This window comes from Bolinopsis microptera, chromosome 1 (genome assembly GCF_026151205.1).
Source record: "Bolinopsis microptera isolate Bmic1 chromosome 1, MBARI_Bmic_1.0, whole genome shotgun sequence".
Lineage (NCBI taxonomy): Eukaryota > Metazoa > Ctenophora > Tentaculata > Lobata > Bolinopsidae > Bolinopsis > Bolinopsis microptera.
In genome coordinates, this window is record NC_087072.1 from 4,048,129 (window position 1) to 4,182,854 (window position 134,726).

The 134,726-nt window shown below is 38.7% G+C and overlaps 6 protein-coding genes across 14 annotated transcripts; 3 read left to right on the plus strand and 3 right to left on the minus strand.

Annotated features, from left to right (window-relative positions):
- Positions 1–2,473: 2,473 nt before the first annotated feature.
- On the minus strand, positions 2,474–64,705 carry LOC134817891 (testican-2-like). Its single transcript, XM_063827259.1, has 8 exons — positions 64,679–64,705; positions 7,135–7,246; positions 6,366–6,512; positions 5,901–5,994; positions 5,647–5,716; positions 5,039–5,180; positions 4,542–4,595; positions 2,474–4,200 (listed from the first exon to the last, which is right to left on the minus strand). Exons 2-8 carry the CDS (start codon positions 7,229–7,231, stop codon positions 4,046–4,048), a joined length of 759 nt encoding a protein of 252 aa, XP_063683329.1. The 5' UTR covers positions 7,232–7,246; positions 64,679–64,705; the 3' UTR covers positions 2,474–4,045.
- On the minus strand, positions 9,308–27,972 carry LOC134816439 (potassium channel subfamily K member 16-like). Of its 9 annotated transcripts, none has more exons than XM_063825287.1 (12): positions 27,880–27,972; positions 27,249–27,392; positions 26,557–26,670; positions 19,820–19,840; positions 14,725–14,841; positions 14,382–14,468; positions 14,073–14,114; positions 13,699–13,810; positions 13,224–13,383; positions 12,869–12,974; positions 12,584–12,631; positions 10,564–11,031 (listed from the first exon to the last, which is right to left on the minus strand). In XM_063825287.1, exons 2-12 carry the CDS (start codon positions 27,351–27,353, stop codon positions 10,642–10,644), a joined length of 1,302 nt encoding a protein of 433 aa, XP_063681357.1. In that variant the 5' UTR covers positions 27,354–27,392; positions 27,880–27,972; the 3' UTR covers positions 10,564–10,641. The 9 variants fall into 9 exon arrangements, with proteins under 9 accessions (XP_063681375.1, XP_063681383.1, XP_063681400.1 ...); XM_063825279.1 differs by having other exon boundaries at positions 10,564–11,034; XM_063825305.1 differs by lacking the exon at positions 12,584–12,631 and having other exon boundaries at positions 9,308–11,034.
- Positions 33,921–48,457, plus strand: LOC134826058 (uncharacterized). Its single transcript, XM_063838322.1, has 11 exons — positions 33,921–34,310; positions 34,463–34,628; positions 35,376–35,516; positions 39,044–39,224; positions 39,518–39,776; positions 39,897–40,008; positions 40,208–40,255; positions 46,388–46,582; positions 47,882–47,946; positions 48,079–48,328; positions 48,429–48,457. Exons 1-11 carry the CDS (start codon positions 34,275–34,277, stop codon positions 48,455–48,457), a joined length of 1,482 nt encoding a protein of 493 aa, XP_063694392.1. The 5' UTR covers positions 33,921–34,274.
- LOC134817966 (uncharacterized) lies at positions 48,447–49,399 on the plus strand. Its single transcript, XM_063827362.1, has 4 exons — positions 48,447–48,605; positions 48,726–48,829; positions 48,982–49,074; positions 49,262–49,399. Exons 1-4 carry the CDS (start codon positions 48,529–48,531, stop codon positions 49,342–49,344), a joined length of 357 nt encoding a protein of 118 aa, XP_063683432.1. The 5' UTR covers positions 48,447–48,528; the 3' UTR covers positions 49,345–49,399.
- Positions 49,564–108,709, minus strand: LOC134817761 (protein white-like). Its single transcript, XM_063827059.1, has 18 exons — positions 108,545–108,709; positions 103,852–103,962; positions 103,009–103,057; positions 102,538–102,724; positions 81,022–81,090; positions 79,731–79,832; positions 77,536–77,702; positions 76,053–76,224; positions 75,681–75,749; positions 71,141–71,250; positions 57,997–58,144; positions 57,666–57,746; positions 53,967–54,059; positions 51,358–51,493; positions 51,034–51,125; positions 50,725–50,842; positions 50,499–50,584; positions 49,564–50,282 (listed from the first exon to the last, which is right to left on the minus strand). Exons 1-18 carry the CDS (start codon positions 108,690–108,692, stop codon positions 50,181–50,183), a joined length of 2,040 nt encoding a protein of 679 aa, XP_063683129.1. The 5' UTR covers positions 108,693–108,709; the 3' UTR covers positions 49,564–50,180.
- A 4,512-nt stretch (positions 108,710–113,221) lies between these two features.
- Positions 113,222–114,438, plus strand: LOC134826059 (G-protein coupled receptor 83-like). Its single transcript, XM_063838323.1, has 2 exons — positions 113,222–113,958; positions 114,111–114,438. The coding sequence occupies exons 1-2, from the start codon at positions 113,222–113,224 to the stop codon at positions 114,436–114,438; spliced, it is 1,065 nt and encodes a 354-aa protein (XP_063694393.1).
- The last annotated feature ends 20,288 nt before the right edge of the window (positions 114,439–134,726 follow it).

Sequence of the window (134,726 nt, forward strand, 5' to 3'; positions counted from 1 at the left end):
ACCTCTTCTGGTCGGTCATAGTCATACGGCCCTTATTCTGGTATTGCAGCTTCTTCCTAACAAGAAGCTGGGGAAAATAAAACTAAATATAATATGGTAAGATAAATTTGCGATTAATTCTATCTATCTACAAAAATCAAATAACCCACTAAAGATAATGACTGGAAGTTCGGAAACATCCTGTGGCAATTTGATTAAAATGTTATGTAAAATTTTCCAATTGCTGACTCATTAACTATGTGCTCAAAGGGGGGACGTCAAGGTCACGAAGTGTAAGGATCCGCTTTTTTCCCCGCTATAATCTCCGAGAAAGCACAAAAAATAAAATCAGAAATTCAATGAGATTTTCATAGGGGAGTTAGCCCCACTTTATGTTGGGACGAATATTAATATTATATGCTTTATTTGTCATTTGTGAGCTAAATATTCCAAAAACTAAAACCCTATTTCCATCTTTGACACGTAGTGGCCCCCACCGACTTGTGAGGCCACAATGTCTGGATAAATATTTATAAATATCCCAGAGAATCATGAGATAAGCGAGCCATAGACTAGTAACATTTTTCTAAAGGAGTCCCCGGCAGTTAAAACCAACTTAAATAGATGAACCTTTGAACGCTGATTTCGAATCACCCCGCATGTTTACACAATTACAGTCACTGGGCGGTGCTCAGCTTGTCATTCCGCTGCATCTCCTATCTGTTTATCAACAGAAAAGCCTGAGATCCTCAGATAACCCGCATGACATAGGGTTAAATGTTTCCCTCGAGAGTTATCGGCGAAGAACTATTTTGCGATCGCGTGATCCACATAAGGAAGTGGGCAAAATTTCTCTTTAGGGTTCCGGTTATGGTAAATTGATTGAACATATTTTTGAGTTAGAGATTGGATTATGGTTAAACTTAATAGTTAGGCATTTGAACTGTCCGTCAAAACCTGGCGGCTGAACATCTTGATCTAAAGTGTAGAGAACGTGTCCTGTGACATTGTGATTACCTTATCGGACCTTATTTAAACGGACATTACATGAACGGACATAATTGTGAACGGACATTAATATGAACGCTCGAAGGCATTCAAAACCATCAAAAATCTGAATTTTTTTCAATTTTTGACGTTTTTTAATTTCAGCAAATGATTTTTTAATCCATTTTTATACAGTAAGTAAGAAAGCAGTCATTAAGCAGTAAAAATGTTAAAATATGTGTACACTATCAGTGTCTAATATCACATATCATATTCATTAAATGGATTTTCGTGCATGAAATAGTCCATGCTTAAACAAGCATCAGTGATTTCTAGCTTTGTGGAAACCTTTTTTATCAAACTACCCCGGTCCTGCATTTCAGTGTTAACTTTTACAAGCCATTCGGCGTGAAGTGGTTTGATCTTAGACAACGTTAGGTTAACCTTAACATCACGTGGAGCTTTCCTAGCACTGTTTCATTACCTCCCCTCAGTAATATGAACTATAACAACGTCGGACAATGTCCTTGGCAACACAATTTACCGTAATATCTAGAGGCTGGAACAAGTTTGTCATGTTGGCGGGGACTAGCGCATGAACTATGTTGTCATATACTAGTAAAGTTTTCTGTGCCTCGGGCAGACCAAGGAGAACCTTTCCGTCGTTAACTTACGGCACAATAAAGTTCTCATAGTTGTCATATTCTGGGTAAAGAGTTCGAAATGGAAAAATTTTTGAAAAAATTTCAACGGACTTTAACTTGGACGGACATTAATTGAACGGACTTTATTTGAACTGACATTAAGATGAACGCTAGGGCCTCCAGCGTTCAAGTAATGTCCGTCCAAATAAGGTCCAATAAGGTAGTCGTAATTTATTACAACATACTAACAGTAACATAGCACGTAGGCAGTAGCATAGTAGCTTGGGTTATTGTCTAGAATTGGAACTTGGAAGGGTTATCATCTCCACTTTCACCACTGAAAGTGAAGTGTTTAAAAAAACTAAGACATTTGAATTTATCTCGCTTTGGCTTAGTAAGCTGAAATATCATTCACATGACCGACACAGGAAATCAACGTGGTTAAGCGGTCTGCGGTTATTTTGTATTTTTAATAAACAGCTATTATTGCTAGTAATTCCAACAGTCATAACCAGTTCATTTTCGTCATTTGTAGCTCTGCTATCGATGACAGCTGCAGTAGATCATAAATATTTTGTAGTAAAACGTATGACTCTGTTTTTAGATTAAAATGAGGTAATTTGTACCGTACAGAGCACACATTATTCTTAATGATACAGTGTACTAGTTCAGAAGTCTCCAGCACTCAAGTAGTTATAATCTATCTTAAATCTTTAATACCCATTCAATTAGATCAAACTTTTCGGTCTAATATCATAATTTCTTTTTATAGCAATTTGATCATATCTATGATCATATCTTTGCTAAATTTGTTGACAGAATATTTGTTCATCAGTCCTTACTCAAGCATTCGTAAAACAGCGTTGAAATGTTTAATTTTTGTATTTTGTATTTCTAAAATCGAAACATTATTTACATATTAAATCAGCAAAACTTCTTGCTCATAAGTCATAAGTCAATAAAGAGAAGACTTTTTTCGTCTAGTTACTGTATGCTCCAAACTTGTAGACTATTTTATAGTAGAGTTATAGTTTGCTTGCAGTTTGCTTACATTTAAGCTTTGAAATTATTTAAAACTCGGTTGAAATCTTACTTAGAATGAAATTAGGCTGGTTTAAATATTTAAACTAAACCAAAATTTATAACCATATTTTACTTGAACCCAAAATATTTTAAAATCTATTAATAAACCTATAAATGATATAGCAAACAGAACAATATAATAATATCATTTGTAGGATACATTTTTGGGTATGATCAGCAACAAAGCACCGATGACCGCTCCCTGGGGAACACACAAATTTATGGAACCACGTACCTACGCACCCAAGTTTCATCAACCGCAGAAACTAAGGCACATCGATCAAAACAGTACCCTGGATTTGGGCTGGGAAAATGTGAAGCCAAGAGACAAACCAAAGACAGTGGTAGATGAGATGAAGGAAACTCTGGAGAAAATCAATGGTCTTTTAACTGATCTAGGGAGCAGGGCCAAAACCAACTCTCACATTGCTCGAAATGCGGAAATGAAGAAGATAGACACAGAATTAAGGCCTATGAGGGACAGTACAATAAACTCCTGTCTGGAATCTTTGTGTGACGATATCTCAGTAGTCACAGATCAGCTGAAACAACTGTCACCAACGCTTCATCACCGTCAGCTAACATCACAAGACAGACTATCAAGCAACAAGATGGTGAGTGAAGCAGTGGACACGTTGGACACGGTGGACACACCCACAACCGACCTAACACACTCCAGAAAAAGCTCTGTCTCAACGCTAAACTCACATATATCATTAATGGCTATCTCCCTTGAGGAACAGACCAATGAAAGTCCTCCAACCTCAACAGAAACAGACTCATCAGACACCGTGATGGCCACGGCAACCACAAGAAAAAGGTCTAGGTCATGTTCAGGAACGAGAAACCAAAGTGTGACATATCACAGAGGCAGCGAGATCTCCAATGAAGTTAGCATGCACCGGTCAAATTTCAGCTGTATTGCCGACTTATGTGGATACGGAGGTTGCATATCCAGGATAGAGAATCGGACCACCAGTCAAGTCTCTAAATCAACAAGCTCCTTCTCTATCAGGCCTAACAAGGAGGAGTGTAAACCTAGAGGTGTTTACTTTTCAGAGTACCCACCGCAGCGAGGCAGTGTCAAGTTTGATGGCATTTTTCACGACGATATTACTGCGTTACTAGACGATACGGCTAGGGGTTTGCTTGTGCTTTGAGTGGACCAAACATCAAAATAGACAACGGAATAAGTAAAACAAATGTAATTCAAAGACTAAGAGTCATTCAAAGACTAAGAGTGTTATCAAGTCGCACGAATAAGTCAGTACGACTGATTATAAAAGGACAGCTCCAGATAACGCTCTCTCCCAGCGGAGCATATCACCAACCTAACAATTCCTCTGCCACACCTAGTAGTTATCACACGTGAAGTCGTCAGATTTACGCCCGAGGGAGCGTTTCTCTGTTTTACAGGCGGGAGATGTGCACCAGCAGAACTGCTCGCGGCACTGAACAGGAAGACAGTAGCCTTCCTTTGAGCAGGATGGGTGGTAGTTGCTTGCTCCTGAGAGGTTTATATTAGGTTCATATCATGTTCATATTATGTATAAAGACTAGAATACCGGCGAACTTACGTGCCCGTTAGATATTCAGGAGTATTGAATTAGATATTTTTGAGTTGGGACAATTGAATCTTTGGAGTTCGGTAGATACATTTTCAAGGACGGAGTTGATTGAATAATTGATGATTTAACGACGCAGTGTACGCTTAATTATCAGGACAAAACTGTGACTTTTATATTCTGCAGCATACCTCTCCTGATAAATCAACAAACATTGCTGTTTGTAAACAAAATAGTACTCAAATTATGTTTGTCTAGTCTAAACTGGAGTTAAACGACATACCTTTTCCTCTAGCCTTGGCGGCTTTTGCACGAAGTCTGTCACAAGGCATCAACCCTGAAATGTTTGATTTGATTTCATCTCGTTTATAACGGTTCGGATCAAAAACCCGTCGGAAATTCAATTATATTTACATCATTTCAATTTGACACAATGGAAAATTCTGCAGGAGCCATAGCAATGTATAATATCACCCTGTCTAGAACTGCGATAACTTAATCAGTATGGTGTCACTTGTAACTATTTGATCAGTTTTCACGACAATTGTGAGGTCATGATTTCCAAATGTAAACTAGATTACGCGAAGTAGACTCATCTAGTTTTCCAAATGTAAACTAGATTACACGAATTAAGTAGACTCATCTAGTTTTCCAAATGTAAACTAGATTACACGAATTAAGTAGACTCATCTATTTTTCCAAATGTAAACTAGATTACACGAATTAAGTAGACTCATCTAGTTTTCCAAATGTAAACTAGATTACGCGAAGTAGACTCACTGATGTGGATCTCGAAGCATTCTCCCCACTCGCCGATGGAGAGGAGCTGGTTCTTGTCGGTGTCACAAAGTCTGTAGAACTCAGAAACACAGTGCTCGTACGGGTTCTCAGCTACCTTCTTCAGCTCTCCCCATTCCAGTACCTGATATGTGAGAATTGTTAACATTCTGATACATCCCCATAGTAGGGATCGTTCAGAAATTGCGTTAGACAGCCTAAGGTGGAAAGGGTTTGGAAAAGCATTGTAAAATGTAAATTTTACACAATAGCTATATATTATAACCCTTACAGAGGGGGACAAGGTCTGAAATGACTAAAATGGCTGATTTGATTATATGAACCGTATCTGCAACCAGGTCAGGTGTTGGAAGGAATTTGGGTAAAGATAAGATCTAACATTTTATCTCGCATTCCAAAGCGCAATATTTATGGTAAGTTCTAATAGAATGACAATGAATATTATATTATCCACAAACAATAATTAGCACCCTGTTAGTCACCATTCACCAATGACCTACTCCTGATAAAATATTAACCAAATTCTACTGTACAGCACCTCTGTTCCCGTATATTCGCCAAATTTTCATAACAAATAACAATCCACGTACCATATCGTCAGTTGTGTCCAAAGACCGGAACATGACCATGAGCACACCTTGGTGGTCCAAATCTGCAACTCTGCAGAAGTGAAACAATGACACTTAAATTTAAATCAAACTGAGACAAAAAAGGTTTTGATCAAAGATTCTAGATACAAAAAAAGTTAATTGTGTTTTGCAGACCATAGTGGTCCAAACTGTTTAATTTTCTGTTCATCATCTTAAAATTCAAGAATGTATTGGTATTTTTAAGAATCACTAACCTTTTATAATCGGAGGGTGAGTCCTCTTTCTCAATCATGTCAAACCATTCAACAAATCTGTACTTGAATCCGTCAAAATCTTCCGCAGTGCAATCTGATCGAGTATGTGTTTTTAGAAAAACTTCGCCTTCCAAGAAACAACGCACGAAATTGCATATCCGTATCAGTGAGATGCTGATTCAATTACAGAATTACCGGATAATGATATCAGAAAAATGTACGATTCAAGTCAAAATTGCGAAGGTTTTGAAAGCTCAAATTAAACGATCGCTAAAAATGTGGAGATAAGATCAACATTCTTTTTGTCCTCCGAATCTAAGTTTATGAGTCTTGTTAAGTGCCAGAGAAACAATTAACACTATGGCTATAAGTATAATGTTAAAAGCAGATTTTGGGGGAAGTTTGGATTTAAATACAAGATTATGCATGGTTGGTAAAATGGCAAAACACTGAAAACCTCCGTACCTTCCATGCAAGGACCGTTGTGATCCTTGAAGATCTTCCTCTTGTAACGCTGAGCATTACATCTCATCTCACACGTGTTCCTGTAGGACATTCCGTCAGTACCACACAGACACTTGTCTCCACGGTTACTGCATACAAACCTGCACCCTGGGGAGTTAGATCCGTGAATATCATTAGGCTGTAAAGTTTTAATAGAGTTGACAAAAGTCAAGAACTAACAAGGTCTAACTTTTACGTGGAATGGTCTGTCGCAAGTTTCTAAAGGATTGATGGAGATGAGAGGACCATTAAGAGAATATAATCAAAAATTATTTACCATTATAAATTACTTTTTGCTGTATTAAGACCAGACAAAATTTCTATTTAAAATATTACTTTTATAAATATAACTTAATAGTACGTTTAAAAAATTTGGTGAACTGTTTTCATTTGATTGTAGTTGTACGTGAGGCTAAATTCAAAACCGAACTGAGAAGGGTAAACTTTTAAATTATTGGTTAAAATCAAAGTCGGCGTTTTTGGCATCATTCACTGTCCTGAATTCACACCTTTTATTTACAACCTCTTGGAGCCCCATGCTAGTTTAAGTTAATTATGCCAGAGTCCCAGTTTCGTTTATTTTCTAATTCTGCCGCCAAACTTTTTCAGTGGCCTTTACAATTACATAAAGTTAAAATGTACTTGTAGAGAAGCAGTCACTAAAAATGAACAATTAGTAAACTCAAAATTAGTTAACAATTAGTTAACAATTACAAATTAGTAAACTCACTGATATCAGCTCCGCTCTCACAGGCTGGTTCCTCATCCTGAGCCTGGACAATAGCTCCTAGTACCACAATCAGCAGCAACGATAAAACACGATACATGACTACACAAACCCTCTGATAAAAGTAAAGGTGGTGAATGTTTGGGGTAAGGGCTGCTGGTCGCAATCGTCAAGCAATCGGGGCAAGATCGCCCAGACCGCAGTGTTAAGTTGGCATGCAGGCGTTTAAAAGATAGTTTGAAATGAACTTCTGGAGGCGTTCAGCAGCTTGCTGATGTAAAACAGAGCGGAAGTTGTTTACACACGGTTACGAGTACTATGAAGTATGAAGTGTTGGCTGTGAGTCAAGAAGTCGATCATTGATTTAGGGGCCGAAGGTATTTCATTCCATTGTTTGATTAAATCAATTCGACCTAAGTACGAGACAAAGACCGATTAAATGGGGTATACGGCTACATCAATAGGTATGTTGATAAAAAATACCAACACGACGGATCCAAATTAACGGTCAATAAAGAAAATCAGATTCAGTTATCAAATCTCGTGAAATTGATTACTCTTAAAACAAAATTCGCACCACGAAGGAGCGGCCCGACAAATTGGAAATGATACACCCAACAAACTAGAACGTAACACAGTGACCTTTCTTGTCTACTGTCCAGTGTCCAGGGCAGGGCCGTATATATAATCGTATTATTTCCAATCCCTTTTGGGATGAGTGTAAGACCCGGTATACACTTACCACACAGCCGGAATGCTATAAAACCTATGAGGGTACCTATCTCTAGGGGACACAAAGTTGAAAGTATTACCACCAATTACGAAACAGGTAGGTCAAACTCAAATCAGTTAATTGTCATCGGTACGTAAGTAGACCGTGGTGGCAATTAATCTTAATGAATGAGGGTGAGGAAAAATTAAATTGAGGTTCGATACTTATATTTATAACAGTGGGCAGTAAACAAATATTTGCGGCTTAACTAAATGCACATTTTGATGATTTAAATGGTGATGACCTTTTGAAAAAACTTTAGGACAAACTCATGAACATTGGCTTCGTCGCATGTGTTTCGGCTAAAACTCCCAACTTCACATTTCCGCCCGTCGGCATTAAATTTCAAGATCACGGTAAAAAGAGACTAATGCTTGCAGTGTTGCAAAAAATAGTAGAAAAAAATTTGAAATAATTTCATTAAACAGCTCGCAGAAATAAAATAAATGATACATCTAATTGTTTTTCAGGTGTTCCTAATAATGCGGTCCTTGTTTCACCGCTTGAGCGAGCAATATTTCACATCCAAATTGTAACAGAAATTTGATCATTGCAACCATTTCTCGTAACTTTCTGGTTTCATAAATAGGCATAGAATCGAAAAAACACACGGAAAAGATATAAGAACGAACGATAAGATTTTTAACATTTCAATCAAAGACCAGATGGAAAGGTGCCTCAGTCACCAGATGGGATACAATATTCCGCTTTTATAACGTGGCCAACGTGTACAACGTGGTCTACCTTTACCTATTTTGAGGGGAGTTTTGTAATGGGTGACAACAACTTCTCCCAATGGGACCCAGTTCTCACACAGTTAACAGGGCACCCAATCAGCTTAATTGGGTAGTGGGTACCCAATCAGCCTAAATATTAAAACAGCATATTCACCCAGGCCATATTACGACTGCAACCTAATACGATACCATCAGATAATCAGGTTAGGTCGACTGGTTGAGAGTCTCGTGTCTGCTTGAGGAGCATTTAAAGATTTAATGCTTAGCACTATCAGTTGGAACGAAATAACATCCTAACATTTCGTTCATATGATGCTATCGTGATAACCTGATTCGTGTGCAATTATTTTTATTTAATTTAATTTTTTTAATTTAATTTAATTTTTATTTCACTTGCACTATATAAACAAGCCTGTGGTTTTATCTGGAGGCAGAGTCCCAGGATTTTTGCACCCAGTCCTTAATAATATTTTTTGTAATGCTGTGGAAAATGTATCGAAAGTGAATTGTGTTATGCTTGAGGCAGAGGAGGTGCTTCTAACGCAAATCTACAACTTTAGTGACAGCATTATCCCTAGGATACATGGTATCCAGAATGGGTCCGTGGGTAACACATGACTGACATGAGTCGGACCAGAGTCGCCCAATCGGGTCAGCGTAGTTATTAATTATGAAGGAAAAATGTGAACATCTCTAAGTTAAAGAAATTAAAGTCAGTCGCAGGAAGAAAGACTGCTGGTCCACGTCTTGTGCATGAGTGTAGGTACAAACTTAGTTCAACCATATCTAAGGCCCATAATATGTTACCCCAGATGTGATCCTTACCTTAAGCCCAACATGCCTAGCTGAGACGACATCTCTTTTAAGTAGATGTATCACAACATTTGCAAATACCTCAAATTGACACTTGATAATCGTTAAGTTGAATAGAAAGTAAAAAAGTAGAACATCAGGCTACCCGGTACTGTTGCAATTCGTTTAGGGTGGCCTAATGGCTGCACATTTGGGTCTCAAGGTGGCTCTCGGGTGCAAATTTCACTTTTATTTCCTTCCACATCTTATTAACATTAGTCTTATAATTTAGGCTTTAGCAAACATTTTAGGAACCGACAATGAAAAATTTAAAAGATCTTTTGCCGGGCATGTTGTTTATAAATGAATTAAAGTATATACCGTTTATTACATGAAAAATGTAAAGAATCACCAGGATTTAACAATGCTTCACATAACAATAAACCAACAAAATACGACAAAATGATAAGGTTTTAACGATTCCAAATTCTAGTGAAAAGAAACAAATTAGTAATGTGACGAAGGAACCATTTACATAACATATTAGAAATCTTTAAAAGTCACAATGATCATCGTTTAGTAATAATATAAACCTCGAAACTTTAAACAAAGTAAAGAGCAATATAATTTACAATAAATATCTATGTAGGAGGCTAGGGAGCTTGGAAATTATAGTAAATCCGGGAAACAAAATCATTATTCAAAACAAAATCATTGTTCATAACTCTTTCATAACTAGTTTCTTTGTTTATTACTATATTGTATGCAGAAACCTCCCTCTAAAAATGATGACTAAAAATAGAAATATTTCACACGATGGCATGACACGCCTATATAAAAGATAACCTTCAACCCGGCTATATCACCAACTAACCAAAGCAAGTATTTTCGACTATTGTCTGTCAATCCGTTGTCACTGTAATCGCAAGGCGATCACCGCACTTAACGTTTGTAACATTTCATTGTGATCACCGAGGACTGAACAACCCTTACCCGCACTAATCTCAGTGTCTGTATGAGAAGAGTTTGACAGTGGATTGATTTAATAACGTTAATTGACATGTTAATCAGTTCCCGAGCTCGTAGCTCTCATGCGCGGCGCGGTAACTTACGGTAACGCGCGGTTAGGCGGCTCCCTACTAATCACTCGTCTGAGCGAAAGGAATTAGATGAGCATCTCTGTAGATGTTTGACGGTGGTTTGTTAGCATTATGACACAGCATCTGCACTAGCTTCAGTTATAGAAATAAGATTAGTATCTCTGCAGACGTTTGACGAGCGTGTGTTTTGAGATTCCTTTACTTTTATCACTCCATTAATCGGCCTTAGTGTTTTTACTTTAGTCATAGTCTTTCTCTGAATTTTCCTACACTTGATATCAAACCATTTTCTCGGTTTACCAAACACTTTACGGTACATTTGGAAGAAGAAAGAAGTCACAGAAATACCGAAAGGGAGGAGGAAGAACCCGACACAAAGCACGTTAACAACACTGGGAATGTGGGAAGGCTGCTCGCTTACATCCCGGAATTCGTCCCCGAAACCAACTGATGTGAACCTTATCACCTGCCAGTAGATCTCGTCTACTATTGACTTCTGCTGCTGAAATGAGACAAGGGATTTGGTCAGGACCAGTAAAATAACAAGTGGAACAAGTAGGGATAAGACGATTAACACAGGTTTATAATTATATACTTATAGTGTTTACATAGTGTTAATCTTAGACAAGAGAATTCGCGTACAAGATAGACACTATAAATGAATAGGCTTATGAAGCTTATTTTCGCTCTGTATTCAGATAAAAGTTTAAATATTAACATACAATCAAAAAAATTACCATTCAAATTTCAATTGACATTCAATTTAACTTCAATGGACATTCAATTGACATTCAATTGACATGATACACTTTTACCCACAATTATATAATACGCAATATTTGGCGCGAACATGGATTTTAGCCGGCCACAGAACAACTAAGCTGCTGGAATTCGGATAAAGTTTGTGAGTTCTCTGAAAGAAATGCTTAGAGTGCAACTAAGAATACAACAGATGCAGAATTTATGCAGAATTTAGGCAGAATTTAGGCAGAATTTATGCAGAATTTATGCAGAATTTATGCGAGAATATATAATTATATGCAGGAATATACAGGGTGGGCCAAACGTCAGTGGGCATACGTTGGCCTTAATACTAATAGCTCCACCATGTTTTATATTTGAGAGCAGTTGCTTTGCAGATGGTACTTACTGGCTCGAGGATTCCGTCGTCAAAATTTGAAAATTCGAATATTTTAGACCACGCCCATTCAATATTAAAACACCTATACTGTTTTCTCTGAACATGCTGAACGCCTAATTGTTTCAAAAACAGATTAGAAATGACGAAGTTATCAAGCATTTTCTGTATCTCGTTAACAGAATTGACTGGATGATTATGTGACACCGTGACACGACACCTTAATTGGGCAATGGGCACCCTTAACAATTCCCATAATGTTTAACGGGGTCACCTAATCAAGTGATTAGGTGAACCAATCACCTGATCACACGTAATGAATAAACTCGTTATGACTCGTTATGCTTCATATCTCGGTCATCTGAGAAGCTACAGTTCTAATTTTTTAGGACAAACGTAATTCGAATGGCCAAACACAATTCAATAAAATTTAGTTCGATCTGACTATCCAAACTATCAAATAAATGCAAAAATGAACCTTCATTTGAAAAAAATGAAATCGAATATTTTTCGATTTGACAAATTCCTCGAACCAGTGGTGGTAGTAAGTCATACCAGAAAGAATTATTTCAATTGAGCAATCGCCAATCAGTGACTGAGCTATTAAGGCCAACGTATGCCCACTGACTTTTGGCCCACCCTGTATGTATTTATGCAGAATGCATAGAAAGCAAGAAATGTTGAATATGTAAGGGTGTGAACCATTTCATGCATAGCCGGAAGATCGGTTAACCTGGAGAATGGGATATTTTTTAATGATTAATGATAACTTGCAGTTGAGATGCTATTTTTAGGCAAACACTATTTAAACTTGCAACAATGCTTTTTTGGTGAAAACTTGCGCTTCGATAATGCTGTTTTTTTGGATAAAACGTGCGCTTAGACAATGCTATTTTTAGTAACAATTTTCTACCTCGCTATCATCTCCCCGATGAATTTTGGGATGCTTGTGGGGCTTCTTCTGGAAGGGCATAATTTGCAAGCATTTTGGATTTTTTGGCGGCTGTTATTAAAATAAAATAAAATATTTGCTGAAACTGAAATTTTCAGTTTTGAATGAAAACATGCGGTTTGTAGACTATATCGAATTTACGTAGTCTCAAATCAACATAAAAGCGTGGTAAACCGAAATTCCAAATTAAATAATGCAATGACTCAGTCGTGACTGTAGTCTGGCAATAGTCTATTTTATTTGTACCTGTATAGGTGTCCACAGAAATATAAGGATAAGGAGGTAAGACCAGAGAATTAGGTTAGCTAGGAACAGCTTGGTGAACAATCTAACCACATCTCCTGGGTTCTTTCTGAAACGCAGAGTATCAGCTACAACTTACTACACTGCATGTGACAAATCCAAAACTTTAAAAACAGCTTTCGACAGTTAGACTTAGAAATAAATTAAATTAAACGGGGCCTACTAATATCGCAATAGATTTTACGAATGAAATTTGTCAAATAATAATTTGTATAATAATATGTTTCAACGTAAGTTTGTCAATGTAATAACGATATTTTTTATTTTTTACCAGACCGAGAAAGAGATTAAAACTTACCTGAGACAAGTAAATACAAGGTTACAAAACGCATCCAAAACATTAGAAATAGCCAAGTAAGCGTAGCTGAGGTAGACTGCGTAAATAGGAATACCCAACATAGCATACACTACTGATACAGCTTTAGAGAGGTAGCCATGAGGCGAGGTTACTCCGTACCCTACAGACAGAGGAAACCATTTTCAGAGATATTGAATAATACGATATTGCAAAAATTAGTTAAAGTTTCCATCCCTATCAGGAACTAAAAAATAAGAATAAAGTATATTATGTTGATAATTAGATGGCGTGGAAAGAAACAAGTCCTCTAAGAAAGAGGAGCTCCAAAAATAAACCTCAAGCTTTAGACTTCCTAAAAGTATACTATTTTAAAGCATCTCTGGAATTCCTACAAAGATATATTTCTCTAGGTTTTAAATTTCTTTAGGCTTTCTACAATTACAAAGATATGTTAAAATAACTCCAGCCTTCCTACCGATAGTAGAGAGAATGGTAAGACAATAGTGAAGAGAACCAGTATACTCCCAGCTCTTTTCTCCCGCTCTAGAGTTTCCTTTCTCGCACATTTCCATTTGTAACGACAGTAACTGGAAAGGAGGCGAATTGAGGTTTCTGTCATGGATTGAAAAGAAATAATAAATACGGTTGTCATATGATAAACATATCCCTTCTCGTTGTATTTTATTGTTGACGTATATCTAAACTCTGAAGTATCAGTCCATAGTCTTATGAAAGTCAGAGGTGCGGGTTTTTGACATGAAAAATATAGCAGAAACTTTAGTAATTAGAATTAACCTTAAATGATAGCACTTTGCATTTCTAAGAGCTTGAACCTTGGCGCACACTTACTTTTTCATAGAATTCATGAACATATTCATGCTTGGTTTTATTCTGAAAGACAACAGATAAAGAATAGGAGAAAGAGATCCCCCTAAATGATATTTTCATTGAAAGAACTGCTGATAACAGGTGATATATGTAATAATACAATGACCCTTTATAATATGAACTATGACGATCTTGTTCAGAATATAGACAACAATGTCATGATGGCTACATATGCAGCATGATGAGTCGTGAAGAATACAGATAACAAACTTACAGCTGTGCGTGAAGAACACTGATAGCTACGGAGTAGCAAATATTTTATTAACTTACCGAAGGAAGAACTTTTTCTGAATTGCTAATGTGCTCAATGAGATGAAGCTTTTTCTCGTAGTCTTCCTCGTGCTCTATCCTTTCAGCCTAGGAAAGAAAATTATTTTAGAATTGGTTTTCCTCGTTATTCGTAATAATAAGTCTTTATATTCCGTTTTTAACAATGTTAATAACCGCAAAATTCAATTGAAGTAAGGTCAGCCGTCGCCAAACCCTTGATTAAACAATAACAAAGCTCCGAAGAAAGAACAGAAACTTTTGTCTAAAATCTGAAAACGTCAACATTTTAAAATATTATTTAAAAAACATAAAAACTACAAATAAGCAAAAAATTAAACCATACCGTCCCCTCAATGTGAACAAAAACAAATGTGCCAATAAGAATGAAGATGATGTTTGCGACCAGGATGATAATAGAATAGCCGAGTCCACTGTTTACTTTCTTGCTGTTGAACAACATCTGAAACATTTGCGTTAGCCCTGTTCACAGTCAGTCAACAGTTGGGACTTCAGTACATCACTAACCGCGGAGCACCATCAGTTTTACAACTTTAAGTTGGAAGTAACTAAGATAAGTTATCTTCAAACAAGCATTATACTCTCAGTCACTGCTACTAACTATCGTGTTTAACTAACAAATAAACAGTCACAAGAAAAACAAGACGCACGTTTAGGTCGGGGGCAGATAGGGGCTCTATGACACCGCCTCTTCGCGTTGAGACCTCAAAGTGTCGTCTCATACTGCCCGCCATTATCACAGAGTTCCGATTTACCACAGATATTCGTCTCATGCTCACAACTCCATGACGGCGACCTCCAGTTATGGTGGAAGTGTGGTGGGTTTCAGAGACGGAATTGCGGTGGGAAGAGTTTTGACCACGTACTAACATTCTGAGACTAGTTCAGCGAGAGCAACCCTACCAATTATTGAACGCCATAAGAAATAAAGACAATTAAATATCACTTAATAGATATTAGAGAGTCTGATTATATTCCACTTCTACTACTTTACTTCTACTAGTCAACCTGGTGTTATAAAATACTCCCACCCTAGTTCCAAGAGTCGGCTAGCTTTTACTCTTTAACTCGCTATTGGACCTGTAACTGCCTTTAAACTGGCATGTAATTGTTTAAGTAGGAAAAGCCGGGAAACTTCTACAACTTTCTACAACAGAATTACTGGGTTTACTACTGTACTCCAGTGAGGTCTGAAGTTAGAAATAGACGAATTGAAGTAGACAATCTTCCACCACTTAGACTTTAATCCAGATAGCTCTCTGTTAGACAGCTTAAACAGCACATTAAATCACGTGACAGCTAAGTAATTGTGTTGAATGCTAATTGTTTCTTACTTTCTTATTCTAGCAGTTTCAACTCGACTGTTAAGCAAATTAACAGGACGAATAGTTTGAAGGAATGATATTTAATTGGTACGACATTTGGTGCTTTTGCTAACTTCACCAAATTCCCTTTTGTATTAAAGTATTAAGAACACAATACACTAAAATAAGAATTCAAGGCGACACATAAGTATAACACATCAACCAATCGTGAACGCTTAAAGAATCCAAGTAGTAGAAGTAGAGCACAGCCACTGAACGTGACAAGCTACACCCGTATGTCAAGAGATAAGAGTTATTCATAAATTCTTAATAGTAATATTTAAATTTGCTAATAGCGTAGTCATATTTTATACATTATTCATATTTTATACATTGTGTGCATATATTTATATTTGATTGTAATTAAAGATTTTAAGGCGTTAGTGCAGAGTAATGCCTCTGGGTAGTGCTCCTCAATCAATCAATCATTACTACCACAATTATCCACACTCGGTAAGGATGAGCCCACTTACACAACAGATTATATCCTTTTGATCATAATCTTGATTCAAAATCTTGACAATACAACGGATCATAATAATTGATAGGGATACAAGAAAGGACCCCAGCAATACTAAGAAACCCTTTACTGTCTATTTCAATACCCTCGCGGTTCTTCGTAATACGCCTCTAAATCAAAACAACGCCATGAAATGGTCAATTTACTGCTCTGGTGCAGCTGGCTGGATCGGAATGACTTTAAGCGTTTTCAGATCTGATCTTGTTCTGGGTAGTGAACAGATAAGAAAGTACAAAAGTAGGTTTATATTTATTTAGCTTCTTTATATTATACAGTGCATACTCAAGTCGACTACTCGTTCTGACTAAAGGATGATACAGTTTTGTTAACAAATTGCAAAATTACTCAAAGACACAAGAAAATTGGTAGACGATTACTGTGCAGCATTAGGCCTGTTGCAATCGAATCTATCATCAGTCATCACGGTGGGGCAAATTAACATAAATTCGATCTGAAGGCCAGGACACACTTAATAAAATACAATGGTTAGATACAGGTCGGTATAGCTGGAATATGTTTCATGACAGGTGTGTTCAGCATTGGTATCAGCTGTGTGATCATGACTCATTAAAGTAATCACTATCACCACTAATGCCTGGAAATGCAATCATTGATATAGGAAATATACTGAATATTGGCTATTGCACTCAAGCTGTAAGTAATAAGTACTCATAGCAGAACATATTTGCTCTTAACAATCGTAACACCAATTATTATAATTAGATTATTCTAATTTCAGGGCAACTTTACGACAGAGATGATACGACACATACGGGAGTTCATTGGTGCAGGCTACTGGAATGATTGAGGAGACCTAATCAAGTACAAGTTTGTAAGTAAGTACAGGGAAGTTTTTGCTATGGTCTATTATAAATCGCTCATAGTTATTACATTCGGCACCTCTGTGATCTTGGTTAACAATGCTGACACGGACGCCATCTACCTGGACTTCGCGAAAGCTTTTGATAAATTGACCACCGGTTGCTTCTTCTGAAAATGAAACGGATGGGGTTCCACGAAAAGCTGGTAAAATGGATCGGATCCTTCTTGACTAACCGCAAGCAGTGTGTAGTACTGAATGGAGTGTCATCACTTGCTGCTGTAATCCTTAGCAGAGTGCCTCAATGAACTGTTTTGGGGTCGTTGCTTTTTATACTTTTTATCAACGACATACAGTTGTGTGTCACCAGATCAATCATCAGGTTCTTTGCAGATGATTCCCGAATTCTACGGCACATATATAGTCTAGCAGATGCTGAGATATTACAGCATGATCTCAACTGTGTCGTTTAGTGGGCAAAATGCAACAACATGGCACTTCACGAGGATAAATTTGAGCTACTTGTCCACAAACATTGTCCTCAAAACACCTTGCTACACAAGCCATTTGCCATCCTAACCCAAGTATACCAAGTCTCAGACAGTAACATGTTATACCCTTCCAGTTCCAAAGTGGTTCAAGATTTAGGGGTGACGGTTTCAGCTAACTTATCCTGGAGTCCCCACGTTACCCTTATAGCCGAACGTGCTCGTAAAGTTGCTGCTTGGGTTCTGAGTGCGGGTGGGTGACAATTGACCCCCGACAATTGACCCTCCGACAATTGACCCCCCCGACAATTGACCCTCCGACAATTGACCCCCCGAAAATTGACCCCCCGACAATATAATTTAATACAATTAACCCTGACCCTGACCCTGACCCTGACCCTGACCCAGGACCCAGGACCCAGGACCCAGGACCCAGGACCCAGGACCCAGGACCCAGGACCCAGGACCCAGGACCCAGGACCCAGGACCCAGGACCCAGGACCCAGGACCCAGGACCCAGGACCCAGGACCCAGGACCCAGGACCCAGGACCCAGGACCCAAGACCCTGACCCAAGACCCTGACCCAGAACCCTGACCCAGGACCCTGACCCAGGACCTTGACCCAGGACCCTGACCCTAACCCGATCAATTGACCCCAGTATAATTACATGGGGGTCAATTGTCGGGGGTCAATTGTCGGGGGGGGGGGGGGGTCAATTGTCGGGGGGTCAATTGTCGTACTAAGTCCTAGATTTCGCGACCATTGACCCCAGTGTAATTACATAGGGGGTCAATTGTCGGGGGGTCAACTGTCGGGGGGTCAATTGTCGGGGGTCAATTGTCGTACTAAACCCTAGATTTCGCGACAATTTACCTTATTGTAATTATATAGGGGCTCAATTGTCGGGGGTTCAATTGTCGGGGGTCAATTGTCGCGCGGTACCCTGAGTGCGTTTAAAACGAGGAACAAAGTCACCATGCTGACCCTTTACAAATCTCTCATCAGAAGCTAAAAGGCAGCTATTCTCACTTTGAATTAATCTAGCAGTCAGCGCAACCAAACGCTCTACGACAATTCGTTTGTAGTAATTGGATCTCGATTGTGGAACTTAATCCCACCAAACATGCATACTATCGAAGATCCCCTGCACTTTAAAAGTTTAAAGAAATGCTTGCAACGTTTGTGAAATCATTCCCGGATGAGCCTCTAGTGGCAGGATACAGCTGTCGAAATGGAAACTCTTTACTGGACTGGACTGGAATAAAGGCAGCGATCTCGCTGTACGGGGTGGCAGCAACTCTGATGACCCGATAGAGGATTCTATGAAGCACACCAAAGTAACCAAAGTAAGTATTATATTCTGCCTCATTGAACAACATGACGTGAGTCCTGGAGAGGTTCGCTGTTTATCAGTCTCAAGATAATGATTCCAGGGATAATATCCGGTAGTAGAGACTAGATAGGACAAGTGAAACTACTGTTTAGGAGGAAAAGCTCGCGTTTCCTCCTAAACAGTAGTTTCACTTGTCCTACCTAGTCTCTACTACCGGATATTATCCCTGGAATCATCAACATGACGTGATCTTGAAGACATTAGACAGCACTGATATTTAGTGAGGCTTATCTCATCTTGTGGACAAAAGAATCAGATCGATGACTACTTTTTACGAAGCGCAAGCATCGGATGAGACATCATCTGATCATCCATCTTCATTTTATCTAGTCTCAACCATTTCAAATATTTCTACCAGGCTTACAAGGTAGAATTTCAAACTATTCTTAAGTTTAACCTTGTATATATTTTTTGTTTGCCAAATGCAAATCTCCATAGTTGGCACGAAAGTTGAAACAATGAAACAATACGATGAACTCCGGCTATTGAATCAACCAGAGCATTGTTATATACACCTTGTTCACCAAACATTAGTATGGTTTCCAAATTAGTTCTGGCAGAAACATTGCCCTCAGGATGTTGAGAATTGTGTAACCTTTTTGATATCTGGACTGGTTGTGACATGATTGTAATCGAATTACAAAAAAATGAGCGTAAAATATAGCTGATTCGGATGGCTCTTTACGAATGTAATGTATCGTGAACAGTGAACACCCTGTATGTAATTCATCAGCAACTCCCCTATCTGCCTCAAGGCTCAACCAATCAATAGTCAGCAAATCACAAATTAGCAAATGTATGTATAAGAAAATCAATTTAGATGTTGTACTCACCCCTCGCAGTTCACCTTGCAACTGAAATGTAAAATCTGTCAATAATCTGTTATGATGAAAGAAAATATTTGCTAATCTGATGTGGAAGTGGACGATAAATTACCGAGTTGCTGTCTTGTTTATTATATAAATCACTTCTGTCCCTTACAGATTACTGATTTGCTGATAAGACCTATATAATATAAACCACTAAACGACGCTACCACTACCTACATACACCACTATATATTATATAAACCACTAAACGACGCTAGTCGTTATTGAGCTGTGAGCTTGTAATTTGTGGTTGGTAAAACCTTGAAACTATAAAATGTGGTTACATCCGTTATCCAGCAAATAGCTGAAGCACTTTAATTTCACATGGGAATTCCATTTTCACTACGAACTCCAGCATCATTCTCACATCATTCTCCCATTCCTCACAATACTTACTATTAGAGTATTAGAGCATCACAGGTCTAAACCGTCCGATTTCTCACGTGTAGAGGTCGGGAGCTGGTTAAAATGAAACTAGGGTTCAAAGCAGTCTACCAGCCACCAGGGCGCTGGTGCACAATTGAAACATCAGAAACTCTATTAGAATTAATATAAGTTTGATCATAGCAACTGATCATCCAACAAAGTGGAATAAAGGCAGGATCACTCCTGACAGTTACTGCTCAATTAACAGCAGTTCTTATTGCAAGCTTACATCACGTAATTAAACAGCTGCAGTGGGTGTCATGATGGAGTGTTAACGATGTTTGCACTGCAGTGCACGATTAGGCTCGACTGCGAGAAAATATTTAGCGGTTTAACTGTTAAATTGAAAGTGACATTATTTAACACCGATGAATTGTACAGAATCAAGCTGAGACAAATGGATACAAATTTATTCAGAAAAGCAAATCCTTGCAAGGCTTTTGAAACACCCTGTATAACTGGAAACTTACTGGTTACTGGTAAGCTTGTAACATCAATATGGCTGGTAACTGTTTATCAGTTTCCTCCTGGTGGATGTCTGCATAAGAACGTTACGACTAAATATACGAGCTGCTAACATTATGTCATTGGACTGTTCGCAGTTGTTAGATTCGTTAATTGAGACTGCAACTTCATGAAGAATTTGGTGGCTACACTTTACACCCGGATCTCACGTTTTATTTCCGGTAATCGGTATTACACTCACAGTAATAAAATCATTAACTGATAATAAAGGCGATATAAATGCTTCCTTTGCACACTGTACACAATTAATATGATAATCACTACTTCACTAGTGAAAATCGTCTGTGTAAAATAATCGCGAACTCTCGGAAAAGTGATAAAAACATCACGATCGTTTGTTTTCAATAGACACTGATCATGGTTACTGAAAGATCTTTGAACCAGCGAATATCGAAACCGATTAATCTTACACCCCAGTTCCATGGCCGGATATTATGCCAAATTATTAGACGGAGGTCCATTTCCCGTAGATCATCTCCAGAGATGATTCTCCGGCTCCGTCTACTGTATTATAGCTCTCCGGGAATTTCTCGGTGATTTATTCATACAGAATCATACAGAATCAACAAAATTACCGTAGATGGTCTCCGGTCGTGGAACTGCAAACCGGAGAAATATCCGGAGAAATATCAGTAGACGATCTCCGTCTTATAATTTGGCATAATATCCGGCCATGGAACTGGGGTGTAATTAGTGTATCCTTTTCCTAATCAAGAAGGTGAGTTTTCTTAGAAAGCAACTTTAGTACAGCGTAATTTTAACCAACACGACTAAACAGTAAACAGGAGGCGTGAAAACTTCGCATAGTACGTGTAAAAATAAACACTGCCGATTCAAAAACATAAATAAGTAGTGTGCGCTATCACAAACATGGCTTTGATTACGCAAATCATCGCTAATTCCTCTGCGAATAATAAACAATATTATATTCATGAATAGATGATTGTTACTAACATCATAATAGACCATTCAAAAAGCACACGCCCCGGTCCTCTTCAGGTCGCGACTTCGACTATAATGTATGTAATCAAGCGACTTGTGGGTCACCAAAACACAGATATCGAGTGCAGATGCAACTCCTGAATCCAGTTATAGTTATACTACTAGAGTACTAGGCTGTTGGTGGAGACTGGGGAGGTGACGTTCAGTTGAAAACACTCTCATAAACAGTTATACAGTTAGTATTTAATAGCACTGTTGCTTCATACACATAGTGTACAAATGTGATCATTGGGAACATTTTACATCCCCTGGCTAGATTGAGATTTTGTGAAAGAACATGTGTGTTGTGTCACGTGCTGTGTCACGTGACACGTGCTGTGTCACGTGACACCTGTTGTGTCACGTGACACGTGCTGTGTCCACTCTCATTCCGTGAACTGCCATGAATCAGTTGTACTGAAACTGGATAATCATTTTAACGAGTAAATTAATCCGTCTTAATATACAGGGTGGGCCAAAAGTCAGTACCCATACATTGGCCTTAATAGCGCAGTCACTGAGTGCCCAATTGAAATAATTCTTTGTGGTATGATTTAATACCACCACTGGTTCGAGGAATTTGTCAAATCGAAAAATATTCGTGTTCATTTAAAAAAAATTAAGGTTCATTTTCGCATTTATTTCATAGTTTGGATAGTCGGATCGAGCCAAATTTTATTGAATTGTGTTTGGCCATTCGAATTACGTTTGTCCTGAAAAAATGAGAGTTTTATAGCTTCTCAGATCACCGAGATACGAAGCATAACGAGTTTATTCATTACGTGTGATCAGGTGATTGGCTTACCTAATCACGTGATAAGGTGACCCTGTTAACCAACCCGTTAAACATTATGGGAATCGTTAAGGCTGCCCAATTAAGGTGTCGTGTCACGGTGTCACATAATCACCCAGTCAATTTTGTTAACGAGATACACAAAATGCTTTATAACTTCGTCATTTCAAATCCGTTTCACATTATTTTTTCAGATCAGATGCAACATTTAATAATCTACCGTCTCCGAAAAAATTAGGCGTCCAGCATGTTCAGAGAGAACAATATAGATGTTTTAATATTGAATGGGCGTGGTTTAAAATATTCGAATTTTCAAATTTTGGCGACGGAATCCTCGAACAAGTAGGTACAGTATGCCATCTGCAAAGCAACAACTCTCAAATATAAAACACAGCGGAGCTATAAGACCCAACGTATGGGTACTGACTTTTGGCCCACCCTGTATATAAACGGTCTTAATTTTTTTGATTTTCCTTGTCGACAGGTCTACGAAATATCAGGAAAATGCCATAAAAGCAAGGACATCAGTAAATTAAATGTTATTTCAATCACCGAATGAAACGAAGTGAAATTAACTGCAGCAGATCACACAGCCGAAATTAAAACAGGAACGTGGATCCGAAATTCTGAAGCTTACTAGAATTACTATGCTTGTCAAGTTGTTTTCTTATTATTAATTATAATAACATTAGTATAATAATCTTGTTTATAATTCTCTCTTATTTTATGTTGTTTCTCCCACTTAGGTGTGGCTACTGGCTACATGTTGGAACATGGTGGCCAGTTGTCACATCTCTTAAATCTTACTGTCATTATTAGTGGTGGCCACAAATCTAGAGGAAACAGATCCAGACTACTCCTTGAACTGTGGAGATTCTGGCGATTCGAGCGTGGAGCGATTGGACGAACACCGTGCCCGGCCCCTTGGCTAATTTATATGCTAGAAAAAATATGAATATGTTTTTTCGGAAAAACAGTGTGAATAGAATGATAGATTTGATTTGATCAAAAACATGACCGGCAGTCAACTATCAGGAACCTATTAGAAAGTTTGCTTCTTGATTCAAGACAAACATAAGTGTAACCAATCTCTGGTGCTGGGTGCATCAGCAATGGAATGATCGAACTAACCAGTTGCAGTTACTCCAGCTCATTATCTAATACTGTTTGATTAAAAAAGTAAAAATAAAAATAAGTGAGCTGTAAATAGTTGCAGTTTCTAAAGGTAAGCAACAAATCCAGACTACTCCTTAGTCATTAAACTATGGGATCTCTGGCGATTGGATGGTGGAGTGATTTAGACGAGCACCGCGTGACTTTTGGCAGGCTAGAAAAAATAAGCTTTAATAAAAATATGATTATATTTTACTAAACTATCAACAACCTTTGATAGCTTACTTCTTTGGAATGATCGTTGTCATGAGTTTTAGCTAAAATATCATTTAATCTCGGCTTACAGCCAATCTCCAAACTAACCATGAGTTGCAAGTTACCTGGTTCATTATCAAATACTGGTTGATCAAAACTTAATAGAAAAAGTAAAAATAAGTGAGCTGTAAATGTAAATAGTTGCAGTTTCTAATTAGATACAATTTACCCAGATCTTGTTGCCCCATCTGATAACACCATGATTTTGTTGACAAGAAAATAAAGAGATGATGCTGAACGAAGGAAGCTTTGACGAACTTTGCTGGATAACTAAAGTAATCCAGAATCAAGGATCACTGATCCTGGATATGAACTATCATGAAATCATGAAGTCACAAAGCAGTGAAAAGGAACTAACACATACACATCTTATTAGGTATCTTTTGTTACTATTATTGAAGTTAAAACAATTGCAGATCACAATGTCTTTGTGTCGGATGTTTCCCCTTACTGTTACCAAGAGCTCACTGAATATTGATTATCTTGGCTGGAAGCCACCTTGTTCATTACGATGAGTTAAATATTAGGACCTAACTCTAAGTAGGATTACTCATTCCTAGCAGAAGTTACACAGGTCATCAAAAGGTAAATTTCGATTAGTGGAACAGCCCGGTGTCTGCCACCTATAGAAATATAGATGATAGCCGAAACGGGTTGAAAATCAACAAGTTTTAGGTAAAGTAAGAGGTGAAAGTAAGAGGTGAGTTAAAATCGAGCATAATCCATGAGGGAGATGAATATCAATACTTCAATAACGATCGAGAACGAACGTAAACGGAATAGCATGCTTGTAGACGGAGCCAGAGGAGGGTAGCTACGCAGATTTTGCGTAAATCATTAAAGAGATGAACTTCCTGCTTAAACATGAAGATAATCTAAACCTGTACAGCTAATGCAATTTAAGTTGGTTACAGCAATGATTACTGGCGGAAATTATTATGTGTGGAGAACATGGAGAACACGTACATGAAATCCATGGATAACATAACATGAGTGATAAAGTCCACTTATCATAGTGTACTGAATGAAGTAACCCTGTCAAACCTACGAGAGGAAATTTGGTCTGGATTATTTCCTTCGGATAGACACAGCCCGATCTGAATGATTCACAATCCTGTTGTCCTGTTGGTTATGCAATATTCAATGTCTATTGCATAATTTTTCCGATGAATAAATGAATGAGTAACAACAATCACCGGGTTGAAGATAGAGACAGCATGGAATTGCTGGATATCGAATCAATTAGGCCGTAGTGGAAGAGAAGAGCTAATATTGAAGGGGAATTAAAACAATCAGCTTCGTCAAATCAATCTTATGCTATAAGTTTAATCTATTTTTCAGTCGAAATAAAGTCTGCCATAACACTAAGCTTCACTGCGTTTGCAAATCGAGCAATACAGCAGGGACAAAAGTAAAACCTGCACGGTTGCAAGTATTGAAAAGAGAGCCCATTATACCTGTATACTTATACCTGATACAATAGCGGTATTAGATCGGTTAGCAGTGTTATACGTACACGTGGCAAGTGGTTCCTCCACAGTGCAACTAGTTGAGATGAATAAAATAGGAAAATCAGAAACCAGTGTTTGGTATACTATTCAGCAAACAAACAAACGAACTGGCGAGGTAAGGAACTAAGGAACTATACTATTCAGCAAACAAACAAACGAACTGGCGAGGTAAGGAACTAAGGAACTATATTATTCAGCAAACAAACAAACGAACTGGCGAGGTAAGGAACTAAGGAACTATACTATTCAGCAAACAAACAAACGAACTGGCGAGGTAAGGAACTAAGGAACTATACTATTCAGCAAACAAACAAACGAACTGGCGAGGTAAGGAACTAAGGAACTATACTATTCAGCAAACAAACAAACGAACTGGCGAGGTAAGGAACTAAGGAACTATACTATTCAGCAAACAAACAAACGAACTGGCGAGGTAAGGAACTAAGGAACTATACTATTCAGCAAACAAACAAACGAACTGGCGAGGTAAGGAACTAAGGAACTATACTATTCAGCAAACAAACAAACGAACTGGCGAGGTAAGGAACTAAGGAACTATACTATTCAGCAAACAAACAAACGAACTGGCGAGGTAAGGAACTAAGGAACTATACTATTCAGCAAACAAACAAACGAACTGGCGAGGTAAGGAACTAAGGAACTATACTATTCAGCAAACAAACAAACGAACTGGCGAGGTAAGGAACTAAGGAACTATACTATTCAGCAAACAAACAAACGAACTGGCGAGGTAAGGAACTAAGGAACTATACTATTCAGCAAACAAACAAACGAACTGGCGAGGTAAGGAACTAAGGAACTATACTATTCAGCAAACAAACAAACGAACTGGCGAGGTAAGGAACTAAGGAACTATACTATTCAGCAAACAAACAAACGAACTGGCGAGGTAAGGAACTAAGGAACTATACTATTCAGCAAACAAACAAACGAACAGGCGAGGTAAGGAACTAAGGAACTATACTATTCAGCAAACAAACAAACGAACTGGCGAGGTAAGGAACTAAAACCCTTACCTTGTTTTTAACAACTGTGTTGGTGATGTCAGCGATCCGTGGGGTAATAATGGATGACTGTTTGTTGCTCAGCTTCCCTCCTCCATTCTGTTTCATGTGCATGTAGTAGGCCCCCTGAAATTTAACTGGGTAATGTATTCAGATATTTTATTGGCTTGGTGGTGACTGGTGGACGAAGAGAACATTAAACGTTTAACTTCCTCCTTTAATGGAGCTAGTATTGAGATTTGTAGCTAGGTTGGGGAGTAATAAAAACAAGTAGTAACACATGAGATAACACATGAGATAACACATGAGATAACACATGAGATAACACATGAGATAACACATGAGATAACACATGAGATAACACATGAGATATCACATGAGATAAAACATGAGATAACACATGAGATAACACATGAGATAACACATGAGATAACACATGAGATAACACATGAGATAACACATGAGATAACACATGAGATAACACATGAGATAACACATGAGATAACACATGAGATAACACATGAGATAACACATGAGATAACACATGAGATAACACATGAGATAACACATGAGATAACACATGAGATAACACATGAGATAACACATGAGATAACACATGAGATAACACATGAGATAACACATGAGATAACACATGAGATAACACATGAGATAACACATGAGATAACACATGAGATAACACAAACCTGCCACTTATTGCGGTTATCGATTTCCACTTTAATGATATCAGTTGACTTTGTGGAGCTGGAAGAGGGGTTCTGTAGGTTCTTACTCCTACCAAACTTGGACATATTCTCCTTCTCTTGAGGAGCATCAGAAGATGCGGACTTCTGCATGGTTGACAGGATGTTAGATGAGCTCAGCAAAATATACTACAATATTTTAGTGAGCTCTCAACAGGATGTGGTTGGCAGCTTGGCTGGATGTCTAACTGTTGCATTTATAAGCGAGCCCAGATTTAAAGTGCTAAGGTCGGTTGTTAGTAACATTAGCCTAATCTTGTAGCTAATTCAGGAGTTCCCTGCATAATTACACAGTCTGGTTTAGTTAGCAGACTGCCAAACGGAGATATGCTGGACCATCTTTTGCATCCATCTCAATGTTCTCATATATTCGAGGTATTGGTAAACTGAGAATTCATTAACAGGTCTGGAGTAATGAGAGAAAGAGACTTAAACATGAGAACAGACTCGTAAATAGAACATGACGATTATCTGACAGCTATTTAAGTCATATTTAAATCTTTGTCGACAGTAATTTTTGGGAAAGCTTCAAACTCCTAAACTAAGATAAATATATAAAAACTTGGACACTTACAATGAGGTTAGTTGGTAGTTGATATTATTCGTTCTGGTCCTCTCATAACTTTTCCATTATCCACAACCATTTGCCATGTCCAGTGTTCACCCTGAGTAGCTTAACAATTCAGCTCAAGTAAACAATAAACGTGTTTACCGGAGTAAAGTCCAACAGTATAACTATGTATAATAATATATAAAGGCTATAGTTTAAATGAGATAAGCTTCAGGAAAACAGAACAATGCTTTTTATAGTAACTAACGTATGTAAAGTAAATATCAACCACTGAGGACCGACGTTAATGGTCGTTTAACTGATAACTTGTGTTGTTAGAACTTTAAAAGTGTAAACTAGCAGATAGGCTATAGCAATACATATGTATACCACAACGAATGGAAAAGTAACTGTAAAAGATTTAATTTCTCTGTAGTCGTGATTCCGGAGTATACTGTACACTGATAAAAACCTATATATTATATATAATCATCGTATATTATATATAATATACTGACATGATAAAACCATAGCTTAGATGGAAATCCATGTAAGGTTATGTAAGATAAAGATTGGTTTAATTATTTTAGGTTACCATTTATTGTCATGATGTTTGACATAAATGATGTTTGACATAAATAATGTGCACGGTTTTTCCTTCTAAATATACGATGAATGAGGCGCATTATCTCGCCGGTCATGGTGACAAAATTATTAAAGCGCAGCATCAGGCAAGATTTATCTCTTCTCTCTACCCATGGGCGTATGACACCATTGACCATGAACGGAAACAATCCAATGTAAAATACGAGCAACAACACATTAACATGACAATAAAACCGTGCAGCTAGTGCCTGCAAAACTACAAGATGAAGCCTGAGAGAAGGTAAGCCATATAATCTGCTTTAACCATCGTCACATTTTGATGTAAACCTTAGATAAGTTGATGCAATTGATAATTTTTTTGCCGGTCATTAAACTTGGCAATGAGAAAAACTTGTCCGGAAGTTGTTTAGAACAATTGAGTGATTAAGCAACTTCATATTGAAATAGAGAGTTGAGACGGCAGCTAATAAACACTTTTAGCATAGTTGTTACGGACGTCCTGGACGAACTTTAAAAAGGTGCCGAACTGGACGAATATTTTAACGAAATAGACGAACTTTAACCGAACTTTAACGTAGAGGTCTCTTTAGTAGGCCAGAGGTTGCCAAGTTCCATAATCAGCCTGTTAAATATTGGCAATTGTACGGTTCTGAGACCCCAGTAATTCAGAAGTTGACTATTATCTTGTTCAGCCAGGTCACGAGCGCGGAGCGCCAGTGCCTGCGAAACAAATTGGAGCCAGTTTGAATATGTGTACTCGAAAAGGAGAAATAAACTAAGAACAGAAAAGGCCAGAAAGCTGGTTTACGTTCACTCCAACTTAAAGCTTCTGAACGACATAGCTAGCGAATCAGCAATCTGGACAGAGAGCACTAGTGCTGGCACTAAGATCACTAAGATCACATATGCTATAGATTATTTAGATAACAATGATAAGTTGTGAGCTGTTGCTATAATTGATGCTTAATTGTAATCTGTGAACCAGCTCTGTTTATATTGAAGTACTAATCATGATCTGTTGTTGATCTAGTTTTTTTTCAATACAAGTATGTATAACTATCTAACTGTATCATTTGTTTACAAGTGTAATAGTGATCGCACCTAAGCCATTCATTATAAAATCAAAACATATGCCAAGAAAATTTACGCAACGAATTTTCACGAATTTTCACGAATTTTTAAAAGGTGCCGAACTGGACGAACTTTTCGCATTTCTTCGACGAACTTAACAACTATGACTTTTAGTGATATATTTTTCCAGCGCTCAGGTTTGTATTCCAAATTTGACGACCTTAAACTTGACATCAGTATTTTATAGATCACGTAGGATCCCAGGCTTTGTTGTTATAAACCGTTGCACGATAAGAGATTCAGTGGATAGGGAAGATGCTACCACCACTAGTCTTGGAAATTAGGCGCACATTTGGTTAGGAGACGAATGTTTTTAAAGTTACTGTGTTAAGTAGCTGTTTAAATTAAACTGGAGGTATATAGGTATATATACCAATGTAATTATGGTCTTACCACCGTGTTTTGGTTCAGCCGAAATAAATTTTACTTTGATGTTTTTACATATTGTTTCTCACTCCAGCTGAGTCTGGTAGTGTTGAGTATCATGAATAGTTTTCTAGCTCTCTTTTGCCATGTTTTTGCTTCACAGGAGATATTGTGGTCTTTTTTATTGAATATAACTGTAATACATTGATGTAAAGTTTATTTGAATTTTGAAATAAAAAAAATATATAGTATGGAAGAGTAGAATAATTAATAACTTAGCCCAGTAGGCAGTGGTGGAACTAACATGTTCAATTGCAGAGTGCAGACAGATATCAGTAAATATACAATGTATACTGTATAACACGGTGATTTTAATTGTATACTTACAGGACACTTCAGGAAATCTGCACTATCGTACTATTGTATTAGCGGACAATAAAGGTGCAGTGTCATATCTTCAGTAATTTAAATACTCGAATATTTACCTCCTTATATCTTGGTATGCATGTATAGTAAAATATGCGGCGCTGCATATAATAATAAAATGCTACTGCACACTGCTCACAGCATTTCTGCAGAGAGTGTCGTAGGAAAGGAAGCACGCCCTTGTATTGACGGCGTTTATTATGGAGAATTTGATTAGAGATTATTTGATTAATATTATGAAATCTGCGAATGAGAAGTGTATTTTATGAGATTTACATCAAATCATAGAGGAGCGGCCAACAATAGCATACGGACGGACGAAAATCCAAAAGCGAAAGTAGTTATCATCTGGACCACGTGAATCATCTCTAGATATTCTTACACATATTATTATAGAGCTGTCTTGATTCGTTTTGTCCACATTTCTGTTCTCAAAAATCTTTTTTTGCTTTGAAATGTATTAATTAATTGATATGTTTCGTGTTGCGGTCTGTCTGAAGCTGGACACAATGGCTCATCCAGCACAATAATCATCACATAATACGAGAATAACACTTTGATGAGAATAATGATATCAATGACGAGATAGATTACATATTTACCGTGATGTGTTGTATTTGTTCTGTTGTTCATGGTAGTACATTGCTTGTATTTTTTGATTTTTTAGCTTCCTTTCTTTAAATGGAAGAATTGTCGAGCTTGTTTTTTTCGAGGGCCACATTAGTAAGCGATATGCATTGCCTATTAGGCAGAGATCAAAAAAGCGTGGAATTACAGATTTAATGCCTAAACTGAAAGACTGTTAACGATATATTTAAGACATTGGATTATATTAGAAACCCGCCCGTTCATTGATTCATCTGGAAACTGTATCATGTCGGTTTAAATTGGATAGTCCAGTCATAGCGGATGCTAATATATCATATCAAAGCATGGATTTATATTATAACATTTTAACCAAAACCCAAAATTGAGTAGAGTGGACCGTCACCAATGTCTCTTTTTTCCAAACAAAAGGAAAAGATGTCAATACTCAATTTAAATAACCGTTAGCAGGTGATGAGACTGAGAAGACATGCCCCGAAGAAAACGTCTCTCAAAACAGAGCAGATCTTTACCACGTGACCGGTCCCCTGAGACTAGCTCCGGTTCAAACTCCAGCTCCAGTGACAAGGTATCAGATATCTGCTACCCTGACGTGGAGGTTATTGAGAGAAGTGTCAGAGGAGAGAGGGATGGGGACAGGGGGTTGGAAGTGGCTGTTATTTGGGCTGGTCAGGTCATTGACCGACGAACTGTTGAGACTATCATGGGTAGGACACTGACAATAAACTTTGTTGAGGGACAGGATGTTCCACACTCAGTGGGAGAGGGTTCGGAACCAGGAGTTGGCTCCAGGTATAGCTTTGTTTTCAGGCTGCCTCCTAGAGCTAAGAATTATGCTCCCAAACATCCTGTTATCATAACGTGCGACTTTATGTTCAACTTGATTTTAACTGACACTCGGGATACCGATACGTATCTTGGCATTAAAACTGATTCCATGAAAAAACTGTTCTGTGGATATCATAAGCAGAACGAAGGAGATCTTACTCGGAAAAATGAAGAAATTATTTTCAATTATTTAGAGTTTCGTTATCTCTTAGAGACTTGGAAACGGTTCAAAGCGATCGGAATCCCCTACCCGGAAATTGATTTGATACCTGAGACACTTTATTTGGGATTTAACACAGAAAATAAGAACGATTTATTCATAAAAATCGTTCACTTGACGAGCAGAGAGCACCTGGAAAGTATCAATATGGCAACTATGGATTGAGATGAGAAAGTTATTCAATATCATTGATTAGAAGTAACATGATAATTATCACTAATTGATTGACTGTAGTATCCAAGCGCTGATGCAAGCGATGCAAGGCTACATTTGGGAAAAACTGATCTTGTCCACCAGGATCCAACCCTGGAGCAGGATATTCAGTCCAGAACAGGCGTGAATTATGAACAATTCAGTTACAGTAAAACCTCGATATACCGCGCCTTGATTTACTGCAAACCCCGATATACCGCCGCCATTTCCTTTTCCCCAAATATATATATAATAGGGCTAAACATACATTATGTAAACCAAACAAAACCCCGATTTACCGCGGACCCCGATTTACCGCGGATGTTTCCTTTCCCCCAAACTCTACGGTAAATCGGGGTTTTACTGTATATCGTAGCGTGATCTCATTAATCATCCACGATTTTAAGCAATTATTAGTTTTTGGCTTACACTATTTATCGACCATCAAGAAAAATACACTTCCCCTTAATCTCTAATTTTATTGTGATTTGCCATCCTTTAGATTTGAATTTATTATTAGCTTAATTGGATATCCTTTCTACCCAAAGTAGTACCTGCCTTAGCTTACGAATTAGAACTAATTGATAAATAATTGATTCTTGCAATAAGTACGGGTACAATATCGTCAGAGGATTCAATTCATATCTACATGATAATTATGAACCCCTAAATTGTTCTCCTCGCCCATCCATGGGCCGGGAATGAAGCTAGCTAATGGGAAACTGGTACCTTTGTTAAGTGCACATGCAGAGCCCTGCACATTAAAACACTAACATTCTCAGTCTGTTAACTTCTGCTATTCCTGCTGGAGACTTTTAGTTGTTGTCTACGTGTTCACAGTTGTATCTAATTTGGTTGAGAAGTACATTATGTAAAATATCCAGCGATTAAGATGAGGTGATGGGACGTAGAACCAAGGAACGAGGAAGGGTCCAAGATACCTTTAGAGACTATCCTGAACTTGACGAGGATAACATTGTCAGAGAGACTATAGATCCTAAGGAGGCAAGACGGAGGTTCGAACATGGAAATCTGCATCAGAATGATCTGAGCTCTGCAGGGAGGGCTAGTCAGGAGATTAGACCAACTTCACCGAACAGACTTGATGATACTAAACAGAGATATTTAGAGCAGACCACAGCTCCAGCACCTGCACCTGTCGCTGGTAAAGATAGAAAGTCGCTGAAGAAGAGAAAGAAATTCGGGAGAAAGAAGAAGGTTTCAAGCTCTTCTTCGTCCTCCGGCTCTAACAGTGATTTGGACAGTGATGATATCTCTTGGGACGATCTCATTGACTCACGATACACTCCGCTTATCATTGATTTGGCAGATTGGCTCGGTTATATCACAGGTAAAAAACAAAGTCAACGGCAAAAAGTATACAAGGTTATATCACATATGATGCATAAAACTACTTCAAGGGCACAAACTGATCTGTACTAATACTATTGTTTACAATTACTCTCGTTTACAATAATACTCAGGATTGGTACGGTATTAAGACTCATCCCGTCCATTGATAACCGCCGCTTATTTACCAGTCGAATGTACCAATGAGGTCGATCATTATTCTCAACTGTTTGATGAGTTCCGTACAGCGGGATACGTGGATTTTATTTAATCGTTGTGAAGAACAAATGTGGATTGTGGAAGAAAAGAGAGCTGGAGATGTATAATGTATATTGTATATAAACTATCACTAGTCTACCACGAGTACTTATTTTGTACATTTGAAAGCAATTTGACCCTTAAGTATTAACTGGTTCAAATTCCTTTAATCTTGAATCGGAAGTGAAAATTAGCACTCCTTACGGTCTGAACCATGAATCTAAATTAACCATCATTACTTTTACAACAGTGTCAGAGTATCACTATTACGACGATATCAGAGTTATGAACAATTATATTAGCCCTTAAAAGCCTGAAAAAATCAAATATTATCTTGTTATCTGTATGCACGATATTTGCAGGACGGAAAGTACCATGGGAGAAGTTCTTTGATAAGCTGTGGAGTGGAGTGTTGCTGTGTGACTTCTGTAACTCCATGAACAAACTCTGTAATGATCCTGCGCTAGAACCGGTAACTAACAACACATGTTACCTATAAGCAGGTTCCTAATGTCTTAATATCTTTAATATCTTGAAAAGTCGCTGATTAAATTATAATCATAATTAAATAATTAATTAATTCTCAAGTTAAGCAATGATTTATAGCAAACCCTCTGATCCCAGATAAACATGTCAAACCACACGGACCGAGGGAGGACCTTTGTCAGACACAACGTGGAGGTTTACATAATCTGGTGCAGGAAGTTCGGGATACCAGAGCTCAGTCTGATGGACGTGAGCGACTTGGTGGACAAGAAGAGCGTTAAAATGGTCCTCGGAACTATCCTAGGTGGGCCAAATAGATTTAGATTTTGGTGGGGAGATGAACCATATTTGACATGTGACTGCGATTTGACGTGTGACTGCGACATGTGACTGCGATTTTGGATTTGGATTTGGATTGGTTAATATAAGCTAGAAGCTGATTTGTTAATTACCCAAAGCAATCCAAATTGTAATAACATTCATTTTGGGCCTCGGCAAACAAATTAGGCGTCGGTAAACAAATTGGGCGTCGTTTATGCGAATCTGGTGTGAAAATTGTTATGACATGTGACAGCGATTTTAAATTATTTTGATTGGTCAATTAGATAAGGTTCACCTCCCAAACCAAGCGTTATGGGCGTCGGCAAACAAATTGGGCGCAAATGCTAAATGCTAATCAGGTTTGAAAACTGTTGTGTAGGAAAGACTGCAAGTAATCGCTCTTTACTTTAAATTCAACAAATCTGCGAGGCCGTAGCTTATGCGGCAGACATAATTCTGATTCGTTTTCTTGACTGGGAAATCGTCCGTTTCATATGTGGTTTAATTCACGTTAAGTTAAACGTTTCCCTATTAAATATCATGGTATACTTATAGTAACTAACGAATGATTGCAGCTGTAGGCAGAAACGCTAGAGCGAGAGCGCTGCCTTGTCCAGTAATCAGTATACTGACAAACCAATATTTGCACCCTTAGATGTGATTTAATTCACGTTAAGATAAACGGTTCCCTACTAAATATCATGGTATAGTAACTAACGAATATTTGCAGCTGTAGGCAGAGAAGCTAGAGCTAGAGCGCTACCTTGCCCAGTGGTGGCGGTGTTAGAACAGACGTATAAGATGAACTATGAGAGCATGATAGATGCCGTAGTTGGAGAGGATGCTATAGACGACTCCAAGGACATTCACGGTTCGTTTTGTTGTTTATCAGTTGGTATTCAGTGTGAAAATAAAATCATTGAATATGGTGTGGAGGCACACTTTCGAGTGTGTACATATGATTATGACTACCTTATCGGACCTTATTTGGACGGACATTACATGAACGGACATAATTATGGACGGACATTAATATGAACGCTCGAAGGCATTCAAAACCATCAAAAATCCGAATTTTTTTCAATTTTGTTGACGTTTTTTAAATTTCAGCAAATGATTTTTAAATCCATTTTTTCTACAGTAAGTAAGAAAAGCAGTCATTGAGCAGTAAAAATGTTAAAATATATGTACATGATCAGTGTCTAATATCACATATTATCTTCATCAAATGGGTTTTCGTGCATGAAATAGTCCATGCTTAAAGCATCAGTGATTTCTAGCTTTATGGAAACCTTTTTTATCAAACTACCCCGGTCCTGCATTTCAGTGTTAACTTTTACAAACCATTCGGCGTGAAGTGGTTTTATCTTAGACAACTTAAGGTTAACCTTAACATCACGTGGAGCTTTCCTAGCACTGTTCCATTACCTCCCCTGAGTAATATGAACTATAACAACGTCGGACAATGTCCTTGGAAACACGATTTACCGTAATATCTAGAGGCTGGAACAAGTTTGTCATGTTGGCGGGGACTAGTTCATGAACTATATTGTTGAGTGCCATAATTTCGTTGACTTTTTTCCGCCAAGTGACCCTTGAAAACATCATATTCTAGTAGAATTTTCTGTGCCTCGGCAGACCAAGGAGAACCTTTCCATCGTTAACTTACGGCACAATCAAGTTTTCAAAGTTGTCATATTCTGGACAAAAAGTTCGAAATGGAAAAATGTTTGAAAAAATTTCAACGGACTTTAACTTGGACGGACATTAAATTTAATTGAACGGACTTTATTTGAACGGACATTAAGATGAACGCTAGGGCCTCCAGCGTTCAAGTAATGTCCGTCCAAATAAGGTCCGATATAGGAACCGACCGGAAATCCAGCTGAATCCGGTTCCGGCCGGATATCCGGCTTCAAAATCCGGTTCCGGTTCCGGCTCCGGCTGGAAAAAAATTTGCCGAATTTTTGCCGGATTTCAGTTTTTTTTACCGAAAAAAAATCAAAAAAATATTTTTGGCTAATAGTAATAATGAACAGGGTAGCCTGAATCGTGGAAAAAAAGTGGTTTTAAGAAAAACTTTAAAAAAATTTTGACTTAGAAGTTTTTCGGTCCGAGTCGTTCTCGAGACGTTCACGTACCTCCTGTATCGAGAGCTCCCGCTTCCGAGCTCGTGTTGCAAAGGGGAGGCCTGCCTTCCAAGATCACATTACCGGGGGAACCTCTCGAGTCCAGAATTGTGTATCGATGGGTAGGTGCGGACTTCGAAAAACCAAAAAAATATTTTCGGCTAATAATGAACAGGGTAGCCTGAATCGTGGAAAAAAGTGGTTTTCAGAAAAACTTTGAAACATTTTGACTTAGAAGTTTTTCGGTCCGAGTCGTTCTCGAGACGTACCTCCTGTATCGAGAGCTCCCGCTTCCGAGCTCGTGTTGCAAAGGGGAGGCCTGCCTTTCGAGATCACATTACCAGGGGAAACCTCGAGTCCAAAATTGTGTATCGATGGGTAGGTGCGGACTTCGCAAAACCAAAAAAATATTTTCGGCTAATAATGAACAGGGTAGGGGTCCGGACTCTAGGGCGTAAGACTCTAGGGCGTAAGACTCTAGGGTCTTAGGGTTAGGGTTAGGGTTAGGGTGATGGTTAGGGTTAGGGCGCCGCCCTAAAGTCTCACGCCCTAGAGTCTTACGCCCTAGAGTCCCGGACCCAACAGGGTAGCCTGAATCGTGGAAAAAAGTGGTTTTCAGAAAAACTTTGAAACATTTTGACTTAGAAGTTTTTCGGTCCGAGTCGTTCTCGAGACGTACCTCCTGTATCGAGAGCTCCCGCTTCCGAGCTCGTGTTGCAAAGGGGAGGCCTGCCTTCCGAGATCGCATTACCGGGGGAAACCTTGAGTCCACCAGAATACAGAATAGTGTATCGAGGGGTAGGTGCGGAAAAAACCGGAAAATATTTTGGGCCACCTCCCTGGGCTAGCCCCCGGCTATAATCGCAAAATTGGCAGTATTTAATCTTCTGATTATGAAATACGAAATATGAAGGTCACGTGTTCAGGGTCTGGGTAGCTACTTAATTAGCTCATTACTGCAATCATGTGACTCAGCTCTAGACGCCAGACGGTGATTACCTTATCGGACCTTATTTGGACGGACATTACTTGAACGCTGGAGGGCCTAGCGTTTATCTTAATGTCCGTTCAAATAAAGTCCGTTCAATTAATGTCCGTCCAAGTTAAAGTCCGTTGAATTTTTTTCAAACATTTTTTCATCCAAACCGGGATATCTCCCTAGTTATGTGACCGACGGTATCTAATCTAGTCCTGTAGGTACCTTCGTACCTTATCTGCAAAACGCAGATAAGCTTACTGTATGAAAAATGGATTTAAAAATCATTTGCTAAAATTTAAAAAACGTTTAAAAAAAGATGGAAAAAAATCGGACTTTTGATGGTTTTGATTGCCTTCTAGCGTTCATATTAATGTCCGTTCATAATTAATAATTATGAACGGACATTAAAATTATGTCCGTTCAAGTAATGTCCGTCCAAATAAGGTCCGATAAGGTAGTACTGTACTAGACAGTGCCTGCTTACGAACAACCTTATTAAGCACCTCTGGTTGTAAGTCACGTGACCCAATGATACTCAGACTTGCATGAAAAAAAGGGAATTCGCACAAACGCGCTCAATCAGGGGTCTGGCAGCATATGCCAATTAGATATCATTTCTAATTATTACTCGTCTAGTGTCGTGACTCGTGTCTACTCGTGTTACATTGTGTCTGCTACGTACTGCTTGTTTAAGCAATGTCGACTAGTAGTAGATAGGAAGATTTGTAAAAAAACTATATCTGTTCGGACGTTGAAGCCGCCCTAAGTCGAGTCGAGTAGTAGTAAATCTAAAACTTCGTCCGTCTGGTTGTTCTACTCAGAAGAAAATGGGATCCCTTATGCAAGCTGCAAGAAGTGCTCGATGAAGATTAGGCGTGGAAAGGAAGGAAATTTTCCGGCAACATCCGGCTAAATCCGGCAAAATCCGGCTGCCTTTTATTTCACTCTGAAACCACCGGTTCCGGTCCGGCAAAATCCGGCTTGCCGGATTTGAGATCCAAATCCGGCTGAATCCGGTCCGGCAGCCAAAACCCCAATCCGGTCGATTCCTAGTTCGATAAGGTAAATCATATTTCAGCCCAGCAGAGGGTACCGTCTGTACCGAAATATTGGCTATTTTTGTTACTTTGTAATTGTTTTATTTGTCATTAGTTCCTTTAGTCGCAGTGTCATTGGTGTACAGAAAATTCGAGAGAATATATGAAATCAACAACGTCAAAATAAATTCAAGAATATCAGAATACAGTACTATAGATAAAATCCACAAATTTAAAAACCCTTGCTTCCCAGATTCGGTGAAGCTAAAACGAAAGCGTTTCCAGATGATCAAAGCTAAAGCCTTATCAGGAGCAAACATTCGTCAAGGCACGTTGGATGATGATAAAAGGAACATACAAGAAGATATTCTGTGTTTGATGTACTTGAAAGGGTTCAAGAGAGGGGACGAATCTGCGGAGAGTGTCATTAAAGGGTAGGAACTATAGCATGAAATTACTCTTTAAGTCTTTAGACCAGAAAGATACGCTAGTTTCAACTTATAGAGTCTAGTTACTGTTAGTCGTGCTCTGTTATAGTCGTGCTCTGTTATAATAGTCGTGCTCTATTTTAACATTATGAATATGCATCCGCCAGTCGCCACAGATTTCAATATTCATGACTTGTCTCCCATCTATATGGCACAAACTTACGCAAATATGGTATTTTCTTAACTTAGATTTGAGCAGATAAAAGCTGTTCCAAATAAAATGACCACGTTCACATCAGATGGCAAGGAGCCGTCAGAAACGGAGACTACAGATCCTCCACCCTACCCTCCAACTTGAAGGCAAAACTAGACCAGTTTGAGGGGGTAGACTTGAGGTACGGACAGACTCTGCCCCGGAACTACGGGGGAGCCAAGTCTCCGAGCAACCTGGATGGGAGTGAGGAGGATGAAGCTAGGAGAGGGGCTGAGATTGAGGAACTCAGGAACTTCAAGACCCCTGATCTGTCTAAGTTTGAGGACCAGGAGAAAGAGATTGAGGTAGGCTTGGAAGAGAAGAAATTTATAGTAAATTATATCTAAAAAGTTGCTGAAACTACGTATGAGAATTGAACAGTTTCAACTTTTAAGAAGCACACATTAATCAAGTTTTAATCCTAGACCAAAAGAGGAGACAAGGCAGAACGGAGGATTTCTTTTGGGTTTGGCTTGAGTGATATATTCGGATCAAAGGAAAAAGAGGAAAAGAGCGTCGTTAATGCGGAGAAGAAAGGTGGCATTTATACTGATGTTAATTGTTGAATCTTTCCTGCAGGCCACATTATATTGTGAGGTGCTACTAACAGAGCACCTCATTTCCTCAATATTCTGTAGTATTTCATGTTTGTAGTGAAGCGATCATTCTTTAGAATAAGTTATAATGGTGCCGTGTATATTTCTATATATTTTATGCCCGATTATGTCTGTTTCAGATGAGCTGGTAAAAGCTAATGGTGATGAAGTAGAAGAACCTCAAACTGGTAAGGGTCAAATATATAAAATCCATTTTCGTTTCTTCAATTTACGTAAAAACTGAAAAACCAGATCAATCACCAATTATAAAATGATTATTTTTATTAGTCAATCGTGTTCCTGCCGCCTAACAGTCTGTATAATAAGAAGTTTCGTCCATATTGATAAGGTGAAGTATGAATAGGGCTGGCAGTTGGCAAAATGACTTGCGGTCAAATGAGTCCAGCTAATTTCGGACTACAGTTATAAAATATAATATGTCGATAAATATTTTGATATGGATTGAGTCGAATGAGAGTAATTATAATGAAACATGACCGCAGTTATTTACTTATTTACTAAGCTTATGATCAGCTGGAGCATGAAACCATCCTTTATATCCTAGTAAACTACTATATAACCTTTAACTATACCCAACAACATAGTCCCACAATATCGAGATCTTTAGTCAATAAATCTAAACAAAGAAATATCGGACCTTTACTGATAGTTGAAATTCGACATATGACGTCATCTAGCGTCATCTAGCGTCATCTAGCGTGAAATATCGCCAGATGATGATAGATGACGCTAGATGACGCTAGATGACGCTAGATGACGCCAATTAGCGACATTGTCGCTAAGTGCACGGCACCTTTCGAATGTCGCTATCTAGCGCCATCTAGCGCTATCTAGCGCTATCTAGCGCTATCTAGCGCTATATGACGCTATATGACGCTAGATGACGCTAGATGACGCTAGATGACGCTAAGCACGCAGCACTGACGCCAGGCGACAGATAGCGCTATTTTCATCAAAATTCTAGGGACGACATCTAGCGTCATCTAGCGTCATATGTTGCCGCGACATCTGACGCTATCTGACGCCATCTAGCGACATCTGACGACATCTGACGACATCTGTCGCGACGACATCTGACGCAGGCGACATCAAGCGCTGGATAGCGGGATAAGTCAGTTTACGACAGTTCACGCTATCTAGCGCTATATAGCGCCAGATAGCGCTATATAGCGTCAGATGTCGTTGCGACATATAGCGCTAGATAGCGAAGAATTTTGGGTCGTGACAGTCCAGGCTATTTAGCGCTAGATGTTGCTATCTGGGTGGGTGTGTGTGTGTGTGTGTGTGTGTGTGTGTGTGTGTGTGTGTGTGTGTGTGTGTGTGTGTGTGTGTGTGTGTGTGTGTGTGTGTGTGTGTGTGTGTGTGTGTGTGTGTGTGTGTGTGTGTGTGTGTGTGTGTGTGTGTGTGTGTGTGTGTGTGTGTGTGTGTGTGTGTGTGTGTGTGTGTGTGTGTGTGTGTGTGTGTGTGTGTGTGTGTGTGTGTGTGTGTGTGTGTGTGTGTGTGTGTGTGTGTGTGTGTGTGTGTGTGTGTGTGTGTGTGTGTGTGTGTGTGTGTGTGTGTGTGTGTGTGTGTGTGTGTGTGTGTGTGTGTGTGTGTGTGTGTGTGTGTGTGTGTGTGTGTGTGTGTGTGTGTGTGTGTGTGTGTGTGTGTGTGTGTGTGTGTGTGTGTGTGTGTGTGTGTGTGTGTGTGTGTGTGTGTGTGTGTGTGTGTGTGTGTGTGTGTGTGTTTTACTGGGACCGTAAGCGCAGCCTGTCTTTTCCCACCCAATCTTTTTTGTTATTTTTATTTTATATGAAAATTAATTTTTACTGTGTATGAAAATTAATTATAATTTAAGTGAGAATGATATAACTATAACTATAAGCTTGCGCGGCTCGTCGAAGTCACCCAACTATTACACTCGATTTATCAAATATTCGGCTGAGTGGAACAAAATATTAAATATCACTTAATCAAGGGGTCGTTTACATATTATAATTATATAAGGGGCCTGATGCCGCCGGCCGGGGTTTTCCAAATTATTACGCTCGCTAGTGTGATTGTGACATGATATTAATAGCTTAATAGCTATGTATGGAACTGATTACTAACAATGAGGGGTCGTTCACATACCCCGTAATCAGTTTTACCATAGCTAATATATTTATGTCAATATATTACACTAGCGTAATCAATAATCATTTGAAAACCCCAACCTCCTCAGCTGATTACGTAATACTAATATGTAAACGACCGTCGACCCTTAACATTTCGGGATCGGAAGAAAGCGGCACGTACTATTTCGACAAAATTTATACAAGTTACTAACATCGTTGATTCATGATGCCAATCTTTCACAGCTCAGTGGTGCATTTCGCCGAAAAGCATTATTGGATACCGAGAAGCATTTTTGGATGCGCGGCGTGACACACTCACAGTAACGCATCGCGTTGATTCACGATGTCAATCCTTCACTGTTCACAGCTCGGCGAGGCCCAGTCATGGTGCATATCGCGTCGACAATTTAGTAACATAGTTGGTCAGTTCTTAATTGACGATGTCAATTCATGGCAGCTCGGCGCGGCACAGTATATAGCGCATTTCGCCGATCTAGCCAGGTCGCTGTGAGAAGCCTTATTAAGTGCGCGGCGCGGCACAGTAACGCATCGCGCTACAAGTCAGTTCGTACAAAAGTCGTAAAAAATTCGTACAGTTTGGCACGTTTTTTCAGTTCGGGATTATTTTGGGAAAAATTCGCCTCATAAATTTTCGAAAAGCTAATTGCAACAATTTGTGTTAAAATGGCGGGAAACGATGACGTGCGGATGCATGTTAATATTTTAAATCTGAAGTGTAACCTCCCGGACAAAAATAACAAATTTTTCGGACTGAAGTGATTAAAAAACAAAATTAAAAAAAAAATTCGGTAAAAATTCCTCGACAGCTTTTTTAAAATTTGTACAGTTCGACACCTTTTAAAAGTTCGTACAGTAACGTACTGACCAACCCCAGGAACCCTGAGGCCTGACCGGATGGGGCTTAACTTTGAAAGTAAAAGAGTTGGAGACTTCCGGTTTTTTGTAACATGTTCCTTTTGTAAAAGTAACGTTACCTCTCCAGGAGGAAAATTCAAGACAACGTAATTGTTGAGTTATCTCAAAATCTCCAGAAAAGTCCCCTTTCGGGCCGATCAAAAGTTTGCAACTTTAACTTTGCGGATTCCTGTACTCTGGTTGGCTGAATTGTGTCACGTGGTAGCTGCCTGAACATTGGAATGCGCCACGCGTGCAAATCATGCTTGTTGTCGCGCGCGAGGTCAAGCCGTCTGTTTAAATTAAACCAACTCTAGTACCACCACCAGCCGGTAACTTTTCCTGGGACTATGTTTAGTAAAGCACTTGTGGTTGCAAGAAGCATTATTGGCTGCGCGGCGCGGCCCAGTAGTGCATCGCGCTACAACAAACATCGTCAAATAGATTACTCGAAGCTCAAAGCTGTAAGGTATTTATCCAAAATAATTCCAATCCCGAAGATTGTTACTGGGCCGCGCTCAGCCTGTCATAAAGCTTTCGCGCTTGCACTTCACACTTGCGCGTAGTTCGTAAACTGAAAACTCGTGGGTACGATATATGATTATGAAGCATTTTCATTCGTGCAGGAACATTAATTTGAAATTTAAACGGTTATGTAATGTGTAAACCCATTGTAAATGTGATTACTGAACAATAAATTCGGCTCGACTCTCATTACATTTTTTTAATAACTTGCTGTGCGAGATTTCAATACTATTAATTTGCAAATGCTAATTTAACATTAAGATCTTTACATCATCTTCTAGGTAGTGCGCCGCGCCATCGACAGTGAGCCGCGCGTGCCGACTGTAGGATGGTTTTTTAGCGCTAATTTCGGCCAGCAAAATTTTCTTCAAACTAATAGATATTGAGTATCCTTCCCGACCTCCAATTGCAACAAAAATTGGTAAGCTTACTCATAGACTAAGAAGGAAAGTGTCCGAAAAATTTAAAGCATATCCAACCATCAGACATTATGTTACAGCTAAAACATAAAAGCAGCGTATTTTGCCCCATTTTGATCACTATATCAACTCCGATATCCACCAAATTTTTCGGACAGATGTGAAAACCCTATTGGAAGGTCGTGGCCAATTTTCAGAATGATCTCATCTAAGGAACTGAAGATATATCCGAATAATACGACAAAAACGGTCAAATTTGGACGAATTTGGTCAAATTACGCGACTTTTACAGCTACTTTTGCTCCAAAAGCCGCGCACCATCAAATATGGCACATAGGCGAAACTCACTGATCTTTTCAAAAAGGTATGACAAATTTGGTATTGTGAAAATTCTCACAGTCTCTAGAAAACAATGGTACAAAAATTTTTAAAATCCGAGCAAGTTTATTTTTATCGTGCACCCCCTACATCTTCTTTCACATAGCCATGTGTCTAAGCGTACTACTATACTAGCGAGAGGGCTATGGTTAGAGCATAAACAGCTTATACTGGAAGAATCTCACTCGTTAACGGGTGATACTCGTAATTTACTATCACGCGCCGCTTTTTCTCAAAATATTAGTCTAAGCCTATACCAGCCGGCAAAGTTTTTATATGTATACCTACATACAACGTTAAAATTTAGTTGAGTTTTGAACGTTGCTTATAGTTGATAAGGTAACCTTGATCTAACGTAAAATAATAATCGTTTTGCAACGTTAAAAATAAAACCTATAACCAAAGTTAGATATTTAACGTTTAACAACGTTTTATATGTAACCTACATACAACTTTCAAATGTAGTTGAATTTTAAACTCTGCTTATAGTTAATAAGGTAACCTTGATCTGACGTCAAATAATAAACGTTTTGCAACGTTAAAAATAAAACCTATAACCAACGTTAGATATCTAACGTTTAACAACGTTTTATATGTAACCTACATACAACGTTCAAATGTAGTTGAATTTTAAACTCTGGTAACCTTGATCTGAAGTCAAATAATAAACGTTTTGCAACGTTAAAAATAAAACCTATAACCAACGTTATATATATTTAACGTTTAACAACTATAGCCATAGCTATAGCTGTCGCCGCGATATCTAGCGCTAGATAGCGCTATCTAGCGCTATCTAGCGTTAACTGTCAAAAACCGATATTCTCCGCTAGATAGCGCTATCTAGCGCTATCTAGCGTTATCTAGCGGAGAATGTCGGTTTGTGACAGTTTACGCTAGATAGCGCTATCTAGCGCTAGCTGTCGCCGCGATATCTAGCGCTATCTAGCGCTATCTAGCGCTATCTAGCGTAAACTGTCACAAACCGACATTCTCCGCTAGATAGCGCCAGATAGCGCTAGATAGCGCTAGATAGCGCTGCGTCAGATGTCGTTGCGACATATAGCGTTAGATAGCGCTAGATACCGCTAGATGTCGCAAAAAAAAGGGCGGAAATTTTATGAAAATAGCGCTATCTGTCGCCTGGCGTCAGTGCTGCGTGCTTAGCGTCATCTAGCGTCATCTAGCGTCATCTAGCGTCATATAGCGTCATATAGCGCTAGATAGCGCTAGATAGCGCTAGATAGCGCTAGATGGCGCTAGATAGCGACATTCGAAAGGTGCCGTGCACTTAGCGACAATGTCGCTAATTGGCGTCATCTAGCGTCATCTAGCGTCATCTAGCGTCATCTATCATCATCTGGCGATATTTCACGCTAGATGACGCTAGATGACGCTAGATGACGTCATATGTCGAATTTCAACTATCAGTAAAGGTCCGAAATATCAGTATATACGAAGCTTAATAATTTTATAATTTGATTTCATTAATAGACGCTTGCGTTCTAAAAGAATTGGCTTGCTGTTCTCTCAAACTATAAGGATCTGAATTGTGAGCTGTGTATAAAATGCAGTCCTTCTCAATGGCCAAGATTGGTCACGTTCGATTTATCTATCAACTGACTGTACCTCGTGACGACCTACTCGGTGACCATGAGTACGTTCCTGACAAACTGGTGCTGTGCCAAAGCTCTTTTTTCATGCGTCGAGGGTCCTAAATTGTTTTTGGGTAGACGTGTAGTGCGCACTTTGCGCGGTAGCACGTGGCTAGCACCGGCAGATCCCGCAATGCGACACCTCCTGCAATGCGACACCTCCTGCAATGCGACACCTCCTGCAATGCGACACCTCCAGCAATGCGACACCTCCTGCAATGCGACACCTCCTGCAATGCGACACCTCCCGCAATGCGACAAGCCCTCAGTCTGTAAACAACCAGATTGACAAACCATTAACTAATCACACCCAGCCGAGTACGTACTGACGATACCAGGTGAGCAGTTTAACCAGATGAGAGAAAGTGGGATCCTGGGGGACATGCTGGAGAACTACGTGATCACTGATGACGGGGAGTACAACGTGGTGTTGACCGGTGAACAGTACAGCCAGTTCCAGGCTCTCATAAATCAGGACACCAGGCTGGAGACTGTTAGTCAGGCTCAGGGTTAGTCACTAATTTAGTAAATTTAGTCACTAACGCGCTGACTTGTGTATTCACGTTATACGGAACTAGATAAGAAAATAAATTAAGATTCGAATTAAGGTGGATTTTAAAAGTTTCAAGTTCAACTACAGTTTTTGTAATATTTTTGCCGGTTTCTAGACAAAATTGATTGCTCAAATAAACTCATCAATGCATATGCTGACGAGTAAGACTGGAGGCATAAAAGTAGGCAGGAAAGTTACAATTAGGACTTTATACTATCCAGTAAAATTACAGAGCAATTAGATTATTATTATGTGATCATACTGTCCAACTATTACCAAGCAGCGGGAGTTAACCTTTAAGAAGATGGTCCTAAGATTGCAATATGAAGCAGAATAATAGTTAAGATTAAATTCCCCAGAATATAAAAACATAAATTATGTAGTTATGCCTATGGGAGTCCAGGCCGCCAGTAAGGCGCAGGCTTGTCTTCTTTCTCCGTTCTATTTCCATTTTCCTGTTATGTAATTAACTATCCTACTGCATACAACAAAAGATAAAATGGTAGCTGCAAGTTTGTACCAAGCAAATTATCCAAGTTGGATATCTAAAGAGCGGTATCCCAAAGTTTTGAGCACATATAGTGCGAAGCAAACATTAAAGTCCTAACAGCCAGATTCGGAATAATTCAGGCCAAAAATTAAGATAAATCTACCTTTTAGTTGAACCTAATTGCCATATACTATAAGACCTTGACTTAACCTGTTCGTTTAGATGGTTACTACATCGTCCTATTCACTCCGGCGCAATGGGATCAGATTCATCAGTATAAGGATATCACTGACCTGGATCTCACTTACGATCAGAGTGCAGATCACGATAAGTTCGTGGTGAAAATGTCAGAAAAGAAGTATGACAGATATCTTGAAATACAGACGACTATCAATGATATGGGTAGAACATTTAAGAACTTAGAATTAGAAATAAAATAGTGCAGTTGAAGATATTCCTGTCATATGATAACCGGATCCCGATCAAGTGTAATTTTCTATAGTAAATGAGCGGATTAGTTCTAAATATCCATTGCTTTATTACAATCACTTTTGCAAAATTTGCAGCAGCTGTAAGTTGTTATGATTAAATTAAATGGTATTCATATTAATTCTCAACATGAGAACATATTCGGGTACCTGTAAATCATAGCAAGTCTGGATAATGCTAGGTTATGATGAATCATGCATCTAAGCATCTAGTCCGACGTATTATTAAACCACGAAAATATGTTAAACCTGACTAGGTTGACGGCAAATATTGCAGCTGAAGAGAAGACCAAGAAAAGGGATTCAAAGAAGAAAGTCAAAAAGAGCAAATCCAAGGATGGGGTAAGTTATTAAAGGAATACATCAATGCTAATATTCACAATGCACTCAACCTGATCAAGCTAAACTAGCATTTTCAGGATTCTTTCTGAAAACAATGAACAACTTCAGGTCGATCTTAATAATAACATTCAGGAAACAGACGCGGCATCTCCAAACGCGACACCCAAATCAAAACGGAAGTCAAAGTCAAAGCTAGGACGATGGGGGAGTAAGAGCAGTATCAAACACGCGGAAACGAGTGAGAGTGAGGCAGATCCTGCCGAGAAAAAGGTCAGACGTACCAAATCCTTCTCTTTCAACAAGAAGAAGAGGGATGGTAGTGCGAGTGAGGACGGTGAGAGGAAGAGGAGGTCTAGTCTGTTTGGGAGGAAGAAGAAGAAGAGTGAGCCTGCTCCTCCTCCTCCCCCTCCTCCTCCTGAACCCACTCCAGTTGTTCAACCTGGACCAGAGCAGTTTGGAGTGTGGCCTAACATTCAGACCAGACTCGGTGAGGCTGACGATCCTAGCCTGAGCTTAGCTAATGAGTCGAGAATAAGTGATGAGAAAACAAAACTCTCCAGTAGCGAGCCCAGCGAGGATAGAATGAAGGTGGATCCTAAAACTAGGATACCACCTCATCTAGACTACAGGACCATGGAGTCTGATGATCGGAACAGAAAGTAAATTATACCTGTGATTTAGATTTTTGGCTGCCATTATTATATTACTGTTTGATTTAATTTCATAGTTTTACAATTCTAAAAGCCAAAATCAACGAAATAAATCCTCACAATCTCTAGGACCAAGATAGAACCGGAAGTGCTAGGGCCGGACTACAGGGCCGCTGATGACCCTGGTTACTACAAAGAAGATAATGTCAGTAATGACGAAGTTACATATACTGGTGGGTGAAATGAATACTAAATTTTTATAACTTTAAGTCTATTATTTGCATGGATTATGATTATTTGGACAACACCAATTTGTGAACTTATAGTAAATGAACATAGCCGAGTCCCCTTGTGGGTCCTTCTTAACTTAAATAAAATCTATCAGATGTAAGTGAGTATAGTATAGTTGACTATCCAATAATTGGGAAGAGAAAGAGGAAGAAGAAAAGGAGGAGGAAGCGTGGAATGCCCACATCAGGTAAAGATGAGGAGAACTAGAATATGCAACATATTTTAATTTTGTGCTATACTGTGAATAATTCATTTTGATATTTAGAATGATCATGGACTCCATAATATGGAGCATGATTTTTTGACCACTCTGAAGAACAATACTATGACATTAAAAGTTCAAACCCCTTATTTTCTAACAAACATTACCCCAGGAGGTGCCTACAGATCAGAAGTGGGGTGTTTCGAGTGTTTCGTTATGATATTCTGCCCGTGGAGGTGGGTCAGCTCCAGATAAGCATTGCAGATTGATGAGAAAGATAATATCATTATATTGATATTGTCATATTTTATTATATTTGATATTAAGTTTATGACTGAATAAATAATTGATATTTGAACGTATTTCATTGTTTCGGATTTGACTCGCTGATTTGGGATGGTATTGAGTTTACTTATTTAGCTTTTTTAACTTTGAAGATTTATCATGTTTATGAAATCAGAAAGACATATATATAAATTTCTTTTATCAAACTAATTCTGCAATTTCTGTTGAAATATAAATATTCTGAACTAAAAATTCCAAAATAAGATTCAAATTAAAAACTCAGCTTTCATAAAATTAGACCTGAATCACGGTAAGCAAGCAGTACGGGGATTGTTAAAAAGTTCTGCTTTACAAGATCTGCGATAGTAAGGCTCTTATAAAATATGATATATGTCCAATTTAATGTTTTAAAATGTATTACATTTATTCAGAGCATGAATATGGTGGGTTAGCCTTGAAAAATCAAGTAAAAACTTACCTTTTTTTAAAAGAGCATGCTTATTTTGGTGCAGAAATGTAAAAATCAGAAAATTTAAACAGTTCATACTGATAAATATCTTACTTGACTCAGAAGACTTGTATCCGGATCAAACTAAAATTCAGGGGTTCAGGGATCAATATTCATGCAACTTTAAGAAAGAGCCATATCATTTCTGTAGATAATCACAAAACTCTGAAAATTTGATTTATATCCATTATTTACAAAAGAGTCCCAGAAACTTGTGCCATCACCAACTCTGGATCAAAAACGTTGGATCGATACATTTGATTGATTCTTAGTTATCAAATTATCAAACTAGCACTCCTCATTTTCCTTTAGATCGTATGAATAGGATTATAAAGGCACATATGTGAAACCCTAATGTAAGTCCTATCAAAGCCGGCACATCAACAGTCCACAGATTGTCCTGAAAGTTTGTTCCATAAGGTTTTATAATTTTTGTATGTTTCGCACTTGTATCATAAGACATTGAAGTTTCAACCGCAAACCTTTGATAAGTAATTTACTTTCATAGCAAAAATGTGACTATTCAAAGTTGGATCGGTTTTGATTTTATTATAAGACCTATACTACCCAATCCTACATCATCTTGAAGTTACTCACATTAAGATATTCATCTTACCTCTTTCATCATCAGTGTTTCTATCACAGATCCTCCGTCTATGTACGATTCTGGTTTTGGGTTCGGTGGATCATCATGGTAATAACCTGCAGTGAAAACCACGAGAAATTAGTTTAAACAGTCATTAAACAATGGAACTTCAGGTCTCGGATATTGATAAACTTTAAAAGCCAGGAAAAAGTATAGAAGTAAGCTAAATGGCAGATTCAGATGGTAGATATCTCACCTATTTTACCGCCATAATCTCCGAAGTGAGAGATAACTGCTGCTTCGTAACTGTAACGAAGCCAGGACGTCTCTTGGAATGGCAGCATCCAATCTTTCACATTCCCAATAAGAATAAACTGAAGATTTAGACGGTCATTTTTTGTTCACAGGATTTCGGGGTTTTGCTGTACGCGTGTGGCAGCATTGTACGTGATTCGTAATTACCAAATACAGCATATATTCGTGAATCCTTAGATTAATTAGTTCCTGTGACCAGCAATGTGTTATATATCAATTAATGCCAATGAAATACCACTACAAGTTTTACCTGTCCACAAAATAGGAAGTGAGGAGCGTATATGGTGGGGGCAATAGCTAGAGTATTCAAGGGCTCCCAGCCTATTACTGACACGAAGTAAGCTGAAACAGAAAACCACTCAACAGATTACCATCAAGCCATATGGGAATCATTTAGCAGTTAATTTCAATCATTCGTAATTCGTAATTTGAATTTGTTGACTCGTAACTCGTGCCAGTGAAACTATAAGGAAGTTAAACTTAACGTGTTCACAAATTTAGTGGCCGCACAGACTAAACCAACAGCAGACAGCGGGGTAAACAGTCCATTAGTGAACAAGGTAAAATAACATACCAATGGAAGTGGAAGTGAGGATAGCCAGAGCGGAAATGAGCCACAGAAAGAGAAACTTGGTGAACATGGGATCTCTGAAGATCATAAAGTAGCAGATCAGGTTGAAGATGAGCGGAAGTAGGAAACAGGCTGGTACCTGCGGTAAAACGTAGTTATATACAGTTATAATTGGAGCAAGCACCATATAAGTTAGTTTGTATCGAGTCAGTTTGTTGAACAAAAATGCCCACAGAGAGGTATGATCTTGGGGTATCTCTGTTGACGGATTGTATCTAGATATTGAGATGAGCAGCATGAACTATTGGCATTGCTGATTCTACTTAAGTACTTACGAGGTATAATCATTGTACGACGTGCGTGACCATTACCTATAACCATTACCTATAACGCCCAGTAGCGTGATCATTGTCTCAAGAATCTTGCCCCTCCTTAGCAAAGAATGAGGGAAGTACGCTGTTTACTGACTCCGTACACGTCTAACTTTAAACTTCAAAGACTGGTAAATATATAGATTTCCAGTACTATTTTATTCTTGCTGTCCGATCCCCTTAAATTATGAACTGCTCAAACTTTTATTGCATCTTAATCTTACCAGTTCCTAATCATAGAAATGTCGGTTTAAACGCGAACGAAACTGACAACAGTACACCGTCATAGATAAACAATCAAATTTGTGATTGTACACATCATCTTGGCATGGTCGCCCGTTGCTGCCATTTTTCCCGATCCACGATTCTTGTGCCGTTAGTCACAAAATTTTCAAGGACTATAGGGTTAGCGTCTAGCGATCAACGAGGGCACTGGTAGGATGCGTCCGCGCACACATTTCTCACTTGATTCGAACGGCTGTCGTTGACTCGTTTAGTTGCTATGGCAATATTCACAAAGTTATTTTTGCGCGATATTCTGGATTAGGTTCCCCTATTATATGTGAATAATATACTGCAAAGATCCGTGTCTGCTTGCATGGCGTAAGCAATAAGCATATGGTTGCATAAAAATATGATTTCCATAATCAAAAAGAAATATGATATAAGACACCATAGGCATAATGGATCGGGAAATTGATCAGCGGCCATGCATTTAATAAATGCGGCTGCATTTGTAGCATCATAATACTTTTCATCACGTCTTAATGAGAAATACAAATTCATAGAATAGTCCTCAATAGTATGATTTCTGAGAAAAAAATAGTCTCGTTTCTAAGGAAAATAAAATATATGTCGTTTTTTTTTAATTAAAAAAAAAGAGACACCTACCTTGCAAGTCATTAAAAATATCGAAATTGCTACTCAGACAAAGTCAGTACACATACGTAGGGGTTTTTAGCTCAGTCACACAGTGTCTGATAGAGATAATTGTTTCTGGTATGACTTGCTATTATCACTCGTTCGAGGAATATATCAATATTGTTAAAAGTTCCATGAATTTTCATTATGTACAACATGTCAATCGTACTCGGATCTCACGGTTCAACTATCCTTTTATGTAGTTTATTGCTTTATAACGCAACATAACTTAATAAATATATTTAAATTTTGTTCTCAGAGTTCGTATTATATAGCATTTAGTTTGGCTGGGATATTTAGTATGACTTGTATCTCAAGCTGGACGACTGCTCCCGGCTCCAAGTCTGGTGGTCGTTAGATTTAGACCCTCTTTGAAGAGCTCAGGTAGCTGCTGCATCCTTTGGTTAGGGAGGCTTTTACCAAATTTAGTTACGGCTGCATAATCTAATGACTAATCACTCCAGAGATGGTTTTTTAATGACCGTTTTAGGTTCCTGAGTTTAGTAAGCTACCATAAGATTTTACCTAGATTTTACCATTCTCGAGCTCATGCATTGTTCCCGGCGACGTTGAGGGGACAGAGGATTTCGTCTTTTTAGCCGCTCAAACTCATTAAAGTAAACAGCCAATGAGCCAAGTTCCTTTCAACCTAATACTTTTAGTGTACAATTTCTCTATACCATGTCGATGGCTTTTACTTAAAATATTTCGGCTGGATTCCAAACTTGCAGCAGAACTCCAGCATGATTCTTCTTACAATAATTTTGTAAAAAGTGTCAGCATTAGAGCAGTAAAGTGATCCCAAAACATAACGAGGATACGAAACACTTTTCTTCTGGTGCTTCTTTCATCTTTCAGATTTCAGATTCGTAAGAAAACAGCTTACTCCTGCTTGTAACCTCTTTTACAGGTTCACTACATCAGCCACCAGCCATCAGACAGGTTGAGGTGGCAACCAAAGGGCACGTTTCTTAGTAAGAGTTATGAAGCTGCAATCTGTATAATTACTTCATTTAGCTGCATGCTTTATTCATATCCGTTCAAACACATTGCATAGGTACTGTGGTGCGACAGAAGAAAACTTTAAAAGACCGGACCTTCTTTAGCATAAGAAAAATTGTTTAGTGGGCACCAAAGAATGTCTGACTCTGAGAAAAGTTGAATCTTTCTGGGTGTGGGCTTCTCAGAATAATTTTAACAGCTTTATAGCGAAATAAGAGATTAGCAGGCGAGCACTTTAACACGTAACGCCAGTGGGAAATTAAGTGGTTACAAATATTCAATTGTTCATTTTTACATAGTTTCTTTCTGCTATTTTACCTCTATTAGAGCTTTAGCGATGTACCAGGAAGAGATAGAGTAGGTACCAGAGGAATATTCTCTGACAAATAGGGGTAGCTCCGTTGGCAACACCTGTTAATTATAACAGTAACTATGGCAACACCTGTCAATTATAACAGTAACTATAGCAACACCTGTTAATTATAACAGTAACTATAGCAACACCTGTTAATTATAACAGTAGCTATAGCAACAGTCAACACCTGTTAATTATAACAGTAACTATAGCAACACCTGCCATTTGATCGTTAAACTTTATTAGTTCAACTATTTTACAGTTGATTAAATTAATTGATTAATAATACTGCCAAATTTTAATAACCTAATTAAACTGTTACTAGAAAATTACTCAACTACAAATTTTCTATCGTACCCTTAAGATTTTTTTTCTATAAGCTGAATTTAATGACCGTTACATTTTCATAAGGTTAGCGCACAGCTCGTCATAACCACGATATTATACCTTCAATATCAAAACATTTATATAAAACTCTGAAAGAACGGATTCAACTAGTCATTTGGTCGATTAGTAACCCATCGCACAACTACAGGGTGGGCCAAAAGTCAGTGTGCAAACGTTGGGTCTTATACCTCCGCCGTGTTTTATATTTGAGAGCTGTTGCTTTGCAGATGGCATACTGTACTTACTGGTTCGAGGATTCCGTCGTCAAAATTTGAAAAATTCGAAATATTTTAGACCACGCCCATTCAATATTAAAACACCTATATTGTTTTCTCTGAACATGCTGAACGCCTAATTTTTTCAGAGACGGTAGATTATCAAATGTTGCATATGATCTGAAAACATGAGGCAACACGGGTTAGAAATGACGAAGTTATCAAGCATTTTGTGTATCTCGTTAACAAAATTGACTGGGTGATTATGTGACACCGTGACACGACACCTTAATTGGGCACCCTTAACAATTCCCATAATGTTTAACGGGGTAGTTAACGGGGTCACCTTATCACGTGATTAGGTAAACCAATCACCTGATCACACGTAATGAATAAACTCGTTATGCTTCATATCTCAGTCATCTGAGAAGCTACAGTTCTAATTCTTTCAGGACAAACGTAATTCGAATGGCCAAACACAATTCAATAACATTTAGCTTGATCCGACTATCCAAACTATCAAATAAATGTGAAGATGAACCTCCATTTGAAAAAAATGAACGCGAATATTTTTCGAGTTGACAAATTCCTCGAACCAGTGGTGGTACTAAGTCATACCAGGAAGAAGTATTTCAATTGGGCACTCAGTGACTGAGCTATTAAGGCCAACGTTTGCACACTGACTTTTGGCCCACCCTGTATAATCTGGCAGAATCGCTGAACATTGTAGTCAATTTACGTCATAAGACGACCGTTTAAATGCGTAAAGGAGCAATCCGTCTACAACTAATATGATAATATAGCACTGAGAATATTCTTAGTGGAGTATGGGAGGAGTATGTTGTCAGTTTGTTGGCTTTAAATTTGCTGCAATCTTTAACAGCTTATTGTGTTAAGACTTTAGGAGATTCATTTTCATGGATATATTTCGCGTTGATTTATATTTCATGTAATTTACAATGCTGAATTTTGTGCAGGTCAGTTACTTCCAAGTTCCAAGTTCCACCATAATTAACTATAATATCAGGGTCACGAAATCCTCTCCGAACCTCCACGTGGTGTGGCCTGGTTGGCACTAACGGGTGGTGTGCTCTCTTGTTGAGTACAAAGGTTGGGCCTTGCCAACTCAAAGTTCCCATAGGAACCAGGAAGTCAACACTAACAGCTACCAAGCACCAGGAAATTTCTCTTTCAGATATCAGGTTACAAGATAGTACACACACAAATGACGATACATTGGACACAGATACCTAGCTCTAAGAGCTACTAAATCACCAGGAAATTCTCTTTCAGCTTTCAGGTCCCATCGAAGTCACCCACCACAGAGCTAGGGATTCCAATTCGCTCATCCTGACTACAAGGACACACTGATATTGAGTAGTCCTGGCACTTCTCCCTCCAGTAACCACTTTTCAGGTCTTTTCAGTTAAAACAGCTAATGCGTAAGGGCTGACACACGCTAGACACAGGCTCGTGATAAGACAGAATTAGGGATTTAAACTCTGACTACGAGGACACACTGATAGCGAGAATTCCTGACACTTCTTCCTCCAGTAACCACTTTTCAGGGGACCGGGTTAGCTTTGCCACACTCTTCATTGAAGTGTGACTGGACGCTCTACAATCATCTAGTAGCAGCAGAGTTTGACTGACACCCTTACTGGTTCTATTCAGTTTCTACAGCGGAAGATCTCAACACTCGAAAACAGTTCATCTCGGACATCCTGCAGAGCTGCTTTTTCACAGCCTGCCCCATTACACGGGGAACCCTTAGATCTACAGTACCCTGGTGGCGAGCATAGCTCACTAAAGCATAGTGGACCTCTTTAGTTCTGAGACGCAAAGCTAACCGGATCAGGAATAAACATCAATGCAATGCTTAGGGGATGCAAATAGAACATACAATGTTTATCGAATGCATTACTCAATCTTTTGATTCATTTTTTTAGCTCGACGTTACATGGTAACATTTCAGGACTGACATTCCTCCTTCAGGTTAATTGAGGAAATCATACCCGCTATTTGCGTTATACATGGCAAGTATCTGGACTTATGATAACTTAGGATCTCCATCAATCATAAATTCCTCTCAGATTCCCAGGCTGCATTTAAAGCGCTTAACAGCACCAGTTTTAACTCCAGGTTCGTTCTGAACATCTCAGACCAACTCACTAGGTATTCACATCGAGTAGGACTTCGTTCCAGGACATTAAGGAGTATACGGTAAAGAACTAGCGGAAGAATTCGCAAGGGACGATCAATCCAACAACATCCCCATAGGACCAGAACCCTTCCTCCCAAATAGGCCACACTCAGTGACAAAGGAACATTCCACTTGTGATGTTCCTCCACAAATTAAATACAGGAACTTTTATTTTTCTGGAACTCACATCAGATGGCTAACATGGTCGCTTTCAGAATAGGTCACAGCCCACTAGTTTATTTTCAGAACGTGGCAAACAACGTCAACTTCAAGACGCAAGATTGCGAACACTTTTCAGGAGAAGCAGCAACATCCCAGCACCTCCTCTACAAGTGCATCCAGATCATGACGTTCAGAATGAGAATAATTGGTAAACTCTACCTTAACACCAGTAAACTACATCATATCTTCAAATTTGTGGAACAGTCGACAAGACTGGATAGGGAAAACTCTTTTGGGTAACCTCCTTGGATTCTTCACCAGGAACTTTCGCTAAATCCCATACTAGGAACTCAACCTAGGCCCATCTCCGCATAGAGACATATCTCCCAGGCTTTGACCTTGCTCGGAAGTCCCTTGTCTACCCGCAGAAGTACTACAACGGAAGTGGGTTTGCTCTGAGACAGGTAGTGACAGCTTCAAGACTCCAGGGGTCTGTTGCATTGATATTTATTATTTTATGATTTCGTATATACTTTGGGAGTCCTGGCGTGCAGCTAGCAGGAGTTGCATTCTGTGGGCACGGTGAGAAGGCCTCCATCTTAACGTAAGAGGCCAGAAACCGTTGACCAGAACAGAGAGAGAGAGAGAGAACTATAATATCAACTATAATTAAAACTCATAAAATACTCCATTACCTGAATATTGTTGAAGACACCGAACAGTGAGAGCATGTAGACAATGAGGAACAGGCACCCAGTAGTGTCTCTCACCTCTTCCTGAAAATACATTAGTGTAACTTTAACTACAGCACCGAAATTATCAGTATTTTTACAGTTTTACTCCGAGGAACTGTGAAACTCGTTTATTTATTAATTTTTACGGTACGTTTGACGCACACTGACCACACAATTTAAGTTCTCTGTAAAACTCGTTTAAAGATTAGTTCATCAAAAAGGAGAAATAACAAATATTAATTACTTAATCACCAAATAAATCCACTATTAATATCAGAATTAAACTGGTAACCTTTTTGAGCTGAAGGAAAGCCAAGCCAAAGAAGATGGCGACAGCAACATGTTGCACAACCCGGATATGATTGAGGATGGGATTCCGTGAGAGTATCTTGATGTTCCTCCACATACACGCTCTGAACTCTGTTAGCCAGCTTACTCGCCTGGAGCACGAGGTTTGTGTCACTTTTAATGGTAGCTGACTCGATTAGCAATACTTAGCAACACTTAGCAACACTTGGCAACACTTAGCAACACTTAGCAACACTTAGCGGACCTTTACCGATTGTTGAAATTCGACATCTAGCGTGAAACACGCTAGATACCGCATGTTAGCGAAAAGACTTTCAAGCTAGATAAAAATCAACAATATTCGCACAAATGGTTCAGTGCTCGAGGGCGGGTTTTTTTCGTGCGTTACAGCCATGGGTGACAAATAGCAAGCGCCGAGGGGTCGCCCCAATTAAAAAAATCTGGTCACATATGAAAAGGCCCTGACGCCCTGTACTGAGGCCAAGGGGATGAAAGTAATCAGAATCGGTGTATTTTTGGACGCTGATCGCTAATCACACACTTGCACCATGAGTCATGACGTAGGGTAAAACTACTTCCCTGGAGAGTTACGGGCAAAAAACTGTATTGGTCACGTGACGAATTCTATTGTTTACGGCTGGGGTTAGGGTTAGGGTTGTGGTAAGGGTTATGGCATATGGATAGCTTCGGGGTTATGGTTACTGTTAGGGTTAGGGTTGGAATTAGGGGTTTTGTAAAACCGTTTTGTTTGCGGTGACATCTAGCGCTAGATAGGTCCCACTTAGCAACACTTAGCAACACTTAGCAACACTTAGCAACACGTGATTACAATATTATAACAGTTAACTACATAATTACACACGCAGTCGGTTAATTATAGTTATACTATGACCCTGCTATCACATCACGTGTTAACATGTGTTACCTTGGTAACAGGTGCTACCTTGGTAACAGGTGCTACCTTGGTAGTTGGTAACATGAGCTGCCATTATTTAAAACCTATGGTGCGAAGGGAAGCTCAAACTAACAGTTATACTAAAGCTTTAGTTTGGAGATCACTTCTAGTAAATGTTTAGAACATTAAGTTTCGTAGTTTAATACTTTAATAGCTTTATGTGGCTTTATAAGAATCAGCATTATCCGAATACCTTATTAACCTTAAATTGAACCTGTATCAAATTTGGTAACCACATTCACTTGTTTTCTATTTTGTGGGTTACTACCATCACTTTTTAAAAGCTTGTTTCTGCCTGATGTCAGATGTAAATAAAGCGAAAAGCTCCTCAAACAAACACTGAAATTTAATTTTGTACAGTCCTTGACTTTTTAGAAAAATGGAGCAGCAAAATGTTCCAGACTTTAAAGATGAGATGAAAATAGAAGAAGAAAGTATTTCACCGGAATTGATCAAGACAGAGATTAAGAAGGAGGAAGACAATTTTCTTATTAAATCAGAAGTGTATTCGAATGCAGTTTCTCAGTTGGATTGTTCCAACCAGGAATCAGCATTGCTTCGCTACCAGTGGGTTCATCCCAATAAAAATGCTTACGTTCGCTCTGAATGTTCCTACAATGCAAGCATAAAAACAGCTTTAGTTTCACATCAACGGACTCATACCGGTGAAAAACCGTATAAATGCTCTGAATGTTCCTACAGTGCAAGCGTAAAACAAAAATTAAACCTAGTTAACCATCAACGGACTCATACCGGTGAAAAACCGTATAAATGCTCTGAATGTTCCTGCAGTGCAAGCGTAAAACAAAACTTAGTTCGCCATCAGATGACTCATACCGGTGAAAAACCATATAAATGCTCTGAATGTTCCTACAGTACAAGCGTAAAACGAGACTTAGTTCGCCATCAGATGAATCATACTGGTAAAAAACCGTATAAATGCTCTGAATGTTCCTACAGTGCAAGCGTAAAACGAGACTTAATTCGCCATCAGATGAATCATACCGGTGAAAAACCGTATAAATGCTCTGAATGTTCCTGCAGTGCAAGCGTAAAACAAAACTTAGTTCGCCATCAGATGACTCATACCGGTGAAAAACCATATAAATGCTCTGAATGTTCCTACAGTACAAGCGTAAAACGAGACTTAGTTCGCCATCAGATGAATCATACTGGTAAAAAACCGTATAAATGCTCTGAATGTTCCTACAGTGCAAGCGTAAAACGAGACTTAATTCGCCATCAGATGAATCATACTGGTGAAAAACCGTATAAATGCTCTGAATGTTCCTACAGTTCAAGCCAAAAATCTGACCTAGTTCGCCATCAGATGACTCATACCGGTGAAAAACCATATAAATGCTCTGAATGTTCCTACAGTTCAAGCCGAAAATTAAACCTAGTTAACCATCATATGACTCATACCGGTAAAAAACCGTATAAATGCTCTGAATGTTCCTACAGTGCAAGCGTAAAACGAGACTTAGTTCGCCATCAGATGAATCATATTGGTGAAAAACCGTATAAATGCTCTGAATGTTCCTTCAGTTCAAGCCGAAAATCTGACCTAGTTAAACATCAGATGACTCATACCGGTGAAAAACCGTATAAATACTCCGAATGTTCCTACAGTGCAAGCGTAAAACGAGAGTTATAGTTCGCCATCATATGACTCATACCGGTGAAAAACCATATAAATGCTCCGAATGTTTCTACAGTTCAAGCCAAAAATCAGACCTGGTGAACGGACCGAATCACTACATGACTGAATCCCTAACGGACTGAATCACTACCAATCACTATTGGTAGGGATTGAGGTATATTTTAGGACTGAATCACTACCGGACTGAATCACTACCGCTAATATCTAAACCTAACCACTTTGATGTGATCCCTACTGAACTTTGCAATAAAGGCATAATTATTCGTATTTCATTAGTTAATTATTTTATTTTTTGTTAATTATTATTAGATTTTTCGTGATAATTGACTAAGCAGAAATTTGGTCAAAGAATAATAGATAATATACTGATACAGTAATTTAATTCACACAATAATAAGTAAACATTAAAGCATTAACCCAAAATCTTAGATCCAACAGCTTTCAGAAACTCGGTAACATCCCCAAAGTTATCATAATCATCAACAATACGTTGCATCTCCAGGTCAAACTTCTCCCACTTTGCTGCTCTCTTGAAGGGTCTTCTGGTGAGGATGTTGGTGATTTTCATGTCTGTCAAAGCCTGCTCCCTCTTGATGCACTCTAAGAACTTCCAGATGGAAGGGTTGTGACAGTTGACCAAGGAGGCGAAGCCGCTGTTCCAACCCTCTGCGATGTTGCTGGAGCGAGGTAGTAACATCTGGGACGCTTCGTGGTGATTCCAGGAGTCGTGCCTGAAGAGAGGAGGGGTGGAGGTGGTTCCGATCCATGTCGACTCAAAGTATCTTGCGAAGGCAGTCATCTCAGCAGGAAGAGAAGGTTTGAGAAGCCGCCACGCCTGGTCCACATCACTGACTGGAACGAAGGGGAGAGCTCCAATCTGCATGAAGGACTTTCTGATAGGAGAGTTGTCGATAGAGTAGTCAGCAGCAAGTCCCTCGCTCTGCAGGTGTCTCCACAAGGACTGTTTGAAGTGAAACCAGCATCCTCTCAAGGTAGTACCAGGCCAGACGTTGGAGACTGCGTTCCTGATAGCGATTTCATAGTCCACCAGCACCGACTGAGGGTAGAAGGGTCCGTAGGAGTCCAGTTCGTTGAGGATGTTCTCGTACATGATGGTGCGCTTCCCGGGCAGGAGTCCAAAGGCTGCAGGGATTCTCCATCCAGTAGGGTGTAAGGCGTGGACTGTGAAGTGTTGAGTAAACAGGTCTGGAGCCGGGACGAGGCTTCGAAGGATAGTCCAGCGACAGAGTCTGCAACAATCTGCTTAGTTGAGTTCTCAGTAGTAGCTGAGAGGGTCTTCATTTTAGACTTGGAGCGGTGGGCTGCAATTTCTGCTGGTTGAGATTCGTGGTCATGAGGGGTAGCAGAACAGAAGGTGTCCTGGAAAAGGATCAGGCGGGACTTGCACTTGTTGCACTTCCAGTAGGTCTTGTCTTCCCTCTTTCTGTTAAGGTGGTAGAGGTGACCATCGTAGAGGACGTTGCGGCTGCCTTTCTTTCTGCCAGGAATAAACTCGATGGATGAGGAAGACATAGTGGTATAAGATAAACACAGGCGTTGCGGGTTTATAAATTATTCCCACTAGCTGATTGAGATACCGAGCATGTGAAGGTTCACATCACTGTATTGTCGTATAGCAGGTCATTATGGATGACTTGATCCGAACCAGTTCTCGTTAGGGCTCCTCGTTGCGTACGTAAGTCTGTGGATCACATGTCTGACAGGCCCCATAGCAAGCACTCCATGAGAGCACCGGCTCAGATCACGTCATGATATTAGACTAGTGAACTAAGATCAACTGGTAGGGATTGAGGTATATTTTAGGACTGAATCACTACCGGACTGAATCACTACCAGTAGTGATATTTGGGTGGTAGTGATTCCGTCCGATAGGGATTCAGTCCTACAATCAAGCCAAAAATCAGACCTAGTTAGCCATCGTATGACTCATACTGGTGAAAAACCATATAAATACTCTGAATGTTCCAGTTCCTACAGTTCAATCCAAAATTCGAATTTCTTTCAAAAAGGTAGTGTTCGAGGACCCATTTTTGTTAAGCCTCTACCTTTCGTGAAGCCTCTCACATTTGTAAAGCCTCTGAACATCGATGACCCCTTTCTTTCTAGTTACAGCTTACCTCCCATTTCCTTCTCCAGTTACCAACCAGAATCTCACAAGTCGTCTCACCCTGCAGATCCTCTCACCTTCTCACCTGGTGAATCTGTTTTCACACCTGCTCCCACTGTCCATCCTACCTACTCTACAATACAACGTTTCCTTCCCCTCTTATATTTCCTGCCAGTTCAGTGACCATGGAGCGTAAATCAAAATGTATGTGATATGTTATGATGGGAAGAGGACGACGTACCTGGTTCAAATCAAATGTCAATTAGCACAATGCTCACTTAAAGGGTCTAATAGGTAATAAATCCTAGTAGTTCTACTATTACAATGTATATTGGGGGGATATGTGACAAAGTATAAATTAAAACTGTCTGGTTCCATAAAGTTAAGTAATTATAACACACATAACCCCGGCATGCGCAGGGATTATATTTCAATTTTTCCCGCGACGCGCGGGAAAAATTTATAATAATTTCGAGTGCGAAGCACGAGGGATTATTATGAAAATAACCCCGACGTGCTTTAGCACGAGGGGTTATTTTAATATAACTTAAGCGTGCCGGTGTTATGTGTTATAAACCCCTCCGGGTTAGTGCTAGGACCAACAAATTTGACATTTTACTCTTAATTCTAGCTATATGAGATCATTATGGAAAATATGAAATGGAATTGGGGACTTCCAAATAAATACAACTAAGGTACTATGACTTTTGAAATTGGCGTTATATCTAAACACTATTCCTCAGTCAGAACGTTGAATGAATATGAATATCGATAAGGGGCGTCGAGTTAAGCCTGGCAAGCGATAAAAGCTAATAATGATATCGTGTCATGAAGTTCATCAAAGTAGACGACTATAATACATGGCTTATATCAAACTCGACAAAATTAACCGAACCGGACAAAATCAAATGTAACCGTCGAGACAAGTTTTGGAACTGGTCCAATTAATGTAAGAGTTTAAGTAATGTAGTGTGCTGGAGTTTTGCCAGCGCCTGCAATTAGACCGATACGTAGATCGAGTGTATTTATAGTTCTTACATTAAGCCATAGGTCACGTGACATTTTTTACCAATGCGCGTCGTAGTAGTTAGTCACGTGATACACGTCATCAAAACACGTGACAGTACGCGGTTGAAATTCTCATGGAATATCAAAACAAAACAAATCTTGTTGAGCCAAATTAGCGGGGCGGGATTATAAAAGCTGTGCCGGGGTTATTTATTCAGCGGGAAAAAACTAACAGCGGGAGCCGGGATTATCAGAATCTATTTAGCGGGAGCCGGGATTATCAGAATCTTATTCTATCCCGGAGGGGTTTATAATCAATAATCAGGGAATATTACAAAATTATTAGAAGTTTTGATTTATCAAGTTTTTGAGCAACTACAAAGTGATTTACCTAACCTTGTTCTTATTTTCATTTCAATATCATAGTCATACACGATTAATTATGTTTCATTTGAATGTAGTTATGGTTTAGAGAGTAAACTTGCCGGTCCACTGTCCAGGATCAAATAACTGGATGTTTAGTCAAGGTGTTTGGATATAGGACACACATAACTACCGTCCCGGTAGTGGCGTAACGTTATATATAGTTCCGTTCAGGCCCTTCACACTTTGTTTCTGTCTGGTTCTAATATACCGTTACAATAATAAATTTAATATAATATGTTGCCCGAGCCACTCCACGCTGGGTGGCTACTAAACGTTTATAGACACGCGTTCATTGAAGTTTATGGATATTGGTAAATATTAGTGACCCTACTGAATGGCACGAAGATGTAAAATGTGTAACACTATGAAATTATAGACAGTTTTTGGGTTTTTCCAAATAGTTGAACTGATTATTCTGATTTGCGACAAATGATATTGCACTGTTAGGATAAACGACGTTTCAAAGTAACAACTTCTTATTCATGCTCAAATTATTTGTTATATAGTAGTGTTGAAAGTATAAAAAAACTATGAAATTATATAAACCCTCTATGCCTAGGATAATCGTTTCATCCTTTAGATAAACTTTGTCGCATAACGTTATCTTTATCAGATGATAAGATATCGCTTAAATGCGGCCGGCAGTGAGTTGTAAATTTTGTCACACTATAAAAACGTGACAGAGTTTATATGGACCCCTTGTTGCCGTGTTTGACCAAATTTTCGAATTTCCAATTCATAGGATAGTTGCAATTTGCATATGACTATTATTTACATATTTAGCGACTTTTTTCGTTAAATGGTAGCACCATGTAAAGTGTAAACTCCGTCACACATTTAAGAAATTTATACAAGAAATGTCGAATAGTCTAGCATTATTTTGTGAGCTTAATGTGTTTGGAATTGTTCACATATTTCATTGTTATAAGCAAATACAAATACAGAAGGCAGAAATAGGTAAACTTTGTCACATACATTAGTATGATAACTCAACATGTGTGAATTTAAGTAAAAATTAATTATTATATGGCAGTGATATGTTAACATTGGCAAAATTTCAACACCTGAACATGGTAAAAATTTGTAAATTTCGTCACAAAAAATATTATAACTTTATTTGCTCTTTGTTGGCAAAATAACTAGTTTATCGAAATAGGTATGGTGATAAAAACTTAACATTATATCCTAATGTAGGTATGATTCTTCAAAATAGGGGCAAGAAATGTAAATTTCGTCACATCAGCCATTGCATTATATTAGTTAGATATATTTTCTTTCATATCAACAGTCCTTATTATTATAGTTGGAATAGATTTATACAGGAAATATAGAAACCCATGCCAATTTTTCATCACATTGAAATTATACTGTTGGGGCAGGAAAAGTAAATTTCGTCACATTTCAGTAACTTAGTCAAATCAAACTCAGCATTGTTAAACTTGAGTTCTAATTTGCTGAACAATAACCAACCAAAAATTCCTGGAAGAAAATTGAATTTTAACCGAGGTATAGTTTTTCAAAATATGGGCAAGAAATGTAAATTTCGTCACATACGTCATTTTGAAATTCAGATAGATATAATTCTTTCATATCAACAGTCCTTATTATAGTTGGAATGGATTTATACAAGAAATGTAGAAACCCCAAGCCAATTTTTCGTCACATTGCAATTATCCTCTACTGTTGGGGCAGGAAAAGTAAATTTCGTCACATTTCAGTAACTTGATAAAATTAATCACAACATTGTTAAACTTGAGTTCTAATTTGCTGAACAATAACCAACCAACAATTCCTGGAAGAACATTGAATTCTAACCGAGGTATGGTTCTTCAAAATAGGATCAAGAAATTTCGTCACATACGTCATTTTAAAATTTTGATACAATTTCTTTCACGTGAACAGTCCTAATTATAGTCTGAAATGATTAATACAGAGATACAGGAAATATAAAAACCCAAATAAATTAATTTAATTTAAATTTATCACAGATCATAGTAACATACTGAAGTGTAGCACAGTTTAACTACCATACTATAAGTTACATCTTGATGCAAGCTAGTAAGGCCAAAGTATCTTGATTCTTGATGCAAGCAAACTACAGTGGAATTCTTATTTAGAACGGCCTACTTTTACTTGAACATTTACAAATTTAAATTTATCACAGATTATAGTAACAGACTGAAGTGTAGCGCAGTTTAAATACACTTAAACTACGAGACTACAGATGCATATCTTGATACAAGTAAGCAGATAAGGAGGAATGTTGAGACCAAATATGATGAAGAGCTCTTCAAATAAAGTAACACTGAAATTTAGATCTCGAACTTGTATTACTATTAATTTGTTTTCTAGTGACGATTGTTAAGCGGAAACTTCTGTACGGTCGTTAACTTTTTAGTAAAATGGAGCAGCAAAATGTTTCAGGCTTTAAAGATGAGATGAAGATAGAAGAAGAAACTATTTCACCAGAATTGATCAAGACAGAGATTAAGAAGGAGGAAGACAATTTTCTTATTAAATCAGAAGTGTATTCGAATGAAGTTTCTCAGTTGGATTGTTCCAACCAGGAATCAGCATTGCTTCGCTACCAGTGGGTTCATCCCAATAAAAATGCTTACGTTCGCTCTGAATGTTCCTACAATGCAAGCATAAAAACAGCTTTAGTCTCACATCAGCGGACTCATACCGGTGAAAAACCGTATAAATGCTCTGAATGTTCCTACAGTGCAAGCGTAAAACAAAACTTAGTTCGCCATCATATGACTCATACCGGTGAAAAACCATATAAATGCTCCGAATGTTCCTACAGTTCAAGCCGAAAATTAAACCTAGTTAACCATCATATGACTCATACCGGTGAAAAACCATATAAATGCTCCGAATGTTCCTACAGTTCAAGCCAAAAATCAAACCTAGTTAGCCATTATATGACTCATACCGGTGAAAAACCATATAAATGCTCTGAATGTTCCTACACTTCAAGCCGAAAAGCAGACCTTGTTAGCCATCATATGACTCATACCGGTGAAAAACCATATAAATGCTCCGAATGTTCCTACAGTTCAAGCCGAAAATTAAACCTAGTTAGCCATTATATGACTCATACTGGTGAAAAACCATATAAATGCTCTGAATGTTCCTACACTTCAAGCCGAAAAGCAGACCTTGTTAGCCATCAGATGACTCATACCGGTGAAAAACCGTATAAATGCTCCGAATGTTCCTACAGTGCAAGCCAAAAATCAAACCTAGTTAGCCATTATATGACTCATACCGGTGAAAAACCATATAAATGCTCCGAATGTTCCTACAGTGCAAGCGTAAAACGAAACTTAGTTCGACATCAGATGACTCATACCGGTGAAAAACCATATAAATGCTCTGAATGTTCCTACAGTTCAAGCCAAAAATCAAACCTAGTTAGCCATCATATGACTCATACCGGTGAAAAACCATATAAATGCTCCGAATGTTCCTACAGTTCAAGCCAAAAATCAAACCTAGTTAGCCATTATATGACTCATACCGGTGAAAAACCATATAAATGCTCTGAATGTTCCTACACTTCAAGCCGAAAATCAGACCTTGTTAGCCATCAGATGACTCATACTGGCGAAAAACCGTATCATCGGAATAACTCAGATTTTTTTAATGAAAGCGGTCAGGCTTCGACTTTCTTTCAAAAAGATAGTGTTGGAGGACCCATTTTTGTTAAGCCTCTACCTTTCGTGAAGCCTCTCACATTTGTAAAGCCTCTGAACTTCGATGACCCCTTTCTTTCTAGTTCCAGATTACCTCCCATTTCCTTCTCCAGTTACCAACCAGAATCTCACAAGTCTCACCCTGCAGATCCTCTCACCTTCTCACCTGGTGAATCTGTTTTCACACCTGCTCCCACTGTCCCACCTACAAACTCTACAACGTTTCCTTCCCCTCTTATATTTCCAGACAACTAATTGACCATGGGGCGTAAAGAACTAGTGTAAATTGCTATAGAAATTATAAATGTATGTAATATACCTTATGCTAGCATTGGATGAAGATTCTGGTTCAAGTCAAATATCAATCAGCACAATGCTGACTTAAAGGGTCTAATAAATCCTAGTAGGTTCACTATTACAATGTATATTTGGGGGATATGTGACAAAGTCCAAAATAATACCATGTCAGGTTTTATAAATTTAAGTAATTACAATCACTAGTCACTAATGAGGGAATATTATTTCATCTATATTCATGTTATTACAAGCTAATAATATCACACTTTACATTATGTTGATATTTTGGTTTTATTTCAAAACCAAAATATAAATGATAGATTATAAATGATAGATAAATCTTTCATTTAAGTGCACGCGCATGTTAATTGTTGCACGTGCATGTTAATACGTGGACGTGCATGTTATTTGGTAAATGTTTACTTTAGTGTTAATAGTTTATTAGTTACTATAGTTGCTAAAGTTACAGTCCGTTTATAATGTATTACTTTCTTCAGATATTTTATAGCTGTAGTTGTTTTCTTGTATTATATAAACACATCTTTAATTTAACTTAAAAGGAGTTTTACAATTTTAGCGCAACGTTGTCAATAAGCTATGTAGTAGTTAAGCTATATAGTAGTTGCATAAGTTAATGATAATTCTAACAGCTCATTATGTGATCAGGGCGAAAACTTGAAACCACCCCTGCAGATTTCGTCGATTTCAGGTGCCGTCGGCACCATAAAAATTAAAAGCAAACATAAATTTTTCCCCTAAAATCGAACGCTTTCTGCGCAAAAAATTGACCTCAACAGAAAAAATTAAACATGGCTTCAAATCCAAATTTGAACCAGAGATTTTTCACTTCCTCTCGATAAACTTAATTTTCAACCCAAAATAAAGTCTCAAAGGGGTAAATTACTCAGGTCAGGATTGTAGGCAATGATTATGCCAAACCATACATTTTTGTAAATTCATTAAACTTTCAGTTTAGCCTAAAACACCCTATTTCGCAAAAATTTTCCGGGGGGCTGCGCCCCCCTAGCCCCCGCCAATGTGGTCCGCCCCTTACCTGGACCCCGCTGGGGGCCGCGCCCCCAGACCCCTGCCACAGCTTGCAGCTTCGCTCGCCGATAGCCCCCCCCCCCCCCCCCCAAAGAAAAATCCTGGCTACGTGCCTGAGCAAAATATAGGTTAAGGGCTTTTCAGATGATTTGGCTCCTCAACAGATACCGACGTACATAACGGTCAATATGTAGTTTAGGTTTACCTGGCCTGTAGGTTACGAATGTGCCCGAGGAGGGGAAAAAAGCAAACTTAAGAAAATTTCTCGGGAACTTAAAAGTTCACCTCAAAACGAAATCTGCACTTATGCTTGAAACTGACTGGAGGGGGTCTCGTACTCACTTTTAAATTTTAAGAGATGTGATAGATACACAAACATGAAATATACCAATAATATACTGTAATATACAGCCTACAGGCTGTAGTTACATACAAAAACAGCTACGCCGGCACCACGATTACCTAATATTACTACTAAATGGGTAAACTGTGATGGTAAACTGAGTTCTAAGTTCAATCTTGAAATTTAGTGAGATTTCGCGCAATTTCTGGTAAGGGTCTGTCCAACAAATATTCAAGGGTTACCCTTTAGTTTCACTAGCAGGAACCCGTCTGACCCTAAAGTGGTGTCAAGACTCAAGAGACTAAAATAATTATTACCTATTTAATTCGTATTTTTGACAACCGGCATTTGACCCAGTCAAAATTAGAGTTCCAGTTTTATATCTTTAACGGTTTTTGCGGAACGTTGCAGTTGATGCTGTGGTGTCAGTAAAATGGTACGGATATATATACATGGTATATATAGGACCTAGAGGGTTATACAAATCCTTGTGATTAGCTTTTAAATTGTTCCATTAATCAGAATACAGCTTGTCGCTCTGACTGAAGTTGTTGGTTGCCAACTTACATGGTGGAGAGCAATTTTGAATTTAGTGGTTGTGGATAATGCGCCAAAGCCATATATAATAGTTCTATTATTAAATTTGCTGGTTAATTAAAAGTTGGCAAAAAGTCTCGAAATGCTATTTTCTATGTCATTGTCGATTCTTAAGATTTTACTGCACTATTCAGACTTTGCGAATTTCATAGCTATGCAGCATTTGCTCTTAACTCGCTTCTGTTGAAAGAGAGCTCTGTGACGACTAAAACCGTGATGTCATAGGTTACACCCGGTTTCATATTTCCGTACTTAACATTTTTACGGCAATAAATTGCTATATCCTCAAAAATAAGCATTTCAATTTGAAATTCCAAGCACCGTCTTACAGAATATCTGCAAAATTCAAATAATCTCCCACATAATGATCCATCGGTTATGACTTATGTACCATGTCAAAGCAAATTTTGTTACTTTTGAACAGCAAATCTCACCGCAATCTCTTACATTTTAGCGAAAGCACTGAGAAGCTGTCAGATCTACTCGTAAAGTTTCACGCCTGATATCGTCATCATATCAACTGTCAAATTATTTGTCTATAGTTATAGATTAGCTAAGGTTTGGAAATACCGTTTCCGGAGCTGCAAGCACCTTGTCTCCACAACAAGGTATGTATGCCAGTGGTATTGTGACTCAGTACGTACTCTTAGCCAACTACTTTAGACACGACTTTTAGATTTTGTGTATTGATTATTGATAGCTGGTACTATGTTAAACTTAAACTTATTTGATTTATGGCACAACCCAGCAGCTCAATGTGTTCCCAGGAGCAACACCTGTGACCTGCACTCAAGCTGACCAACGACAAACGGTTTTGTAATTATCATAAAATGTGTATATATATATCATATATATCATAAAATAAAGATTTTACCGAATAAAATAAAACGCTATAGGGTATAAAGTTGGTAGTGCTAAAGGTGTAAGAATTAGAGCATTAGGCAATAACTGTTAAATCGTACCCGCTAGTGTTCAGCCGTAAGCGGTGTTGCTTTTTAGCGGACAGTTCCTTGATCGTCCTACTGCAGTCCCCCTTCTCCGGGCTGCTCTCGTAGCCTTTAACTAAGTCCTGCTGGGAGACCTCTCATATAGTTTATATTATGTGCTATGAAGTTCATGTACCATTACTAAAAAATATGAGTACTTTTAGATGACACTAATGTTATTAGCGTCGTCCAAAAGTACTAATATTTTTAAAAACTATCTGGTCGCCTTGGGGCTGTAACAGTGATGATTAGTTAATTAAAAGTCAAAGATTTAGTGCTCAGGGGTGTAGGAAGATGGGGGGGGGGGGGGGGGGGGGGCGGAAAGGGGCCATTCTTACTCTTTGCATCCTTTTTGAGACCTATTTATACTGCAAGTATATTTCCAAAATTTGCAGGACTTTATCTTTTGACCCCTAAATTGGCACAGCAAGGAAGATCAAGGAAACCTCCTCCAAGTAGTACCAGCACAATTGCGCAATGCACCTTTTGGCACGCCGCCACTTATACTTTTGGACAGGATGCGGTACCTTAAGGTCAATAAATTAGGTTCACAATGAATTTAGTTACAAAAATGTTGGTTACCATAATTTTAGTCATAAATTTCGCAAATATTTAGTCTACAACAATTTTAGTCACATTTTTCGACTTATCGAGACCATTTTCCATTCCATTTATTTGATTTTTCCATTATTTAGCTAGTTTTTTTCCTGATTTCGCACATTCAGTCGTACTTTAAAGTCATACTTTAAAGTATGATGGGAGAAGGAAGTAAGAGAATGTGAAAGCATAAAAGCAGTGGATTACACGTGCAATAGTCAAAGTAGTTCAGCAGTAGGAACAGTGATGTCATTATATTAATTATAAACAATGTAAGCTCAATAATACTCATGTCATATATCATGCTATAGTTCAAGGGGGCTATATTTATGAGTCGCATTTGAACTTGATTTCTCTTGGAGAATTTCTCTTTAGACTCTTAACTTGCGAACTTTTAATACTTTCAACACTACTATATAACAAATAATTTGAGAACTGAAGAAGACGTAGTTACGTGGAATGATTATTTCAATTCAATAAAGTTTCTAGCCTAAAGTCTGCTGCTTCAATTTCTTCGCAAGTTAAGAGTCTAAAGAGAAATTCTCCAAGAGAAATCATATATCATGCTCTACTGAAATTTTGTTTTGCTTTTAAATTTAAAATTAGTCGCCGAACAATTTACTATTTAGTCTCAATAAATTTGGTTTACAACAATTTTAGTCAACATTTTGACTACATTTATGGTAGACTAACACAGCTATGAAAGTAGCAGCTTTAGATTTGTTTGATCAGCATACGAGATTGTGTCTTTCACTTTCCTAGTTGCTTGTCGTAATTATAGACCACCCACGAAGATTATGTACCCACCCTTTAGTTGCTCCATTAAAACAAGCTGTATACTTTCGGGTTAAAAGTATACTATATAAAGTGTTTAATACCGTAATGATGAGGTATGTACACGTGTAGGTGTAGATAGTGACAAATTTTACCTTAATTAATTGCAGGTTCATTCATGAAATCAAAATGACTATAACATTTAAGCCATAATGTTTAATAAATAATGTTTAATAGCACATTGATAACGAGGTGATGATGAGAAGATATTAACTCCTCGAGACTGATATATAACTGCAGACAGTTTGTACAGTTGCAAGGTAAACCCCAGCTGCTTCTCGGCCTCATTTTCACTTTCCAGATCAGTCTCTAGAACGTTGTAGAACACACAACAATCTGAACTAGATCTCTCTAGAAGGTTGTAGAACACACAACAATCTGAACTAGATCACTCTAGAACGTTGTAGAACACACAAGAATCTGAACTAGATCACTCTAGAACGTTGTAGAACACACAACAATCTGAACTAGATCACTCTAGAACGTTGTAGAACATTGCCACGTGTTTGATGGTTTACATCGTAAAACCTTCTAGATAGAGCCACGTACGCTAGTTTGAGTTTATGCAATCAAGTTATTAAACGCTGTTCAACAGCAATGGTTAAACAGTAACTTGCGTGGGATTTTGTTTCATCTCTAGGATGCATTAGAAACGCGGCTTTGTAGATGTTTTGGGTACAGGTCCATATATCTAGACCACAATATGGAGGCTGACAATTGAATAACATGTATTGTGTTATAACTTATAAGTAACATGTCAATGCGTATAGGACATAACTGTTACTTCGAACCATTATGTATTTATTCTAATATATAACTGTTCTTGCTCAGCCAACAAAGCATTTATCACAACTGGATGACCATTTTTGCTTAATCGATTAAAGCTTATTAGAAACGTAGCACTATCAACGTCATAAGAACGCCAGTTATATTAGCACTAACAGTTATGGCCAAAACGTCATAACCAACGCAAGATTAAAAAGTGGTTTTAAATCACTTTTCCGGATCATTTCACTTCCAAATTTTAGCCTTGTGCTCCACTACCAATTTCTCAACAAATTGTAATGTTCGCTTTTTTGTCATCGACTTTGGGGAACTTTTAAACAAAAATGGCGAGCAAAATTTCTAAAGTTGTTCACCATTTTTGATCAATTATGGGACAATGAGGAGAAAATCAATGCCGTGAAATTCAAACTGTAAGTAAGCTTTGATAGCAGCTTAGTAACGTTGTGGGTGGTCAAATAAGTTGATTACCCAGACAGAAAAACCAGCTTATGGAGTTCAACTTCAGGCACATGGTTCACTGTTCAGATTGTTAGGTAAGTTAACACGTATCAAAACTTGAGCTTGATGATGATTTGCAGTCAGGGCCACACAAGAAGATGAGGCTACCTTCACTGCAGTTACGCCGTTAAATTTACAAAAACTCATGCGACTGTTACTTCGAACCATTTGAACTAAACTCTTCATGTTAGACTGATTAATCATTTAGTCTCGCACGCCCAATTGATGCTACTGCATCACTAGTTTTACTGACGATAAACTCACTTATGGCAGCACCAACAGCAAAACCAGTTATGCGAATAGCTACACGAATACCCCAAGTAGCAATTTGGTCATAACATAACCGATACGCAAGATCGAGAAGTTTCAACTACTTTCCAAGAATTCAATTCGCTTCCAACGTTCAGAATTGTGTTCTAGCTTCTTCCCGAATTTACTTCATCCAGGTCATATTAAAACTGCACCCAAATACGACAACTTCACCCACATTTTTGTAGACCAGATTTTCAGTCAGGTCTGCTAAACTAATTGGATCCAGTTGTCCGGTAGCTTATTCGGTCTTATTTCCATCGTGTCTCCAGCTTTATATTACTAGCAATAATTCCTATTACATCGAATTCAGATGCTCAAACTGGTTGAACTTAAGTGCTGCTTTCAATTAATATTCTATACCGCAAGCAGTGAGCTCTAACGCCGACATGTCAAAACTTTTATATATTTCAGATATGATGCAGGGCAAGATAAAGTTTGTATGTGACCGCAGTTTTGTTTCTTCAAACAAAAACGCTACTAAGTTTATATGGAAAAAAGGATCTCCGCTTTGGATTGTCGTTATTTTGCAGTATCGAGATGTTATTTAAAGTCTTCAGATACGATATAATATCCTCTATTCACTGTTCAGTTCGGTGACAATATATATATATATATATTATTAGTTAGCCACAACTATCAGTAAAACAACGCCTTGACTTCAAATGTCGGTAAAATGTACCTTTACAGTCATCCTGATATAAAGACATGTTAGTAAATTTATTCAAAATATCAATCCATCAATCAATCAAATAGAAGAAATTTAAAATTTAGAAATTTATGTAACTCAGCAATTCAAGTTATGGTGGGTTGAAATCCCAAATGAGTGGTAGAGGTGAGAAAATAAAATATGCAAGAAGAAAATCATCTTTCTTCTTTAACGTTCATCCCTCCAAAGTGCTTTAAAGTTTTAAGCTGGTTTTGCCAAAAGTTCTCCCTTTGTTTACAAATACTTAGTCTATCCTGGGCACATTGCTCAAAATTCCCAACGTCAACTTGCTCTATAATAGAAACATTAATGTCCTTACTTAAAGTACTGGTAAACAACTTAGTGGTTGTACGGTCAAGATTGTGCAAAATCTCATTATCTATAAAATGGCAGGAAAGTTCACAGGTCCTTCTTTGAGTTTTAATGTGGGATTTATGGTTCCTAAATCTAACCTTTAAAGAGTCTGAAGTACATCCTATATAACTTAACTTACAAATATTATCATTAACTATGTACACAACATTTTTGGTATCACAGTCCAATATATATATAAAATAATCTAATTAACAGCTTTGGCCTTAATAGATTTTCTGATGAATTCATGGTTGTCTTTTTAATTGTGGTACAATAATTATAAATATGAAATCATTATAATGATATTCAAGATATAATATTACAAAATAATTTTTGATAACACATGGATAATAGAAAAATAACGAGGAGGATATTAGTAATATAACGTTAGCTTTAAAATGATTAGGTTTAAAACTAATCGTAACTTACAGTTTGTCTAGATGGTTGTACAGTTGCAAGGTTAGCTCCAGCTGCCTGCTCATGTTCACCTGCCCGCTCCTGGGTTAAAGAATCTTCTAGAACGTTGTAGAACATTCGAAAAATACGGTTAGACGAGTCTAGAAGGTTGTAGAGTCTAGAAGAATCTTAACTAGGTCAGTCTAGAAGGCAGTAGAACTTTACCAAGACATGTGTTTGATGGTTCCTTCTAAATTTGCAGCCACCTGTCACTGCAGTTTAACTTTACGCAATCAAGATAAACGCAGTTCAACAAACATAGTTAAACAGTAAAACCCGACCATCAAACCACCCAAAACTCATATATAAATTCTCGGTTATAAAGGTTGATATGTGGGAACTCACAGTGCCATTGCCGTTAGGTTCGGAGATGTCAGCTTGGGCAGCCAGTGTCTTGATGTAGAAATCAGCCGGGTTGTAGTCGGGAGGACAGGTGTAACCTTGGCTAGTGAAGAAGGAGGAGGCGTTCGTTCGAGGACCGTAGTACGCTACTTGACCGTTGTGGAGTAGCATTATGCTGGAGGATATTATGTTAGTTAACGTTTCATTAAGTGCTCAAGTTGTTGAGATTGGGACATTCTGACTAATATGATCGCCGAGGAGGGCAGCTTTATATGAAAATGCTTTTGTAAGAAACTATTTCATTATTTCTTCTAGAACAGACTTGTGGACTTTTGTGCGTGAGTTGAAAACTTTTAATGAAAATTGCAGTCTCCCTAATATAACTAATGAAGAAGAAGCTCTTATTAATGGTACGTGAGGAAAGTAAGTAAATGATGAAGTTCAAAACTTCTTATATATATAAAGCCTTTTACAAGTATAGTAGTAGGGTACAGATTGCTTGTTGAAATTCTAATCGAGATCACTTTCGTTTGATATCTTATTTAAATTTGAAAGTTTTGAATCACGACGATGTTTAAGCCTTGATCGTTTAAATTTAAAAGGATCCAAAAAGTTCGAAAGTTTTATATAATGAAGGCTTTGATACTTTTATGATAGGATCGAGTGCTATATACAAAATAATAGTAGGTACAGGGCGATATTATTTTTGTTAAATGCTATCATGTCCGTGAAAGCGTACATATCAATGTATCATCTTTTGACTTGGATCGAATTTTCACGTGCTCCCTCAGCAGAACTTCCTCACCTCACGTTGGAGTGAAGTCATCTAAATAATGCCCTCTCCTGCATTTAATAATGAACTTGCTGTTTCGATTATATTTATACAGTAAGTTATAAACGCCCTTCGATTAAAGTGTCGATAATCATTAATCGAAGTCCTTTTAAACTTCCATAAAAGTTCATGTTTTTGACTTTTGTAATCTTAAAGCGTCGTGATTGGACAACCAATGCATTAGATCAACTTTCCAGCAACATTCATTCAGTCAAATCTGACAGTCGGTTTATTTATTATACAGACATTTAAAATCGAATTTCTTGGAAGTCGCCGGCAACAAAATTGACTGTATCAAACCAAGCATGCCTGTAGCTAGATCACCATACTAAATACTCAACGCATTTCCTAATTTTAAGATGTGCGACTATAAAGACCGCAAGATCCTAGGTAGACGTTACGTATCGCGTAAGAAAATAGCTCTTGGAGTTCTCAATTTATAATATTGCGTTTGCATCGATTTTGACGGCTCCTCAGTAAAGAATTTAGAAAGGGGGGAGGGGTATAATACTGTTGATTCTAAAATTAAAAAATAACGTTTTAATAGCTAACTGAACAAGCATATTTTACAGGACTATTTACATTATAAACCCTATTTGTATACAAACATAATTAATTTCACGTGACGTTTAAGTAAGTAGCCTGGCGACTTACTTGTCAAACAGTGAAAATACGTCCGAAGAGGGTTGGTGGATGGTGACTACAATGTTCCTCTGGGCGTTTGCCAGCCTCTTTAGAAACACTACGATCTTCTCAGCCATGCTGGCGTCAAGTCCGGAGGTGGGCTCGTCTGCAAATATCATGGGCTTTCCTAACAGTACCTGAAATATCAGGTCAGATCGCATTATTCTATATGATTAAAACGGTGTTCCAACTATCCCGTGTTAAGAATCACGCTTCTGTGGCTATTTACTAATTTGTACTTTTGTAGGATAAAAGTAAATTTTCAGCGAAAATGACCAAATCAGTATAATCAATATCAATGAAAACCATGACAAATGATTTTTATCATTTTAAGAAGTTGCGCCTATTTTACCATTTTAAAATGATATTTTACTTCAGTAGAATAATTAGTAACCAGTTCGATATTTACGCAATCATATCTATGGAGGGGGCTTACAACTCATGATCATCATTTAAAAATTTAAGAGGTTTTCAGCTCAATATAATTCTAGATCCCGCAAATCAATTCCGATATTACAAACGTTTTAAGTCTCGCCTATAAAAAGAGTATCGCAGCAAACTTATACAGATATGTAGATGTGCTTATAATAAATGTGTGCTCTAACTTTGCCGTTATCTGTACACGGCCGCTACAATTGGTTCACGTACTGTAGTGCGACACGTACTGTAGTGCGACACGTACCCTAGTGCGAAACCTCCAAGATCGACACTGTCGCAGTAGAGTACGCTACCTGGATCGTAGTGCGACACGTACCCTAGTGCGACAGAGAATTTTCAAGGCCGACACTGTCGCACTACAGTGCGCTACCTGGACTGTAGTGCGACACGTACTAAAGTGCGACAAAACACTTAACACATTCAATACAAATTTTACTTACCATTTTTAATGACAAGAGTGTAGTCGTGTATGAGTAATGGGGTTAAATATAAAATCAAAGATTGCAATCACTATATTCAATTCAAAATCATTGTTCCAACACACTTCAACTAATCCACTCTGTCATAATCATCGTAGCTATCAATCACAGCGTTCAAGCGACGGTCGTAATCAGTCCACTCCTTCAGTCGGCGAGGAGGTAGTTGTCTGACTCTGAGCATCTTCATTCTTCTGGTTGATCTTCCATTGGGTAAGATCCTGCTCCTTCTTCAGGACGTCGATAAATCGCCAGATAGTAGGGTTGGTGCAGCCCATCAAGGGGGAGAGGAGGTTTGTGTTCCGACCCAGGTACGTTCGTAGTAGTCACAGGCAGCAAAGGAATCCATCTCCGAGGGAAGGGTTGCTTTCAGCTGCGTCCAGGTCACAGTAGTGCTGTTCGTCAGACCATGAGACGTCCGGAGCAGGTCTTCTCAGTGCATCGCCAGTAGGTCTTGTCGTCGCGATTCTTAACGTTTCTTGAACCAGTAGTGCGTCCAGGAATGAAGGTGATTGAAGAAGACATGTTGATGTTGTTCGATGCTTTGGTAGAATCATGGTGACCTTATTTATGGCCCAAACATATGAACTTGTTATCCCAATCGGAGATATACCTCCATACGATGCGTGTGATAGGAATGAGGATCATATGCTGCTTAAGAGTTACCCAGTGGATCACACACTGCATACGTGGCTTGTACTGACCCGAAGGAATTATGATCAGTGGATAACTTCGAAACACGTGATGTGAACCGACGAATCGTATTCGCAAGATCACTTCGAAATAAGTGACGTGAACCGACCCGACGAATGACTTAATGGTCCATAAGAAGGATAAGATGTGACCTGAACCTGGAAATAAGTCAGGATATTTTGTCGCATTAGAGTACGCTACCTGGATCGTAGTGCGACACGTACTGTAGTGCGACAGAGGGTGTTTTTGTCGGACTTCGCACTAGAGTACGTGTCGCTCTAGAGTACGTGTCGCACTACAGTACAATAATTTTATTGGTTTATTGAAGTTTCGCACCCTCCATGCAGTCAGCCGATCTGGCACTTAGCTACTTTATCTTATATGAACGTTCATTCGGAATAAATAAACATCGTTATTATTTGATTTGGTATATTCCTCGAATGAGTGATAATAGCAAGTCATATCAGAAAGAATTATTTCAATCGGGCACTCAGCTTAATTAAGGAATAAGCCCCAACTTTTACCCCACTTATAGAGAAAACCCCCATATTATCTTACCTCCATACAGAGGGACAGACGTTTTCTCTCGCCTCCAGACAAGCACTGCGTCTCACTCCCGGGTACCCCCACAAGAGAGTCTGCTACCTTCGTTAGTTCGCCCTGTACAATGACTGCATGTCACGTGCAGAATCATAGTTTGTCAAGTGCAAAACATGTCACGTGCGGAATCATAGTTTGTCACGCGCAAAACTTGTCACGTGCAAAATAATTGCTTGTCGCGTGCAGAATATTTTAGAAAATAATTAGGCAATAGGCACGCGACAGGCACGCGATATTTAATATTTACTATTAAGCAATTATTCGGCATCGGCGTCCGGAGTATTTCCTACTACATATAATTCGCTAAACATTGTATAAATTATCACTCGATCATACTAATGCATAATATTCAATTAAGCATTCACATAATAAATGTAAATTCGTGTTGTTACGAATTGCTTAATTAATACATTTTATCATGGAAAGTAGTGCTCACATAGGTACACTTTTCAATTTAGCATCTATTTTTACGGGTAGTGTAATATGTGTCGATCATTCTTCGTCTTACAATCTAATTGAGTTTTTCATTTTTGTCAGTTGGTTGAGTCTAGTATCTCAGATCTTTGTTCCAGAATTTTAAAGTTAAAAAGCTAAAACATAAAAATAACTAGTATTTAAAATACTTACCATCTTACCATGGATACAACGTGATGATCGTTTACCGGAAATTCGAACAGTTTATGATAAATTCCAACAACCGGAGGCCATCATCACCTCAAATAGCTAACTATAATTTGTATCTAACACTATTGTTGAAAATATGAAATGTTTCAATACTTCCAAGTTTCGACAATTAGCGGTATATAACCGGTCATGCAGATTGCAGAAACCCCAGCCGTTTAATATATATATAACCTAAACTCATATTTACATAATATTTACATAATATATACATAATTTTTACATAATTTTTACATAATATTTACTTGAAACCTGGAAAACTACGTACTGGAATGTGGATTTAGTTTTTTAGATACCAAACATTCCAACATGGCCGCTAAATAATTTTATTCGACGTCGGTGAAAACTGAAAGGTTGCACCAAACTAATTTAGTCACGCACTCAATTCACTATGTCAGTTGGTTGTTGGAAAACGACATTTTTATTTTCACATTATTTATTTATAATTCATATATTTATGCATCATGTTTTGGTTTAGTTCCTCTTTAATAATAATACAGTTTATGTAGTTTAACACCAAGTATTTGTATTGAGTTATCATAGTTTATTTCTCAAAGATTCAACTTACCTCTGCGATCATTTCGTCGATTCGTGTTCTTTTTTCCTCAGCTGACAAATGGCCCAGTCGTAGGCTTGCCTGAAGTGATGGCAGGGATAAAGAAAGTAATATTATGTAAATATTGTAGGTATTCTAGAAATTGTAAATATTGTAGAGATTGTAACATTCAACATTTAACTTTAACCAACTGCAATCTTTGATGAATAATCTACTATATGTGTATTTAGTTGTGCAAGTGGTCAAGGTAAGCGGGCCTGCACTACACTCGGTTGGTCATATAAAACTCGTAAAGATGTGCCTAGATGATATTAAACTCCTTTATTTAATATTATATTTTTATAAGTAAACACTGTATTCGCCACAGCAGCCCTGCTTTGATACCCCGGAAGTTGTATCCGTGTTTATCGTTGTGGCCTGTGGGTGCCCTACCATGATAGTGGCCAGTGCTAGAGTCCCTACCAGAGGGTACATTCTTCTACCATATCCATATCCACGGTTATCAACTCAGTTATTGCTCTAATATATATATAAACGGACTAGGTTGCAGAAGTAATAGATGGTTCTTGAAGCCGTTCCACGTGAAATCACACCTTTTACTTGCAGAGTATCAAGTCTAGACGTGATCCAACTCAATTACCAGGACCTGGTGGAGTTTTCTCACCCAGCTACAGACATCTTACTATATATAAAGCGAGACGATACATATATATTTATCTGTGCCATTTTACTGACACCACGGCATCAACTTTAACGCGAATTTCTGCAAAAACCGTCAAAGATATACGACTGAATCTTTTTTGACTGGGTCAAATGCTTTAATGGCCTCCAAATCAGCATGAAAAAATAAAAAATTGGCCAAGAAATAGGAGTTTTAGAGCCCAAAATTTGGTACCCCAAGTGGTGTCAAAAACGCGAATTAAATAGGTAATAATTGTTTTAGTCTCTTGAGTCTTGACACCATTTTAGGGTTAGACGGGTTCCTGCTAGTTATGGTAAAGTGTGCAACTTTGCAATTTAGATTTTAGTATGTACATATATGGTAATATGTGCAACTTTGAATGACAATTTACAGTGAACTGAAAACCTTATTCACTTTTTTCGCTTATAAATGTTTGTCATTTTTCAACAGAGTGTTAACAACACAATGCTCGAATAAATATTACCCTTTGTACCTATGTTCTAGCCTTTGCTGCTCTTTTTATAAACCTTTGTATCTTTATCGTGGCCTAAAACATTGCCTGAAATTATCTACGATATGAAGTCCAACAGGGTGGAATACTGCCCAATATAAATTACACAACAATCGCACACCATTTTTTTCTCTGAATAAATCTGCTAGCATAATTAAAAGCTGGTTACCTTAACTTTTGATTAATAAGGTGACAGTAGATTGGACTTGTCGAATGAATTCGACTAAATATTGCTTCCGGTATATTTTGTGTAACAGTACCACAATTGAAATATTGTTCTCTAGAATTTTAACAGCACTCAAGTGTTAGTCATGTCACAAGAGTCAGTGTCAGTATTCTGTATGGATAGTCGATATAGACCATTTAAGGACGTTTAAATCAATAACTTCTTCGACGGTTCGTTGATGCAATAATTAACAGAAGTAGAAATAGAAGAAGAATTCGTCGAATAGATAATTAGTTTTGAGGAGCTGTAGTTGGTCAGCACCAAATGTGTCGATATTTGAGAGATATTAAGGACGTATCATTAAGAATTCTAGTTCTGTCGATATTTGGGCTTGTTTGGTTGCTATAAAGCTCACTAAAAAGGCGGTCGACTATGTTGTATCGATAGCGGGGTTGTTGGGATCTCTACTCTCTGACTCTATTCTCTGTTAAATAGTTGTGTGTGACTATTGCACTGCGGGACTTCAGTGAATAATCAAGGGATCCTTCTCTAATCAGTTTCATGAAAAGTAATGCCTTTACAGAGCATTACACATGCCCCGGTTCAGGTATATATTCTGGATAAACGTATAAACTTGGCCGAATACCAGTGAAATTATCCAGTAACTACCATATCTGTAGTGCTCCTCTGCTATAGAAGAATAAATTGGTTGGTTTATTTAATTGACTTTACTATAATTACAGTTTACACTTGCCGTCAATTATTGCCGTGATTTGCATGGCCCAACATTGTATCACCTTTTTAAGTTTACTTCAACCAGGCATCCTTTCAGTTATTTGTAATAGTTTGCTAAGGATACTATTGAATTTTACGAACAGACACACAAATATGCTATGCTATTTTATGAATTGTCTGTATGTACAGTACTCTTGCTGGGATACCTACAACTCCTGAATTAATCTTTTGTTTGGAACTTTGAGAAGCAACATAGCGTTATTCTCATATTTCATATACTTATGAGTATTGCCTTGTGCTCCTTCGCACCTTCAGAACCAACACTGCTGAATTCATTTTTGTTTGACTGCACATACAACTTTTTGTTTGAAACACTACTATATAACAAATAATTTGAGGTATCGAATTATTACAAAACAGTTGTTTAGTTTTTTTAAGAACTGACAATTTGTCATTTGTCCCTTCGGTCCTTGATCTTTTTAGCAGGGTTTATAACATGGAAAAGATGGAGTTGGACTTGGAAAAGATGAAGGAACAACTGAAAAAGATAAACTGCACGGCAAACACTTTCTCCAAGAATGCTCTTCAACTAACACAAACAGTTTTAGGAACAAAACAAGCCACAACTACTACTAAACAGGAATCACCAGATTTCAAGGAAATTATAAAAACACAGCTCAAAGAGGTACTAGCAGAAGTACTCCCTACAATTCTACCAGATTTATTGAATACAGTGGTAGCAACACTGACCAAAGAAAAGAAAACACAAGAAGAAACTAAGCTTGCAGAAAAACACACACTCACAGTGGAGAAGACTCAAACGGAAGAACCCATTACTAAAGATGAGGAAAAGGAAATGAAAGGTTCCCTTAAAGTCAACCCAGTGAAGAACTATACAGTGTCCGGAAATACTGCAACCTTCAAGTTTGTTACCAAGGATCAACTTAAGAAAGCTGAAACAGTATTTAAAAGTCAAGAGAAATACAAGGTATCGCCAAAGTCCGAACCAGGAAAGAAATTGGACCCTAAACTGTCTATTCGGAATTCTGATATCACAAACAAGGAGGCACTGCTAGAGAAACTTTTGGAAAAGAATGAAATACTGAAGTCCTCATCTGAAAAAGACGATGCGGTTAAAGTGGTTTTCTTCGATGATAAAGAGAAAACGGCTGTCATCCGTGTCAATGCAGCAGTACGTGAGTCAATCAGACAAAACAGAGACTATGTTCATATTGACCTTAGGGAACACCATGTTACAGACCGAATTCATGTCATCCAATGTTATCATTGCCAGGAATTTGGTCACATGGCCAACTCCATGTACTGTAAAGCCAAAGATAAAGACCCAACATGTTTCTTCTGTGCAGGAAACCACAAGTCAAAAGACTGTAGAAGCAAGAGTGAAAATATTGTCACAAAGATAAAGTGCTCTAACTGCGCCAAAAGTAGTAAACACTCTGAGAAGAACTCAGCAAAGACCCATAAAGCCTCTGACAACCTATGTCCCTCGTATGTAAGAGAACGGATTGGAATCATGAATAGGACAGCAGAAAGAAACTTTTTTTCGTGATGGAAACACAGCTAAGATAATGGAGATCAAAGAACTCGGTTGGAATATACTTTCGGATCCACGAAAACATAGAGGAGGAGGAGGTATAGCTATGCTATTTCGTGATGTGCTCCAATTAAAATGTAATAGTAAAGTCATGAAGTACAAATCCTTCCAAGTGATGGAATCACTGCTACAATCTCAACAAGATATTGTGAGACTTGTGAACTTTTATCGGCCTCCTTATACCAAGAAGGCTCGGTACACGGAGTGTGCCTTTCTAGAAGAATTCGAAGACTACCTTAAAGACCTCACAGTCAAACCTGGTTTTCCTATCATCGCTGGAGATTTCAACTTTCACATGGAAAAACCTGAAGAACACTACCCAAAGAAACTCTACCAACTCCTGGAGGAGTATGACCTTTATTTATAGACTGGAGTCTTTCCCTCGGATATGAAGAAAGCTGTCATTAAGCCGACTTTGAAAAAGGAAAATGCTGATGTTGATATTCTCAGTAACTATCGACCGGTCTCTAACCTCTCTGCCTTCTCTAAAATCCTAGAGAGAATTGTACTAAACCAGCTCAATGTCCATCTTACGAATCATAGCCTTTACTCAGAAGTCCAATCTGGATACCGCCCTTATCACAGCTGTGAAACATTACTTGTAAGAATGTGTGATGATCTTAACAAAGAAATTGAAGCTGGGAATGTTGTCATAGTTGTACTTCTTGACTTAAGTGCAGCATTTGATACCATTGACCACACAGTCTTATTGGAAAAGCTTATGAAAGACTATGGAATTACTGGAAGTGCGCTGCAATGGATAAAGTCCTACCTTGAGAAAAGACATTTCTGTGTCAAGATTGATGATACCCTTTCTTCTTTCTTGGAGCTTTTGTTTGGAGTTCCCCAGGGATCACTCTTGGGGCCTATTCTTTTCATCCTCTATATCAAAGCTCTCCAGAAAATTGCGGCCAAATATGGTCTTGATATACAGCTCTATGCAGATGATTCTCAACTGTACATCTCATTTCAACCAAACCGTGTGGTACAGTTCACTGATGTCCAAGACAGAACAAACAAAACTATTGGTGTTAGGAAAGAGCCATATTCTAAAAAAGTGTGAACTCAGTGTCAGACTGCAATTTGGAAGCACTGAAATTCTACCTACGGAGTGCAAAGGAGACAGCTGGAAGAGTCTGGGTGACAAATTTGATGAAACTTTAAATATGGAAAGACAGATCAATAATGTCAAAAGGAAATGTAGCTGGACAATCATGAACCTAAGAACTATTGGTCGTTACCTGGACGAAGGCATTAAATTGATGTTGGTGAAACAATTGGTTATATCTAAGTTAGATTACTGTAATTCTCTATACATGAATCTACCCAAGACCAGACTAAACAAACTTAGATCCACCCTTAATGGGGCAGTTCGTTTCATCTATAACATAGAAGACAGAACCACGGACTTGGTTCCCTTCTATAAGAAGGCCCACATACTCCCTATAGACCAACGAATATTCTTTAAAGTTTGTCTATTAGCCCACAAATCAGTTCACGGTACTGCACCTGATTACCTCAAAGCACTACTGGATTTGGATGTAGCGGATAAAGAACTCTCAAACACCATGACCATGACCAGGTCGAAGAGACCTGGTGACCATCTCATGTCTTCAACATTAAGAACCAACACTGCGATCATCATAGCAGTATAGCATTATTCTCTATACTTGTGCTTCCTCGCACCCAATCTGGTAAATGTTTTTTAGCTTGGATCTTTGAGAAAAACCAATTCTTTAGTAGTGGAACAGTAATACTAAGGTAATGGGACTACTGCGGACCCTCTACCGGCCAAACCTTGTTAACAAAGCCGCAGTCAAGGTTCGGTGAACGGTAGTTAAAAGCGCTTAAGGGACATAAGTCAAATTGGTAGAGCAACATCATGTAGTGGACATCTTAAGAAATGAGGAGTGGGTAGAATGTTAGGTTGCTCCTTTATAAATCGTCTTTTTCTCCGATAATAAGTTGACATCAAGTCTTGAAAATTATTCGAGAAGAATCTCGAATAATTTAGTTGCAGCGTGCCACATGGCTATCTAAACTGCAAACCCTACCCATTGCTGAGCAAGGCCTTTATCTTCTCCGACGAGCGGGATCATCAATAATGAGGTCTGATCGTCATCTTCTTACAGCGTTCGATGTCTGTGTGATCTGAAGGTAAAATGGTGATATCCTCTGGATCAGGCAGAGGTTGAGTGTTATCGGGATTATTTCTTTAGTAGTGGAACAGTAATACTAAGGTAATGGGACTACTGCTCCACTACTAAAGAAATAATCCCGATAACACTCAACCTCTGCCTGATCCAGAGGATATCACCATTTTACCTTCAGATCACACAGACATCGAACGCTGTAAGAAGATGACGATCAGACCTCATTATTGATGATCCCGCTCGTCGGAGAAGATAAAGGCCTTGCTCAGCAATGGGTAGGGTTTGCAGTTTAGATAGCCATGTGGCACGCTGCAACTAAATTATTCGAGATTCTTCTCGAATAATTTTCAAGACTTGATGTCAACTTATTATCGGAGAAAAAGACGATTTATAAAGGAGCAACCTAACATTCTACCCACTCCTCATTTCTTAAGATGTCCACTACATGATGTTGCTCTACCAATTTGACTTATGTCCCTTAAGGCTTAAGCGCTTTTAACTACCGTTCACCGAACCTTGACTGCGGCTTTGTTAACAAGGTTTGGCCGGTAGAGGGTCCGCAGTAGTCCCATTACCTTAGTATTACTGTTCCACTACTAAAGAAATAATCCCGATAACACTCAACCTCTGCCTGATCCAGAGGATATCACCATTTTACCTTCAGATCACACAGACATCGAACGCTGTAAGAAGATGACGATCAGACCTCATTATTAAAAACCAATTCTATTTATTACGTAAATCTGTCATATTGTTTGGAAATTTGTTAGCCACAGATTTAGTACTTATGAAGTTGGTGGCACTGGTAGTTCAGGTGATAGTATATTTTATTTACTTCAATTCAGTGATGTCCACGATGTTCAATGTTGAGATATGTGTTACACGAGAGAAACCCTAACAATTAAGATAGGTAGATCATAAGCCGGAAACCCTGCTAATAATCCATTAGAGAGCCTAGTAGACGGAATTTCATATATTATAGATCTATACAATTAACTCCGCAGTGCGTGCCAACAAAATAAATACTTGGATTTCTACCGCCTTGGCCCTTGATAGTCTTTAAACAATAATATTAATTTGTAACTAATAATAAACAGGACAATGTATTAACAATATATCTTTTACGGTTCCGCAAAAACCGTAAAAGATATACAACTGAAACTTTTTTGACTGGGTTAAATGCTTTTATGCTTTTCAAATCAGCATGAAAAAATAAAAAATTGGCCAAGGAATAGGAGTTTTAGAGCCAAAAATTTGGACCCCCAAGTGGTGTCAAAAACGCGAATTAAACAGGTAATAATTATTTTAGTCTCTTGAGTCTTGACACCATTTTAGGGTTATACGGGTTCCTGCTAGTGTATGTAATGCTGCTCGATACTGCAATCTGTCGTGTTGTTATTTCGACAGAATTTTAAGAATATCTGAAGCTTTCATTAAATATGTTAACCAAAATCGTTCTCTGAGCCATTCTCGTCTGCTTTATGATATTTAGGGAGTAGGTCGTGAATTTTGATCCATCTATTCACTCTTACGTAGCCCCAAAATACACGCGGTGGAGCTTTTATAAATCATATCTTAGTTGTGCTATAAACTGCCACTCAAGTGAGTAAGTGGACCAAATACGCCCCAAATTGTGAGTGGCCCTAATCATGAGGAGTAGAGGACAAACTTATGGCCATCCACTAATGATTGATGGGTTTCAGGGTGTGGTCAGCTGAGGTACACAAGTCATAGGTCTTACAGCTGAGTTACCGCAAATTTCACAGTAAGGCTTTGTTCAAAGCAAGGCTCCAAATAATAAGCATGCTTTAAGGATTCCTGGGGTATTCCTGACCAACACTGATTTACAACTGGGATCAAGTTTAAGTAATTTGACGGTATATGCTTTAAAATGACAAAAAATGGGCATACAAATATACAGATTTTTTCCCGATCCATGACTCAAAGTGCCAAAGGCACAAAAGAGTCAAGGACAAGGGTTTTTTTTGATATGGTAGCTAGCTGTGCGACCGTGCGTGCCTGCGTGCCTACATGACATACATGCCCGCGCGCCAATATGTCGCCCACGTTTCTGCCTGCGCAAAGTTATTTTGCGAGAAATTTTGAATTAAATAATTGTTGTCGCGCGGCGCTAAACTGGGGGGGGGGGGGTCAACCTCATTTTACCTCATTTTACCTCATCCCATTGCCTTTTTTGGCTGGCCTCATGAGGTAAAATGAGGTAAATCTCGGCAAAAATGTTAACAGGTAAAATTCTCTAAATCGTCAATTTAGTCACGAAGGAGTATGGAAGGAGTTCTAAATGTGTGCTCCTCTAATATAAACAGTAAGAAATGGTTAACTTTAGTCGAGGTCTCAGGTCTCTACAATGTCGGGAAGTTCCTGCAGGAATTTGCGCATTGCGCTTGAAGCGCAAGATTCACAGACCTTGACTAAAGTTAACCATTTTATACCATTGCTATAGAGTATGCCACTTTCAGAGTCCTGAACACACTCCCATATCTCTTAATCGTCAATTATATGAATTTTACCTGTTAAAATATATCATCTTTTACTGATATCATTTTAGTTTAACACTGTTAGATTTAAAAAAGAAAATAATACTTTACACACTCTAGTTGTGGGATTATGCTGGATAACAGATATGATAAGTGGTAACATCCTACAAAAGAATGTTAGCTTACTAAGGAATTTTCCTCTTACAAGAAGTTAACTAAGTTCCTCCTAGTCCTAAGCATTATCTTGTTTTAGAGGGAATGAGTGATTTAAAAAGATGAATCCGAAGGGTGAACGGACCGAATCACTACATGACTGAATCCCTAACGGACTGAATCACTACCAATCACTATTGGTAGGGATTGAGGTATATTTTAGGACTGAATCACTACCGGACTGAATCACTACCGCTAATATCTAAACCTAACCACTTTGATGTGATCCCTACTGAACTTAAATAAAGGCATAATTATTCGTATTTCATTAGTTAATTATTTTATTTTTTGTTAATTATTATTAGGCTTTTCGTGATAATTGACTAAGCAGAAATTTGGTCAAAGAATAATAGATAATATACTGATACAGTAATTTAAATCACACAATAATAAGTAAACATTAAAGCATTAACCCAAAATCTTAGATCCAACAGCTTTCAGAAACTCGGTAACATCCCCAAAGTTATCATAATCATCAACAATACGTTGATGATTGCTTAGTTGATTGTTCTCAGTAGTAGCTGCGAGGGTCTTCAGTTTAGACTTGGAGCGGTGGGCTGCAATTTCTGCTGGTTGAGATTCGTGGTCATGAGGGGTAGCAGAACAGAAGGTGTCTTGGACAAGGATCAGGCGGGACTTGCACTTGTTGCACTTCCAGTAGGTCTTGTCTTCCCTCTTTCTGTTAAGGTGGTAGAGGTGACCATCGTCAGAGGCACCTATTAGGTGCGATGGGTGCGGGATCGCACAATTTACCGTTTTCAATAATTTATTGTTTTCCGCACATTTTGTAATTTTCCGCATATTTCCGCATAATCTAGCATTTTCCGCGTAATTTCGCATAATTTTGAAATTTTCGCGTTAAGATTTTCGAGTGTAAAAACTAAAATATGTTAAAAGTCGGGCCCTTTTAGGAAAACTGCACAATTCCAGCACAAATTTCGAAAAATCGCCGCACATTTGCCGCATAATTGCAGGTAAAAATTTACCGCACCTTACCGCACATTTTACCTTTATAGTCGGGTGCGGTACCGCATAATTTCGATTTTTTTACCGCACCTAATATGTGCCTCTGACCATCGTAGAGGACGTTGCGGCCGCCTTTCTTTCTGCCAGGAATAAACTCGATGGATGAGGAAGACATAGTGGTATAAGATAAACACAGGCGTTGCGGGTTTATATATTATTCCCGCTAGCTGATTGAGATACCGAGCATGTGAAGGTTCACATCACTGTATTGTCGTATAGCAGGTCATTATGGATGACTTGATCCGAACCAGTTCTCGTTAGGGCTCCTCGTTGCATACGTAAGTCTGTGGATCACATGTCTGACAGGCCCCATAGCAAGCACTCCATGAGAGCACCGGCTCAGATCACGTCATGATATTAGACTAGTGAACTAAGATCAACTGGTAGGGATTGAGGTATATTTCAGGACTGAATCACTACCGGACTGAATCACTACCAGTAGTGATATTTGGGTGGTAGTGATTCCGTCCGGTAGGGATTCAGTCCTACAATCTCTCTTTTCGCTATTATACATTTTGTTTCGCATTGATATAAATGTCGTTTAAGCTTTCGTTAACTTCATGCGATACAAATATTAGTTATCCGTTATGTTATTTATATAACATTTAAACTATTGTCCAATTTTCTACATTAAATGAAAATAAACTATGGTAGAGTTCAGCTCAGGTCATATCTCAGTTCAGATCATGTCTCTAATTGGAAAATGGAAATGTGTCGTATTGCAATTAGATCACAATTTCGGACAGATGTCTTTTTTTTCTGGTAACATATTGAGTCGGACAAGAGTCGCTGTCGGACAGATGTCCTCTTAACTGCATCATGCATATCACCGCACAGGCTGCGCTACGGTGTCCGGTCGTTTAACTTTCGGTTCAAATAATTGACAACGGCAACCCCTCCATTTTGTTCTCTGTAACGCCCCAAAGAAATTTGGTAATTTTACCAATTTGGTAATTTAACCATTATGAAACGATCGTTAATTGTAATTAATTACGGTCGATGGAAATCTAGCGTCCGCTAACCGGCGCAATTCTTGTTTTCGATATTTTTAGCTATTTACTGATCTTGTCTTGACGTATCAGCAAGAGATCACTGGACCTCGTTAGTTGTTAGTCATGTTATGCTGATCCAGTTAGTGACGAACTATGAAGTAATCATTCGACCTCATTTAATACTGATCGAATCAATGACGAGCTATGAAGTAATCAGTGGATCTCGTCAATGCTCATCCTGTCCGGACTGTCACTGACGAGTTATGAAGAAATAAATGAAGACCTCATTAATTCCTTTGTTCCAAGAAGATATTCCTCTGGTAACAACCCCTTCTGGCCTGCTTCTGAACATAATATGAAGATTCGAAAACCTAGTCTACCTTAATTGGAACTTGCTGACTGCGAACAACATGGAGAACAATCGAGAAATGATAATCAGTGCCAGGATATAATCAAAGTTGAATTTAGAATCCAAGGAAAACCTTCCTTTTTTATATTATCATATTGTGCGTTAGTTTGGTGTGAAGTATAATGTTTTTAAAAAAAATTAACAGTGTTAAACTAAATTGATATCAGTTAAAGATGATATATTTAAACAGTTAAAATTCATATAATTGACGATTAAGAGCTGTAGGAGTGTGTTCAGGACTCTGAAAGTGGCATACTCTTATAGCAATGGTATGAAATGGTCAACTTTAGCCAAGGTCTCATGTTTCTACTACCTTCGCTTTTGGCGCTGTGAATCTTGCGCTTCAGCGCAATGCGCAAATTCCTGCAGGAACTTCCCGACATTGTAGAGACCTGAAACCTCGACTAAAGTTAACCATTTCCTATTGTTTATATTAGAGGAGCACACATTTAGAACTCCTTCCATACTCCTTCGTGACTAAATTGACGATTTAGAGAATTTTACCTGTTAAAAATTGGTGAAAAATATGGGCGTGGCCCAAGTCAGTATTATACGAAACCGTAGAGACACACAAAATTTTTTGGTTGTTCCCGACCCTATACTCTATAGAGCAACTAATTAGAGGTGATATCTAATTATTTAAACGAAAGGTGGTTTTGTGAACCGCCCTTTATTCTACAGCGAATCATGAACATTGAACATGTTCATAAGAACTTAGAATTGTATGAATTAGTATGAGTTTATATGAGTAATTTATTATAAAATTACCTTTCACTATGCAATTTCGACTAAATTCATGTAGATATCCAATCCAGTTCCATGCACAACTGTTGTTTACATTTGGTCTAGTTAGACACAATTTGTTTCAGAGTGACTCAATAATCGCAATATCAAATTAAGATATTATTTAAATGGTCCATGTCATGCAATGCGGAAATATCCCCATAAATTGGCAACTGCCAAAGACCAAAGTGACACTAAAGTTATTGCTAATTCCTTTACAAAACTTAGCAAGTGCTATTTACAATATCCTAATGGATCATGGAAATTGAAATGTTCAATTTTCTTTTCATAAATAATAATTATAATGCGAAGTTTTATTTACCCCAAGTTTGGAGAGTAAGTAGGTTAAACTGGGAATGCCCCTTCCCAGGGACCACATCACCCCTAATAAACCATTAAATATCATGGGAGACCATGCACAGCCTCGAATTATAGTATAATGACTTCGAATAAACCTTTTTTGTCTGATGTGTGGATATTGTGTTGGATATTATTGAAAGCATTCATAAAGTAATAGCAGCAACACTCTACTTTTCAGAATGTAAAGAAACCGCGGCTAATATCCAATAACAAGGGGATAACAATACAATGAATAGAGCACACGTTGTTTGAGCAACATTGACGATGTGTGTTCCCAATTCCCATGTACTTCTCAGTGTTATGAACCTCTCATACCTCATCAGTACTACTACACATTGATGAATGATGTTGCTTTGTTGTTGATACCTCTGAAACCTTGCATAAACAATGAAGCATATGGGTACACGATTTTCAACTTCAATATGGAATTAACTGGGCGGCGCTCGGCCTGTCACTCCGCTATATCTGTATACTTATAAACAGCAAAGACTGGGGACCCAGCTTATATTGAATATAATAAAATAAGCCATCACGGATCGGGAAATTGAGCGGCCATCCACAAAAGAAAAGCGGCCGCATTTCTTGTTTGCATTATATGTTAAAATTGTAGAAAGTTAGATACGATTAGTAGATTGCAAGGAGTAACCTAATATTGATGGTATCAAGGGAGCTGCCAGCCCAAACATTTTTGTCACACCTTTTGAACCAGCCATTCCATTCACATACTACTGGAGAATTTCAGCTTTAATTCATATTTAATTCATATTTAATTCCTGTGTAATCTCTGTTTCATCCCTGCTTCATTCCTGCTTCATTCCAGTTTAATTCTTTATTCTTGTTAGATTCTGGTTCAATTCCCCGACGCTCAACTTTCCTTTTTAAAGCTGATATAAATCTCAGCTGACCTCTGTTTAGGGGAATACTATTTGAATATTCAGAGTGAAATTGGCATGAAATATTGTCCTCTGGCCCAGTGCAGAATATAATGTACCGCTATGATCTACAGCATCAAATTAAATTTAGAGGACATACTGATAAAGTTTACATCTGAATAACACTCTGTTGCATGCAGCTACCGTTTAGTTATCCTTATTCGATCAGCTGCCCGTGTTTACTGTTATACTTTATAACCTTTACAGCAACTTTAGTCACTATTAACGTCGGCCACCGGCCAGGTGTTACACAGTTTATTTCTACAAGTGTACTTAATTTCATATGAGCACCTGCTCATGTTCAATAATATATGGAGTAGGGGGAGGGGACTGGGGAGTACGCTGCAGTGCGATATTAATAACACGGATTCTCAGTATTTTCAGTATTAATGTCTTATTTGTAGCATTATTTGTAGCAATCTTCATCACTGTGTTCACGTCCCTCAGCGACCAACATACGAGGGACAACACATGGATATTGTGTTGGATATTATTGAAAGCATTCATAAAGTAATAGCAGCAACACTCTACTTTTCAGAATGTAAAGAAACCGCGGCTAATATCCAATAACAAGGGGATAACAATACAATGAATAGAGCACACGTTGTTTGAGCAACATTGACGATGTGTGTTCCCAATTCCCATGTACTTCTCAGTGTTATGAACCTCTCATACCTCATCAGTACTACTACACATTGATGAATGATGTTGCTTTGTTGTTGATACCTCTGAAACCTTGTGCTGAAGTTCTATTATTGTTTAGTTTTCATTAAGTCGTTAGATTGTTGGAGACATTCAAAAACTTGTCAAAAGATGTCGTCCATTCGGTTCTTTTTCTTGCTGTTTTATCCAGTCCTTCTGTTTCTCAATATTTTTGGAAAGTGTACCTCCATTCGATATGTATCATCTGACTAAGTTTTACTAAAGAGTGAAGAAATACAACTCATCGAAATAAAGTGTTTCTTTATTCAGTTTGAATAAAGGTTCTTTTGTGTTCAGAACTCAGTGGTTCAACTTAACTTATACATTTAAAACTCAACCCCTCGGCCTCGCGGGGTTTCATATTAGATATAAATACCAAGTATTTATATCCACCTTTAGAATAATCCAAAAATATCAATACATTTGTCTGCAGCGGTGCAACTGCAGCTTAGTGGTTCGATCAAACAACTTATTTTTAGCTCATTTGGTACAAAATATATTATCTCATCCAGTCTTTTGCCGGTCTATTAAGCCACCTCGTACCCTCAATTGTTCTGCACATCTATGATAAGTCAATAAGTTCGCTTATGGTACGGCACCAGTTTGTCGGGTACGTGGTCACCGAGTAACGTAGTCACGAGGTACAGTCAGCTGATAAGTAACGTGACAAACTTTAGCTAGTGAAAAGGGCTGCATTTGATACTTAACCAAAGTTAGATTTTACATGATATCTTATTCTCAAGTTTACTCTTTTTAGAACGGTAACGTCTTTTCAACACTGATATTTATCAAATACAGTATTTTACTTCACATCAGGTATTTCTTCTACCCCCACCCAAGAAAACTAGATTCTTACTGTTTTGTATTGAATATTACTTAACCCTTTAATAGCCATCACCCTTACACAAATAAACACCACTCTTTCATATTAGGCTACCATGTCCAGCTGAAGGTGATTAAACAGTAAACCCCAGTCCTCTTAAAATAAGAAAATAGTATTTTGAAATTCCCTATGATTTTTCTATGAATTCTCTTACTCTATGAATTATCCATGGATTCTCCGTGGAAATTACCAACTGGCTCAAAGCCACTGTAACGATTATGCTATCACAAAATTGGATGCATGGTGGCAAGTGACTACAAGTGACTACAAGTGACTACAAGTGACTACAAGTGACTACAAGTGACTACAAGTGACTACAAGTGACTAAAAGTTACTACAAGTGACTACAAGCTGTTCAGCATGTTTTTACGCATCTTAACACTTTTCTCGGTTCTTTATTTCTATATTTTTTAGCCCCTCACTAAATTTTGTTTTGAATCTTTGTTTCCCTTCAATATGTTACCAACAGTCCATTTTAAGCCATCTAAACTATGATGACGTCGCATTATGATGACGTCACATTATGATGACGTCACACTATGATGACGTCACGTTTATCGTATGATCTACATTTAATACCGCTATAAAGCCCTTATACAGCCTTCCTTCTACCCTGTCTACCAAAGCAGCTATGACTCTGTAACCCTGACAAGTGTCAACCTGAACTCTCACTAAACTCTCCAACCTCTAGACTTTACAATTAGTAATTACCTGGAGGTGCGGGCAGAAGGAAAGTGCTACTGTAGTACTTCTCTCCTGTAGCACTTCCCTCTTGTAGCACTTCTCTGATCTCTCCTGTAGCACTTTCCTCTTGTATCACTTCTCTCCTGTAGCACTTCCCTCCTGTAGCACTTCCCTCCTGTAGCACTTCCCTCCTGTAGCACTTCCCTCCTGTAGCACTTCCCTCCTGTAGCACTTCCCTCCTGTAGCACTTCCTCCTGTAGCACTTCCCTCCTGTAGCACTTCCCTCCTGTAGCACTTCCCTCCTGTAGCACTTCCCTCCTGTAGCACTTCCCTCCTGTAGCACTTCCCTCCTGTAGCACTTCCCTCCTGTAGCACTTCCCTCCTGTATCACTTTCCTCCTGTAGTACTTCCCTCCTGTAGTAATTCCCTCCTGTAGTACTTCCCTCCTGTAGTAATTCCCTCCTGTAGCACTTCCCTCCTGTAGCACTTCCCTCCTGTAGCACTTCCTTTCTGTAGTACTTCCCTCCTGTAGTAATTCCCTCCTGTAGTACTTCCCTCCTGTATCTAACCTTAAAAAGCACTTGTTATCTCTCCAAAATCGAGATGACCCTAATACATATTACATGGTAACTAATCTATATTATATTTCAAATTCTACATCCGGTACGGCTCTGCACACATGATATCTCTCTCTGCCATGAAACATGGCTAACCTTTTAAACTATGATCTAAAACCTAAACCTAAACTAAAACTCAACTGGGCTCTCATGTGTCACCAAACTAGACCAATAAGTAATTTTAGATTATTATATTTTTCTATATTTGTATAATAAGTATATTGACGTAGTGGATGGTTGAGGGGGTTTCAAGCACAGGTCACTCTCAAATCCTAAAGATAAGCAGTGGCCTTCGGCACTTGAAACCTCTTCAAACCTCCCCTGATTTATTTATTATTGATATTGTTTGATTGTGCCGTAAAAATAAATATTCGTTTTATTATAAATATTTGTTTTATTATAATATTAATAATAAAACGTTTTAACATTTAAAGCAGCACCTGGAACCCAAACCCTCCACTCACTGCACGTCACTTAGTTAAATTGTTACAAGGGAGCTCTGGCATGTGTTGCTCAAAGTCATGAGCGCCTCCAGATACCTTTCTCTCTCTCGGTACTGTCAAGGAATTCATAGTCGTTATGTTTTGTGCATGTGTTCTCTCGTGGTCCTTAATTGGTTATTTTTGAGTCTTTCAATAAATTTGGGCGACAAATGGCGACAAATGATTTTAATGATTTCTTCACCACTTAATGAAAAGTTGCACACAATGTGAACGGAAATATGGGCGGTGACAAATCCAAGTTTTAAAGAACCAAACGTGTCAACAGTATTTAAACCTTGCAACCGAATTGTTTTTATTCCATTTCTAGGCGATCAATATTTAAACCGGTATTTTACAAGTTCTCTACTGAAGTTGATTATCGCTATTTATAGCGTTTTATAAAACAAAAGAATGAACCAGTATAAGTAAATTTTCATGTTGACCATTAAATTCAATACACTTAACTTGTTGCCATCACCAGCTGTAGACAGTATAATATTCGACGTTGCGGTTTGTTTGTATTACGGTAGAAATGTGTACACATTACCTTTATTTACCTGACTAAAATCTGATAGTGCTCTTGATTTCTATTATACAGGGCCCTTATCGGTGATAATGAGGCCTAAGTGTCCAAAATTTTCTCACAAAAATTCAGAATTTGGCCGCCAATTTTTTTTGAGGCCTACGTAAATCAAAAATCCGTATTTAAAATAAAGTGGAAATGCGATTTCGAGTCGATTCCGAAAATTTCATGCAAAAATTTTGAAGACTGATTGAGTTGTTACAATTTTAATGAGATCAATTCCGCGAATATCGCGAACCAAGATACGGGCAATTTAGTTCATTTTGTATGTTTTTTTTTCGCCTTAGTATCCACATTTAAACAGATATAAAGCTATAACTTACAGAGAATACGTAGTTTATGCTTACCTTTCATATAAAGTAAGTTTCGTTCAAAATATTGATATTTGCCCAATTTATGGGACGAAATCTACCAAATTTGTTGCGTATGACCAAATATGGGCATGTGGTTTTTTGCTCATAACTCAGTCATTTTTTGTCCAATCTTGATGGAATTTCATATACGAGTATACGAGTTCAGGTGACACATAGCTACAAGTAGAGCACATAAGATATGGGTATGGGGCATGTTCGGGGAATTTGGCTAAATTCGGCCTAATTTGGAGTAAAATGGTACGGATCCATATATCGTCTTGCTTTAAATATAGTGAGATGACGTGACAGTAGTCCTTATGACAGTACATGTGTTAAAGTAAGATCTACTCAGCAAGAATTTCCAACACGACATGCAGCACGTAGTGTGGTTTATCAGTGATATTTCAGTGATCTTCCTGGTTTTATATATTATTAGGGAAACGTTAAAAACTAGATACTGGTCGGGATCGCTTCTACCAACTTAGTTTAATTACTTAATCAAATAGAACCGCCCAACTACGGTATGTCTGTACCATCTCATCGTCATTTAGTTATTTGATCAGAGAGTCAACCTCAATCACTAGTCATAACCGTATAATTGCACACAGAGTAGGTATTTGATCACATTCCATCATCAAATTTATTTTGCATGTAGACTTCCTCCGAGTTCCAGACATTGTTTAATTGACTTTCTGGAAGCTGTAGCTTGATAATGTACTTAACGGATGCTGAATTCTCAGAATTCCATCTCGTTTCTTGATATGCTGAGTTTTTGGCTTGCTCTACCGTTGTTCATTTGTAAGAAATAGTGTCGCAAATATAGTTCATTTGTTAGAGGGGTCCCACATATAGTTTGTCTATCAGTAACTCACTCCTAATGGATAAATAGGGCTAAATGGTATTGAAAGTGTTAGAGAGAGAGAGAGAGAGAGCAAATGCTTTTATCCCATTTTACCAGCTCTCAAATCACTGCTCTAAGTTGTATGCTTGATTTAACTTTTAAGGGATTTACAGTCAATGTGTTAAAGTTCCATATCGTAGAACCAACTCAGTCAAATATGTACTATTATCTAATCCTGAGTCAAACTCCCAACGAGTATGTATTTCCGGATAAACCCTACAGAAATGTTTCATCTTCAACTGAAGATCGATTGAATAACAAGTTACTAAAACTTTCGTTCGCAATTCACCGGCTTAGGTTGTGCTCCTCGTGCCCGCTCCAAATGTAACAATTGCGTTGTTATGAATGTCCACCGAGAATCTTCAATCCTCGATGGGATTCTACATACTTCTACAAAAAAGATAACAAAGCTTTGACGGATGTGCCCGAGTAAACATCCTCCACTATAATAGGGTATTTCTCGTGAATTTGTGCTTCTATTTGTGTTCGCCGTCTGCTCCGAATGGGTCCTACTCTGCTTGCAGAAGGGGGATGATCAACTGCAACTGGAGGACTAGGCTCTAATACATCGGCTGGAGGTGGTGGGAGCAAGGATGTTTGTGATCCTTGCTGTGTAGTTGGGCTAGTGAAGGGTTTAGCGTTGTCTCTATCTAGCGTGTCTTGAGGAGTTGATGGAATGGAGTCCGGGAGTTGATGCACAGGACAAAGCTTTGTTATCTTTTTGTAGTAGTATGTAGAATCCCATCGAGGATTGAAGATTCTCGGTGGACATTCATAACAACGCAATTGTTACATTTGGAGCGGACACGAGGAGCATGAGCAGAGGAGTTAGCAAGACCTCCGGCGTCTGAAGAAGCTACAGCGTCATGAGCAGCGCATGACATACCAGCATGCCTTTTGTTGCAGAAAACGCAGAAGCTTGGGTTGGCGGACAGGGGTCGGGCAATCTAGATACTGCCTTGTTGATTAATCTTGTTAGCTAATCTTGTTGCAATAGTAGATAAAATATTTAATTCTCTTATTAAAAGTCCTGTAACTTGGTAACTATGACGATTGGTGGTTTGGAACCACAGCTCCTGGAATCTGATTATTTTCATTTTGCAGGTCTCGCTACAGCTCTACAGGCGTTTAAGTTGTTCTAAAACGTGACAAAGGAACCTGTTTTCTGTATAAGTCTGTCACATTTAAGAAGGTCCTCATTCCTCAATCTGGTGGGTCATGTGACCTATGCTCTAAGGGCAGACTAAAAATAGATTTTCAAATGATTGAACAAGGATTCGTCTATATATTCAGTGATTTTGACTCCGATCTGCAGATTTAATCTTACCTTTCCGTCGTTTAATGAAAATAACTAAAATCTAACGAACATCTTACAGTAGGATGATACAGTACTACGAGGAGATGGTCACCAACATGGACGCAGCACTCGACATCAACCCCGTACCCAAGGTATTACTGCTCATATTCTACGTGCACATCATCGTTATATGTGTTCTGGGGAACGGAGTGATCCTGAGTGGCTCCTTTGGAAGAGGGGTTATAAAAACTGACAAGGTAACAGTGGCATGTGTTGAAGCGTTAGCACTCCTGGACATTGCCATAGCCATCTTCCACGCAATCCCAGTATTTGTTACCCTGGTTAGTGGGGGTTGGGTGCTGGGGTCCGGCATGTGTCTTCTCAATGCCTTCTTCTCCAGAGCTCTCTATATTAACGAGATATTCCTGACGGTCTCTATCTCCTGCTACAGATTGTGGATGTTGAAGCAGCCCAGAGCCGTAAGACGCAGTATCAAGCTCGTTTATGCTCGGGGGTTTCTCCTCCTCCTCTTCGTTATATCTCTAGGGTTAGGAGGATATCAGCTTCACACTGGAGGAGCAAGGTTTGAGCCCCAGTTCATGTCATGTTCCTTCACTCAGATAACCGGACATGCTTCCCCTGAGCTCGCAGTGATGGGCGGTGTGCTCTTCCTAGCTGTCCCCATGATCGTCATCATCGTCACCAACATCCTGATTGTCACCATAGCAGCTAGACAATCACGTGTAGTAAGGAAGAAATCAGTCCCACCTGGTCTGACGAAAGGAGCAAGTATGATGAGGAAGCTGAGCTCTTTCTACGTAGCTCCAGGAACTGAGACAATTCCCCCAAAGAAGAAGTACTCAAGCTCCAACCATTCCACCTTCATCACCATCTCCCTGGTGTGCTGGCTGTTCGTCTGTTCCTACACCCCGACCATCATCCTCACCATCTTCATAGCTACCAAGCACACCCCTCCTGACTGGTACTACTCCTTTACTGTAGCCTTCCTCACTGTCAACATAGCCGCCAACTCCCTGGTCTACGGAGCCACTAACAGTTCCTTCAGGGAGTATGTCATGACGCCAGGTGAGAACAGGTGCTCCGCCATTCTCAAGCAGATTATCAACAGACTAAGAAAACGGACTGGCTTCGTGCCATTCGATAACTTATCTGGGAGCACTCCTTGCACTTACCAATCAGATAGAATATCGGACAGAATATCGGAGGACTGACATGACTATCCTATCTAACATATATAGGGCTTAAGACCGTCAGATTTTGTAAGTTATTCAGAATTGTACTGATTGCAGTTATTTAGAATCTAACTTAGGCGAGAAACAGTTTCAATAGATGAGGGTGTTTTAGTTAAACGACAATTATTTTAGATGAAGGTTAGATTTAAGGCTCGGACCAAATACTTTAAATTTGAATTCCTATTTGTCTGCCAAGTTCGCATTACAACGAACCACAATCCAATTAGTAACTATATTCCTGAAGTATTACTTTACCAAATGGTTTTTAATGTACATGTGCTGTATTTATTGAATTTATCGTGATAAGTATTATTTAAGTGACCAATTAAGATATCAACTTCTTAAGTGACCCCTTGTATACAGCTTTTTAAAAGCTATGTGTTCTGTTGATATCGAAATGTTTTTTGTAAACAGATTTATGTCAAATCTAAGAAATTTCAATGCTATGACTCAATACAAGTATCTTTCTTAGTTGTTAATTCAAACATATAATTTCATTCTTTTATATAAGTTCAATCTTGAAATCTATTGAGATTTCACGCAATTCTGGTCTAACAAGGATCTGTTTAACAAATATTTCAGGGTTATCTAAACTTATTTGTAAAATCTCCCTATACAGCACGGCTGATTTGGCCACTACTAAATAAGCAGCTAGTACATTAAAATAAACATTTAGTTTACAGTGTAAAACCCCCAACCTGAAACAGCAGGGTCTCCCTGACAGTGAGAGTCCCAATAAAGAGGTCCTCCTGCTGAATGTAGGACGCTATGTGAGCAATGTCCCTCCCCAGCTGCTGTCCGTTAGCACAGATCTCACCCTTAACTCTCATGTCTCTCATGGGCCGACCAGCCAGGGCGTTCAACAGCGTACTCTTACCACTACCACTGAAATGTTAACTCTTAAATGTGGTACTCATTTTGGGTTGCAGCTTATTATTCTGGTCTGTATTGTAACAGGACCAGCTAAATTACTTCTTCACTTGTATCCCTGGCTAATTTATAATTAATTTGATAGCAAAACTGTTCCGGCGCTCACTGTATCCCTTGCAGTAATCAGACAGGTGTGTATGCTAATCCTCAGTTTATTTGACTCCGATACGATCAGATAAAATTTATTTTCGTTTACCGAAGTGTCAAACAGTATCAATAATCAGATTATATTTCCTCACCTTGAACCCATGATTGCTAAGATTTGACCACTCCTAGCGTAGCCACTTACTGAAATATAAAACGTTTGGCCAGAAATAACTAAATTGCAAAAAGGCTGTCAACATTTGATAGTTGGCAGACATCTTACAATATTGTTTAAAATTAAATATAATATAAATGCCAAAAGTTTCTTGAGCAATGTACAAGTTTCGTTTAAAGCCTCTTAACTTTTTCTCACGTTCTTCACGTGTCAAGATAAAAATCTTGGTTCGATGTCACGTCTACTAAATTTGTTTGATCTTATAAATACTTTTATTAAACTTTCTCACATGATCTGACAGGTGTTTAGTAGGAAGCAGTCGAGATTAAATACTTATAGTGCAACATTTATAATTGGCGGTTGAGATCCTGATAAAAAATTAGATTGCGAGTTGCGACATTTCTACTCGAAACATTAGGAACTCTGAATATTGTTTACTAACGTATTTTTGATCGTAGAATCGATTAAACTTAGAGGAATTAAAGGACCTTATCGACGGTTCCTAAAAAACCGCCAATTCCAAATCGATACACTTTAGTAATGGGTAAAAATATCCATTTCTAAAAGCGTTTTTATATGAATGTCTATAGTTGTATAGTTGTATAGTCTAACCTATCGTATAGTCTTACCTATCGGCTTTTTAATCTAGAACTCACACGAATATAATTTTCAAGGTTTTGAACAATTCCAAATTTACTGAGTATCTTTGGAAAGAGTGAAGAATATAACTGCCGTGATAATACATATAACATGACAAAACAGCGCTGAAAAACGTAAGACAAAACCGTTCTGCGAGAAATATTTTTAGTGAGCTGTAACTTACCATTATTGAGTAACTGTTTTCTCCCCAGGTCCTTCTGAAAGCACAGTAACCCTCGTTTCACGTGCACATCTACTGACACCTTGTCCCAACTCAGATCAACGGACGAGTAATCTGCGGAGAATACTGATCAATCGCACGTGCAGATAAAACTAAATTAGCACGTGCAGATTAAACTAAATTAGTATTATCTGAAATGTAAATGTATCCTAATAATAATGTTGGGTGGGTATATAGATTGGAGGGACTTAATTTTTTCCATTTGTTACTCTAGATGCATGGTGCGTGTTTGAATTTAACGGAAAAAGAGCAACAAAGAATTAAATTTAAGAATTAATTTAAATCTAAAATGTATTCTAATTCTAAATCTAATGCCACATACATGATAGTCCACATATCACGTGGGCCAGACTAGGGGCGGGAGGGTTTTTTTTTTTTTTTTCAGAGAGGCTGGGCCAAGATAGCCCACGAGAGGATAGCATTGAGATGCTCTGCCTACCTCTGGGGTGTGGCAACCCTGGAGAAGGTTGCCGGTGAAATCAGAGTGAACGGTGGAGGATGGTGTAAGAAGTGATATGAGTCAAAATGATACGCTTAAGTGCCAGCTGGGATTGGAAGAGTAAAACGAGACGAGACAGCATATGAGATAATACTTTAAGTCACCCCGGTCTGATCCAGCTCTTCCGGCACAATTAAGCGTTTGGTGCGGTTTGCGAAATTGACAATTGTGGTGATGTTTTGGTTGTCGAATATGTCATTGACAGAGGTAGTAGTCCTGGAAATATTGACCTCTAATTTGGGCAATAGCCGGACACTGTCCAAGGAAGTGTGAGACAGTTTCCTCTCCGTCGCCGCACATAGGACAAGCACTGGTGTTTGATTTGCAAATGGTGTGAAGGTGTTTATTTAGGCTGCAGTGACCCGTGATGAGGTGAACTGCAGTTCTGTACTGAGTGGAGTTGGGTTAAAAACATATAAGAGATACGATGATTTAACTTGTAGAAGCTTTCAATAAACATGTGTTAATCGTCGTCAGCTGAATGTGATGTGGTGGACAATGCTTATATGTGATTGAGTGGTGTCAGGGATGGAGGGTGGGGGAGGTGTGGGTGGGAAAGTGAAAAGTAGTTCTGTAGTCTTGTCTGTTGTTGCTGAGTGTAGTGTTGAGGTTTTTGATGATTTTGGCATGCTTGTGGCCGAGTGTCAGTTTGGTGTGTCTGGGGCGGGAGGGTGTTCGGGAAAGCTTGTTATTTCTACTCAACACTAATAGCTATCTATAAAATGTCTTAGGGGGAGGGGAGAGAGATTTAAAACGGTTGGAATTAGCCTACGTAATATGTGAACAATCCTTTTGAATGTTTGACCTGGTTTTTCAACCCCTAGAATCAATTCGATGATTCCTATTTTAGCGCGAGTCAAAAGTTTTGCAATCATTTCCAATATTCTTCATGAACAACAATCTGATGATGCTGAAAGATTAACAGATAAACCGTAATGGTTGCAGCATTGAACAACGTTCTCTGACTAACATGTAAGTGGGTCGATGGTGCTGACCTCCCGCACTAAGACTGCCATGTTTCAAGATACTGGAAGTAGAGCAAGTCAAGGAAAATGGCAGAAAGCAACGCTACAGGGGAACGGAGAGTGGGTAATTGTTGTCTCTAAACGGAGGGTACCACACCTGCTACCCTCACTACCTCTGTGCAGGCCTGTCAAAACATGACACAAGGACAGCAGCAGGGATAATGGTTTTCTTTAGTTCGGGGGCTCTTTATCCTTTATTGTTAGTGTCATGAATGGTTATTTGTTGTGTTGATTTGTGGATTGCTTTAAGTGGCCTCGTCACGCTTAAACGATCTTGCTAATGCTAATGATGATTATAATACCCTGGTGATTATACCCTGGTGACTGTAGTGGTGCCCCACAGAGTCCTGATCTGATGATCAACTAGTTGAAACCGGTAAAATGTGAACTGGATACAGTATTGTTGAACAGCTGGCCACTCTTCCATCAGAACACTAATGTGTGGTGTTATATTGTTGTGTGACTTTACTTGTAACAGTACCGACTCTTGTGAGTACTTTTGAAGATAATCTTCAGTTCAATAATTTCAGCCTCACATTTACAACTATTGCTTTCGTTTAATCAAGTTTAAGTTTAATCAAACTTTAGAAACCGTAATGGGCAAAATTATATCCCGTTACACGATTTGCTCTTGAATACAATACGATCAATATTTACCTTTGATGTAGTGGTATATACGGGAAGATTTTAACATGAGTGGTGTTTGCCAGACGTCGCCTGGCCTGACTCTATTTGAGGCAAAGTGGGATGGGGTTTCAGCTTGACGTCAGCAACAGACTAGGAACCATATAATTTGAAGAATTGTGAAACGAAATGTATTTAAGTACTAGCTTCTAACGGTAAAATAGTGCTACACTGCACGTCAGTTAATTCCGGTAGTACCTGTATAGGGAGGAATTCCTATGAATATTACGTGTTTTACCTAGAAAACCAGGAACAATTCCGTAGAGAGTGGGAATAACGGGGGTCACCACAATTTTAGTCATCGTAACCTCTTTAAGCACACTTTCTCTAATATAAAGTAAAGTTACGATATAGTAATGACAATGTAAAGTAAAGTTAAGATATATTAATTTAAAGTAAAGTTACGATATAGTAATGTAAAGTAAAGTTACGATATAGTAATGTAAAGTAAAGTTAAGATATAGTAATGTAAAGTAAAGTTACGATATAGTAATGTAAAGTAAAGTTACGATATAGTAATGTAAAGTAAAGTTACGATATAGTAATGTAAAGTAAAGTTACGATATAGTAATGTAAAGTAAAGTTACGATATAGTAATGTAAAGTAAAGTTAAGATATAGTAATGTAAAGTAAAGTTACGATATAGTAATGTAAAGTAAAGTTACGATATAGTAATGTAAAGTAAAGTTACGATATAGTAACGTAAAGTAAAGTTACGATATAGTAATGTAAAGTAAAGTTACAATAGCAGTCGATTTTTGTCCCGTCGGTCAATTCCTTGCTAAATAATTAGCATGAACAAAAATCACGGAATTACGAAATTAAGAAATCTGAATAAAAATTTCATTAAATTACGGTCCCATAAAGTAAGAAAGAGTCTTAAACTCGAAGTAACAAGAACAGCCAATAAACAGAGCAAAAAGACAACACATATCACGGACTACCGCATGAAAAATAATCTATCCAGTTAGACCCGCCCACCACAGGTGCAGAGTGTGACTTAAAGATGTAACATTTTCTAGTTACAAACTTGTGACCAAACCCACCACACCTGCTAGTTCTACTATGTTACCAGACTGGGCTGGATCATGAGTATTTAGATAATCAGAGAATAATATTTAACAAACAATGAGAAAGTGGCCGTCAAGGTTGTCCGTTGTGGGGCAGTGTGGCGGTGGACAGGTGGTACTGCCCCAGAAATAGAGTGTGTTATAGTCAAGAATAGCGAACAACAGGGCTACCGAGAGTAATGATGTGTAATCTGTACACGGCTAGGTTAACTATCGGTTGTTATTCTTGTACAAACACATGGCTAACAGCTTTCCTCTGGACGCCTTCGCTGTTTGTTCCACAGTAGGGGCTATGTACTGTAATTACTATTACTAATTAGAGTAATAACTAAATAGAGTAATGGCATCAACTAGGTTACGGCAGCTGGAAAGTTGGGTCAGAATGGAAAATACAGCCGTTCGTGGTTAGAGATAAGCTAGAAAAATGTTTAAAAAAGATAAGATCTGCTTTCTTTGGGCTCCGAATGTAATGATAAGACTTAAATTTCTACTATAAGTATAACTCGCACCGATTTTCTAAAAGATACTGTGATATATTAATACAACACAGTATAGATGTGGATTCTGGTGGGGAGGTGAGTCATATTTGTTTACTTTAAAGATAGTAACGTGTGTGCTTTCAGAGGTGATTTAACGGATGATACTCGGGTGGTCTGAAAATCCAAGATTTCGGTAGACGTTGAAAACCTCTAGATCTTGAAAACCTCTAGATCAATATGTACAATATATTTATTGGAAGAGTAAAGAGCAGAGTTAAATACGAAAACATATTTAATTAAGGGAATACATAGCAGGCAAGAAAAACATTCAAACAATCATCACAACTGCAGATGATAGGAACGGGCCGATTCTTGGTCCATTCCAAGAAAAATCGATGAGTTATCAGTTATGTCACGTGACCAGATCCGACCAATCACATAACAGGAGCAATGACCATCGGACGGTTATCCTACTTGTATGTTTGCTTTTTTATCTGTATTTGACCGACAGGGAGAGAGTTGGCGGAAGACGTTACTTCGTTTCTCGGAGGAGGTTTCAGGTTGAAGTGGAGGGTGGGGTGCACTGTTCTTTGAGTTGCTCAGTGCTCTCAAAAACATCAGTGCGATTATAAACTAATCGCACTGATTATAACACCAGAAGCGTGGAGTTATACGCAAATCTAACTGCTGAGCCTCGCGCAATTAATAAAGTAATCGCATTATACGCAGCTAGATTAGCGTATAAAACAAGTATTTCTATTTGTCTAAATGGCGCATTTTATATATTGTTCCAGAATGTTATTCCGCCCAAATTCCCCAACCTTTGGAATCCTTGAGCTGAATATAAAAAAAGGAAGTCAATGTTGATTGAAAACAAACCTCCAAAATACTGAGATACCCTCCTGCCAGCGCCATCCTTGAGGATAGCGCCCTGAGTAGCACTTGGGTTCACTATGATCACCTCCGGGCTGTCCTCGTGCTCCTTACCGTTCTCTGTGCTCGTCATCCGGATATTTACACTGGTCATCTACCAGCTAGCTATCTGGGGGGGGGGGGGTAGTCACGTGATAAGTATTAGACGTGAGTGATGCTGTGATCAATACAATTTAGGATTTAGAATTTAATAGCGATTGAAAAAATTGCACATACAATTAATTGAAGCACTTTTGTAGAGCAGAAATTAAGAAACGAATCTGATTAAAACTGAATTGTACTGAATAACTATAAATAAGTCACGGACTATACGGACATTTTCTCGTGATCTGAAATTCGTAAACAGCGTGGATCACTAAATACTCAAATATATCATACGAGGCTGTTATCGTAAGCTTAATAAGGTAATAAGACAAGTATAGGATAAGGAAGTGAAGAAATTTAAAACAATGGTGAACTTTATTAAAATAAGTTAATTACAATACAACATACCCGGGTCTAAACGTACGGACACCTAACAGTCATGGAAATAGTAATCGTAAATTATACGAGTTAACAGTGTAAATATTACATCACCACACCTAACAAACAAGCCTCAGAATACTATTTCCTGTCACAAAACCAGTGCAATTAACTAACACGTGGTAATTCTCAACCTGAACAACCCACAGCTCCTGGTTCATCATCAACAAGAAAATGGTAACTGTGCGAGCTAACACAGTCTGCTCTTACATTACAACTAACTACTGTAGTACACAATACGTTGCAACTGTAAAACACCAATTAAGTTAACCTAGAAATAGGATATGAGGCAGAAACTCTCTACCTGAAACGAGAGGGTAATGTTATGCTTGTCCTGTTATAACCTATAAATTGTGTGTCTAAACGTGTGCAACTGTGCATTTCCAACCTACAGTTGTACAGATACACACAGCGCCGACAACTGGCAACTCAGCAACTGTTCTTATTAATCAGCAAAGCTAGGAGTAGGGCTGATGTTGATAGTAGAGCTGAAGACGGCACTATAATAGAGGATCATGTTTCAGCAGCAGTTTCACACATCTGTCGTGGTCACTGGTCTGCACTACGTCATACGGGGAGCCGCTAATTAATACGTGCAAGTTATGACGGGTAATTACTACTTTTACTACTTCATAAACAACCGCTTCAATCCTGCTCCAAGCTATCTTTCACAATCCTGACCGGCTGTTAACCGAACACCGAATCACCGAATATATTAGGTCTACCGAATCATCGAATATTCAGTCACCAAACACCGAATATTACCGAATATTTTATGATTTGGTAATCCTAGTTAAGGTTCACTGGCCAGGGACTCTGGGTTAGGGACTGAAGGAAGGTTAGGCTGGATAACTGGGGAGGAATATGCGTTGCAGGATTCAATAACAACGACAATCTGGGATCCGTCAGGATCATCTCTGTATCCATGCCTCTACAACTGTTAATTAAGTGTCCATTGGCAAATTACCGAATTAATTACCACTGTGGGGATGGTTCTGATTTTGTAGATATTGTAAACGTTGATATTGAATAATTTTCACAAGTTTGCCAAAGAAGTGGGATTCGCAAAATAACATCACCGGTTTCAACCACCCATAAACAAATATTGAAACAAAAAACCCACCAATAATCTTTTAGACTGTTAGAATTATCGAGAACATTACCAATACATGCTGGTTTGATTGAGGGTTAAATAAGTAGCTGCTCAATGCAGTGAAGCCCCGGGCGAAGTATGAGATTGATCGCCTAATTAGGCTCCTGTAATTAGCTGGTTACAACCATATGTCTTTTTGAATAAACCTAAGTAAAATAAGTGTCTACGTTAAAAAATGAATCGGGCCCGGGGGCTTAATCTGTTAAAATATGTGGTTTATTATTTCTCGATGTGAGGTCAAAACATCACGTGCCTTCTAATAGTAATGGCACATTCCTTTCTTTATATTGATAAGTTATTTCACAAGAATAAGAATCTGCTACTCACTAATCTTGATAAGTTAAAATCATATGTACTATACTTTTTTTTAAATAATAAAACATACCGTGTTTAAAACATACCGTAGTTATTGTTTAAGGCTAAGTATTTGATTTGCTGTTCTCTGCGAATGACAAACAATTAGTAATTACGCTAAATGAATAAAATATTAAACGACAGTTAGTGCTAAAACTTTTTGATCTATTTAATTCTATTTGGCTTGTGATGCAACACACACCTTAACTTAAATGCGGGTCTTTTATTATTTTTACTGTTTTTTCACCGACCCTTAGTGCTCAATTATATGCGACTATTTAATTCTAATGACGTTAAAATTGTCGCTTATATAAGTACTACTGTTATATTGATTTCTTAATTTATGCAACGTTTGATGGGTGTGTCGGTAGAGGCTTGAAGAAATTTAGACAATGAGGATTTCAACATGTCAAAAGGGCAAGTTAATATCACAATCAGAAAATCCCGATTGCGGAAACTTGCCGTCATTATAAGTTATTGAGTTTTTTCCTTGGGGGGGGGGGGGGGGGTCATAGGTTGTAGTCACAGAACGTTGTTTAGTGCCAGTACTGAGTACAGTAGCTCGTGAGTTGGAATCTAGTGTTGTTAGTAAACTGCACACCGTAACTGTATTTATGCTCCCTGATCGTTAGCAATGACCGCTCGGGTCGTTAGCAATGACACCCAAACTACAAAAGGATAACCGATAATTATATCGTGGTGCCAATTACATGTCTCCTTTAAGTTTACATTTTGTTGATCAAATAAAATCGGTTCTATAGTATAACCATTAACCCATACTATTGCTATTTTATTCTGTTGTTTCCTTGACCTCAAATTCCAAAATATCTTGCCAATCCTTCAAATATACTGGAATAGTTTCTTACTTTTACTACAATGTTTCAATCTTTGTACGCAACCACTTTTATATTGTCCCAACTATGAGGACATCTTTATTTCTCGTAGCTTCGTTTTTTTTCTTATTTCTGACACTTTATTGTTAAAGTATCACTATTGTTTTATTATCTATGTTTATCGTTTAATGTCTATAAATGAATTGTTACATATTTGAATAAGAAAATTAAACTTAGACAATAAGCAATAAGATAGATGACGTATACAACTTCCTCATATTAATTCTAAAGATCAGCTTTCTTACAAACTGTACGAAATTCGACCCTAATAAATGTGAAGTATGTACTCCCAGCAAATATTAAGAAGTCCGAACCCTCCTAACCTGTTGCTTTACCTTGCTTTATTCTAAAACTACCAAGAGTAAATTGTAAGACTAGCTGCGTGGTTCTCCCTCCATGAAACATTGGGACTCTAGCAGTTCATCGGATTGGTAGTTATATCAGTGTTAAATGGTTACAGCCTACATTATAATATCTTTTGCTATGAAGCTATGTATAAGAGAGATTAATGACGTATATTTCGATCATTTTCTGGTTACTTCACATGTGTATTCTCTTATTTGAGTCTACGCAATAGTAAATAATCATTTAAGATAATAGTTCGACTTCATCGGCCAGGTAGCGCAGTTGGTTAGAACGCCAGCTTTGCAATCGTGAGGTTGCGGGTTCAAATCCCACTGTCTACCTGGTCGTGGGGTGAGCGTCGTTGACGTTCAGCTAAGGACCCTGAGTGGTACATGCAACCCCCGGTCTACTCAGCCGAATACTCGAGAAATCGAGTGTGAGGGTTAAATGAGGAGCTGCACATTGCAGCAAAGTCCCGGGCGAAGAAAGTATGGTACACACTACCTTAACCGTCGGCGAGAAGGCCTCCCTCTTCACTAGGAGGCCAGAAACCGTTGACCAAAACAGAGAGAGAGAGAGACCTTAACCGTCACTGGCCAAATAAATCCTTAGGCTTCCTGTAATTGGCTGGTTGCACTTGTGTAACAATATGGCTGTTGGAATCAGGAATACACCGAAGTAAAATAAGTGTCTTAATAAAAATTAAAAAAAGTATAGACTATTATAATAGTATAGACTATATACACTGCTCCCGATTTGAAATTTCTTTTACTTGTCGTGCAGGTGCATCGATGATTTATAGTTGCGCGACGATTTTTTTTAGTACTATAGTCATAGATTCTCGTGTTCCATGAATTGTTTCAACGTACAAAGTCATCCCTTGATAACATATACTTATTATAACCAGTATATTACTATTATTTTAGTGAGTAGCCCACTAGGCTTATTAACATAATAATCAGACAACTCTACTTTATTTTAGCAGGTTAGTCACACTGCATATCGCCATGTTTATAGAATTATTGAACAGTGTTATTGAACAACTGTCTCAATTCTTGGAAATAAGGACCATACGTCTGCTTAACTTATGTATCAACGCACTTATAAACAGTTGACTCAAAGGTACCGTGCAGTTATAAATTCATATATAATATAAAATTGACAAGTTATTACTATTAACCACTTGTGAGTGCACCGGGACACGATAATTTTGTGACCCTCCTCCATTACTCGTTATATAATATCAAGCGCCAATTTCCTTGTTTTAAATCTGACATAATACATCTGGCTTTTAAAAGTTTAAAGCCTATGACGTAAAGTAACTTATTTGTAATTTCATTCAAGGTTGAGTAAATTATGGATACAGAAACTAAAGATAACCGATTGGATCCATACAGCGTACCAGATTACGGTAGATATTGTCTGATAACATGGTGTTTGGTGACGGGTATCTTCTCCCTCTTTGGTAACCTCGCTCTCCTCATCTCATCGCTAGTCTCTGTCCTCAAACTAGACAAAGTCTCAGTTGTCCTGATACAGAACCTAGCTGTTACAGGCGTTGGTTTCACGGTCTTCATCATCCTGCCTACAGTAGGATCTACAGTGGAACAGGAGTGGATCTACGGGAGGGGGCTGTGTGTGGTGACTACATACGCTCTGTATATCCTGGGCTTCATGAGCACCTACCTGATAGCCAGTCTCAACATCAGCAAGCTGACAGTTTTGTTATTTCCACTACGAGCCAGACTGAGAACGAAAAAGTGCGGCGCTGTCATATCGGCCACATTGTGGGTTATCGTCATCATCTTGATCGTAACTAGTAATGTGGTAGCCTCACGAGACATCACGTTCAGCCCGCTGGTCTTCGCGTGCACCTTGGACTACAGGTTCATCCCCCCGAACCTGCTCGAGCAAGCCACCCTCTACAGCAACCTCTTAGTACCACTTGGTGTGATCCTAGCAACAGCGATCTGGCTAATGCTGCTCATAAGAAGTGTTCGGAAACTAACCAGACATATCGTGTTGGTTCTTCTAGCTGTCTCCATCGCTTACATCCTCTCCTACCTTCCCTTCATCATCTTTGCAGTTTTAAGGTTAGTTCATTTAGTTGTTATCCATAGTGATTGGCTATAAGATTTATCTGCAACTTTATAAATTACGTGTGTAAGCCGGAAATCAGACTTATATTTACGTGATATAACATTTACTACGCTATTGTTTTCAAACAGCATCATTTTCCGCACAGGAAACAACCGATGACGGTGAACAACCTCAGACTCTATACAGTAGCTGCTGTAGCAACTTTTATATCACCCTTCTCAAATCCTATCATATTCTACTTCAACATCAAGAGTTTCAAGACTTATGTTGATAACAAAGTGTTGTGGGTGATGGGCAAGCACATAGAGATAAGAGACCGGGATGTTTCTGGTAGATATGCGAGTAGAAATTCTACTCGCATATCTACTGTAAGCATGAGGAGCACCAGAGACTCAGTAGTTATTAATCCTATTAATGTAGCCGCACTTCAGAAGAATTCCACCGTCGTGGTTAATGATGCAAGGATTATCTAAACAATTCAAGAGTATCATAATTAATATTAATTGCCATGATTTTTTAACATGGACGTGAACTTATTAATGAAATCGAGTTTGAATTCAGAAAACCGTTACCTTATGAGCTTATGATAGATAATGTTATTGACAAGAAAAACAGTAGCTAATTGGAATGATATATAGAGGTTTTTAAAATGACTAATGTCGAGAATAGAACCGAAACTCACCATAAGTAAAATTTAAGTTTTTTGTTGTTTATAAGTTAATTGAAAAGTAGATTAAAGAAAAAAAAAACTCTTGAGGATCACTCAGGAATGGAGGCCAAATTCTTATTTTGATTTCCTGGTCAGGGAGACCCCAGCAAGAGTTACAAAAACTAACCCTGCGCAAGCAATCGCAAGAAAAACGCGTGATATTTCCTTTTTGTTGTTATCCTCACATGGCTCAGGTGAGCGATCTGCACTTCCGTTCGGCAATATAATATCTAATTCCATCACAAAGGTACCATCGTCTTGATCTTCGAGCAGAAGGGGTTGCCTTTCCGCCCCTCCAACGTTTTCAACCGAAGCTACTCTTTCTCTAGATTTCCCTATCTCTGTTTCAATGTTCACCGTCCAAATCTTCAGCACAGCGGATATCAACATGACCGCAGCCGCTGTAACCAGCCCAATAGAGACTCCGGCAACCTTCATATCAGTTAAGAAGATGGTCCCCAGCATGATTGGGAGGCCTATAAAGTAGCAGGATATACTCATTGTACAGCAGGTGAAATCTTGTGCCCCAAATGCAACAAGTATACCTTGATTTAAGACGGTCTGAATATGATCAACAGGAATGCCAAGACATATAATCCAGAAAGTGGTCATGAACATACCCTTTACATCGTTATCTGATGAGAATAACGCAACCTGGTAGCTCATTAAACAATAGGACGCCACAGCAAGCACACTCGACCCTAACACAGAGTTCACCACTGTCAACTTCATGCACAGCTTTGTTTTTACAGCGTCTCCCTCACCCAGAGCTTTTCCGATGGGGGTGGCAGCTGCTTCTGACATCCCTAGAGCTATTGACCACCAGATGGTCACCAGTTGGTGCACGATAATGACGACTGAGAAAGCTGTGGCTCCATCGAACTGGCTGCAGAAGGTTGATATCTCGAATAGAGCCAGTTCAGCAAACACGTTGAGCGCACCAAATAGACCTAGTTTTAGCATAGGTTTCCAGCCTTGGAGAGTGCGGGTGCTGATCCCATTCCAAGATAACGGAAGCATATTGTTAACTTTAAGCAAACGGCCAAAGACAATATTCTGCTGAAAATAGCTGCTAATCCAAGCCCATCCAAACCAAATTTCATCACAACGACCATGATCTGACATAGTTAGCAAGGAGGTGAAACGACACCATCACCATGGAAACGACGGAAACAAACTTCGTCTGCTCCTGCATAGCGAAATACCTGCAGATCATTGCAAAGGTGAAATCAAAAAACTCCATAAGGATGGTTATCCTGAGATATTTCACTGCAATATCTCGGTAGCTGTCCTCGCCACCAATGGACAACTCGTCAACTGACGTATCATCAAGTTGCAGCGTAGGGTCCGGCAGAAGATCTATGATGAACACAACATTTAAGTACGGACCCAGAACGAAGAGGAGCAAGAGCCAACCCTGGAATAGACATTTTAAAAACACCGTCCGAAGCTCACCCTTAGAACCATGCACCTGAGGACCGTAAGTATCGAGGACGGATGCGAATCCAGCAGATATCGGGGCAACTATCAAGTTAAAGAGAGTGTTAGCGAGTCCCACTCCGGTGAGATGAGCCGGGCTGATGTGTCCAGCGAATATAAGGGTAATGAACGCCATCAGGGCTGCTGTGCAGTTAATTAAGGCGTAGGACACAGCGAGGCGGATAAATTCCCACTCCTTTGAGAATAGGTTTAGGGTTTTTGATACGATTAAAAAACGGTGTAACATGATAAGGGATAAGAGGAAAGCCTCAAATTCTAAACCAAACTGAAGCAAATGAGTCAGCCACTATGAGTTATGCCAATAATGTATTACAGCACAACTGTGTCGAGAATCTAGAATAATATTAATATAATTCGACCGTTGTTGAAGAACTTTAAGTCAATGACTTTAAGTTAATGACGTGTCAAATACATATATTTGAAGAGTACCATAATTAAAATTCATCTATGGTATAGCTGCTATTGTATGTTTGGTGCTATACAACTCTGAGCACATCATGGTACACTTAAATTGAAGAGGAAGGCCAGGGAAAATCCAAATAAATGTTATTTTATCAGGAGTGATAAAATCTGTGAGATGAGTGAGATATAACTCATAAATTTCGACTACCTTAGGGCCAATAAATTTGGTTCACAATAAATTTGGTTACCATAATTTTGGTTACCATAATTTTAGTCACAAATTTCGCAAATTTTTAGTCAGCAACAATTTTAGTCACACTTTTCGACTTTTCGAGACCATTTTCCATTACATTTACCTTAAGAACGACAAATTTAGTCTACCCCGTCTGCATTGCATTACTCAGGAATTTCAATAACATCAGATCTAGAGTTTATGACTCAGAATCACTAAGTTCTTCAGTACACTGTTCAGTTTCTTTTTCACCCTTTTTCGACTTTACCATTTCTGTCGGTACGACGTAGTTTATGTCGATATGATCCTTCGTCCGTTTCAACAGAGCATGCATTGGGAATTGGGATGGATCGAATAAAAATGTAATGTCCAAGAGGAGCTCTAACCCTTTAGTGCAATGGGAATTTGGTACGGTTTTGTGCAGTACACACAAAGCCCTATAAACAATGTAAGCTTAATAATATTCAATATGCATACATGTCATATATTATGCTCTACTAACATTTTGGTCTCCTTTAAAATTAGTCGCCGAAAAATTTAGTCTCATGAAATTTGGTTTACAACAATTTTAGTCAAAAGTTTGACTAAATTTATGGTAGACTAAATTTGTCGTTCCTAAGGTATTTATCAAATAATAAATCTTAAACAATAATCTCAGAATGTGTGTGTGTGTCTGTCTGTCTGTACGCGTGTAATTTCCGAGCGGCTTAACCAAGAAAACGGTAAGAGTTAAGGGGCTGGTTTTTTCGGTATAGTGCCGACAAAACTATGAGGAAGCCGAATTGTAAAGGTTTTTTTATATCGGTCGGTGGTAAGTGGTTTAATTGATGGTTTTGTACCACCCTCTTTATAGAAAATTCTACAAGACGTCGGTTGATATTTTACTAATTTGCCAATTTATGGTAAAGATTATTATAGTCAACCACTCCCGAATCTACAATTAAGCTTCAATCATGTGATGTTTCGCCAGGATTTTAATCTTCAACTTTTGAAATATGAAACCTGCTAAAGTCATTCAAAGTAAAACAAATATTACAACTGAGAGATGACAAACCGTGTAAAGAGATAACAGCTATATAGAAACAACGTTGAAATAACAAAGTCCTAAACCAGACTGAATTATAAAACATTAGAAAAGTAGCAAAACGTGAAAGTAATGCAATAAACACTTCACTGTTCAGTTAAAAACATGCCAGATGGGCCCACCCGCCACAAATTAAAACCAGAAAACTCTCATTACTACATTACAAGAGTTGAAAGTAAGAAACTAGATTAAAACTTAATGGAACAGACACTCAGGTCACTCGGTCACGTGGTTAGATTATCGGAACCAAATCAGCCACCTGGGTCTAGTGGCACACTCTTCAGCTAATACATAAAACGTGACGTCACGGTCTCAGGATTGTGACGTCATGCTGCGTAACCAGGGCGACACTATGGTTACCAAAACAAACGACACTAATGGTATTGCTCATTAGTTAACAAGTGACAAGGATTTATCTTAAAATTTATTCCGCTTTTATTTTTATTTCCACTCTCGATTCCTTGCTAGCAGTCCGGTTAATTTAGTACCTTTAGTGGGTCTCATTTTATCATTAGCTCTAATTAAAGAACCTCTCACCCTCTCAGAAAACTCCGTTTGGAGATATTCATATTCCTTATTACGCTCTAAGTTATTAATTAAAGAACCTCTCAGTCTCACCCTCTCAGATTTTCAACGCTCCGTTCATTTTTATAGCTTTATTATTTTTATCTTTTTACTACACTTACTAACACGTGCTTTACAAAGGAGCAATAGTTTGCGGAGGCATTCTAGAACGGTATATATTTTAGCTTTCAGTTTCTGTTTCATTATCTTAAAATTTATTCCGCTTTTATTTTTATTTCCACTCTCGATTCCTTGCTAGCAGTCCGGTTAATTTAGTACCTTTAGTGGGTCTCATTTTATCATTAGCTCTAATTAAAGAACCTCTCACCCTCTCAGAAAACTCCGTTTGGAGATATTCATATTCCTTATTACGCTCTAAGTTATTAATTAAAGAACCTCTCAGTCTCACCCTCTCAGATTTTCAACGCTCCGTTCATTTTTATAGCTTTATTATTTTTATCTTTTTACTACACTTACTAACACGTGCTTTACAAAGGAGCAATAGTTTGCGGAGGCATTCTAGAACGGTATATATTTTAGCTTTCAGTTTCTGTTTCATTATCTTAAAATTTATTCCGCTTTTATTTTTATTTCCACTCTCGATTCCTTGCTAGCAGTCCGGTTAATTTAGTACCTTTAGTGGGTCTCATTTTATCATTAGCTCTAATTAAAGAACCTCTCACCCTCTCAGAAAACTCCGTTTGGAGATATTGCTTATTACGCTCTAAGTTATTAATTTTCCTTGTGTTTGAATCTTGTCACTTTTTAACTGTTTTTAGTTTTTGTTATTTTCGGTCGATTTCTGCACTTTTTTCACTGGGTCATCATTCATAATTTCTGGGATTGAGACGACTTATATCAGCATTAAAGGAAGAGTTTGCTTGTCTGACTTACTTCATTAGACACTTCTGGTCAAGAACTGAACAAGAACCACATTCGAAAACTGGAACATCTGAATGACTCCGCAACCCAGGAATAAACTACTCAGTTATTATCGCTCAATAATCGGTTTGGTATCGACGTTACATACTTTATTTTATTTTATTAAAAAGCTGATTTTAGAAACCAGGGAATTAAAGTTACCCTCCTAAGGCTAACATTAAATCGCTGATTTTATTTATATATATCACTTTTTTTTTTGTTCATTCTTTTCCTTCAAAACATTCCAGTACATTGTGCAGAAAGTTGGAGATGAAGCCGTAGTACGTACATGTAGCATTGCACTGGATCGAACTTGCAGAGTGTGGTTTCCTCCAGTCTGCGCCGCGCGCTTATATAAACATACGCGGCGCAGATCGACTGGTATGGAGGAGATTGCACTGTGTAGGCTCCGGTGTAGTGTGATATGTATGTACTACGGCTTTACAAATTTTGGAAGCATGTAGGGATATATTTCTGATACCAATCGTATATACTAAAAATACTCTAGCACAATTGTAACTGCAGTTTTACAGAACTCTAAATGCTTAATGAACACTCTTGCAGGTACCACCCGTATTCACACTCAGACCTGAGTTTAGTCATTTTCCGATACGAGATTGGGGACGGGTTCTATAAACAAACAAACAACAAACAACAAGTGACAAGTGCCGGTTATGTGGGGCTAAAGGCCCGGGGGATTGGGGATCATTTCATGGACTAGCGGTAAAACCGGGGGAGAGGGGGTCATTTCATGGAATAGCGATAAAACCGGGGGATTGGGGATCATTTCATGGACTAGCGGTAAAACCGGGGGAGAGGGGGTCATTTCATGGACTAGCGGTAAAACCGGGGGAGAGGGGGTCATTTCATGGACTAGCGATAAAACCGGGGGATTGGGGATCATTTCATGGACTAGCGGTAAAACCGGGGGAGAGGGGGTCATTTCATGGACTAGCGGTAAAACCGGGGGAGAGGGGGTCATTTCATGGACTAGCGATAAAACCGGGGGAGAGGGGATCATTTCATGGACTAGCGGTAAAACCGGGGGAGAGGGGATCATTTCATGGACTAGCGGTAAAACCGGGGGAGAGGGGATCATTTCATGGACTAGCGGTAAAACCGGGGGAGAGGGGATCATTTCATGGACTAGCGGTAAAACCGGGGGAGAGGGGATCATTTCATGGACTAGCGGTAAAACCGGGGGATTGGGGGTCATTTCATGGACTAGCGATAAAACCGGGGGAGAGGGGATCATTTCATGGACTAGCGGTAAAACCGGGGGAGAGGGGATCATTTCATGGACTAGCGGTAAAACCGGGGGAGAGGGGATCATTTCATGGACTAGCGGTAAAACCGGGGGAGAGGGGATCATTTCATGGACTAGCGGTAAAACCGGGGGAGAGGGGATCATTTCATGGACTAGCGGTAAAACCGGGGGATTGGGGATCATTTCATGGACTAGCGGTAAAACCGGGGGAGAGGGGATCATTTCATGGACTAGCGGTAAAACCGGGGGAGAGGGGATCATTTCATGGACTAGCGATAAAACCGGGGGAGAGGGGGTCATTTCATGGACTAGCGGTAAAACCCGGGGGAGAGGGGGTCATTTCATGGACTAGCGGTAAAACCGGGGGAGAGGGGGTCATTTCATGGACTAGCGGTAAAACCGGGGGAGAGGGGATAATTTCATGGACTAGCGGTAAAACCGGGGGAGAGGGGGTAATTTCATGGACTAGCGGTCTTACATCCTCAGCAGCTACTAAAAAAAAGTGCATCACAGCACAACTGTGGCAACAATCTACACGCTAAGTCGTATACTCCAAACAATGTAGTTACCCTTATATTAAGTTATTTGTTTTATTAAATATTAATATTAAGTTATCTGTTTTATTAAATATTAATATTAAGTTATTTGTTTTATTTAATATTAATATTAAGTTATTTGTTTTATTTAATATTAATATTAAGTTGTTTGTTTGTGATGTTAGGATTTATAGTGGTCCTCGTGTAACCTATTTTATAGTTTAACGGCCTAACAAAGAAACAACGAGGGTTATTTGTCTAATGTATTTTATGTGGTTCGTACAAAATATTAAGTTTAGAACGTTAGTACATGAGATTTGTAACATCGCCAACGGTTACAATCATTGTAACCGTTGCATTGTAAAAATGCAACGGTTACAATGAAGGAGTCCTGGTCGGAACATTTCGGAAATATAACTTGGTGATTTGAATTCCCCTAGTAGCAGGATGCATTCAAAGATAATTTTTCTGGTTACTTTAAATTTTAAGCAAAAGATACTGATTACGTACATACCAGTGATGCACGCCGCCGCCGGACGCCGCCGCGCCGGCACATTTTCACACGCCGCCACGCCGATACCTCTCAAGTCGGCGTGGCGTGAAAGGAAATAGAAAGAGTATGGAGCCAGTCGGGGTTGATTTTGAACTCTAGGAGATCCAAATTGTCCAACGACAATGTTAAGAATTTGATTTTTCTTAAATATAACCACCAAATATAATTGTAAAAACCACACTTATTACATCATTATTTCATGCACGCACGTACGCCACAATTTTTGTGGGCCTGGAAATTCAAACCTAAATTTTGACAAAATTATGTTCCACGCCGCCGAACGCCGCCACGCCGGGCCATTTTGGGCACGCCGCCGCCGGTTGGCGAAAAATGAACCGGCGTGCATCACTGGTACATACATATTACATATGTATATAATTATATGGCCTTTAAATAGGTATAGTATGACGTGCTTTGTTTAAAAATTTGTTTTCACGCTAACCAGTAACCATCGTTATCACTTAATACAATAGTGCATAGTTAAATTACAAATACAAACATATCAGCGATTGAATAATAGGCTTTTCAGAAAGGCAACCAAAAATACAAAAGTTCAAAGCCGGAGTATTATACATTTATTCATTTAAGTCATGCAAAAACAAACTATATTAAGATTTAAGACATATTATACTATTATAATAAGGAAGCAAGATGACAGTTATCTAAGTCTAGTCAATCATTAAACAGACTGACAACACAGATTAGGCAAACTTAATTCGATATATGTAGGATATCTAGACAATCAAATCATCATCAGTATTAAGTTGCGATTTACTAAATTTACGGTCGATTTATTAATTCTACCGAACCCTAAGAGAATGTAAGATGGGTGACAGTTAAATTTGTACAAAAATTGCAAACATTTATACTAGTGTACGAAGGTAAAACAACAGGTTATTCCAAAATGGAACTTTCCAAAATGCGCATTTAAAAAGACACGATCGTGTGTCTTTTTTCGGGTGATCGAAACATGATCGAACGATACCATGAATTTATAACATGTACTATACTACCAGTGTAGAAATAGAGCGAATACTAATAATAACTGAGTATAACTTTGCTGAATCTTCAATTACTTACATAAATTGACGTTAACCACACTTATTATGATATCATACCATATTTTATTAAATCTACGCATAACTGAATAGCAATAACTTAATCTAAAAATCTGTATTAAGCCTTATAACTTTATAAGTGTGTAAAACAATTTGAAAACAGAAAAGAATCTTAAGAATTATAATTGCATTATAATATTGATTTATGCGGGAGCATGAATATTTGTCGCTTATCAGTAAAATAAATTAAAACTTATGCACCCTGTCCCCTGAACTCATGAACCTTCTTTTCTAATAACAAAAAGCATAATATATCGAGATTTTCGTTCGTTGATGGACGCTAAACCTTCTCCCTTCACATTGCCAGAAATTTCAAGAAGGATGTATGGTCACTTGCACTCTGCACTAGATGTATGGTCACTCTGCCCTCATACAACTGCATACTTAATTAATGGTCAATATGACCAATAACGATCACTAAAAAGTCAGAAGTTATCACTTCTGCTGACTTTTAGAGGTCACTAGTCCCTCGCTATAGTCTCTAATGATACACTCTCATGGTTTGGGGTCTCTAGTGACTAGTATAGTTATGACATTTGACAACCAACCCACCATAAAAAGGTTCGACACAGCAACACTCATACCTGTTTCTTCCTCTCATAAATCCTCATAAAAGTAGTAAAAGAATGACATGAAACAAACGAGTTGCCAGCAGAGAAATGACTAAATGATCACGAGGACCCGGCATGTCACCTGATACCAGACCCACACGGGACCTGTTTTATTTCGTTGATAGAACTAAAACACCGTGCAATTCGTTTAGCATTATAGCTCGCACCGCTAGTACAGGGCATGTTCGTAGTATTGGGTTCCAATTACCGCGCTCTTTTGTTGTTATTATCAGGTGCCCGTGTGGCCTATCATTTTAAAAGTTCAGGTTGTGATTAAAATTCTAGATGGAAATAACTTATTAGTAGGTCTCTGGTCCGGAGTGACTCTGTAAACAACCTAAAATTAACAACCTGTTCAATCGAATTTAACAATTTTTAATATATTGATATTTTGACAAACGTTTTTGGCACACACTTTGTTTGAGCGAAGTGCTCTGAGAAACTCATGTCTCATCTGAAGAAATGCAACCCCCTACATTCGTTTGAATAACGATTTTAGACCGAGACAAAGAGCATAATTCAATAGATGGGTATGAAGAAAACTGCCACAACTACGTAAGATACAAAGTATTCGAATATGTTGTCTTGGTTAATACTGAGAAGTACTGAGAAGTAAAATCGAGTTCTACCGTAACTCGATATAGATAATAACTTATATCGAATGGCTGTTAATGTTCAAAGTAGAAGCCGAAACCTTACAACAACAAAAAACGATTTGTCCCGAAGAATTGAAAGAAGCCGCTTATTCTCACAGCAAAACATCCGACATTTATTATAACTAAAACCACCTTCTCCCAAATACCGTGCTGCACAAACCGATTACACAGCTATCATTGTAAGAATAGCTGCCAAACAGTCACCTGCTCTCCTACTATGCGAATATAGCAGGACTAGTAAACAGCCCCTACTAGTGTACAATGTACTGTGTACAGCTGTGTATAATGGTTGAGTACAGCTCCCCTGCCAGACTAGGTCCCACCCTGGCCGAGCGTGCTAAATCACTCTACAGTCGATCTTCGAGATTGTTCTAAAAGGGCCCCCGACGGTTGTAACCAACTTCAATCGATGTATTTTCGGACGCTGATTCCGAATCACCCCACATGACATAGGGTTAAAATGCTCCCCTGACGAGATATTGGCGAAATACTGTCTCGATCACGTGATATGACCGTATAAGGAAGTTAGTCTTATTTCTCGTTAGGGTTAGGGTTTCAGCATATGTTTTTGTTAAGGATTGGGTTAGGGTTAGGGTTGGGATCAGATTAGAGGGTTAGGGTTTCGAAAAGTCGTTCAGAACCAGCTGGAGAACGGGTTGAAAAAGTCACGTGACAGTCGAGTGTAGAGTGATTAATCATCATCCCACCCTGGCCCCCCCCCCCCCCCCCCCCCCACCAGCCGGGCCCAGCAGACCACTACACTTGCTGCTAAATATGTGATAATTCGGGTTCAGTAGAAAACTACATACCTCTACCAGGCACTGTTTAAGTAGGCGGAATTGCGGAATATTTTAACTTCAATTTCAACTCAGAATTTGATTCCTCAACCGCTTTCGGAAATTTTATGAATTTAATCGTATTGGATAACTAGTCACATATGGCACGATTAAATTATAAAGCACCTGGGTGGCCCTCAATTCTTTTTACCTTAGAATACCAATAACTTGACTATTCATTTCCTTCCAAATTCATATTATAATTTAAACTTGAAATTAGCTGCAGTGAGATTTTTCCTAAAATGAAAGTAAACCTACGTACCTGTTTGAGCTGAGAAAAAGGGGCGAGGAATTAAAGAAGAGTCTGACAAATATACCATAGCAGGAGAAGAGAGAAAGAAACAAAGGTTGTCCAATTTGTAGTCCACAATATGTCCACATGATATGGTCACAGTACTTGAGTTCTAGCGTCATCACCCACGGAATATACCTGCGGAATGCGGACAGATTGATCAATTCCGATGTCATATTAGAAAAATAACATTTTGATAACCAGTCGCATAACGAAATGTTTTGTTTCTGGAAAAATCAAGCACGGTTAGCCAGTCTGGTTACCAAGCTTATATATATTAATATAAGCTTGGTAACCAGACTGGTAACCGGACTGGTAACCGGACTGACTTGATTATTATGGATACTTACATTATGCTATAGTTACCCAATTATTTAAATAATTACTACCGTGGCCGTACTATAACTAGTTTTTTTTTATTAAATACTTTTCAAACTTTACAGAGTACAGCAATTACAACGAATGAAATAAACTCGAATAAAATATTGCCCCCGTCTGTAAAATCTGTCGGGAGACCAAACACGGTACTGCACAGTAAAACGTGCCCGCAATTACATGGCCCCGATATGATTTTTTAAAATGTGAAACAAAATTGTGATAAAATAAATGTGTGGTGAAGAATGTGAAACAGTTCAAATTTCTTCAGACGAGGCTGATACACTGTTCTTATCAGAGCTGACAATCTTATTGTTCCTTATGAAATGAACTCTGTTAGGCTCTGCTTTCCTCTTCTCTTTCAATTCCTCCCAGAGCTTCTTGTAAGCTCTCCTTTCTTCCACTGATCTGTCTGGGCAAATGTAGATACTTTTATAGCCCTCTTTTGTGCGTAGTAGTTTCGCTTTTCGCAGCACCTGAGTAACCATGTCAGAGCTATTTAGAGATAGTTTAGTTGGTCGTATTAATGTGCCCACTCTCTTCAGACCAACTCTACAACAGTCACGAAAAGAAGGTTTCTCGTTTATCTCACCAAGAACTTCAGCAACTTTGTTTTCTAACTTCTCGCCGTCGGATTCACTTATTCCGTAGATTACGACGTTTCTGCTTCTTTCATACTTTTCAGCTATTGTCTTAACTGCAGTACAGATCTTCTTTGGCGTAAGAGCAGCTGCACAAGTCTTTTTCAGGGCAGAAGAATATGATTTCATTTCTGTCTGCACAGTTGTTTGAACAGACTTGAGTTCTTCGTCCTTCTTTTCAATGAGCTGCTTCTGCAAATCAATGACAGTTTTCTGCTCCGCGATTACTGAAATGTTCTGTTTATCTACTCTCTCCGCAGCCATTTGCAAATGAGGAGCCGCATAACGATTCAAAATGAAACAAACAGTTTGCAGCCAATCACACAGTTTTTCTTTCGAAACTGATCGCTTGTTCAGGTTTTTCAATACTAGATCTCCGTATTCCTTAACATCCAGTTCATGGCACATTTCATTAAAAACACTGTTTGTAGCTCTCGCTACCTGATCTGCATGTCTGGCACTAAACAGATCATCATTATCGGGGTCATCGACCAAATGCTTCGTATGTTCATGGTATGAGTACTGCATCGTGTATATTCCAATGTACAGTTCTTGTATACAGGCTACACAACGATCACACTAAAAGACAAGCACTTCTTATCGCAAGTTACAACAGCTGATAACAGAGCTCGCTATTTGCAACCAAATGTAAAACGACTACACACTGAATCAACGTAAGAATCACTAATTGTTAAAATGTTCCATGTTATTGTAAGGTATCACTGAAAGATGTGACTCATCTATGATCTACTGATAATTTATTGTAGGTTTATAACCACCAAGACGCGCGCCGAGTTGGACTCGTTGACGGTCCTAATATTTGAAACAAATATTTTAAGAGTATCACCCGTTAAATAATTTATAATTTTGAAACTTTCGATTCAACTTGAAACAATTCGAATACACAGAGGTTACAGTCTTGCTGTCCGAAATACCAAAATGAGCCACCTTAAATATCTGCTAGATGATACAATTACATGACTTTATGTGGTACCAGCACTCACCAGTACAGGGCAATCTTTTCGTTGGATAATTCGCTTCCACTCATTTAATCTTCATAACCAAACAATGTGGAATCTTTCTGGTTTGATTGATAAATAAAAGGCTAAGCAACATAATTCTACTTGAACATAACAGAAATGATTCACGAAAAGTAGTCAATTTCTACATATCCTTACAAAAGTGCACGGTCGATCAAAACTTTAAACTAACATCAACCTTCGCTGAACATAAGAAATATAAATATGAAATTAAAAATATTAAAAGTCACTGTAGAGACAGAGTGTAGCTATCAATTACTCAGCGCAAAATATAAGTTGACGGATGTCTCCGGGCCCTCGTTAACCTCAAAATCTCAGTTTTACTCTTGTTCGGATCAACATGTACGCCATCCGCCAACTGACATCGAAGAGATGATGGGTCAAGCAAACATATGAAAGTCTGAACAACAAAAGCAGTTTAATTCAGGATTCTAATCCGGAACATTAAAACTTTCCACTCGTTCAAGATCTGGAGCAGTCGGCTGGAAGGAAAAGTTATCGTAAACATGTTCCAATTCACAACTTTCCACAGTGTCAAGTTCTCCAGACAACACCACCTCGATAATAGTAACAGCATTTTCTTCCTCTTCAAACAAGGTACAGCTTCCTTTCTCTTCAAATTCTTCACTTTCTCCCTCTACATCGTCTAGTTGCTCCTTATCCGGTATCTCATACTCCACTTCAGGAGATATTTCATCAACTTCAGCCGCTTCAGTCTGATAGTTTGCCAGCGAAGAGTACACATTATTAAGAGACTGTTCTTCGCACTGTTCTTCGCACTGTTCTTCGCACTGTTCTTCGCACTGTTCCTCTTTCTCTTCCTTCTTATTCTCGTCTAATTCCCTCCACTCAACAATGCTATTACTGGGCCGCCGATAATTCCTAGGATCACTCTGCTTTATCTTGACGCTCTGCAACGAAATACCGTCATCATTATACGAATGAGTTTTAGGTCGTTTCGCTTTTACTTTGTACATATAGAGCAGAAGACTAACAATCACCACAATTCCAATACAAGCTCCACCGGGGTAAACTACTGTCTTCCTTTTCATGAAGGCGAGCAACCAATTCTCTTTACCACAGAACTGAGATAACTCAGGATCTTCTTCTTCAGGACAACTGGTACAGTTCAAGTCCCCAGACTTACTGTAAAAGTTGTCGGGACACTTTTCACACAAGTTTCCAGTCCTGTTCCACGTGTAGCCAGCTGGACAGTTGCAGTGGGTACTGTTCACTGCAACAGAGTGTTCAGGACAAACTTCACATCCGGTGCTGTTACCCTCACTTAACTCACCTTCTGAGCAATGTGAGCAGTTTCTCTGAGTTAAGTTCCAGTAATCACCAGCATAACAGCTGCAGAATGACTGGCGACCAACAGATGTGGACTCTCCAGGACATGCTGAACACTCAGTGCTACCGGAGTAGCTGAAATATCCCTCCTCGCAAGATTCACAGACATCTCCCTCGCTCATGTAGAGACCTTGTGTACAGTAACAGAGAGAGGAGCCAGGAGGTGAGTCTGAATCATCAGGACAAGGGAGACACAAGGAACTGGAGTTGTCTGACTTGTAAGTATTTGCAGGACAATTCTCACAATCAGATCCAGTGAAGTGCTGTCCCTGTGTGCAGTTACAAGATGAGGATCCTTGAGAGGAGGTGGAATCTCCAGGACAGTTTGTGCAGTTAGAACTTCCCTTGAAACTGTAGGTGTCCTTTGGGCATAATGAACAAGATTCATCCACCATATGATACCCAGGGGCACAGTCGCAGTGGTCTGACTGAGGTGCTGCTGTTGAGTTGAAGGGACAAGGGTTACAAGTGACTGAGTTCTCAGGAGCAAACTTGTTTTCAGGACAGATCTCGCAAAACCCACTCCTCCAGACCAACCCTGACTGACAACTGCAACGTTCTGACCCTGGGGGAGATGTGCTGTGGTCTGGACATGGTGTACAGGTATCACTCCCAGAAAGACTGTAGTGGTTAGTACTACACTCCACACAAAGAGTCTCTGATTCTTTGTAGTAACCAGCAACACAATCGCACATCTCAGCTCCGACAGGAGAGCCGGACATGTCCGGGCAAGGGCTGCAAGAAGAGACGTTTCCTTTACTGTATGTGTTCTCTTTGCAGGTTTCACAGGTTTTGTTCTCAGCAGACCAGGACAGTCCAGACGAGCAGTTACAATGATCGGAACCTGCGTAGGATGTAGTATTTGTAGGACAAACAGAGCAGGTTACAGAATCTTTTCCACTGAAGGTTCCCTGAGGACATACCTGACAATCTCCCAGGTTCCAGAATGATCCACTCGAACAAGAGCATCTGTTGGATCCGGGTCCTGATGTGCTTTCAGCGGGACAGTCTTGACAAAAAGTAGAATTGCTATGACTGTATGTGTTGTTTGCACAATCTGGACATTGTCCGTCCGACCAATATTTCCCCGCTGAGCAACTACACCTCTCAGATCTTGGGGAAGAGGTTGAGCTCTGAGGACACTGCAGACACTGGGTAGAGTTAAACAAACTGTAAGTGTCCTCTTCACAATCCTCACACTGGGGTAGAACCCAATACTTACCTGCCTTACAAGCGCACTGACCCGACCCTTCAGGAGATGTGCTGTTATCAGGACACTCTGGACAAGTTGTAGCGTCTGGCTTGCTGTAGTGGTTCTCAGGACAAAGGCTGCAATCTTCCAGTTGTTGGTCCCAAAATGAGCCTTCTTGGCAGGAACATCTGCTAGATCCTGGAGCTGATGTACTACCATCAGGGCAGTCTTGACAATCAGTAGAGTTGCTGTTGCTGTAGGTATCTTTAGAACAATCAAGACAGTTTCCATTCAACCAGTAGGTCCCTGCTGGACAACTACACCTCTCAGATCTTGGGGAAGAGGTTGAGCTCTGAGGACACTGCACACACTGAGTAGAGTTAAACAAACTGTAAGTGTCCTCTTCACAATCCTCACACTGGGGTAGAACCCAATACTTACCTGCCTTACAAGCGCACTGACCCGACCCTTCAGAAGATGTGCTGTTATCAGGACACTCTGGACAAGTTGTAGCGTCTGGCTTGCTGTAGTGGTTCTCAGGACAAAGGCTGCAATCTTCCAGTTGTTGGTCCCAAAATGAGCCTTCTTGGCAGGAACATCTGCTAGATCCTGAAGCTGAGATGCTACCATCAGGGCAGTCTTGACAATCAGTAGAGTTGCTGTTGCTGTAGGTATCTTTAGAACAATCAAGACAGCTTCCAGTAGGTCCCAGTAGGGACCAGTAGGTCCCCGCTGGGCAACTACACCTCTCAGATCTTGGGGATGAGGTTGAGTCCTGAGGACACTGCACACACTGAGTAGAGTTAAACAAACTGTAAGTATCCTCTTCACAATCAGCACACTGTGGTAGAACCCAATACTTACCTGCCTTACAAGCGCACTGACCCGATCCTTCAGGAGATGTGCTACCAACTGGGCAATCTGTGCATGTTGTGTCGCCGGAGATACTGAACGTATTAGCTTTACAGAGCTCACATCCTGCTGAAGTGATGGAGTAACCACTGTTGCAAGTGCACGACATGACAGTGAGATATGTACACAAACCGGAAGGTATGTTGTAAGTGCAGGATAAAGACCCGTCCGAGTTGGTGGTGCACTGTAGATCTTCAACAAAGTACGGCAATACACCACGAGATACACTTTTAACCTCGCCGAACAGATGGAATTTGAGATATTTGCAGATCTCAAGAGCAGTGGAATTGAAGCCGGAATCCCGATAGCAGACATTTTTACGAGATCCTGATCCATCAAACTCAACTTTTAGCCGTCCATTCCCACCGATGGAAAGCTCTATACTTGAGGGTCTGCCAAGTATGATTACCTCAGCCAAGCTGAGATATGAAGAACCTCCACGAATCTCTATCTTCCATCCAGTCTCCCTGACATTATAACTAAATGGTCCAATGCAGGAAGAGCATGAAATGGTCCATATGTGAGTTCGGCTTGTGTCACCCACTTCAACTAGTCCCAAAGAAACCCCATTTATCCTGTCTTCACAACAGCCTACTCGGTTGTAGATGGTGATCTTCTCCATGTAGAAGTAGGAGGGGAATTCAAGTCTCCACCAAGCGTTCGATCCTTGGCTGGTAGTTTGAGTGAGAGAGTTATCGCCCCATCTTCCGTTAGTGTTACCATCAATAGCTTTTTCCGCTCCTGTACTCGAGGTCCATTCGTCTGTCTGACTCGCTTTCCCTTGACTGGCAATGTTACTGTACTGGCTCCAAACCTCTGAGGTCAAAAGAGTCAAAACAATAATAAAAGCACACAAATCCTCGAATTAGTCGCCCTACTTATAATACTTATAGGGAAGATCAACCCACATTGGATAACGATCACACTCCTCACCATATAATATGACTTACGTGAGGTTAAAAAGAGTAAGCATGTGATTAGGATCTTCAAGTTCAATTTTGACACCATTTTTTCTATATCTTCGATCTAACAATTTTTGTCACGAAACAAAACAATAAACTTGAGACACTGACAGTGATTGTGCAACATTTTTCCAATGGGGCTGCTGGTAGTCAAATTTAGCACCGTGACTTTTACAGGAGTAAATAAAATCACTTTTCTATTGCGTTTAGACATAGAATTAAAAATTTAAAACTAGTTTTGTCATTTCACTGTCTGGACAACATATATTAGCTCAATGCTTTATTAAAACTGCAGCTGTTTTTTAAACGTTTTTAAAGTTAACAGATATCTGCCCCTGTCGACATATTATTGAACGTAATGGCACAGATAATATCGATGGAGGAGAAATCGATATGATCATTAACTCTATACAGACATTACGAATTGAATTAATAAATACTGACCCAAGTTGTATTTATGTGATCACACTGAAACCAGTGTTTCAATTTTTATTTTCCTACCAATTGTTTCCTACAGGTAATGGGTATTGATTGAAAACACTTGCGTGCGAATGCAACATGATTCCTATATCGTATGTGTTTGATTAATTGTTTAAGTTTTACTACGACAACGGACACTAACCGAGCAAAATGAGGATTCGTCAGAACAGAACAGTTCGAATCGCGCAGACTTGATCTGGAAGTAGAAGTTTAAGACCGCTGTCGGAGTCGAAGTAGGACAACGTTAACAACAGTCATCGATATCTTATCCACCAATCTAAGTTGGAATATTACAATCTCATATACAGTTCTCTTCACATAAGTATAACCAATACCATTAACATTTTAACAGTCAAATATTTTATTGCCAGTAAATTCTTGTGCCCCTGAAAACTGTTACTTCTACTTTATCTAATCTGCTAATAACGCCTCAGGTTTTTTAGGTTTTGCTCCCAAAAAAAAATGTATTTGGTTTATGTAGCAATTATAATAAATGACACATTATTTTCAGGCGTGAGTTAGCGATAGGACTAACGAAGTGCAAGGTTGAAGGTTGTCCAATGTTATTGGTCGCTGCGAGAGGGGCTGAACGAAGCGAATACTTTTAGTTTTAATAAACGGGCTGTTATCAATTAATTAAATAGATTAGAAGATCAATCACAAACAGTATTTAAAACAACTCACAGTGATACGATCAATATTTCTTTGCAAAATAAATTATTAAAACTAGTTAACATATTACAACTTTCATCAATCTTCGTTTCAGATCTTTTAGCCCATATCATAAGAGATCTGTCTTAATAATACTGGTTTACAGAAGAAATAATCCCATGGAATTTCAATATCAAACTGATTCCTTTCATCTAAAACTCACTATTTTCAGAATCCTTGACGTTCTAGAAATTTAGTAACACTGTCAGCGAACTGCCCTGGTATGAGCACTCTACAGAATGGAGCGTCTATGTGTATGTAGGAGGGAGGATAGTCTTCTGTTTGTTGCAAATGTTCGAGAAGGTCCTCAACCAGTACGTTGTAATCACCAAATACCTGTTAGGACGTGATTAAGTATTATAATTCAACTTTAGTAACCAGAATAAACATGAACTGATAGAATAATATCAAACATTAATGAGCATATAATTTACACTAATGACTAACATTTACGAAGAATGATTAGAACTTAGATTTATAATCAGATGAGTTGATCTCAAGTCTCAATGATAATAATTGAACTAACCTAACAGAACTGTTCTGACAGGATATGGAGGCACTAACTTACCTTGTTAACAACTGTTCTGACAGGATATGGAGGCACTAACTTACCTTGTTAACGACTGTTCTGACAGGATATGGAGGCACTAACTTACCTTGTTAACAGCTGTTCTGACAGGATATGGAGGCACTAACTTACATTGTTAACAGCTGTTCTGACGGGATATGGAGGCACTAACTTACCTTGTTAACAGCTGTTCTGACAGGATATGGAGGCACTAACTTACCTTGTTAACAGCTGTTCTGACAGGATATGGAGGCACTAACTTACCTTGTTAACAACTGTTCTGACAGGATATGGAGGCACTAACTTACCTTGTTAACAACTGTTCTGACAGGATATGGAGGCACTAACTTACCTTGTTAACAACTGTTCTGACAGGATATGGAGGCACTAACTCACCTTGTTAACAACTGTTCTGACAGGATATGGAGGCACTAACTTACCTTGTTAACAACTGTTCTGACAGGATATGGAGGCACTAACTTACCTTGTTAACAACTGTTCTGACAGGATATGGAGGCACTAACTTACCTTGTTAACAACTGTTCTGACAGGATATGGAGGCACTAACTAACCTTGTTAACAATTGTTCTGACAGGATATGGAGGCACTAACTTACCTTGTTAACAACCGTTCTGACAGGATATGGAGGCACTAACTTACCTTGTTAACAGCTGTTCTGACAGGATATGGAGGCACTAACTTACATTGTTAACAGCTGTTCTGACAGGATATGGAGGCACTAACTTACCTTGTTAACAACTGTTCTGACAGGATATGGAGGCACTAACTTACCTTGTTAACAACTGTTCTGACAGGATATGGAGGCACTAACTCACCTTGTTAACAACTGTTCTGACAGGATATGGAGGCACTAACTCACCTTTTTAACAATTGTTCTGACAGGATATGGAGGCACTAACTTACCTTGTAAACAACTGTTCTGACAGGATATGGAGGCACTAACTCACCTTGTTAACAATTGTTCTGACAGGATATGGAGGCACTAACTCACCTTGTTAACAATTGTTCTGACAGGATATGGAGGCACTAACTTACCTTGTTAACGACTGTTCTGACAGGATATGGAGGCACTAACTCACCTTGTTAACAACTGTTCTGACAGGATATGGAGGCACTAACTTACCTTGTTAACAACTGTTCTGACAGGATATGGAGGCACTAACTCACCTTGTTAACAACTGTTCTGACAGGATATGGAGGCACTAACTCACCTTGTTAACAACTGTTC

What these genes read in the sequence shown, in the direction of transcription:
- LOC134817891 (XM_063827259.1), bottom strand. Translation starts at nt 7,231, where the DNA reads ATGTATCGTGTTTTATCGTTGCTGCTGATTGTGGTACTAGGAGCTATT. An exon ending in CAACGGTCCTTGCATGGAAG is followed by an intron (nt 5,995 to 6,365) that starts GTACGGAGGTTT and finishes ATACTCGATCAG; the next exon opens with ATTGCACTGCGGAAGATTTT. An exon ending in ATGCTTCGAGATCCACATCA is followed by an intron (nt 4,596 to 5,038) that starts GTGAGTCTACTT and finishes CAAACATTTCAG; the next exon opens with GGTTGATGCCTTGTGACAGA.
- LOC134816439 (XM_063825279.1), bottom strand. Translation starts at nt 27,353, where the DNA reads ATGTCCAAGTTTGGTAGGAGTAAGAACCTACAGAACCCCTCTTCCAGC. An exon ending in TGCAAGGTGAACTGCGAGGG is followed by an intron (nt 14,842 to 19,819) that starts GTGAGTACAACA and finishes CAAATGTTTCAG; the next exon opens with ATGTTGTTCAACAGCAAGAA. An exon ending in TTCTGTGGACACCTATACAG is followed by an intron (nt 12,632 to 12,868) that starts GTACAAATAAAA and finishes ATGCCCTTCCAG; the next exon opens with AAGAAGCCCCACAAGCATCC.
- LOC134826058 (XM_063838322.1), top strand. Translation starts at nt 34,275, where the DNA reads ATGAACAAACTCTGTAATGATCCTGCGCTAGAACCG. An exon ending in ATGATCCTGCGCTAGAACCG is followed by an intron (nt 34,311 to 34,462) that starts GTAACTAACAAC and finishes CTCTGATCCCAG; the next exon opens with ATAAACATGTCAAACCACAC. An exon ending in AGAGCAAATCCAAGGATGGG is followed by an intron (nt 47,947 to 48,078) that starts GTAAGTTATTAA and finishes AATAACATTCAG; the next exon opens with GAAACAGACGCGGCATCTCC.
- LOC134817966 (XM_063827362.1), top strand. Translation starts at nt 48,529, where the DNA reads ATGAAGGTGGATCCTAAAACTAGGATACCACCTCATCTAGACTACAGG. An exon ending in TGACGAAGTTACATATACTG is followed by an intron (nt 48,830 to 48,981) that starts GTGGGTGAAATG and finishes AAAATCTATCAG; the next exon opens with ATGTAAGTGAGTATAGTATA. An exon ending in GCGTGGAATGCCCACATCAG is followed by an intron (nt 49,075 to 49,261) that starts GTAAAGATGAGG and finishes ACATTACCCCAG; the next exon opens with GAGGTGCCTACAGATCAGAA.
- LOC134817761 (XM_063827059.1), bottom strand. Translation starts at nt 108,692, where the DNA reads ATGACCAGTGTAAATATCCGGATGACGAGCACAGAGAACGGTAAGGAG. An exon ending in GGTATCTCAGTATTTTGGAG is followed by an intron (nt 103,963 to 108,544) that starts GTTTGTTTTCAA and finishes TATTCTCCGCAG; the next exon opens with ATTACTCGTCCGTTGATCTG. An exon ending in CCTCACTTCCACTTCCATTG is followed by an intron (nt 51,126 to 51,357) that starts GTATGTTATTTT and finishes TTTCTGTTTCAG; the next exon opens with CTTACTTCGTGTCAGTAATA.
- LOC134826059 (XM_063838323.1), top strand. Translation starts at nt 113,222, where the DNA reads ATGGATACAGAAACTAAAGATAACCGATTGGATCCATACAGCGTACCA. An exon ending in ATCATCTTTGCAGTTTTAAG is followed by an intron (nt 113,959 to 114,110) that starts GTTAGTTCATTT and finishes TTTTCCGCACAG; the next exon opens with GAAACAACCGATGACGGTGA.